This window comes from Chenopodium quinoa, unplaced genomic scaffold (assembly GCF_001683475.1).
Source record: "Chenopodium quinoa cultivar QQ74 unplaced genomic scaffold, ASM168347v1, whole genome shotgun sequence".
Taxonomy (NCBI): domain Eukaryota; kingdom Viridiplantae; phylum Streptophyta; class Magnoliopsida; order Caryophyllales; family Amaranthaceae; genus Chenopodium; species Chenopodium quinoa.
The window spans coordinates 533,554-653,699 of NW_018742541.1; the positions used below are offsets into that span (position 1 = coordinate 533,554).

At 37.4% G+C, this 120,146-nt stretch overlaps 9 protein-coding genes, 1 long non-coding RNA gene and 1 other non-coding gene across 14 annotated transcripts; 9 read left to right on the forward strand and 2 right to left on the reverse strand.

The window, feature by feature from the left end:
- The first annotated feature begins 5,140 nt into the window (after nt 1-5,140).
- Nucleotides 5,141-5,225, forward strand: TRNAM-CAU. The gene is given in 2 exon segments: nt 5,141-5,178; nt 5,190-5,225. It is a non-coding gene; the product is annotated as a tRNA-Met (tRNA).
- Nucleotides 5,226-5,849: 624 nt separating this feature from the next.
- LOC110720107 lies at nt 5,850-7,871 on the forward strand. Its single transcript, XR_002511271.1, has 2 exons — nt 5,850-6,288; nt 6,956-7,871. It is a non-coding gene; the product is annotated as an uncharacterized LOC110720107 (long non-coding RNA).
- Nucleotides 7,872-8,810: 939 nt separating this feature from the next.
- LOC110720109 (ABC transporter G family member 9-like) lies at nt 8,811-14,101 on the reverse strand. Its single transcript, XM_021899107.1, has 4 exons — nt 13,383-14,101; nt 10,422-11,223; nt 9,786-10,111; nt 8,811-9,531 (listed from the first exon to the last, which is right to left on the reverse strand). The coding sequence occupies exons 1-4, from the start codon at nt 13,509-13,511 to the stop codon at nt 8,863-8,865; spliced, it is 1,926 nt and encodes a 641-aa protein (XP_021754799.1). The 5' UTR covers nt 13,512-14,101; the 3' UTR covers nt 8,811-8,862.
- Nucleotides 14,102-23,273: 9,172 nt separating this feature from the next.
- On the forward strand, nt 23,274-25,307 carry LOC110720195. The gene has a single exon (XM_021899204.1). It carries the CDS (start codon nt 23,274-23,276, stop codon nt 25,305-25,307), a length of 2,034 nt encoding a protein of 677 aa, XP_021754896.1.
- Nucleotides 25,308-27,891: 2,584 nt separating this feature from the next.
- Nucleotides 27,892-28,359, forward strand: LOC110720196. The gene has a single exon (XM_021899205.1). It carries the CDS (start codon nt 27,892-27,894, stop codon nt 28,357-28,359), a length of 468 nt encoding a protein of 155 aa, XP_021754897.1.
- A 21,152-nt stretch (nt 28,360-49,511) lies between these two features.
- Nucleotides 49,512-68,972, forward strand: LOC110720110 (beta-glucosidase 18-like). 2 transcript variants are annotated; one of them, XM_021899108.1, is made up of 13 exons: nt 49,517-49,783; nt 49,884-49,950; nt 53,855-53,913; nt 54,124-54,199; nt 54,367-54,441; nt 56,563-56,604; nt 62,245-62,290; nt 62,678-62,930; nt 63,356-63,471; nt 63,581-63,836; nt 64,379-64,481; nt 65,486-65,588; nt 68,422-68,970. In XM_021899108.1, the coding sequence occupies exons 1-13, from the start codon at nt 49,625-49,627 to the stop codon at nt 68,615-68,617; spliced, it is 1,551 nt and encodes a 516-aa protein (XP_021754800.1). In that variant the 5' UTR covers nt 49,517-49,624; the 3' UTR covers nt 68,618-68,970. The 2 variants fall into 2 exon arrangements, with proteins under 2 accessions (XP_021754801.1, XP_021754800.1); XM_021899109.1 differs by lacking the exons at nt 53,855-53,913; nt 54,124-54,199 and having other exon boundaries at nt 49,512-49,783; nt 68,422-68,972.
- A 25,409-nt stretch (nt 68,973-94,381) lies between these two features.
- Nucleotides 94,382-95,326, forward strand: LOC110720197. The gene has a single exon (XM_021899207.1). It carries the CDS (start codon nt 94,382-94,384, stop codon nt 95,324-95,326), a length of 945 nt encoding a protein of 314 aa, XP_021754899.1.
- A 511-nt stretch (nt 95,327-95,837) lies between these two features.
- On the forward strand, nt 95,838-102,257 carry LOC110720111. 3 transcript variants are annotated; one of them, XM_021899112.1, is made up of 10 exons: nt 95,838-96,276; nt 96,467-96,649; nt 96,856-96,998; nt 97,538-97,569; nt 97,656-97,708; nt 97,798-97,950; nt 98,093-98,343; nt 98,866-100,559; nt 100,906-101,472; nt 101,943-102,257. In XM_021899112.1, the coding sequence occupies exons 1-10, from the start codon at nt 96,218-96,220 to the stop codon at nt 101,985-101,987; spliced, it is 3,180 nt and encodes a 1,059-aa protein (XP_021754804.1). In that variant the 5' UTR covers nt 95,838-96,217; the 3' UTR covers nt 101,988-102,257. The 3 variants fall into 3 exon arrangements, with proteins under 3 accessions (XP_021754804.1, XP_021754805.1, XP_021754802.1); XM_021899113.1 differs by lacking the exon at nt 101,943-102,257 and adding an exon at nt 101,606-101,746; XM_021899110.1 differs by having other exon boundaries at nt 100,906-102,257.
- Nucleotides 102,258-102,417: 160 nt separating this feature from the next.
- Nucleotides 102,418-103,767, reverse strand: LOC110720198. Its single transcript, XM_021899208.1, has 3 exons — nt 103,492-103,767; nt 103,212-103,415; nt 102,418-103,068 (listed from the first exon to the last, which is right to left on the reverse strand). The coding sequence occupies exons 1-3, from the start codon at nt 103,765-103,767 to the stop codon at nt 102,418-102,420; spliced, it is 1,131 nt and encodes a 376-aa protein (XP_021754900.1).
- A 4,847-nt stretch (nt 103,768-108,614) lies between these two features.
- Nucleotides 108,615-111,155, forward strand: LOC110720112. Its single transcript, XM_021899114.1, has 3 exons — nt 108,615-108,948; nt 110,067-110,272; nt 110,623-111,155. The coding sequence occupies exons 1-3, from the start codon at nt 108,859-108,861 to the stop codon at nt 110,840-110,842; spliced, it is 516 nt and encodes a 171-aa protein (XP_021754806.1). The 5' UTR covers nt 108,615-108,858; the 3' UTR covers nt 110,843-111,155.
- Nucleotides 111,156-112,182: 1,027 nt separating this feature from the next.
- LOC110720113 lies at nt 112,183-114,313 on the forward strand. The gene is made up of 3 exons (XM_021899115.1): nt 112,183-112,528; nt 113,474-113,682; nt 113,790-114,313. Exons 1-3 carry the CDS (start codon nt 112,439-112,441, stop codon nt 113,995-113,997), a joined length of 507 nt encoding a protein of 168 aa, XP_021754807.1. The 5' UTR covers nt 112,183-112,438; the 3' UTR covers nt 113,998-114,313.
- Nucleotides 114,314-120,146: the final 5,833 nt, after the last annotated feature.

Here is a 120,146-nt window from a genome sequence, read left to right on the forward strand (position 1 = left end):
CCGGGGGGAGTCTCGACGCCGACTGGGTGTCTGGGTGGGGTTGAGGCTGAGCGGCAATAGTCCGTAGGGCAGGTGACGGGATGTTTTTTCAATTTTTTAAAGTTTTATATTTATTTTTAATAATGAATTGAATTATTTTTAAAAACGAACCAATTGTATGCTGCCGCGTGACATATTTAAGCCTTAGTGACTAATAGAGTTGACGTTTGTTGGGCATTTGGTGACATTTTTAATAAACTCGGGGGTGTATGGTGTATTTCAAAAGTTTCATCCATGGGTATACCGTGAATAACTAAATTACTCAGATGTATTTTGATGAAATAACCGAGAAAAAACAATTACACTCTTAACTTGCAATTTTTTGGTTCAATCCTTAATAAAGCACATTTTGCATATTTGCCAAAGGGAGTATGTTACACCTTTCTATTCAAAAATTTGGGCCTTAGCATTAAATTTCATGCCGAAACTCATAAAATGTTAGATTTAGATTTTTAACCCAAAAAATGTATTTAGGATTATCCAAATCCAATTTTTTTGGGCCGAGTTAGGTCACCATAATCTTCTCACATTTTTCTTGATTAAGTTCATGTGGCTAGGTACATTCCTCCATCTTTATTTGGAAGATTCTAAGTGTCTTTCAAACATCAATATATAGGAGAGCTTTGGAGATGCTTAGCAATTTAATCCACAATAAGCTTTGTAAGAGTACCCGTAAGAGAAAGGAAGACACTTATTAGGTGAGTGAAAACTGTGAGTATTTTATCCATCTATTTTGGGTGAAGATTTTTTGTAATCCTACAATCATTTTAGTGGAAATTTTAGACTACTAGTCCGAGTAGTCTTGTGGGTTTTCTACTTTTCCCTATTTTGGGATTTTTGCTTTACCAAATTTTTTGTGTCACTTTATATATTTTATTATTCTTATTTTTATTCCATTTTAATTACCAAACAAATAAAATACTATATTTCCCAACAAATAATTTTGTTAAGATAATGTTTGTAAACTTACCAATCATAAAAGTTGTTTACAAACGTTTTTCAACCTATTGATAACCAATTTTAAAAAATAAACCCAACTCCTCAATCTTATCTAAAAAAGTAATAAAATTGCATTTTTATGCTTTACTATGATAAATAAACATTGAACTAGCGAATTGCTATTATAAACTTGATTTAATTTACTATTACAAACTTGATTTTGTTTAATATTTCAAGATGTACCCAAAATTAACATTTCAAAAAGAATAAAAGAAAAAAAGTTTATTTTTAGCATGAAAATGAAATATAAATTGATTACAAGATGAATCAATTCCTTTACTTTAGGGTTCTTATGAAAAATCTTACAAGCTGTACGTTATTTGTTGATACTAGTTGTTAGAGCACTCGCGTAGCACGCGCTCCCCCGATGATGAAGAATTCTCGAGAAAGTGTATATATATAATTAATCAATGTGTATATGTATAACGGCTATTTCATGAAATGCCACTGAGCAATTTAAAAATTCACCAAATGCCATCGGACTTTTCAAAATTCACCAAATGCCATCGAGTTTTAAAAAAATTCACAAAGTGCCATTATTGTCTAACGGAGTTAACTCCGTTAATAACAAGGGCTTAATCATGACACATGTCATGATATAATTGGTCCATTTATCTTAATTCATAAAAATTAAAAAAAAAAAACAAAAAATTAAAAAAAACCCAAAAAATTTCCCAGCCACCCCCACCATCACCAAACCTTAGCCCCTGCCCTTATCTCGCCGGAAAACGGACGACCACCACATTAACCACCAAAACTCGGCCGTCCGTCCCTTTTACGCCCCACCCAACCCATCGCCGACCCCCAAAACCACCCACACAAACTGCCCCGACCCCAAAAACCAACATCGAGCACGAGCTTTGGCAAAAACATCACCACCGCACAAAACCAGTCATTTCCTCCGCCCTTGAAATGACGAAATCGGCCATAGAATCCGACCATTCTGGATTTCCATGGTCGATTTCAGCCGTTTGAGGGTGAAGGGTTTCCATAGTCGGGTTTTATTTTTGGTTTCCATGGTCGATGTCGGTGGCTATGGTGATGCGTCGTGTTGGTGCGTGAGGTGGTTACGGGGGCTGGGGTGTGGATCACGGCGAGGGTGTCGGGTAGGCGAAGTTCTGTAGGTTGTCGTCAAGGTGCTGGAGTCGGGCAGGCGGAATTGTGGGCATTGCGTGAGACGGTTGCAGTGGCTGGGGTGATTTAGCGGGAGGAGGAAATGGGGATTCAGTGGGGTCAGTCTGGTGGTTATGGTAGTGGGAGGAGGAAAGGGGGATTCAGTGGGGACAGTCTGGTTGCGTCGTTGGGGCGAGTTAGCTAGGGTGGGTTGCGTCGTCGCCGGTGCGGTTGTTTAGGGCTGGGTTGCGCCGCGGTGGGGACTGGCTGGAGGCGGAGATATGGTGGTGCAGTGACAGACGGTGGTTGGGGCTGGGTCATGGTGGGTTTTTTTTTTTTTTTTTTTTTTTTTTAAGTTTTTTATTAAGTAACTAATTTACTAATTTAATAAGCAACCAATTAGAATACACCACGTGGCATAATTAGCCTTAATGACTAACGGAGTTAACTGCCGTTAGTCATTAATGGCACTCGGTGAATTTTTTAAAAACTCAGTGGCATTTGGTGAATTCTGAAAAGTCCGATGGCATTTGGTGAATTTTTAAATTACTCAGTGACATTTGGTGAAATAGCTGTATGTATAATTATAAGTGTGGTTATCGTAATGAAAAAATATGTTATCATTTGAATCATTTTAATGTAGTGATGTTGTGATGATAGTGTGATCAAAATTAATTTATGAAAATTTTGATTCCACCCATCTTTCATAATTGCATTATTTTGGTGGAATTATAATAGGGTACTTATTAATTTACAGTAATCTATATATTATTAATCGAGTCTAATGTAAATTTAATAAATGTAATACATTTTTTAAGTTTTTTTTTTTTAATTTGAATATCCAAAAAAGCCCTAAATGTGAAATTAATCAAGGTTAATTTTACAAATTTTATTTTTACAAAAAAAAAAGCATTATAATTTCGAGAAATTAAAAGGACAATTGCATTTGTCTCTAGTAAATATATACAAATTATAGTACAGTAAGACTGAGTTTTGGTCACTAAAAAGTGAGATTTTCAAATTGAATCAAATTAGTTTTAATCGTCAAATTGCCACAGGGCCACAGGCTCAGAACTAGAGCTGTGCATGGGTCGGGCCGGCCCACGGGTAGCACGGGCCCGACACAAAAATTGCACGACATGGCACGAGCACGCCAGCGGCACGACACGACACGATGACCAAGGAGTGGGCCATGTTGTGAACACAATTTTGAAAATTTAGCACGAACACATGCAGCACGAACCCGCAGGTGGCACATTACTTTGGCCCACAACACGACCAAGCACAACCCAGTACGACATACGGCACGCCAGGCATGACCCGTGCAAAACGACTACTCATTCGCCGCTTCAAATAAATCTAATATATATATATATATATATAAAGGAGAGTTTTTTCCCGAGTTTTTAGAGAGCCACGTAGGATTTAATTTTTTTAGCGCGCCACATAAGATAATAAATTTTAGTGGTAGCAAATTAAATACGAGATTATTAATTTCTTTTAGAATAAATAATTTAAATGACACGGAAGCAAAATTGACAAATGAGGTTTCCCAGTTTAAATTAATTAAATATAAAATATTATCTTTTGATATCAGGAATTTCCTAAATATATAAGAAATTTTAGCACATAAATATATAAATATAAATTTTTTAAAAAAAAAAATTAAACAAACCGTGCATCGCACGGGTTTCATCTAGTTAATAATAAAAATAACATAAATAATAAAGAGTTATAATAATAAAAATAATATTAATAAAAAACAATAATCATATAATAATAAAATAATATAAACAAAAATCAATAAAATTATTTAAATAGTATATCCATTTTAAAAGTTGTTCTGTAAAAAAAATAACATAGGTGACAAGTTGACTGACCCGGCATAGCACGCCAGGCACGTGGGCTGGGTGTGCCAAATGATGGCCCGGCACGACCGCCAAAATATAGGCACGACACGACACGAGCCACCACTAGACACGGCGAAGCACGACACGATGCCCACCTCTACCCAAAACACATCATATTTCATAAATGCTACACCACATCAACAAAACAAAAACCTTTATAAAAAAAAAAACATTGTTTTTTTCTTCCAATTTACCATGGTTTTTTGGGATACTACATTTTGATTAGCTGCTTGCTATCTCATACAAGTATATGTTTTGGTGTGCCGGGTTGCTACGTCTAGATGATTAATGGTGCTCAATATGCCTACTGGGGAGATGTCTATCATCCAGCCATTACTTGTGGTTAGGAGCCTGTGATATGTAGTATATGGATCATGGATGATATGTAGTATATGTTATCAATAAAATTTGTTCATAATTTCATAGTTGAACTTTGAATACAGAAAAGAATCCTGAATTCAAATAATGCTATCTTTCTTCAAAAACATTACAATGTATTAATGTTAGTTTGTGGATCCTATTTGCTAATTGCCAAAGTCATACTCTTATTTTTATTCTTTATTTTTTTTGTACTTCAGATTTGCATTTAGCAATTGTAGAAGGGACTAGGGAATCAAATCATTACTATTGTGCTGTTTAATGGATGTCAAATAATTTAGTTGGTTAAATATTATAATATCATCTGCTATTCTCTATACATTGACAAAAAAATTTACATTTTCAAGCTACAGTATTTCATTTAGTCATTGGATTAATCTCAAGTTTAAACTTGTCATCAATAATTAAAAATAAAAAACTTGTTAGGGGGGGTCTGTTCGTCATCCAGGGGAAGCAGGGGCTGCTAAAACTTCTATGTTAGCAGCGTATAGGGAGGCGTCGAGGCGAGGTGCTCGAATGCAGGGAGGGGGAAGCAACGCCAAGGAGTCACAGTGCTGGGGTATTCAGACAATCAGACTACTGCATAAACTATAAAGCTGGAACATAATGTTACGGAGTAATTATTCATAAACTTTGTACTTCGTAAAATGGTACGTTGATTAACCTAATTATTTATAAAATTGTATTTGATACACAACGGTGGGGTGGTGGCGCAGTTGGCTAGCGCGTAGGTCTCATAGCTTCTGAGTAATCCTGAGGTCGAGAGTTCGAGCCTCTCTCACCCCAAAAACGTTTTGTTCTTTTTTTTTTTTTTTTTTTTTGGACACCACTTTTATGGTCACTAAAATGTGTATATCTCCATTTCCATAATTACACATAAAATAAAAATTTAATGTCAATAAAATATACAATGAGATGTATTAATGGTATTATTAAGATTTTAGATGATTATAATATTCCGCGTACATAATCAGGAGTTTATTATAAAAAATTTAAAGTATGGCATGACCCAAATAGTAACACTTGGAGAAAAATTATAGGGACGGAGTTAATTATAATCTTCCTCTTCTCCTTTTAGTTCCCTTGATCAAAAAGACTTTACCACCTTTGACTCATAATCTTCTCTAGTTGGCATATCTACTATCAAAAAGAGTACCTAGACAACCAAATTTCCTCAAAATTTGATAATTTCATTTTTAAGCTCAGTGGTGTGGTCTAATGTTGTTTAGTGACCTTCCTCCTCATAAACCTTTAGTCCTTTACTATTGTGGAGATTTTGAAAGAACCTACACCCTATGTTGAAACTGTATATGTTAAAAATATTACACTAGTAGAAAAATACAAAAAGGCAACCCCCAAATGGCACCAGTTCAGGCCAAACCGGTGCCAAAAATCGGCCTAAAAATGGGTGGGTTTTTAGACAAAGAGAAATGGCACCGGTTCAGATCAAACCGGTGCCAAAAATACAAATGGAAAAAAAAACCGGTTCATCACATTATTAACCCTAAATATACTCGGTCACTCCGGCTCTTTATTCATTCCCTCATATCTCCTTCTCTCTCCTCTCTCCCTTCTCTCCTCCTCTCCCTTCTCTCTCCTCTCATCTCCCATATTCGATCTCCTCTCTCTTAACCGATCTTCTTTCATCTCCTCTCCCTAGCTTCTTCGATCTACTCTCTTTCTTTGATCTACACCACCACAAATTCGACCACCACCACAAAGCCCACCACCACAACATCACCACTGCCGCAAAGCCGCCGCAAAGCCGCCGCCGCCACCACAAAGGTCGACCACCGCTGCAAAGCCCACCAACATCAACATCAACAACAATTTCTGGGTATCCTTCGAGGTTAGAGGTTTTTTTATGGGTTTAATTCGATGTTAATCGAGTTTGTTGGATTTAAATTTGGGTTTGATTTTGGATTTAAATCGATTTTTCTGGGTTTATTTAATTGATTATTGGATTTTCATTCGAGTATTGTCAATTTTTTGGGTATAATTATCCGAATTTAATCGGTTTTATATTTTAATTCGATTTTTCTCGTTTTAATTTTGTGTTTAATTCTTTCAAAAAAAAAAATTGTGTTTAATTAATCTATTTTTCTGGGTACATGCATGTGTCTTTTGGGTTTTTTTTTTTTTTTTTTTTTTTTTGAGTTTTCTGGGTGTTTTTAAAAGAGAAAATTCGGGGATTTTGTCTTTTCCTGGGTACATGCATGTTAAAAAGAATGGATGAAGTACTTGTGTTAAGCCATTCTTGTTAAGTAATTCGTGGATTTTGTATTTTTTTTTTCAATTTTTCTTATAATTTTGAGTTTCTGGGTTTTTTTTTTAATTTTTTTATTTTCAGTTCGTGAGTATTTTTTGGGTTTTTTCTTTTTTTTTTTTTTTGGGGGGGGGGGGGGGGGAATTTCTGGGTTTATTTTCTTGCTTTTAATATCGTGATTTCTGGGTTTAATTTTCGTAATTTTAGTTTATTGTGAGTTTTTATTAATTCAGTGTTTTAATTGATGCAGGTGAAGAATCAAAGTGTTGATTTTGGAATTTTTATTTTATTGTTGTAATTTTTTTTCGTTGTCTTATTAAGGATGGCATCAAATGAGTTAGTACGAAGTACATATAAACCAAGATGTAAGTGTGAAGAATGAGGAATTGAGGATAGCATCTATACCCATAAATTCTTGTCATAGCCGACTAATGGCGTGTCAAAAGTTGGTGGTTAGATAAAGGATCTCGGAAAAAAGGGTCTCATAATCTTGAAATACCAAGTAATTTTTTTTTTCTTTGATGATGATGATGAATGAGAAGATGATGATGATCAACTGTTAAAAAAATACAAGTAAATGCAACTAGCTAATCAATCAATTAGCTAATTAAAGAAAAATTTTAGTACTTTTTGAGTATTATGCTTTATTACTCAAAAAGAAAATTTAAGGTAAAGAAAATACTTGTATAAGATAAATGAAAAGCTTTAAAAGTGGCCGTGCTTAGTACTAACGGGGTGAGTATAAATTTTGTAAACATCTTTAAATGTTTATTTATTTATTTATTTTGGGTGCACATGGGGGCCTAGGCCCCAGACTATTAAACGCGAAAAACAAAATCAAGGAGATATAGAACATGTTAACTATATCATTATGCAAAATACGACCTTAAGTTAAAAGGGGATTTGAATCAACTCGATAATGTTGTTTTGTATAATTTCTTGATTGACTAGCCAATATGCTGCTCTATTTCCTTCACTATAGATATGCTTAATCTCCACTTCCCAGCTCAGATTAGCTATTTAATTTTTGCAATTAGCATGCATTTATGATGGATTGTTAGTGTTTGTAATTGTCATTGTAATTGTTAGTTTGGATTTAAAGTAGCCAATATTATTCTGTAAACTTTACTATTCTCAAGTTCAATTAAAATTTCCTTCCCTACCAATTCGTGCTCATTGTTAGTAAACTAAGTAAAATTTGTGTTCTTGTTTGTTGATTTGATAAATCTTTCTTGCATCGATTAGTGGTTCCAAACTATGACTACCATCAAATATGTATGTACTAAATCAACAAAGTGTTGACTCATCTAGTAAGACTATTACCTCAAATCCTAGAGGTATGAGGTTCAAATCCTACCAAGTGAGGGTACTTGGGGATAAAGATATCTTACCCTCCCCTCTACTCCCAAATGCGGGCCTAACCTGCAAATATCAGATTAAAAGCCATGAGGGGTTAAGGTTTGATCAGGGTCCTCCTTATAATTAAAAAAAATAAAAAAAATTATAGTTTGCATGTACTCTGTATGATACTCAATTCTTAAAATTCTTGTTTTTACTAGTGTGTGATTCTCAATAATTGTGTCTTATCTATTTATTGGATCTCAAATATGTAACAGCTTGTTCCTTTGTTCCCTGTAGAGTAGATGCCAACTAAACATGTTTAACATGGTATTGGAATAATTATTTTGGGCAAGAGTGGCAAGTTGGTAAAACTCATTCATCAAATTATTATAAACTCACAACTCATTCATCAAATTATCAAGGTGGTATATATAAACTTGAGGGATTGGAAAAAGTATCTCAACTTGTCGCTTGATTAGTTGATTCAGAATTTGTTTCATTCTACATCTGTTGTTTAAAGTTTTCAGGGTGTACAGCTTTAGATACACCCGAGTGCATGTAAGAATATATAATTTTTAAATAACAAGCTTGAGAAAAATATCCAATACCCTACAACTCGGCTTAGTATTTTGAGTTAGGTCATGGCTAGCTTTTAAAAGTTGGTCATCTGGTTGGGTATCCGGTTATAATTTTTAATGCATGTTATTCTGTCAGAGCTACTATAATACATTGCATAAAATCTTGCAAACATAATTGCTAAAGGGTAAAGATCAAAATACTACCAAAATCTCTAGTAGATTGCTAAGCATACATTATTTAGGCTTTCTTAATTTTTCGCGTTACACCAATACGCATAAGTGCAACATAAGCAATTACCCTATACACAACAAACATAACAACCAAAACAACCGCGGAAACAAGCTGCCCTCTAAGTCCTACTGATTTAACAGAAGGAAAATCTTCCACCAAGCACAATTTACCTTCACCACAGGGGTAAGTCTCCCCTAGCTTATACTGCGACCCGAGCAACAACTTGTAGTTATAGTTCATAATCGATAAGTACCTAATCCATTTAATAAAGGCAGGGATGTTTTGAACGTAGAACCCGCCTGCTAGGAGGAATGTGAGCATGAGCACTGACCCTAAGGTTGTCGCGGCCTTAAGGTCCATGACAAGTGCACCTAGCGCAAGGCCTAGGCCTTGCGAAACCATGATGCTTAAGAGAAGAGAGAACAAATAGTAGAGGAAACATGTGGCCTTATACTTTAGTCCACCCATAAAATAAGTTATGGCAATGTATATTGTGGGTAGTATTAGCTCCATTGGTAGATCACTAACCATTCGCGCTATGAAGTAGGATGATAGTCTGTACATTCCTGATGATCGTTCCTTTGCGAGTACCATACGTTCTGGCGGGAATGCAAAGATGGATTGAAATAATGGGAAGAAACCCCAAAATCCGGTTGAGAAATATAGCAGTCCAGTCTGTAAAGTAAAATTCATATCAATGTTCATGAACCAACAAAAAAAAAATGAAAATGTTATATATAGCCTTTAAAGTTACATATAAAAAGCTTTAAAAAAAAAAACATCAATTACACTGGTTTATGCGTGATTTTGCCATGCAATCCTTTGTACCAAATAAGGAAAGTTATTAAATGTTTATTCATAAGCCTAAAGGCTACATAGAGCATTACCCTAAAATAAATAGTTATATACGAAGTAATTAATTATGTTACCTGGTCCTGTAAGTGAGTGATCTTGGACTGCCACCATAAAAGTCCTACTAGGAAAGCTACAACAATGACTTGTGTGATCTTAAGAACATCGAAAAATTCGTGCTTTCGCTCTTTCATACCCCTTTGAAGAAGTACGATAAATTGTTGCCACCAAGTAGTTGGCCACTTCCCAACATTCGTATTAGACTCATTCTTATTATGATCAGCAACCACACCGTCTTCTTCTTGCAATTCTGCTTTCAATTTGGTTGCTATATGGTTCTTGGATGCCATAATTAGTCTTTCTTTCACCGTCACTTGATCTTCTGACTCATCCGGGGACACCCCTGAAATTCACAAAGGTTAAATTCAAAGAGTCTCGCTAATTGTTTTAACAGTTTCACTCAGAAAATAAAGGACTTGTTTGACATTGTTTATTGTTTTCAATTTCTTTTTTTTTTTTTAATTTTGATTAAACAGAAAATATTTCCACTTTTCTGTTGTCATAAACTATCACGATTTTAATAACTTTGACTATTTTAAAAATCATTAAATCAAAATAGCAAAAAAACAGAAAACCACAGTAATACCAAACGAACTTTAAGTTTTTTATATGTACGTATATGGTATAAATAAGTCAGGACATTAGACACGTACCATTTGCAAGGTCTAGGAGAAAATCAGCCGGATTCATCGGAACTTTGGGCACGTACCCAACACTTTGAAAGTAGTCCATAACATCAGAACCACTACCATAATACAAAGAGTTACCTTCAGACAACAATAAGACCTTATGAAACATATAGAACAACCTACTTGAAGGTTGATGTATAGTCATCACAACTGTCCTCCCTCCTTGTGCTAGGTCCCACAACGTCGACACGATTCGTTGGGCCGTGGTTGAGTCCAAACCCGATGTGGGCTCGTCGAGGAACAAAAGGCTCGGGTCAATCAACATCTCTTGCCCAATACTAACCCTCTTCCTCTCACCACCAGATATACCCCTCATAAATGGGCCCCCAATAATGCTATTTTTGCACCTAGTTAGGCCCATTTGGAGTATAACATCCTCAGCTACACCAATCTTTTGTTCTTTGGTAAATGTGTTTGGTAGTCTTAATAATGCAGTGTATACTAGAGTTTCCGTCACGGTTAAATGAGCATAGAGCACATCATCTTGTGTTACAAAACCGGTGTTACGTTTCATTTGGTTCGAGAATGGTTTCCCGTTGTATGTTATGGTTCCTGTAAGGTGGCCGCCTAGTCGGCCACCTAAGGCCGTTAAAAGGGTTGTTTTACCACTTCCTGATGGACCGAGCATTGCTAGCATTTCGCCGGGCTTTACCATACCCGATATCCCATTTAGGATGATCCGCTCTCGTAATGGTGAATCTGCAGTGTTTTTAACCTTTTTATTGCTCGGTATTTGAAATTTCACCTTGTATACCACATCCTTAAACTGCAAATGAGGGGAAAAAAAAAATTCAGTTCATGTGATACATATTCATGATAAATGTAATACTTTCGAACATTTGAATATTTTATATCTAATAAATAATACCCAAAATTGCAAATAATATGAAATTTTGATAAAATATACTTCATACTATATAGCACATAATATCAAAGTACGCTTTTAAAATAAATTGTGTTCCGTGACCATGAATAGTAATGTATCACTACACTCGTAATCAACTTTTAAGGGCCCGTTCTAATTTATTGAAAAAAAAAATGAACTGAATCAAATTGAATTAATTGGAGCTTAATTGAATTGATTGGAGCTAAATTGAATTGAATAAAGCTTAAATGAATTGTTTATGAGAGAAGGAAATTAGGAACTAAACTAAACTGAAATTAAGTTGAACAGACCCTTAATCATGAAATTCTTTAAATATACTTTACTTGGCCGTATAAATCATTGTAGATGCAAAGGAGCATCAACAAGACATAGTAGCATGCATCATAATTATGTGTCTTATTTAGACAAAGGTAACATCATATATTATGATGACTTTAGAAATGAAATATTTTTCGATAATATGACATCCTTTGATGATGACATTATAAAATTTCTCCAAGAAGAGTATTTTGGACCTTCTTGATCGGTTATATAGCTCACTAAAATTAGAAAAGATAAAGTAAAGTGTAATCAAATTAGCTTGGTCATCTATTAATCTTAATGCATGATTAATGACATTTACTTTTCTTATAAGTAAGATACTCCTCAATCACAAGTTAATAAAACCTCATTTTCATCAATTTTCACCAACAAAATTACAAGTTATATTGTTAATGATTAGGAAACTTTTGCTTAAAGTATTGACTTTATTTTTGAGTAATTGTAACTGGACCTGGTTATTGGGCGGGTCGGGTTAAGGTTAGTGTGGGTCGGTTGCGGGTCAGGGTCAAAGAGGGTCATATTTTATAGGGTCAATATAGGGTTGGGACAATGCGGTATAGTAATGGTAACACTTAACATGGTTAGACATCTGTAGGTTCAGTGCAAACTGACAATGTTAGTTATACAAGATTACATGAGCTTACATACGTATAGTGTGCAATATTTGTATAGTATGGAGTATATGTTAATTAATTTTTCTAGATAATTCTTTAAAGTTTTAATTTTTTAAAGTAGAAACTTTATGTTTACCTACCTCACCAGTCACCCTAATGCTCATTCAATCTATTAATTGTATATAACAGACCAAAAAAAAAAAAAAAAAAAAAAAAAACACTTTCTTACCCTAGAAGAATAAAGAATAAAGAAACAACTTTATATTTAGTCCCTACAAATTATATTCCATGGTTTGTGTTGGTATAAACGTATAGTAGATTGGTTGTTGATTGATAAGAATAAATGTTAATGTATGTCTTAGGATTGTGAGGGATATACCTGTTTTTTGGACATCCTACAAGTTTATACTACTATAATAACTATACTTTTGTTTGTGAAAAAATAGATAAAAAACATTTACAAGACTGCAAAGTATAAATTACAAACGAAGTACAACTTTTTATTTTTGATTAAAAATGCCACAGTTGAACACACATCTTAAAAGATTTTTTTTTAAAGAACCACAAAAGCAGGTGATGAAAATCGATCACAAGATCTTGTATAACCCACTCTCATATCTTATAGGATTATGAGTAGTATTAATTATGTGTGTCTTTAGTAAACCTAAAAGTGCAAAGACCATTAGAAAAAAAGAAAATTTGACTATGCATCAAATCACATTCACTACACCCGAAAAAGAAAAAAAAAAAAAAAAATCACATTCATCTTAGGAAATTTAAAAAAGATAAAGAATTTTCCAGTTCATGATGTTGATTTTATTTTTTTCCTCCGACCCCCGTTTTTCTTGATAACTCTCATACACATTCAACGCCAAACTCAACGTAGATGCATCTAAAACCCAGCAAGGATTCTAATTCATTGATAAATTCAATAAATCCTCAAAGAATATATTATTAAACTCCGACTAATTCAGATTTGAGTCCGATAAAATTCTTGATATGGAGTCCGTATTTTTAACTACATGTGAAGTGATACTTCATGCAACAAGATTACATTAAAGATTAATAAATAAAGATATATAAACAAAATAAAAACAAAATTACCTTCAATGTAACGGGTTGCTTAGCCTTTTTCTGAATTTTGGTTCGATCAAATTCCATTGTCTTCTTTTGTTGAGCTTCTAAATCATTCACTTGTACTTCTTCCGCATCCATATTTCTTTCTTCTCGCATTAATGCTCTAAAAAAACTATGTAACTAAAATATTGATAAAATAATCAAAATTAGGGTATGTTTATGTGTAACAATATAACAAACTTATTAAATTTTTTACAATTTAATAAGTGTTGTTTAGCTTTACATGCAAGATATATGAAGAGGAATATAAGAGTTATAAAAAGATAAAATTGAGTATATATGAAAGAAGTACTCACGTTTCTATCTTTTTTCTTTTTATATTTAAAAAGAAAATCAAAATTCAAAAGTAATTTTAATAACAAAAAATAAAGTTGTTTAGAAATCTCCGGAATATCTCCTATCAATTCTGGTAGAAGTGTTGAATTAATATGTGTAACTTTTGATTCCATGAGATGAGGGGTCGGCAACACAACAACATCATTAAGAAAAAAGGGTTTTGTAATTTTGTAGTTTAAAAGCAATTTTTTTTTTTTAAAAAGTTTTTTAATAAAAAATAAAAAGAACGTATATTTCGTATTATATATAATAAGAAAAATATAATATCATATAAGCATAGAATAGAACAAAATTTTGTGTTCTTACTCAATGTCTAACTTCCCTATATATATTGAATACAGTTTGGTGTGGGTGGGTTAATAAGGTAATTTACTTGCAATTATGGGTGTGATTAGGCTTTTTAGTAGTTTGTGTGAACTTTTTTACACTCTAATGTAAATGTTGTTTTATTCGGAACACTTTCCATTAAAGGTAATAGTGTAATATAACCAATCCGAATTCCAATTTGTAAAATCATAAAGGATATAAAAAAATAGAATCAAAATCGTACCAATATGATGAAAACATTTACTTACCAAAAAAAACAAAGCTGATACGTAGTACATGGCGATATCATAATATATACTTCGTATACTCTTTATTTATTTTAATTTTTTTTAACCAATTTACTTTTTGCATAATTCAACTAGATTATCCCCTTGCACGATTTTAATAAAAAAAATCATAGTATAGAACTTGTATTTACAATGAATCTTTTCTATTTTGTCATAAATTCATTAAAAGGAGAACAGAAAAACAGTTTGAATATATCAAGAAATTTTTTAGACATTTGAATATTAGTGTTAAGGAATTAAGAAGGGGGAATCATAGATCTTTAATAATAATAATAATAATAATAATAATAATAATAATAATAATAATAATAATAATAATAATACAGTTGCTATTCAATTTGTTATACTTTGATTTTTTTTTTTAAATATTTTTTTTAGATTAAAGTTGTTGAAAGAATTTACTTATCTTGTTTACCAAGCATCACACAAAAGAAAAAAAAAATCCTTTCAGATTAAAAAAAAAAAAAAAAAAAAAAAACTATCACAAAAAAAATGATATCATTAATGGTTTTAGGCAGGAAAAAACTTCATAAAATTTGACACGTATACAGTTTTGAGGAGAGATGTTGTCAACAATGTTTTATTCTAGTAATAGTTAACAAATGCATAATTACAATATCTTAATATAATATCTCAGATCATCTTATAGAATGAAGTGTGCTTTAGAAGTACTCCCTCCATTCCTAAGGGTCTGTTCTCATTAACTGAACTCAGCTGAACTCAACTGAACTGAATTGAACTGAATATTTTATAAGAGAAGAAAATTAGGAACTGAGCTGAGCTGAACTGAACTGAACTGAGCTGAACTAAACTAAACTGAACTGAACTGAACTGAACTGAGCTGAACTGAACTGAACTGAGCAGAGCTGAACTGAACTGAACTGAACTGAACTGAACTGAGCTGAACTAAACTGAACTGATCTGAATTGAACTCTGCACTGAACTGAACTGAACTGAACTGGACTGAACTGAAATGAACTGAACTGAGCTGAACTGAACTGAGCTGAACTGAACTGAACTGAATATTTTATAAGAGAAGGAAATTAGGAACTGAGCTGAACTGAACTGAAATGAACTGAACTGAACTGAACCGAGCTGAACTGAACTAAACTGAACTGAACTAAACTGAACTGAACTGAGCTGAACTAAACTAAACTAAACTAAAGAACTTCAACGTAAGAGAACGGGCCCTAAATTACTTTCCTACTTCTCTCTATTATATGAGGAATAAATGCTAGAAGTATGATTGAAATTTATGGACGAAGGGAGTAAAACAAGTAATCAAGTATAAAAATTCAAGTAATTAGCTAAATACTTAGGGCATGTTCACATTTAATAAAATGAGGTGAACTGAAGTGAATGGAGTTGAACTGAACTGAACTGATTGGAGTTGAAGTGAAATGAGCTGAAAAGAATATTTTATGAAAGAGGGAAATTACGAGCTGAAGTGAACTGAACTGAAATTAAGTAAATATGAACAGACCTTTAATCGATTAGCGATAACTTACCATAAGTGATACGTATCTCAATATTAATAAAGGGATGAGAAAATGCAGAAGGGTGATTAAAAGCACCTAATTATCATTAAACAAATATTGGGAGTGAGTAGGTGAGAAAAGTAGTCAAAACTCAAAAGGCCTAATTGAGATAGTGAGATGAGAGAGTATGCTTGTGTGTTAGTAAGGTACAGCCAACAATAAAAGTAAATAATGGGTTGGCACAATTTGCTTATTTTTGAAGGGAAACACAATTTGCTTATAAATTACCCATTTGGTTGTTTTTTACTTTTTTTTTTTTTTTTTTTTTGGCATAATTGCTAAAATTTACCATGATTTCAGGAAATGTTATTATGATTTTGTCAAAATCTTTTGCGATACTATAGGATTGCCATCTTACATTCTTACTACGGGGTACTTTTTATTTATTTATTTTTTATTTTTATTTTTTAAAGCTACTACAGGGTACTTCGGTACTTGCAATATTTATGGAAATCTTTTATTTTTTTTTAAAAAAGTATTCATACTCACTGGAAAATTGATTTTAACACACTATTAATCTATTTTGACACACCACTATTAAGAGAGTATATAAAAAAGGAAAATATTATACCTAGCTTTTAAGGTTACATATAAGCATAAAATTTAAACTTGAAAATCGTAAAAAATTAAGAAAGAGTTGTACCCAGTTAATTTCCCAGATAATTATTTATCTAGGGGTATAATTGTCTTTTCAAGTACTAGTAGAAGAGTACATGCGTCTTTTCATATACTAATTGAGGGGTATAAGTGTAATTTCCTTACCAAACAGTAAAAGCAAGTTGCAAACATTAATTGAACCGCTCATCAAAAGTAATGAATAAATAACCACATTTTTTCAATATATTTACAGAAATGCTACCATATTTAAAAAAATTCGTTTATCTGGCAGATAAACTTTTATTTGCCCGTTGAAAATCATCAAAATATAAACACTAATTACACTGATTTACACGTTTTTTGTCATAAATTCCTAATTTTATACAATTTCTAAGAATATATTTAATGTTTATATGTATCGCTAACCATTAGCCTAAAAAAAAGTGTGTCTAAATGTTTGACAAATACTGTAAGATTTGAAATTTGTTGCATCTTTGGAAATCTGCCAACTGTTTTGAAAATGAGGGAAGGATGAGACTTTGGTCTTATGTTTGGCACAATTTTTGAGTAATTTCAAATTAAACCAATACGCTAGCTCTTCGTCTATTAATTATGAGCCTTTATTTATTTATTTTATATTTAATATTTTGTTGATCAATTACCCTTTGTATACATCATATTTGATTTTATGATTAAGGTTGTTTATGTTTTATTGATTAGCCAAGGGCAATTTATTTCAAGTACATAACATATATTGCTTTAAAGTGCTAAACGGTATGACTCTCAATTCATTGTACCTTATCGTATTAATGCATTATTTAAATAATACTCCTCTATATGCAAGGATTAGGGGGAGATTGTATGTAATCCTTGCATATAAATAATAAAATATATTGATAGTCAGTTTGATACATACAATAACTTAAATATCAACTTTTTTTTTTGATTTATTTATAGAAGTGGCCACATGTTAATTAAATATTTTGAAATGATACCAACCTGAAGATGGATATAAACAAATGACATTTATCATATACTAGTTGTAAATGCTCTAATTTAAAATTGATGTCCTAAGAGTACAACATCAATTATTGATGAACCTATAGCATGCCTGAAACGTGATAAATCAATAGGTTCTAAAGACAATTAAGTATCTTTGAAAAGGAAAGGAGTCACTATTAACAATGACAAATTTGAGGAAGTGGTAAATATCATTACATTTCTAGAAGAAATCACTTTTAGTAAAGTTCATATGTTTCATGATTATATAAAAGACTCCAGAAGAGTATGAAATATCCAACAAGATTAATATATATGTATCAAGTTTATAGTTTAAACTCCAGTAGAGTATGAGTAATTATTGGATAAAATATTAATTGATTGTCTTGCCAATTGTATAAAGAAACACATGTTGGTGTTCTAATACACATCACATTCATTCATGGCCATGCATACAGTAAAGTGATCACTAGTGTTGAAAACTGACCAGAGTTCAAATTTAGACGTGATAGTTAAATTAGGCCATCCGGGTTTAATAATAATTACCCGTAATGGAAACCTGAAGTTTCATTTGATAATGTGCTGACGCTTTCTCAATGTTAAATATATAAAATGAATTGAATGGCAAGCAAAACAGTGAGATTGAGTTATATTTGGATTGTGAGTTATAATAATTTATATTGATGAAAAATTCAAGATTTAATATGTTTTGATTTTTTTTATATAAAGGAGTAATGGCTGATCAGAAGTTCACCAGAATAATTTACATATTATTGTCAACTATCAAGTGATCAGAAGCTCACCAAATACACTATTTAAGTCTTTAAAGATCCAGAAGATCATCACCTACTAGAATTATGAGCAAGTGATTTATGCTTGTATAACAATTCTTTTGATTGAGGCTATTATATGTCAGCACATATGAAATAGGAGAAGAAAGAAAAACATACAACTGCACAACATATGTCTCCCCATTGACATTGATCTCCAAAAGAGAAAAGATTATTGAAATTTAATAATAAATATACATGAAATATAAAGTTAATGAATAAATGATTCTTCATCGAAATTGTTCTCCAGAAGAGTTAAATTTTGATTGTGATCCTCCTAATGAAATGACTTTTAATGCAAATTTATATAACTAAGTTGGTATAGAATTAGACGCCCCTATAAAAGTGATATTTTACCAACTTAGGAGGAGAAGAAATAACAAAAGTTGGGAAAATCGAAAAAAAAAAATTAAATATATAAAGAATATTTATGTTCCCTATAATGGTAGTTTGAAAAGTTATATATATGCCAACTTTTGTATATATATTATCAAGATATGTTGCACATTTATGATTTGATTTGTATTCAGTTATGACTCATGTTGCATAGCGTTGAAGATACATTTTGGTCATATTAGTTATGTGTATATATTGAGATGAAATCTTGCCAATTGTACTTGAATCACTATACTTGAAGTGTAGGTTGTATATGATCGGTTCCAAAATAAAGATATGTTTAATAGATATGATATTTGGCAAGATAGTGCAGTTGACACTAAAGTGTAATAGTATATAAATACCATAGTGTATGAAATACCCTAAAAGTGGTATAGATATCTGAATTATTATAATAGATGGCCCATGATGTAAGAAAAGTTATGATAGTACCAATGAGAAATGTATTCAGATTTCATAGTAAAATAGCATGCAGAATGTAAGTTAAAGGAATTTTATGATACTTGTACATAATGGAACCGATGAATAATATGCATATGCATAATAGAGTGGACTAGTGAATAAGGGATCTGAAATATATGTCCATTTTGATGTCGACATAATGATAATAATCATAAGTTTATCATGGACCAGAAGTCTAATGAAATGTGGATTTTTAAATCCACATTGTACATTGTCTTGCATCATTTTGAGTTTTATATTCATGTGCATGTGAGTCATAAGTTAATGGTTTATTGCATATGTAGGAAGTTAGATGCATTACTCATTGTATAATTTGTTTAATATGGTATTATGTTTTATATATCTCATATTGCATGGATTAATTTCTTACAATGGTTGTGGTGTATGTGAATGTTCATTCAAAGTATAGTAAGACATATTTACAACTTTGATGAAAAATTAGAAAGAGATATTTATATTCCAATGGGTTTATAATTGTAATGAAATTATTGATGACACTTATTTAATAACATGTTATGAATCATGTAAAGGGAGTTCCTGAAGAACTTATATACGACGTATTAAATGCCCAACCCTATAAATTTTTATGTTTTGAATATTGCAATTATTATCAAACTCTTGAAAAATCTATGTATCTACATTATTGACCTCTCAACCTGAAGTTTGAGCATATGAGAGTTAGTAAGATTTACTATTTGTATTTACAAGAGAGCTATCATGTCAATCATGAAACATCTAAATAATATCAATGGAATACTTATGCGCGGGAATGTTTTCTTATGGTCTAGAAAAACCATGTTCAATGTATATAATTACATATGTTATATTATAATTCATATGAGATTGAAGAATGACATTAATAATATCAAGTTTGTCATCAAATTATTATTAATGAATGTTAAATCAAATAATGATCATCAATATTTATTATTAACGACTTCTAGAAGAAGTCATAACCGCATGAGTTTAACCTTTTTAATCAACTATTAAATAGAGATTTGGAATGGTGATATTAGAGATAAACACATATATGGTGAAATGAAGACACTTTACATGTCCACGTGAAGACTTGAAGATGCAATTTCAATTTAGAAGGATCGAAGATCAACAAGTGATATTTTACCAACTTATTAGAAGATATACAACATATTGGATTCATTGCCGCTGCGACACTAAAAGATCTCAAGTTATGTATTCATCAGGGGAAGAAAATACGCGCTGCACTCTTTTTCCCTTGACCATGGTTTTGTCCCACATTGGGTTTTCCTGGTAAGGTTTTTAATGAGGCAGCATCTCGAGCGCATTACGAAGAATGTCGTACTCTTTTTCCTTAATTAGGTTTTTATCCCACACGGTTTTTCCTAATAAGATTTTAACGAGGCACAGTCTTCGATAATGGACATCCAATGGGGAGTGTTATGAAATATCGTGTGGATGACCATTATGCTCTTTATATCATTCTGGAATATTCTAGATATATGGTTTATTCTTATCTAAACATATTTGTGGATGTCCATCTTGTATCACTCTAGAATTTTCTAGAGTTTAGGGTTTATGATTCTCCAAGCAAATCAATTGTGTATATATATATATATATATATATATATATATATATACCTGATAGGTTGTCGTACACCTGTCAAAAATAAATTCCTAACAAAACCAACTAACAATGTAGTAGGGTAAGTAGGGTCGAATCCACAGAGAGATGGCTATTCAATCTAGCTTTCAAGGTATGGAGAAACTAAACAATGTCGCGAAATTGGGATGAAAATATAGTCTAAATTAAAAGAGGGAAAAAATAATTAATAAAAAGACTTAGGGTTGTGGTTCACCATGCTTCTAATTCTATATCTATCAAATATCAATAACAATTCAATCAATCAATCTTCTAGAGCAATTGCTAAGCCTACGGTCGGGTCTTAACGCTCTCAATTCAACATATGCAGTACGGTCGCTAACATAATCAGAATTGCTAATTGTAGGGAAGCCTCTAAAAGTAAGATCTTTCGATTCAAACTCTTATCAACAATAATTAATCAAACAATTGATCAGGTTGCACGATTAACAATAAAACACTATCAATTAGAGATATTAATAATCAAATCATAAATAATATCAATCAAGAATTAAAGTATAAACATGGATTCCCAAACCCTAGAAATTAAACTACTCAAACATGAAAGAAATAATTAAAGCTAAATCTAATAAAGAAAGCATAATTAAAATAAAGAAATAAAATTACCTCAATGAATAAAATTAATAAACTCAAGAACAATCCATGGTGAATCCATGGAGTTGCCCATGAGAAAATTAGGGCTAGAGAGAAAACTACAACAAACGTAAAATAAAAAGTATAAAAAGGCATAAGGGAAAAATAATATCCCTTGAAGTATTTATATTATCCTAAAACTAATCTAAAAATAAATAAAGAAAAGAAATAAGAAAATAATAAATACAAAAGTTGCAATGCTATTGGATGATAAAAGATGACGTGGCACGAATAAGATCGATAGATCAAGGGACCAGTGAAGATGTATGTGCAGCGACGAAGCCTCGTGGTCGTGGGCTGCGTTGCTGCTCGTCAGAACCTGCGGGCGCAGGTCAGCCCCGCGGCCTGGCAGTGCGCTGGGAAGTCGAGTGGGCGCGGGGTTTGGTCGCAGGGTAGATAGCACGGATTAAAACGACCATAACTTCTGTTCTAGAAGGCTTCTTTGGGCGTGTGACCTATCATTGGAAAGCTCTTTAAGTCTAGTGTCCAACGCAATTTAAATCTCATCAATCCGATCTGTAGAACTTGAGTTATGATCAAAAGAGTGGACAAAGGTCATTTTTGCCACTTTGTAAAACATCGTTTTTCTTCGTTTCTAACTCAAATTCAATTCTGAAAAAGTGCATAACAACCCTTGTGGATTATATATTCATTCCTCATGCATGTTAATCTTGTTGTGGGTAAAAATATCCCGTATACATGAACCAATCCCATAGTGACACGTGGCCCAGTTATAGGGCGACACGTGTCACCACGAGAAGATGCCACGTAATTCAGAGCCCTTAAAGCCGCAGGCCAGTCTCGTCGCGACACGTGGCCCAGTCAGAGGGTGACACGTGTCGTCACGAGAAGATGCCATGTGTCAAGGACATTTGTTCCCTTAACAATCAACATGCCAGAAAACCCTAGCAACGTCAGGGCCCAAATCCCGAGAGATAACAATGGAAGCCGCAAAACGGCGCCCCCAGAGTAGCACGTGGCATTCGCTGATTGCACAGCCAATCACATCACGCAAATCTAGGGTATAAACCCTAGAGAGGGGCATGAGTCCCACCCCTATAAATACCCCAATCATTTATGATGGGAGGGGGATTCAGACAATTGAAAACAACAGAACATTAAATAGCTTCAACTTCTCTCTACTTTCTCTCTCTAGCCTTTTCCGTTCTAATCACTGACTTGATCGTCAGAGACGAATATTCTGTTGATCGGAATATTCGTTGTTTTGCAGGTGGGACCGACTCATTGCCAGAAGAGCGTGATTAGTATCCCAGGAAATCCAAAAAACACCCGAAACATTTGGCGCCGTCTGTGGGGATACTCGTACGTTATGGCAATAGATAGTTAGACACCTCATCCAGGCGAGGATGGACATGTAGAGGATTTAATCCTACGATCCGTACTAGCGATCCTCTGATAGCCACATTTGAAGAAGCTGATGACCCTCCTGTTACCGCTGCCTCTCTTAAGGCCGCGCTTAACAAACTCAGAAAAGAAATTGAAAATGGAGCCTCTACCTCTAGGCAGCCGCCCAGGAGAGAGGAGCAGAGGGCTCCAAAGAAGACGCACAGCAAAGCGGTCCATGCAACGGACGTTGGAAACACTCCTTTTCGAAGGCCGACCGGAAAGTCCTCGAGGGTGACACGGACTAATTTCTCTGACTTGCTGGAGAAAACGCAGTCAGCTGGGGGAGGGGTAGACAACCTCGAAGAGAGGAGCCTGAGCCGTCCAGACGATGGAAGGACGCAAGAGATTACCTTCGGCATAAGCAGCGGGAGCGCGCCGCCTACTCGGACACGGCCTCAACCCCAACTATGCCGGATGATTTTTCACATCATTCTCTTTCCCAGCATACCAACACGGCCATCTCCAGCGGAATTCAGGCGGTCCGCACCCCAACTCCTATTCCAGTCTTTCATGCTCCAACTCCCATTATAGCCCAATCACTGCAATATCAGCCTCCTCAGGGGTTCAATGGCTTGATGCAGCCGAACCCCCAGGCATATGGACAATATGGACCATACGGACATGTGTACGGACAGGCTCCCTATCTGGCTGGACCGTCCGTGCAACCGCAACCCATCGATTGGCAGATGCGCCTACTTACTCTGGGAGATAAGCCGCCCCCGTTTTCGCAAGATATCTTAAATGCCTCTCAGCCACCAAAGGTGAAGAGTGTACTTGTGGGAGCCTATGATGGCACGGGCAACCCAGAAGAGCACATCACCTCGTACTGGAACCTGATGTACTTGCAAAGCGTAGATGATGCTACTTGGTGCAAATGTTTCCCGGCCACTCTGAAAGGTGTGGCGCAGGATTGGTTCAACAGTTTACCGGACGGATGTATCAATTGTTTTACTACTCTTAGTTTGATGTTCGTGGGAAATTTTTCATACAATATACCGCCTCGAAAGACTTGTCTTAACTTGGCGACAATCGTCCAAGGAAAAACTGAGGGCTTAAGCTCGTACGTCCAGCGATTTAACCAAGAAAAAACCCAAATTCATAATCTGCCGGACGAAATGGCTTACTCTGAATTTCTCCGGGGATTAAGGCACAATGGTTTTAAATTTGACTTGGTAAGGAAAAAGATTCGGACATACGCAGGTGTTCTGCGGGAAGCCGAAGCTTACATTGAGGCGACGGACTTTTGTTCGCTCACAAAAACAGAAGCGCTGGTCAAGGGGGCTGAGAAAAAATCTCCTCTGCAAGACTCGGCCGACCAAAAGAAAGAAGGAAAAAAGAGAAAGGAAGTCTGGGTGGCTGACGCCCAGTCACAGAAGTCCAAGAAGGTCAAGGCGTACGAGCCTCAGTTTGAATTCAACAAGGATTGTTATTCTATCTTGATGGAAATCAAGGATAAGTTTGAGTTTGAGAAGCCACAGCCGCTGAGAGGCCCGACTCAGTATAGGAACAAGAACAAGTATTGTCATTACCACAAGGACGTGGGACATGACACAAATAATTGTATCAACTTGAAGAGATTGCTGGACAAGTTAGCCGAGAAGGACATGCTGAATTCATATGTGATGAAGTCCAAATTCACTTACACACGAACAAACAACACGTCCGAGCAAAGACAGAAGAATGATAAGAACAAAGATAAAGAAGATGATGGCAACATCACTGATTCAGGCTTTGTGGCCGTGATATCAGGAGGATTTGCTTCAGGCGGCCCTACTATGAGGCGGATCAAGCAGGACGCCCGCAACTTGGGTAAAGTAATGAAAATGGATTTAGTGAAGGCCGAACCTTTCCCCGAAGTAGTCATCAGTGAAGCTGATCGGGGGGAGGTCAAATCCTTGCACAATGATCCCATGGTATTCATTACGAAGATAGCCAACTTGAAGGTCGGACGAATATTAATTGACACGGGTAGCTCGGCTGATATCATCAGCCTGGCCGCCTTGAAAAATCTAAGCTTCCCAGAGGATGCTCTCCAGGACATCACTCACCCGTTGGTTGGATTTGGGGGGAATGTCATCCACCCAGTGGGACGGATTGACTTACCTGTCCGATTCGGGCAAAAAGGGGAAGGAAGAGATATGGTTGTCCGCTTCTTGGTTGTGAAAGAACTGACTGGATATAATGTCATACTCGGACGTAATACACTGAATGCAGCAAAAGCAGTCATTGTGCCTCATCTAATGCTGCTAAAGTTTGAGAGGAAGGACGGGAAAATAGGCACGATCCAAGGAAGTCAGAAGATGGCAAAAGAATGTAATCAGTTGGCTGTTAAGCCCACAACGCGTGGACCAAAATCGTCCGAGCCAAAAGAAGAAGGAACCTCACTCCCAACACAGCAGGTCGGCCAGAAGCGTAAGACGACCAAGATAGAGCAAGCATAGCAGCTAATGACTGTTGGTCGGCCGGTCGAGTTACGACCATAGCCGGCCGGCAGTCACCAGGATATAGTGCTCGACCCCGATCAACCAAGTCGGACGGTTAGTGTAGGCACTATAGCTGTGGGTGTGCTTGGGGATGAGTTAATTCAATTGTTAAGAGAGTTAAAAGATGTATTTGCATTTGATGTTGGCGAGATGCCAGGTATAAGCCCTAACCTGGCCGTGCACAAATTGGCTGTAAACCCGGCCGTTAAACATGTCCGCCAGAAGAAAAGGAATCATGGAGAGGAGAGGAATCAGGCGGCCGCAGCAGAAGTCAAGAAGTTTCTGGACGCCAGTTTCATTCGGCAATGTTATTACCCAGAATGGGTGGCCAATGCGGTCCTTGTGAAGAAGCCAAATGGAACTTGGAGAATGTGTGTGGATTACACCGATCTAAACAAGGCATGCCCTAAGGATAGCTTTCCCTTGCCCAAAATCGACCGCCTGGTTGATTCGACGGTCGGGCATGCCCTGATGAGTTTTATGGACGCATACTCCGGATTTCATCAAATTCCATTATGGGAAGAAGACCAGGAGAAAACAACGTTCGTGACTGAGCAGGGGTTATATTGTTACAAAGTTATGCCATTCGGCCTTAAGAATGCCCCAGCTACCTTTCAACGACTTGTTAATACAGTCTTCAGAGATCAGCTCGGCCGGAATATGGAGGCGTACATTGATGACATGATTGTCAAGTCAAAAGAGTCGGCCGACAATTTGAAGGATCTACGAGAAACTTTCACCAAACTCAGGCGGCATAAGAAGATGCTAAATCCAAAGAAATGTGTCTTTGGTGTTGAGTCCGGTAAATTTCTCGGATTTTTAATTGATTAACGTGGAATTGAGGCCAACCCTGAAAAAATCCAAGCTGTTATGGACATGAAGTCACCAAGGACAATTAAAGAAGTCCAAAGATTGACCGACTGTTTAGCAGCACTTGGTAGATTTCTGTCAAGATCATGGGACAAGTGCCGTTATTTCTTCCAAACCATAAAAAAGAAATCCATGTTTTGAGTGGACAGAGGAGGCCGAGGAAGCATTCGTACAGCTAAAAGGCCATCTACATACATTGCCTTGGCTTGTCAGTCCACTTAAGAGCGAGAAGCTATTTATTTATCTTGCCATCTCAGAACACTCCTTAAGTGTCGTCCTACTTGCTGAACGGGACGGTCGCCAGATCCCTGTCTACTTTATCAGCCACGTACTTCATAACGCCGAGTTAAGGTATCCCCCTATTGAAAAATTTGGCTTGGCATTATACATGGTGTCAAAAAAGCTGCGGCCATACTTCTTGGCACATTCAATTGTGGTCTACACAGACCAACCTCTGAAGAAGCCATTTACAACTTTAGAGGCAAGCGGCCGTATGCTTAAATGGGACTTGGAAATGAGAGGCTTTGACATTGCATTTGAGCCAAGAAAAGCAATTAAGGGCCAAGCCTTTGCTGATTTTTTAGCTGAAATGACTCGACCGGATCTTCAGACGGCCGTCGATCAGATCTGGAAAGTGTTCGTGGATGGTAGTGCGACAGCTACTGGCTGTGGTGCAGGTGTTATATGTCAGTCTCATGAGGGAGACAAGTTTGAATATGCTCTGAGATTCCAGTTTCAAGCCTCTATTAATGAGGCCGAGTACAAAGCCCTCTTGGCCGGCCTTAGAATGTGTAAGGCGGCAGGAGCGACAAAAATTGATGTATGTTCGGACTCCCTACTTGTAGTCGGCCAGGTGAATGGAGACTTTGAGGCGAGGGAGCCGGCCATGATAAAGTACTTGAAGATTGTAAAAGAGGAGGCCGAGAGCCTAGATCATTTTACTCTACAGCAGGTCCCTCGTTCGTCCAATCATCAGGCGGACGCACTCTCTAAGTTAACATCCTCAACATCATGTGATACTCCCAGTTCAGTGTTTTGGGAAGTGAAAGAAAAGAGGAGTATTGACGCTGAAACAGTACACGCCATTGATAGAAGCTCCACTTGGATGGACGGGATCATATCTTACCTAAAGGATGGATTATTCCCGGCCGATCCTAAAGAGAGTTGGCTGATGAAAAAGAGAGCGGCCTGGTTTGAAATTAAGCAAGGAGAGTTGTTCAAAAAGGCATTTGTAAGGCCGTACCTGAAATGCATCACTCCTGAGAGAGGGCATGATGTCTTAGATGATCTTCACTAGGGGCAGTGTGGTTCTCACATTGGAGGACGCGCTTTGGCTGAAAAGGCTGCCCGCCTAGGTTACTACTGGCCGAGCTTAAAGTCGGACGCAATGGAAATGGTAAAGAAGTGTGACAAGTGCCAGAGGTTCGCAACATTAATTCACCGGCCCGCCAACAATATTTCGGCCATCAGCAGTCCGTTCCCCTTTGCCAAATGGGGGATGGACATTTTAGGTCCGTACACACCAGCGTCCGGCTAGAGGCGATATGTGTTTGTAGCAGTAGACTACTTCAAAAAATGGGTAGAGGCCGAGGCCGTCCGGGGCATCAAATGGACGGATGTTTCAGCTTTCATATGGAAGAGTATCATTACACGCTTTGGCGTTCCACAGCCTATGGTGTTTGACAACGGACCTCACTTTGAAACGCCTCAACTAAAAGAATGGTTGGAAGACCAAGGCATAGCTCATTGCTTTGCTTCAGTCGGCCGTCCACAAGCAAATGGTCAGGTAGAGGCATACAACAAATTGATCTCCAATGGAATTAAGCGCAAGCTTGAAAGATCAGGCGACTTATGGGCTGACGAGTTAGTTAATGTGCTGTGGTCCATACGAACCACGGCCAAGAGTTCCACAGGAGAAACTCCCTTCTTCTTAGTCTATGGTGCCGAGGTGGACCTTCCAATTGAAATGTATGAGCCCACCCTTAGGGTAATGCTATATGATGAAGCGGCCAATTGGGAAGCCATAAAGACTGCCCTAGATTTCCTTCCTGAAGCTAGGGGCAACGCGACACTTAGACACGAAATCTATCGTCTACGGATGACAAGGGCGTACAATCACCGAGTGTCTAAGCGGCTGTAGACACCCATTTGTGTCTCCCCAAAACCAAACCCAGTAATGAGTACCTTTCACGTCGAATCATAATCGAATGAAATGAAAGTATGGAAAGGTCTAGTGTTGCGGAAAGTTTTAATTTCTTTTCTTTTCGCTCTGTTTTTGAAAACTTTATTTTAAGAAAGCAGCCAATCCAGTTGGGTTGGTCCATGATATGGGTCCAATAGTAGTTTAGTTGCATGGGGCTTGCAAAGACCTTTCCAATGATATATTATAAGCCCAATTCCGATGAATATTGAGGAAGTTATGACCAATTTACCAAACTAGGCCCGGTTTGAGCCTTATGTGCGGCCCAATGATCTAGGGGAGGGCCTAATATGCTTTATCATTCCTAATGCAATTAGGAATGGTTTTAGTCTTCTAGAATCTTCTAGAAGGTTCTTTTCATTCCTAATTCAATTAGCATTGATAAGTTGACTTTGTTGACTTTTCAGAGTTTTAATCAAAATCAAATAGCATTTTCGAAGGAATTATATTATTTTATCCTCCACTACGGTAAATTTATCGGATTTTCGAAAACGCGTTAAAATCAAGACTGGCGTCCAACCCCAGGCCTTGGCGCCTGGAACCAGGCCTTGGCGCCAGACGCTAGCCATTGGCGCCTGACGCTAGCCGTAGGTGCCTGGCGCCAGCTAGCCAGGGTTGGCGCCAACCTTGTTTTGCGTGCGTCAGACTCTGTTTTGTTAATTTTATCTTTTTTGGCTGATTTTCTCTATAAATAAGGTATTAAAACTCCGTTTTCGATAATGAGATTTCATCAATTCTTATTTCAATTCACCAATTATCCTCATTCACAAGTTTCATCTCTTTCATCTTTCTTTCTTTCTTCTTCTAAACTTTGTGCTTTCATACAAAATTCCGCATTCACAAGAGCTAGAAACACCTAGCCATATTCAAAGTTGCCTTCGCCCTAGACGTGAAAGGTTTTAATTTCTGAGGGTTTGGTCCCAAATCTCTCTTTCAATTATTTAATTTAATTGCTTTGATTATTATTTTCCTTGAAGTTACTAACGTGTGTATTTTGTTATTAGAAAGAGGTACGAAGCGTCAAAGTAAGTACTTTAATGGTTTAATTGATATTATGATGTAGAAATCATGCTTAGATTGTTATTTTGATTCCTAGTATCATGTCTAGGGTAACTTTAATATTAAGTATGATTAAAAGTACGATGCTTCCTATGTTCTTCCTAATATTTATGATTGTTAGTATCATGTTAGGGTTAAAGATTTGATTTTTATTACTTAGTGACATGCTAGGGTTTGTTATTAATCTTGTTAGTATCATGCCTAGGATCTTGCTTTTATTATGCTTTAATATTAACATGAACATGATTGTGATTATAATTGTTATAATTTATGATGATTATGAATATTATTATTATTATTATTTTGATAGCGATTATAATTATTGTTATGATTATTTATTCTTTGTCGCTTGATTTATATTTATTGCTTGATCACCTTTATGCATGTTAAAGGGAATTTGTACTTGTAATCACGCTTAATAAGATAATTAATAATCTTGTTAGGTTAACTGTGATTATAATTCAAGTGATCGCCAATAATAGATTTGTTTGTGCATTAATATTCAACCAACATAGATTAAACAGGTTTAGGGTTAATCTAATGATTGCATGTTAATTAAAAAGCGCACATGAATACGATCAGAATAAAGTAGAGGCCTATTATTAGGGCAGGTTCAATCTCTTTTAGGTTGGATTTGTACCATCATCCCCGAACCCTTATTTGGTTCTAGACCTTATGGAGTTGACGATCTCTTGGATCGTTAAGGGGTGTAACCTTCACCTCGTGAACGGTTTATAAGTTCCTTAAAAAACTTGTTGGCGACTCTTTTGCTCTATCTTCTTCCTTTTGGACGCCACCGTACTTTAGTGTATGATCACAGTGGGGTTTAAGCTAGTGGGATTTAAAGGCTTAAAATTATTCCCTACAGTTTTTGGCGACTCCACTGGGGAGGATTTCTATTTTAATTCCTGAATTTGTTTCGGCAATGATTTAGAATGAGTGGATGAGACTCGAAAAGTTCTAAGTATTTCATGTGCGTAATTTTGATTAACATTATTGTCATATGCATAAAAAGGATCTCATTGGAAAGACCATCCGTAATGAGTAAAAAACATAGGATTTTACACGTAGGAAATTTGAGGAATGTCCTTCACAACTAGGACTGAAATAACACCGCGCGAAACCGAAAGATTTTATCGAGCACAGAAAGCTGCTGAGGCATGTGGGAAGTAGCGTCAGGAGCCAGAGCTTGGCGCCAGCATTTTAGTCGTAGCGCCAGACGCCAGTATTGGCGCCAGGCGCTACAGTTAAAAGCTGGCGCCAGTCTCTGATTGCTGGCGCCAATTTCCCCCAATACCGAGCCATAGATATGCGTTCTAATTTCGACCGGTTTTTCGTATTTTTTGCTCGATCCTACTTCCTGATTGAATTTTTCCTCACTTTTCTGAAACCCATATGTGTTCTACATATGGACATAACCCTCTGGGAATTCATGCTCCATCTACCCGATTGAACGCTCCGTGCAACAAAGGGTACATCCGAGATTGTTGAATTCACCAAACCATGGAAGCGAGTTTTTTCTAAAACTCGCGGTGTCCCATCCACTCGCGCCAACCCTTCACGGTTAGGCTTCCGCGCGGTGCATCCGGAAAATTAACCATGGACCCTCTTTGACTAAACCATATCCCGAACTTTAGAGAACTAGAGCCATGGTTAGGTTGTGAACTCATTGCATCATATTGTGCCTACTTGACTTATTGTGCATTATTTGTTGTGCATATATATTCTATGTTTCTCTTAACAGTTTGTTGATTTGTGTTGAGAATAAATAAATTAATGACTTAAAGAACTTTGCCTAATTAATTAATTAATTAATTAATTAATTTGAGTCAATAAAGTCTAATTTTTCAATTGGAATTGACCTAGCACGACTTTAGGCATACCCCAGTTGACTAATAATACCGAAAACAGTCCCAGACCGAAGCTCCACTATTGGCGCCTAGGTCTGAGCTGTAGCGCCACACTATGGTGTGTAGCGCCTGGCGACAGCTATGTTGTCTGGCGCCAAGCTCCACATGGGGGGTGCCTAATGCTTTTTTTTCTACTAGTGTGTGACGCCAGTCCTGTCGCTTGGCCGACAGTTCGGATTATTGGTCGAGTCATCACCTAGGGTCTAATTAACCATTTTGCTAATTAATTCGGTTAATTTTCGCTGTCATTAACACCTTGTCAAGTCATTAATTGAGTCTTGGTCACATAGTCTAGCCACATGGTCATGACATGAGTCTTAATATGTCACCTACACTCACTAATCTTAGCACACACTTTGAATACACATCACCATGACCATGTCGTAGGTCCATGCATGAGTCGGTCTTTCCGTCATTTGAGTTGGGGGGTACATTCTATTCCTAATTCTTCATATCCCTCCATCTAAATCTTCTTTCAGATTTTATTCCAATTTTTCTTCATTTCCTCCATCCATTGCATGTTGAATAAAGTTTGAGTCAATAATTAACAATAAGTATCCCCAAATTCCTTTTCCACAGTACTTGGCCGAGGAGAGAAGGGCGATTAATCAAGAACAACCTCTTTATTCAAGTCTCGTTTTTTGATAAACCGATTCGCCAAAGGAGGAAGGCTAAGAAGATAATGGCAACTCAAGAAGAAGTCAATGATCTTAAGAACCAATTGGCTACTGTGACTGAGACACTGAAACTTCTCGCACTTAGGGTCGATGACCCCGTAAAGCAACAACAGATGAACCTCATGCAAGAGAGTCTCAGCAAGCTATCTAGTGGCTATAAATTCCAGGGCATGAGTTCACAAGGGGTCTTGCTGGACAAGAAACTTCTTCCACATAAGTTCAACGCCACTGACATCCCAAAATTCAAGGCAACAAATAACCCTTACTTCCATTTTTTAGAGCTTTCGAAACAATAATGAACATTAAGGGTATCGATAAGAAGGTTTTTCCCTCTCTGTTCCCACTATCTCTTGAAACTGTTTGCCAACAATGGTTTTTCTCCCTTGACAAGGAAAAAACCTCTAACTGGGAATCAATAGTGAACACTTTCGTTGATAGGTACAAGTGCAATATCCAAGTTGAAACCGACCATAGAAAACTTGAGATGCGAAGACAAAAAGAGAATGAAGGCTTTACTTCTTTCTTTAATAAGTGGAGGGAAACTTCCGCCAAGATGATTGAGGTCCCCACTGAAAAAGAATCCGTGAGAATGTTTATCAAGAATCTCCAAGAAAAGTATTCAAAGCACTTAAAATATCAACACAACTTGAATACTTTCAAGGCCGTCTATGACATAGGTATCGAGATCGAAGATGACCTCGCAAAGAAAAAGGCTACTAACAATAGCAATCACGGTGGCTGGAAAGGAAAGAAGAGCGACAATCCTTCTTCTTCCAAAAACGCCCACTCTAGTAATAATGTTAGTACCTTTGACCATAATGATGTCTTAGCCATGGAAAATCAAGGATCTAAAAGGAAACCCAAGCGAGAGTTCACATCCATTGGAATGACCTACGATGCTGCTTTCGATCGTCTCTATGATCGAGGATTAATCAAACCTATTGGCCCTACCGAGGATCCAACACCAGAAAATCGATCTTCGAGATGGAATCCAAATTCCTATTGCAAGTACCATCGAGGAAACGGTCATACCACTGATGAATGCTACAGGTTTTAAAATCTCATTCAAGACCTCATAGAAGCAAACAAGGTCCCATTGCCTCTAGCTAGCGAGAAGACTGGGTGATGATGAAGCAAATGACACAAGACAAGAGGCGAGTTGCAACGACAAGATTTCATGGCCTCTTTTTCTATTTCTTTTTTCATTTTTTTTCCTTTCCCCAATAAGTCTAGCATAGGCACCTTTTCCTTTCCTTAGATTAATTTTGTAGATTCTTTATTTTCTTTTAATAAAATGAGCATTTATTTTCTTGCATATGATCATTGCATTAATATTGCATCAAAAAAAATAAAAAAAAATGTTGAATTAAGCACAAGGTATACCAATGATTTAAGGAAACCCTTGTAGCCACATCATATCTCATTTCACCCTTCAATTATACATCCTTTTTTCATAAACCACTCTGAGCCTCGTCTAACGATAAACCTTTCTTTTTTTCAACCCACATCTATCTAACCTTGGGATAGGATGGTGTGCAGCTTATGCAATTTTCAAAGAACAAAGCTTGAGTGATTTGACTAATTCAAAAGATAGAAAAAGCAAAAAATAAATAAAAGTGTACGAAAGGGCAAGTGTTCCAATGTCTTTGATATGAAAATATCTTCGATAAGAACACGTCTCAGATTGCGTCTCTTATCGAGTGCTCGGTACCGTGCCTGAGAAACATGAATGCCATGTGATTGATAGACCGCATGATCGGGATTTCCCACACTTATTAAAATAAAATAAATGCTAAAGCAAAAGAAAGAGCTAAAAAAAAGAGTAGAAAACTTCAAGCATGAAAATACAAATATTCAAAAGCAATATTGCACACCTTGGGGGCTTATCTAGGGTCTTGAGCCTTTATCCCCTTCTACTTTAAACCTTTAGCCTAACCACGTTACAACCCTTAAAAAGACCTTTTTGAGGTATACACACTTGTGCGAGGTTTGGCTAGAGCTACGTTCGGCCTGATTCCTAACGGATACGTAGGCAACCTCACATCGAGGTGCGGCCGTAATAAAAATGCATTCATATTCACATTCACACACTTACACCATGATCATATCAAGGGATCCCCTGTGCTCATCCCTATTCATTTAGAGCTAGACTTGGGGGCTTGATCCCTACATCATTAGCTTACCTAGCCTAAGAGTCACCACCATTTGACTCTTTTCAATAATATATTTTTCCACACACTTAGCTCTTGCGGCCTAACTTTAGTGTCACTATCACACAAATCACGCATACATGACCAAATATATTTCCCTTAGGAACCCTTTGTCATGAAATCTTAACGCTGAAGCATGCTTCGACAAAATCACTCATAATTGTCATTGCATCACGAAGTATGAAGTGCTTAGCCTCCGTGCCTAAGTTACCCAAATACTTTCATCATGGAGTCATTAGTTGAGATAGCCTAGGATGAATTAATCCTTGAACCTTGAGAGATAGTATCAAACAACATTTGACTAAGCTCATTCAACATGCATCTTCAAACTTTTGATTTTCTTTTTCACGTCTTTCTTTTTCGGGAGAAAGTCGGTACCCTCCACAAAATTGACGGAAAATTTTTACTTTTTTGCATTTTTTCGAGTCGCACGATCACATTACAATGCACACACGAGTCATGTACACATTGAGTCATGTCGTGCCATATCACTTTGATTTGAGTCTAACACATGTGTCATTACACTTCGAGTCGAGTCAACCTCGAGTCAGTCAAACATATCGAGTCAAGTTTATACCTTGAGTCGTGTCAAGTCGATGAGTCAAGCAACATTAAACCTTAGGTCAACCCTAAGATAATAAAAGAAATTGGCAAAGTTCTATAGTCAAAATAATACAGGTGCAACAGAACAGGGAAGACCCTACTCCAGCGCCTGGCGCCACAAATATCTCAGCAACGACAGAGCTCGAAGCCTCTCAGAAAGGTGATTTCGACCTCATGCAGCAATTTCGGGTTCTTTGGTACGCCAGTTAGCTCCTATAAGCAATTTGACATGATTAGTAGTCGGCTCGATTACAATCGTAGTAAGTGATTGACTTGATAAAAAATCGTCTCACTTAGCTTAAGCGCCTAAAACACTGGCTCATTACAATCGGTTCAAAAGCAAGCACTTAAACAACAATATTTCCAAATATGGATTGTCGCGCATTCTTATTAAACGAAAAAATTTTCCAAAAATTGGATTGTCATCCCCAACTAACAATATTTCAAAAAATGGATTGTCGTGCATGTTCTTCAACGACAATTTTTCCAAGATTGGATTGTCATCTCTGGCAAAGTTTCCAAGCGTGGATTGTTGTGCTCCTTCTCTGTTTGGAAAGTTTTTCCAAGTTCGGATTGTCATACATTCATAGATCGCTGGCAAGTTTTCCGAGATTGGATTGTCATACACTCAGTTCCCTATAGCAAAATTTCCCAAAGGATTGTTGTAGGTTTCTATTCATCATAAATATCGGCAAAAGTTCCTCAACGTGGATTGTCATTCATTTCAGTAAGTGGCAAATTTTCCCGAAGTGGATTGTCGATCGACTCTTTTTTGCAAATGTTCCAAGACGCGGATTGTCAATAGTGGCAATATTTTCCCAAAAGGATTGTCGCATAGCGTTGGCAAATTTCCAAGGTGGATTGCTTTCAAGAGTTATATTCCAAGATGAGGATTGTCGATCGTAGCAAAGTTCTTATGAAAGATTGTTACAAAGCATTGGCAACTTTTCCAAAAATTGGATTTTGGCAAATTTTCCGAGGTACGGATTGTCGCTTCATTGTGACAACATTTCCAAGGATGGATTGTTACGTAGCATTGGCAACTTTCCCTAAATCGGATTGTCATACATCATACAAGAGTTGTGTTGGCAACTATTCCCAAAGAAAAGAGCATTGTCATCACAGCAAAAGCACCGACATACTGGTTCACAAGCAGCAAAGTACCGACGTACTGGAATAGCAAACATTAAGAAGCACTGATCTTTTCGAAGACTATCACAGCGGAAATTAGAGTCATATCAAAAAGAAGTTCTTTGTTCAGAGACGAGTGAACATCAAAATAACAAGGTGGCGTTCCCTAGATTGTGGAGAGTTGTCACAAACAACTGAGGATTGTTTCAAGAGAAGAAATCTTCGATGGTATTCCCTTGGACGTGGAATATTATCAATGCGGATGAGGATTGTTTCAAGAGAAATAATCTTCGATGGTATTCCCTTGGACGCGGAATTTTATCATTGCGGAGGAGGATCGTTTCAGGCGAAGCAATCTTCTAATTTGGAAGCAGTTACAGGCGTAGCGGTTTTCAAGCGGGATGGCATTCTCTAGCTTGCAGAAGGTCATCAAAACAGCGACAACATCAATCGGTTACTTTCAGAGACGTGTGCTCGACGGTGCAAGATACACGTTTCTTAACTCTTTTATCTGTTTAACTAACGCTAGTATGCAGGTATCGGCGTTGCAAGAGTGATTTAGGATCGCAGAACATTCTGAATCATTCTACGTCCCTATCGATACTTTGACTTTCGTTTTCGAAACTCGCGTTTCTCCAAACTCAGTCAAAGTGGGGGCTTCTGTAGACACCCATTTGTGTCTCCCCAAAACCAAACCCAGTGATGAGTACCTTTCACGTCGAATCACAATCGACTGAAACGAAAGTGTGGAAAGGTCTAGTCTTGCGGAAAGTTTTAATTTCTTTTCTTTTCGCTCTGTTTTTGAAAACTGTATTTTAAGAAAACAGCAAATCCAGTTTGTTTGGTCCATGATATGGGTCCAATAGTAGTGTAGTTGCATGGGGCTTGCAAAGACCTTTCCAATGATATATTATAAGCCCAATTCCGATGAATATTGAGGAAGTTATGACAAATTTACCAAACTGGGCCCGGTTTGAGCCTTATGTGTGACCCAATGATCTAGGGGAGGGCCTAATATGATTTATCATTCCTAATGCAATTAGGAATGGTTTTAGTCTTCTAGAATATTCTAGAAGGTTCTTTTCATTCCTAATTCAATTAGCATTGACAAGTTGACTTTGTTGACTTTTCAGAGTTTTAATCAAAATCAAATAGCATTTTCGAAGGAATTATATTATTTTATCCTCCAGTACGGTAAATTTATCGGATTTTCGAAAACGCGTTAAAATCAAGACTGGCGTCCAACCCCAGGCCTTGGCGCCAGACGCTAGCCATTGGCGCCTGGCGCTAACCGTTGGTGCCTGGCGCCAGCTAGCCAGGGTTGGCGCCAACCTTGTTTTGCGTGCGTCAGACCCTGTTTTTTTAATTTTACCTTTTTTGGCTGATTTTCTCTATAAATAACGTATTAAAACTCCATTTTCGATAACGAGATTTCATCAATTCTTATTTCAATTCACCAATTCTCCTCATTCACAAGTTTTCATTCATCTCTTTCATCTTTCTTTCTTTCTTCTTCTAAACTTTGTGTTTTCATACAAAATTCTGCATTCACAAGATCTAGAAACACCTAGCCATATTCGAAGTTGCCTTCGCCCTAGACGTGAAAGGTTTTAATTTCTGAGGGTTTGGTCCCAAATCTCTCTTTCAATTATTTAATTTAATTGCTTTGATTATTATTTTCCTTGAAGTTACTAACGTGTGTATTTTGTTATTAGAAAGAGGTACGAAGCGTCAAAGTAAGTACTTTAATGGTTTAATTGATATTATGATGTAGAAATCATGCTTAGATTGTTATTTTGATTCCTAGTATCATGTCTAGGGTAACTTTAATATTAAGTATGATTAAAAGTACGATGCTTCCTATGTTCATCCTAATATTTATGATTGTTAGTATCATGTTAGGGTTAAAGATTTGATTTTTATTACTTAGTGACATGCTAGGGTTTGTTATTAATCTTGTTAGTATCATGCCTAGGATCTTGCTTTTATTATGCTTTAATATTAACATGAACATGATTGTGATTATAATTGTTATAATTTATGATGATTATGAATATTATTATTATTATTATTATTTTGATAGCGATTATAATTATTGTTATGATTATTTATTCTTTGTCGCTTGATTTATATTTATTGCTTGATCACCTTTATGCACGTTAAAGGGAATTTGTACTTGTAATCACGCTTAATAAGATAATTAATAATCTTGTTAGGTTAACTGTGATTATAATTCAAGTGATCGCCAATAATAGATTTGTTTGTGCATTAATATTCAACCAACATAGATTAAACAGGTTTAGGGTTAATCTAATGATTGCATGTTAATTAAAAAGCGCACATGAATACGATCAGAATAAAGTAGAGGCCTATTATTAGGGCAGGTTCAATCTCTTTTAGGTTGGATTTGTACCATCATCCCCGAACCCTTATTTGGTTCTAGACCTTATGGAGTTGACGATCTCTTGGATCGTTAAGGGGTGTAACCTTCACCTCGTGAACGGTTTACAAGTTCCTTAAAAAACTTGTTGGCGACTCTTTTGCTCTATCTTCTTCCCTTTTGGACTCCACCGTACTTTAGTGTATGATCACAGTGGGGTTAAGCTAGTGGGATTTAAAGGCTTGAAATTATTCCCTACAGCGGCCGATGAAGTTGGGAGATCTGGTCCTAAGAAAGATGGAGGCTGTGGCACGAGCAAATGAAGATGGGAAGCTGACCCCAAATTGGGAAGGGCCGTATCGAGTCAGGGAAGAAGTCCGAGATGGGACTTATCGTCTCGAAGCCATGAACAGCCGACCCATTCCATGTACATGGAACGCAGACAATCTGAAGAAATATTATGTTTAAGTACTTAGCTAAAAGCTGTGTATACAGCTAGGTCTGTTGACCGAGCAATGTAAGCCGTATGGCCACAACAATGTAATTTTGACGAATTAATGAAAAGTCAAACATTGTTATAATTATTTTTCCATTTAATTTATGCTTATTTGCACAGTCATAACTTATACAGCCTCGTGAAGTTTGCAAGTAGGTTCCTTGCAACATAGCAAATCGGTCGCAGAACAAAAGTAAATTAAATAAAATAAGAATGGGCAACTTAGTCCCAAGTCATATGAATGCGTCCGCCCTTAATTAAGGCGGACGGAAAAGGTAAGGTACCCTGTGAAACCCATATAATGGGGCAAGGGCATACCTAGGCATTCCAGGCCAGCCGAGCATGAAAATTTTGAGTTGAGATCATACTTGGAATTTTCTGAGTGCGTCCGAGCGATAGTTTCAACGGACAAACTCACATAAAGCCAATTGAACGGCCAATTAACGTGTTGATTCGGTGTACCACCTAGTCCAAGGGTAATCATTATTATGATTTGATTAACTTGGTAGAAGTCATACCACCTAAGGTATAAATTCTACCAAGTCAATCAAACCACCCAAAGTATGGACTAGGAGAACGCCGAATAAAGGGGCATACCCCCCAATTGTACGAAGATACAAAAACGTGAAAAGTACGCGTACGAAAATGCAAAAAACTATGCAAAAACTTGTTAAGTATAAAATGTGCAAAGTATGGAGCAAAATTTGGGAGATGAATTAATAAAAGGACCGCTCAAAAGGCGGTAAAATATCTTACATAAAAACCGCTTGAAAAGGCGGTTGAAAAAGTCAAGAAAAAATATACATAAATGGTTAAAAAGGTAGAAAAATAAAGCTGAAATCATGGGGCGACCGGAGCAGAAGCTGGACTCTAGTCTGGGCCGAGCTCTTGAACGATGGCAGGGGACGCGTCATTAGCAGGCGCCTCCTTGCTCTCAGCCTCACCGTCTTTGCTGGCCGCCACTTCTTCGATTTCCTCCTCCTCTGAGGTAGTTGGCGTGACGTCTAGCTCAGGTGAAGGCTGCCCAGCCTTCTTAGCCTCTTCTCTGAGGCAGACAAAGTTAAGACGCTTGGTGAAGCGTTCCTGATAATAGGCCGCCTTTCCCTCGTCCACCATAAGCTCAAAAGCCTCAAAGAAGTGGCTCTTCAGCCTGTCCTCAACATTCTACTCAATGAGGACCACCTCATCCGCACTGGGGGTCCGAGGAGTTCGCAATTGGAGAGTTAAGTCCTCAACGCACTTCTTTAAACTTTCCACCTCGGTCCTCAGAGCGTCCGACTCGTCTAAGGCCTCCTTCAAGTGTTTTTGGGCCAAGGCCACATCACTCTAAAGCTTCTCGGAGGCCTCGAACCCTTCCCTCCAGCGCTAGCCGTCCAGCAGGGCCTGGTCCCTCTCCTGTCTCATGGCATCTCTAGCCACGGACTCTTGCTGAAGGGCCTCGCCCAGCTTCACCAAATCTTCCGTCTGCCGCGCCGCCTTTTTGGACAACGCGTTGATTTGGGTTTCGAAATAACGGCGCTGGACGACCACCTCCCCAGTAATGGCATCCTGGGTCTACTGAATCTGGGCTTAGGCATGCTTCAGCCGCTCATTCTCCTTGTCCTTCCATTCTAGGAAGGTATTCAGCCACAGGAAGAGCTGCGTACAGGGTAAATGCGTTAGCAAAGTGAGAGCGAAAAATTGACTAAGTGCATTTGAGGGTAAAAGTTACCTCAGCGCTGAAATTGATCATGGGGCCGAGGAAGCCCTCATGTATCCGCCGCAGCTTGTCTCGCTGCTCAGCAGAGACGGCCCGGGCCATGGCTTCCTGCATAGCCTTTCTGTCCGCCCCAGTAACGGACTGGCCGGGCGTCTTCATGTGTAGCTCCTCTTCAATATCTGTATGCGGACGCAAAGAATTTAATGTAAGTTCAGTAAAAAAAAGAGAAGAAACGAAATAGAAAGTCCAAAGTTACTTGGACTGACCGTCAGAGAAGCTTGGAGGGGTAGGAAGGTTGAAAGTTAAGGGCGGAGGCGGCGCAGGTTCATCACCCTCTTCACCCGTCTGGCCAGGCTGGTCGCCGGCCGACTGAGTGACCTCCAGCCAATCAGCTTTCTTGACTCTTTGAACGGGCGGAGTCAATTCAAGCCCGGTCGGTTTTGCCGGGGTCGACTTACCCCTATCGTCCGATTTCTCGGACCCAACATGACCCGGCATGGCGGCCGGATCTATGGACTTGGAGGCCCAGCTATCGCTCAGCCGGGGTTGTTTTCCTTTGGATTGCTTAGAGGCAGTCCGCGACGTCGTCTTAGCCGCAGAAGTGGAAGTGGTCTTGGACGCGACCGACTTCCTTTGTTTGGACGCCTTGCCGTCCTGGTCCGTCTTGGATGCAGGGGACGACTGCTTTCGTTTGGACCTGGGGGTTGGAGTGGCCAGCTGTAGAGACAAAAGTTAGTAAAAGAAAACAAGATAATATAATAGGCCGAGCCAAGTTAGGAAGAAGATCTCTTCCATAATGCATACACGGACGAGAGGAAGAAAGCTAGATGGGTTTACTTACTCCTTTAGTTTGCTCGTACAGCCTCTAGCGAGCCTTGTACCGAGTCAAGTCAATTTCGGACATGTTGACCTCCCTTTTCTGCCTCAGCTGAAAGAGAAGAGGAAAAAGAGTTAGAAAATTCTTCAATATCAAATAATCTATGTAAGTGTAAGAATATGTGTCCGTGCGTCAACCTTGGGGCAGATTCTTGTACAGGCCATAGGCGGACATAAAGGTGGGATCCCGCAGCCAGCTGGATAAAGGGACCCAGTTAGTTGGAACGCGCTCAGTTCTGCCGCCCTTCTCACCCGCTTGACTTTGAAATATTCAAGCTGGTACTCCTGGCTGAGTGGACGGGTGGCTTATCAGGCTTGAGGTCCCCGCGTCCAAGTTGAATTGGCTCAGCATTGAACCGATTCATCCGCAAGTTAAATTCAACATCCTTGGTTTTGATGGGTAGAATCGGTGCTTCCAGTCACGCCACTTAGAGACGCGGTCCACCACCATCATGTAATCTCTAGTGGTGCTCAAGATGAGCCAGTCATCCGTATCCGCGTCCAACTTAGTCAGTGAGTGCATCTCATAGAAAACTGCAAAGTCTGGCTTGAAGCCTTTGCAGATGCACGTCACCAAGTATCCAAAAATGTTCAACCAGCTGTTTGGCATCAGCTGGAAGAGGGCTATGTCATACTCGTCCAAGATTATACTCGTCCAAGATTGTGCGGACGAAAGGATGGAGGGGGAAGTGCAGTCCAACGTCTAAGGCCGCCCCGTAGACGCTGAAGGACCTTTGGCGCGACCTCTCTTCTTCCCAAGCGGCCAAAGCGCGGGACTTCCTTGGAGGCTGGATCTCAAATCCCTCTCCAAGGTGGAGGAATACCTTGTATTCCTCAAATTTGTGGTTCAGGTAGCCCAAGGCTGTGTTACCCACTGTGCAGGCGTACGAATCCTTGAAGTTGTCAATATTGGCAACATCCTCCTCGGCCGCCTTTTCGCCCTCTGCGGCCGCTGCTCCACCCTCGGCCGCATTCTCAGCTTCATCCTCTTCTCGCTGAGGAGCGCTCCCAAACTCGGAAGACAGCACCCTGTCCAGGTCGGCTGCCTCCGCCAAGCTGCGGCTCCTAGAACTATGGCCGCCTCGGGGAGAGATAATGTCTTTAAGTGGCCGTTTTCCCTTATCTTTGGAACCGGCCGCCTGACTCCCAGTAGGAGGAGCTCTGCGAGGGGGCAGGTCGGACGGTTCATTAATTGAAACCCCCGTTCTTGGTCTGTCCGACCTGCTATATCGGATATAGAGTTCTGAGGGAGTGGGGACGGACGCGTCAGCGTCCACCCGAGAAGAAGAAGGAGGCCCCTCACAGAGTAGCAACTCGGCCTCATCCATGACCGAGCTCGCATATTGGGGGAACCTCAACCCCGGAGTTTGCCCGGACGTTCCCCCATTGTAGAAGCGCCTTGAGTTCTTTGACGCTCCTCAAATGAGGAATTTACTTCCACGGCCGAGCAGTGAGTGCCCGTGGAAGCGGTCGTAGGAGTGGTAGAAGGGGTCTCTACGTTAACATTGTTTGGGTCATAAGGAGGCCTAGGGTTTACCAGACTTCCGTCTGGATTTCTGGCCGCATGATGATCATGCGTTTGCATCGTCCGTGCCATGTTCAACTGCAGGGACAGAGAAGAATGGGTGGATGCGAGTTGGTACGCACTAGAAATGGACCCACTCCATGAAGGAGACAACTCATCTCCGTCCACTCTAGACTCCTCAGTCCCAGGCGAACGACCGACCTCATGAGGAGAAACGGACGAAGCCGAGTGTTGAGCCAACTTCTAAATAAACAAAGAAATAAAAATGCAAGGAAAAGAAAAACAGGCGGCCTACCTCTGTACGTGTTGAAAACTTGGAAGCCTTGAAGATTGATCGGAAAATTCAACAAATGTCACCGGAAAACTCAAATGCGCGGCAGAGCTCTTGAAGATTCAAAGGAAAACGCACTTTCTCTCTCTAGAAGCTCTGACTTCTCTCTAGAAAATGTAAAGTTCCAAAGTGCCAAAATGAAGTCAAACCCCTTGTATATATAGGGAAAATTTATGGGGGTAAGATAGTAAATTCATCTTTCTCGCCTAACTCAGCTGAATGGTTACAATTTGAAAATGTGACCTAGAATTTGGAGGGACAAAGAGCAACTCCATTAAATTAGGCGGAAAAGAAGGTGACCTAATAAACGGCGCATCCAAAGGGAAGTTGGCAGAACTAAATCCCTTTCCGCAATGGCAAGACGGCCGCATCTCTCCAAAGCAAGACGGCCTATCTTCAACCAGGGAAGTTGGCAGAGCTAAAGCTCTCTTCGTAATGGCGAGACGACCGCCTCTCCCAAAAGCAAGACGGCCTACCTTCGTCCGCGCCATTTGTATAGACAGGCGTTCGCTCTAAAATTTTTTCAGGCGGACGGAAAGCTGACAAAAACATAATACACTTGTACGCACCAAGGCTATTTGAGGTCAGAGGAGTCGGCCTGTAAGCGTACGAGCCACCCCCTCTGAGGGGAATATGTCGTGGGTAAAAATACTCTGTATACATGGACCAATCCCATAGTGACACGTTGCCTAGTTATAGGGAGACACGTGTCACCACGGGAAGATGCCACGTAATTCAGAGCCCTTAAAGCCGCAGGCCAGTCTCGTCGCGACACGTGGCCCAGTCAGAGGGTGACACGTGTTGTCACGAGAAGATGCCATGTGTCAAGGAAATTTGTTCCCTTAACAATCAACATGCCAGAAAACCTTAGCAACGGCAGGACCCAAATACCGAGAGATAACAATGGAAGCCGCAAAACGGCGCCCCTAGAGTAGCACGTGGCATTCGCTGATTGCACAGCCAATCACGTCACGCAAATCTAGGGTATAAACCCTAGAGAGGGGCACGAGTCCCACCCCTATAAATACCCCAATCATTTATGATGGGAGGGAGATTCAGACAATTGAAAACAACAGAGCATTAAATAGCTCCAACTTCTCTCTAATTCCTCTTTCTAGCCTTTTCCGTTTTGATCACTGACTTGATCGTCAGAGGCAAATATTCCGTTGATCGGAATATTCGTTGTTTTGCAGGTGGGACCGACTCATTGCCAGAAGAGCGTGACCAGTATCCTAGGAAATCCTAAAAACACCCGAAACAAATTTCATATTTAGCTTCCATCAACACATATCCTTCATTGAGTGACCTCGATTCATCGACATTTCATTCTTTTATTGTTCGTTTCTTCCAAAACTACTCCGAAAGCGTTCAAATGACTATGAAATCACCTGAAACATTAAGAAAAACACAAACGGAGCGTAGTAGAGCACAAAACAAACAACTTATGCATTTGCGACCTAAAAAACGACTAAAAGCCTAAAAAGCAACTATAAAACTAGCATAAATGTGCCGATAAACTTTATATAAATGTGATTCATCAAATTCCCCCAAGCTAAACCATTGCTTGTCCCCAAGCAATACTAGACTCAAGACGGAGAAAAGAGACAAATAAGACTTCTAGGGAACTAGAATAAGACCGACTCAACTCTCGAGCAAACAATCAAACCAAAGTTATTAAGACCAAAATTTAGCTCGGATACAAATAGAACCACTCAACATCATGATCCACAATTGAAACCAAACTTATCCACAAACGATTTCCCAATCAAGCTAGTCGTCGCCGCACACCTTGTAGTATATAAATATTTGATGCAACAAAGGGTAACTTGACGATAGCAATAATTAATGTTCACTCAATCACAAAACACGCATGCCGATAAAAAGGACTTTATAAGCTTGTAATGGGGCTAAGGTAAAGGGGTAGGATAATATTTAGGAAAATGTGAGTAAAGAGCCAACTTGGGGAGCAAAAACATAAACGCGATCAAATAATGATCTAACTCCAATTGACATCACCAACTTTCTCCAAACATAATAAAAAACCAAGATTGAAATCAACTATACATCGTCATGAATAATTTTTCCTTTCTTTTTTCCTTTTTCTTTGCCTCTTTTTTTTCAATTCTTTGGCTTTTTCAATGAAGTACACATAATTAAGATTTTTATTTTTATTTATTTATTTTTTTCACATCTTAAAGTAACACTTCTCAACTATAAATACAACTTTTTTTTTCAATCTTTATTCCACCATGTTTTGCATAAATTAAAGCTTGACACTCAAACAACAACACCACATCAATAAGCTCCCCAAGCAAGCTAGACTTGGGAATAGTAACCAATGGGGCTAAAGTGGCTTGTAATGTAGCTATATATCAATAAATGGACAAGGCAAAAACATGGGTGAGCAAAGGGAACAAATGTATCTAAATATTATCTGAAGGTTACCTAAAGAACATGGCCTTTATCATGTGCGGCACGCGTGAATCATAATCAAATTACTAATAAATCTCAAGCCAAAGTCATTGAAATAACAAATTGCATCAATCACACAAACACAAAGTTAGGTGACCTAGCAAGAGAATTGGCTAGCTATACTTGATATGGGACAACCAATCTTCCACAAACCATTCAATTGATTCACATAATGTCAAGTAGTTAGCAATGTATAGCACAAACCGACTGAATTTTAGAATTATAACTAACATCAAAAGAAGCTTAAGAGAGTCAAACCAAATCCGCACACGGTTCAAAGTCAAAAATATGAAAAATAGACACAAGTATGCACTATCAAAACAACTAAAAAAACTAAGAAAACAATACATTGTTTTTCGTTGTATGTAAACTCCCACTCTTAATGAATGGTACAAACCATACAACACCTAAAAAGCAATAAAAAATAAACTAAACACAACTAACATGCACAAAGTGATGATTATAATCATCCTCCCCCAAGCTAAACATCACATTGTCCTCAATGTGAACAAAGAGGAACTAAAGCATAAATAAGGGAGAGACACAACTCACAAAGGGGCGGGTAAGCGAAGGGAGCGTCAAAGGTATAGACACCTCCACCACAATTGGTAGTTGTAGTTGGGTAGCCGACGTAGCCAAGGAACTTAGCTATGTTTGTACCTAGCAAAAGACGTCATCACTAGAACATACATTAGCATTATTATTTAAATAACGAAAAAAAATTTGAAATAAAAAAAAAACAAAGAAAATTGGGCTGCCTCCCAATTAGCGCTGGTTTTTAAGTTCCCGCACGACCTTACTCAATTCGTCAATCAAAATAATCCAATGCCTTGAGTAACTTATCATACGCCCCTGCAAACATATCATTGAGCACCACATATGGCTTGACTACAAGCACACAAAACTTGAAATACAGGGGGTTAGAAAAAATAAAAGAAAAATAATCGGAAAAAGAAAAGTTAAAGTAATAAGAAAAAGGAGAGTATATACAACTTACCTTTGCTTGCTCCTTAGGCAATGTAGACCTTTTTGAATAAACATCAAGGTCTACATGGCCAAATGTATCATGGCATGGGGACATTTTAAGAAAGTAAGGATGATTCAACATAGTGAATGAAGGAACTAGATTAAACCTCTGGGAAAACGGGATATAAAGGGTTAGTCGGTTAAGCTCAACATCAATGCATTTACCTTCAACTTCACCCTTATGAGTAAACTTGTCAGTTCCAAAACCAATGGTTTCTTAACCAAAGACTTAACAATAATTGGTTATTCTTCCTTTTCCACTACCTCTATATCTTCATTCCAATAATTTTCACCATCAGAATCATAAAGAGATGAAATATTATTCTCCTCTATTATACTTTCATTTGACGGGGAGTAAATATCATAAGTCAAATTAGCGCTTCCCTCCACTGAAATACAATCCTCAAAACCAATATCATTATCATCATGTATCACCTCTTGGTTAGTATATTGTTGCACATCAAGTAATTCAATAGATTTTGAAATACGTTGACAATCATGCATCAATTCATTAATCTCTTCATGCTGATAAATAATAAACTCATTCATCATATTAAAAAGTTCCCTACACTCCGATGAATTGGGTTGAGTATAATTATCCACTTGAGGTTGGTAAGAGGTATTAAAATCAGGTATATAAGACTCACTAGGGTAATGAGAAATTTCACAGAAATTCATGCAATTATTATGTGAATTTTGATAATCAAATGATGTATCAAACAAAGAAATATTATCATTACAATACCCGGAATTATAATCATATTGCCCCTGGTAATTAAAATCATTCATCCCATACGAATTATAATCATACCACGCCATGATGACAAAATCAGAGTAAAACCAAAAGGAAATATATACAAAATAAATAATAAAAATATATACAAGTTTAGTTCAACCAAAAATAAAAGTCAAATCAAATTAAGCCGTCTCCCCGGCAACGGCGCCAAAATTTGATAGGTTGTCGTACACTTGTCAAAAATAAATTCCTAACAAAACCAACTAACAATGTAGTAGGGTAAGTAGGGTCGAATCCACAGAGAGATGGCTATTCAATCTAGCTTTCAAGGTATGGAGAAACTAAACTATGTCGCGAAATTGGGATGAAAATATAGTCTAAATTAAAATAGGGAAAAAATAATTAATAAAAAGACCTAGGGTTGTGGTTCACCATGCTTATAATTCTAGATCTATCAAATATCAATAACAATTCAATCAATCAATCTTTTAGAGCAATTGCTAAGCCTACGGTCGGGTCTTAACGCTCTCAATTCAACATATGCAGTACGGTCGCTAACATAATCAGAATTGCTAATTGTAGGGAAGCCTCTAAAAGTAAGATCTTTCGATTCAAACTCTTATCAACAATAATTAATCAAACAATTGATCAGGTTGCAAGATTAACAATAAAACACTATCAATTAGAGATATCAATAATCAAATCATAAATAATATCAATCAAGAATTAAAGTATAAACATGGATTCCCAAACCCTAGAAATTAAACTACTCAAACATGAAAGAAATAATTAAAGCTAAATCTAATAAAGAAAGCATAATTAAAATAAAGAAATAAAATTACCTCAATGAATAAAATTAATAAACTCAAGAACAATCCATGGTGAATCCATGGAGTTGCCCATGAGAAAATTAGGGCTAGAGAGAAAACTACAACGAACGTAAAATAAAAAGTATAAAAAGGCATAAGGGAAAAATAATATCCCTTGAAGTATTTATATTATCCTAAAACTAATCTAAAAATAAATAAAGAAAAGAAATAAGAAAATAATAAATACAAAAGTTGCAATGCTATTGGATGATAAAAGATGACGTGGCACGAATAAGATCGATAGATCAAGGGACGAGTGAAGATGTATGTGCAGCGACGAAGCCTCGTGGTCGTGGGCTGCGTTGGCTGCTCTTCAGAACCTACGGGCGCAGGTCAGCCCCGCGGCCTGACAGTAGCGCTGGGAAGTCGAGTGGGCGCGGGGTTTGGTCGCAGGGTAGATATAAATATAAATAGAATACACATTTCAATTCCCTCTCAATCTTTTATATTTCTCCTTATTTTACAACAATATCACCTATTGTTAATTGGGTATATTAGTTGCCCGTCTTTTTTCTAATCAATGGTTAATCTGAAAAACTACACCCTCAATTATGAAGCCCCTATATAGGGTGTGTTTGACATTAGTGATTTGAATAGGTCAAACCACTATTTAACAAAAAATTTGAATGTTTGGCAATGTAGTGATTGGGGTAGCTTTAAGTGGTAAAAGTAGTTTTTATTAAAAGTTAGAAATATTAAATTTTGAAGTTAGAGCCTTCGAGGTAGCTCTTACATAAGAATTTTTTTTTATTATTATATGTAACAGCTAGTCAATTGTTACTTTACCGAATACACTTATACTTAAATAATCAATTCTCACATCTAACAGCTTGTTGACATCTAACAACTACCTTTATAGCTATGTTTTATTCGATACACCCATGAAGAACTAAAGGGTACATAATAATGTTGTAGCCCATCCCCATAAATGCTTAATTCATGGCCCATTGGACCAATCACCACATATATTTTCTCCCTGGTCACATCATAGCATTCATAGGATCACAAAATTTGGTTGACAACCAAAGAATTTAACAAGATAAAATAAAAAATGACAAAAATTAGAAAAAACAACGTTGCGTATAATAATTGATCATTTAAATAATTCTCCTCTATTTGTCATGTCCCTAATCGTGTTATAAAAGTAGAAAGTTCAAAAGGAAAATGCTAGAAATAACCAAAAAGAAATTTATCTTAAAAAAAGAATGTTGCTACAAAAAACTCTGCTCTCTTTCTTCTTTTTCTCTCTGCTTCTTCTAGTTCAAAGTAAACACAACCATGAAGTCGAAGAGGAAGAAGAAGTCGTAACAAGATCGATGTTTCCCGACGATTTTATATTTGGGGTTGCCACTTCTGCATACCAAGTATAGCATCATCCTTTCTATTATTATCTCATCTTTTCTAACAAAAAAATGAGAAAAAAAAATATTGACTTATTAGTTGTGTTTTTTTGTGTGTGATCAGATAGAAGGAGCTTATCTTGAAGATGGAAAGAGCCTCAATAATTGGGATGTTTTCACTCATCATCCTGGTATGTAATAAATTTTATACCTTTTCATGAGTTTCTTTCGATTTTAATACTGAATACTATACGATATAGTATATAAACTATTTTGGATTTCAATAATCGGTTTAGTCTTTTACTTCATCCGTTAAAAATATTAATTAGAACAAAAGAATATTTTATGTCTTACAAATAATACCCTTTTATTGCAATTAATAATTAACCGATGAAGTAGTAGTTTAGATAGTCCATCATAAATAGAAGGAAATGAATTTAAATACTTCATAATTATTCGAGGAAACTAAAAAGTTTTGTAATAACATGTGCATTATACACTCATCTCCTTTGACTGTTATACAAGAAGGATATTGGTGTGGTGGTTTGCGTAAGAATTTTAAATTTCACAAGGCAAAGAGTCAACAAGCTAGTAAGTTACGAATAGATAAATCCAGCTGTTTACTAGTGTACCATAGGACCATAACCATCAAGTAGTTTGCGTTGTGTGCCACACGTTAGAATGGAATGACAATGTATATCAACATTAATGTTGTTATAGCAACCAAATACTTGGGCAATCACCACACAATGTCATTTCTTTTTTATATAAACACATTGTCTTTTAACCACACTTTTTTTTTTTTTTTTGTTAAGAGAACCATAAGGGCGAGTGATGGGAATCGATCTAGGATCACCTGAAACCGAAAGAGAAATTTTAACCACTTAACCTATCTCTCACTTTTAATCACACATTATAAACATGAAGCAATTTTCTTACACAAATGCACCGCGAACACATATAGATTGATAGATATCATTTTGATCATATACTTCTTATAATTTTTTTTAATGAATTAGGAAATGCAGTCTGTAGGCTAAAAGAGAGAAAAAAAAAACAACAATATTCTCCCTATGTTTTTTTTAGTGTTCTATTGCGACTTGACACATATGCTGTTGCATAACTTTATCAATAATATCTTTAATTATCAACTAGTTTTGTATCCGTGCGATGCCCGGGTTGTTTATTGAATTTTAAGATAAATTCTTAATCTATATGTCAAATTTTAAAACATATCATTGATACAAAATTACTTAGGAATTGATGTGTTTTTGTGGTGATTTAAACTATATAGTAGGCATGTAATGACTAATAATAACATTGGTGAAAAACATTTCTTGACCCGTAACCTAAAATATTGACCCTGTCCGAAATGACTCTAGATTGTAAAGTATATTGTTTTAATTGATTAGAATACATTATAAATAATGGATGTGGTGCATTTTGAGCTAATTCCTTCGCTCCAAAAAAAATACTATGATACAAAAAATAAATTTATATGATAATTTATGATTGTAATAATTTTTTTTTTTATAAAATTATTACTTAATTTGTACATATGAAATATTGATACTTTATGAAAATAAAACTCTAAATTAACAATTTTATCCTAAAATTCTATCCAAATTTGATTGAAAATAGAATTCTAAATTAATTTTTTTATCATACAAATTGAATTCTATTTAACTCTATCCTACGTGGCGCGACACTTGGCGAAAATTTGGAGCGCCAAGTGTCGCTATCTCGTTGCCTGGCTAAAAGTTTAGCTTTATATATTAGTTATATGATATGTATAAATTATAACAACTGAATATTATTAAAATATTCATTGAAACGATTTAAATGAGTATCCACAACTCCACAAAGTAAGATGTTATCTTACATATATTTCACAAACATTGGTTAAAGTAGGTCAAGTTAATACTATACATAAAAAGTTCAAGCACTTCAAAAAACGGAGGAAGTACTCCCTCTGTCATTTTTTTTGCCACATTGCAAATAATTGAGCCAAACTGGTAAAACTTTTTCTATAAATTCTCATTAATCTATATGAGATAATATAATCCAGTGGGGTTTTGATGGATTTGTCTCGTTGTCTATTTTATTAATAGCAGTTTTTATTATTTTTATGCATATAAAATTGAAGTTATATACATTTTAAGATGCATTTTAGAAATCGTAAAGTTAAATGGGGCAAAAAAAAAAAGACATATGAAATATTATTTACACCAATTTACACTATTTTTGTAATATTATTTTGAAATTTATAGCATTTAATAACCTTGGCATTACTTTATAATACTATTAGGTTAGGTCCCGTGCCAATGTGCCATGCACGGCTATTGACAAAAAAAAATTATGTGCGTATATACTTATTAGTGATCATATATTGTAATATCTCGTTTTTAGTCATTAACTTTTGTCTATCTCAATTGTATCCTTGAAACGGATATTATGAAATTTATAGTAGAAGATCATATTTTTAAAAAATATTTACAAAGATTATATTTTGCTATTCTATTCTCCATATTAATTAGTTAATTGAATGTGAATATTAAAAAAAAAAAAAAAGGTAAATATCATTTCTATTTATATAGTAATTAAATTTTACAAATAATTTCCTTAAATAAATTTTCTATTAAATATTTTTTTTTAAAAAAATACTAAGGACACACCAGAAACTGACATGTGTCATTGATATGATGGTGTGTCTTTTAATATATAGTTATTGATTGATAATTTAGATTTCTTAATACGAGTATTAGAATAATTTCAAAATAGATTAGATAATATAGTCTTGTATATTATTATTATTAATTTATTTTTTCATGAGGGAAGTCTTGTACGTAGTATATTATTTCTTATGTGGTCATTTCATGCACCTAACCTTATAGTTCATGGTGTGGGCTGCACCTACGTACTTAAGGTCGTATTGTTGGCTGCACTCAAGCATGCCATAGCTGAAGCCAATTTTGTTTACAAAACAAATAAAAAAAAAAAAAAAATGGGGGTTGGGATGGCTATTAAAATATTTAGTTTAGGTCACAATTTTAGGAATGTGTACATACATTTTAAGGAATTATATTTAGTATTTTTAATTGGTAAGGAGTACCCTAATCATACCTCAACCCTCACAACTTTTTTGGTCCAGTATTTACAGACCAGACAGTTGGGATTAGAGGGAAGGGTAAAGGAATCCCTACCCCTAAATACCCTCATTTGGTAGAGTTCAAACTTCAAACCTCTAAGATTATTTGAGGTAGGAACATTACCAATTGAGTTAACACTTTGTTGGTAGAAGTTATATTTAGTTGATGTTGCATCAAATTGATACATTATTGATCCTTGACATACTAATGTAAGTAATGTTGTACCAGCCATCAAGTATTTTATTAAATTAGATATTTAATATACCTTGGACTGCCATATGAAGACTTTTTTTTTTAGATCTGATGACTTATATTAACATTAATCTAAGGACTACGGAGAAGTAGTAATTAAACTAAGCATAGGTTATATGTAATCTATTTAAAATGATCTGATCTAATAAAATGTATAGGATGCTAGTTATTAATTCTGGATGAAAGGAGCACAATAAAGTTTAAATTACATTCAAATGCTTGATGCGTGCATGAGATTCAAACACCAAACAACAGACTCAGACATGATAAATACTACCATTGTTTCATATTTGTAATCACAATTTGTTTTTGAGTATTGAATGGAGAGAAAAAAATAGTGTAACATGTGATATGGAGAGACCTAAGAAAAAATGACAACTTAAATATGAAAGAAAATATTTTTTCGTACATAATGTGTAGCAATTATTTTTACTAAATACTGAACATAATAATAATAAACGGAGGTAGTCTACTCTGCATCAATTACATTGTTAACTTTTTGCTCCCTCCATATTGAGAATTGAGATACTTGCCACAATATGTTAAGGACAAGAAAAAATTATCATAAAAAATAATAAAAAAAAAAAAAAAAAAAAAACCTTATAATATTGATAAATACTCCGTATGTATTTTTAGAACGTCAATTTTTATAATGTATATACATGAATACTTAATAAAGGATACCATCTTGCAGGGAACACTGGGAGAGGAGAAAACGGAGATATAGCCGATGATCATTACCATCGTTACATGGTTATTTTATTTTATTTATTTTTCCATTTCTCAAATTTGTGTTTTTACATCATTTTGTCTCTAAATGATATTCTAATTCAAATAATATTGTTAAAATAAAATTTAAAGAACTTTTTAAAAATCGGAGGGAGTATAAAATTTAATTCAAATAAATCTACTCCATATTCCGTATTATACTTATATATGTTGCAAAATGTCGCATTTTGACAGGAAGATATTGATAAATTAGAGTATTTAGGAGTAAATGCTTATCGATTGTCAATCTCATGGACCAGAATCCTACCAAGTACGTAACACGATTTATAGATATGATCATATTTATACGAGTATTTTATTTAATTTATTGATTTTGTCGAATGATATATTAATTAGCTGTTTAATTTAAATTACGTATATATTTTAAATTGTTTGCAACTATTCTTATATCTAAAGACGACTTTTCACGTAATGCAGGGGGAAGATTTGGTGAGATCAATCCAAGTGGGCTCATGTTCTACAACAATATTATTGACAATTTGCTGCTAAAAGGTATGACTTTTTTTTTTTTTTTATTTAACCTTATCTTTTAATAATTTTGTACAAGTAGTGCTTCTTTAGGGTGGCAATGTGGTATGTAGGGCTGTTAAAAAATTATTGTCCAAGCCTAAAAGCTAGATAAAATTGGAGGTCGGTTCAAATCGAATCAGATTAGAAATATTTTAACTTAGGGTCTGTTCATATTTACTGAACTGAGCTGAACTGAACTGAACTGAACTGAACTGATTGGAACTAAATTGAACTGAACTGATTGGAACTGAACTAAACTGAACTAAACTGAAATGAATATTTTATGAGAGAGGGAAATTAAGAGCTGAACTGAACTGAACTGAGCTGAACTGATTGGAGCTGAACTGAACTGAATTGATTGGACCTGAACTGAACTGAACTGAAATGAAAGGGCTTGTTCATATTTACTTATTTTCAGTTCAGTTCAGTTAAGTTCAGCTCAGCTCCAATCAGTTCAGTTCAGCTCTTAATTTCCCTCTCTCATAAAATATTCATTTCAGCTTAGTTCAGTTCAGTTCAGTTCAGTTCAGCTCTAATCAGTTCAGTTCAGTTCAGTTCAGCTCCAATCAGTTCAGTTCAGTTCAGTTCAGCTTAGTTCAGTAAATATGAACAGGCCCTTAGTCAATCATTAGCTCAAATTTCCATTCATTTCATCTTATTTTTGCTGAATTGAAATTAGTTTTATTGAACTAAAATTATTTTTGCCGAACTGAAATTATTTTTATTGAAATTATTTATCTAAAATTATACTCCAAAGTATTATATTTCTTCTAAATTTACTGTTTTTTACTGAACTGAAATTATTTTTGCTGAATATATTAAGGTGAAGTGAACAAGACCTTATATAATAATTTAAACTATATGACCATATTATATTTTAAGATTTTGTTTCCTTCACCTTGTTATATTTTTATTGTATGTATGACCACATACAACTATTGTACTGCATTACGTTTAAATATGTTGAGAAAAACTAAGTTTATATTAGTTTTAATAATGTAACTACACAAGCAAGATAAGTCAATTTTAAGTGAAGTGAACGCACCTTAAATCGATATTATAACAGGCCTATGAGTGTCACATAGTGAACAATCATTATTATCTCTGTTTTATATTATTTACAACGATTTGATATAAAATAGAGAGGGAAAACGTCTAATCGTTGCAAATAATACGAAACGGAGATATTATTTTAAACTCCAAACTTATCCAAGCTTTATTTATTTTCATATTATTTTCTATTTCCAAATGCTAATATAGTTGCAGGCAAATAGAGGAAAAACCAAAAAGTGATAACTTTTAAGAACTGCATGAGCTGTTTAGTTGACATAAAATAATTGAGAAGAGAAGTTGATATAATCAAGAAACATGGAAAGTGGCTTATCTACCTCTATTGTAATTTTTTTTTAATTTTTTTTAATTTTTTTTTTGAAGGCACCTCTATTGGTAATTGTAAAGCATAATTCATTGAAAACAACTAACAAATCAACTACGTATTTATTTGAGAGGGTGTGCAAGGTGGGCCTTACCATAAGGCCCAAACTAAAAGGGTCTCAAGTTTTATTTTTCAAAATAAATCTAGTGCATATAAATTAAAAAGCCAGGAATATGAATATATGATAGAAAGTGTAGTTGTTAAGCACTTTTTTAAAGTAACATTCTTGCAATTTGATTCCATGATCATATCAAACAAAGGATTCTAACTTCTAAGTAGAATAATTGATCATAGTCTTGGAGGGTGGTAAATAAGAGTTAAGATCAAATTTCGGTCAACATCATTAGCAAAGTCAAATTTTGTGATTGAATAAATGTATCTTAGTTAAACCTCTTGCACCCTATCTTTGAATCTAGCAAGCAACCACAATTATATTAGGAAGAGAGTGAGGGATAGCTCAAGTGGTTAGATCTCTCCTCCTGGTTCTAGGTGATTTTGGGATCGATTCTCATCACTCACCCTTGTGGCTCTTTAAAAAAAGAAAAAAAAAAATTAGGAAATCACTATTCACTAAAGGATCAAAGATGATAATAGTAAAAATTATTTCCACTTTGGCTATAAAGGTAATTTCAAGGTTGTTTAGTCATTAATATGTAATTTTTGTGCAGGAATCGAGCCATTTGTGACAATTCACCACTTTGATTTGCCACATGTTGTGCGACAGCGGAAGCAAAGGTCGAAAACAAACAAGAAAACAATAAAGAAATTCAATGCAAACAATAAGAACAACACCAAGAATTTACGTGGTTCACTATCGATGTGATAGCTACGTCCACGGGCACCGAGATCGAATGATTTCACTATAAACTGCAAAGATTACAAAGATGATTCTTGTATTTCTCAAGAACGGCTCTCACTCTGTCTCTCTTAACCCTAATACTAATATTAGGGAGGTTTTATATTAATCCCTAAAATAAAAGATACTTGGGCAAAAAGATAACATAAAAGATAACTTTAAATCGTAAAATCCGCGTCTCCGCATTTTTCCTTCTCCGCCCAGTCAGACCGGGCAAGGTCTGCCCGATCGGGCGCGAGAAGAAAACTCCATACGAATGCTTCAACGTATCCAACCCCCACCGCCCGGTCAGACCGGGCAAGGTCTGCCCGATCGGGCGAAGGCTCGCCCGGTCGGGCGAAGGCTCGCCCGGTCGGGCGCGAGAGCAGCTTCTTCAACGAATTTGCCAGGCACCTCTTCTTCTTCCGCCCGGTCAGACCGGGCAATGTCCGCCCGATCGGGCGGACAAAGCTACGAAGTACGAGTCACCTAATATACTTATCAACAATCTCCACCTTGACGAGAACTCGTAGTCAGCAAACGACCCCATCAAGACATAGTGAAAAAACATCTCAAGCCAAACCCGATGCAGGACTCATGCATAAGCCATACATCCCGATAAGTCTTCAACCAAGACCCATCACATACTCGTCTCCAAGTATAACAACTCATAATGCTCCACCTGCATCACAAGCCCCGGGCAAGCTCCACCTTAATGCCAACACACCTACACCAGGAGCTCCCCAACTTCGCCCCTCAGGGCCTACTACATCACGTAGTAATCAATATTTAGCAAGTCTAAGCAATGTTTAAACTTGCTAAACGGAACAGGCTTAGTGAAGAAATCAGCCGGGTTGTCAGCAGTCCCAATCTTCTTCACCTTAATCCTCTTGTCAGTACGCAAGAAATGATACCTGACATCAATGTGCTTCGTCCGATCATGGTGTACTTGATCTTTAGCTAAGCAAATCGCACTTAGACTATCACAATATACTGTAGCAAAATCCTGTGCAATACCCAGTTCACCTACTAGGCCTTTGAGCCAAATAGACTCCTTAGCTGCAGAAGTTAAAGCCATATACTCAGCTTCAGTAGTTGACAACGTAACTGATGACTGCAATGTAGACTTCCAACTAACCACAGAACCACCCAAAGTGAACACATAACCAGTCACAGACCTCCTGGTATCCACATCAGCTGCATAATCAGAATCACTGTACCCAGTGACCAAGCATTCCCTACCATTCCCGTACACAAGACCAATATCAGCTGTCCCTCTCAGGTAGCGAAAAATCCTTTTCACCCCTTGCCAGTGTTCCCTCCCAGGTCGAGCCATAAACCTGCTTACAACACTAACAGCATGCGCAATATCCGGCCTAGTACAGACCATAGCATACATCAAACAACCAACCGCGTTTGCATATGGAACTCTAGACATATAAGACAACTCCTCCTCTGATTGAGGTGACATAGACAAAGACAACTTACAACTAACAGTAGTTGGCGTACTTATAGGCTTCGATTTTTCCATCCCAAAACGAGACAGAATCTTTTCAATGTAGCTTTTCTGAGTCAAGAAAAGCTTACCTCTAGCCCGATCCCTGTAGATCTCCATACCCAAAATCTTCCTAGCTGCACCCAAGTCTTTCATGTCAAACTCCGAGTTAAGCATCTCCTTTAATCTAGCAATATCAGATTTATTCTTTGTGGCAACCAACATGTCATCAACATATAACAAAAGATAAATCATGGAACCATTATCCAGCTTACTATGATACACACAGCAATCATATGAATTCCTGTCAAAACCTTGTGAAACCATAAAAGAATCAAACCTTTTGTACCACTGTCGGGGGGATTGCTTAAGTCCATACAATGACTTTAGCAATCTGCAGGCATAGTGTTCCTTTCCAGGAACTTCGAATCCTTCGGGCTGCTTCATCAGAATCTCCTCCTCCAAATCGCCATGAAGGAAAGCCGTTTTAACATCCAACTGCTCCAGCTCAAGATCAAAATGTGCTACAATTGACAATAACACACGGATAGAAGTATGTCGAACCACAGGTGAGAATATCTCAACAAAGTCAACCCCTTCTACCTGACTGAACCCCTTAGCAACTAGCCTAGCCTTAAAACGTATTTGCTCAGTTTCCGACAACCCTTCTTTCTTCTTGTAAATCCATTTACAACCCACAAGCTTCCTCCCTTCCGGTACCTTTACCAGTTCCCACACTCTGTTCTTGTAAAGAGACTGCATCTCTTCACCCATTGCGGCAAGCCATTGCGCAGACTCACTACAACTAATTGCTTGTTTATATGTGGCAGGTTCAAATGACTCTACATCATCAGCTACACTCAATGCATAACCTGTCATCGCATCAACACAGCAATTTCTTCCCTCCATCTCTTCAATCAATCTAACAGGCTTCTTGATAACTCGTTTAGGCATCTCAAGAATGGTGTCAGGTTGACTAGATGACCCCTGATTAGATTGCTCCACCTCATCCCCAGAGTTAGAATGAGTAGGAGTAATCTCAGGTTCAGGAGTACCCGGCACTGGAACATCAGCATCATCATCAATATATTGTACCCGAGGTAAATCAGCAATGGTAGACTGATGTACCTCAAGTACCCCATCTGTCTGTAATAAATTGTCTCCTTCCCTTCTCAAATCTGAAATCTCTGCATTTTTAATTGAATACATGGTGTTTTCATCGAAAGTAACATCCCTACTAAGAATGACCCGACCCTCCGAAGGTGAAAAAATTCTAAACCCCTTCACACCATCCCCGTACCCAACAAAACACCCCTTCTTGGCTCGTGGATCCAGCTTACCCTCAATAACATGATAATAAGCAACACAACCAAAAATCTTCAAATTCGAAAAATTAGGCAGCTTACCACTCCAGATCTCAAACGGAATTTTGGAATCAATTCCAGAATGAGGACCCCTATTAATGACATAACAAGCTGTTAACACAGCTTCACTCCAGTACCTCCTCCCAAGCCCTGCATTAGAGAGCATGCATCGAACTCTCTCTAGCAGTGTCTGATTAACCCGTTCTGCTACACCGTTCTGCTGTGGTGTCTTCCTGACAGTATGATGCCGACCTATACCCTCATCTGCACAGAACTGATTAAACTCGTCTTTGCAAAACTCTAGCCCATTGTCCGTTCGTAGCTTCTTGATCTTCCTTCCTTGTCGATTTTCCACCAAAGCTTTCCATTGCTTGAAAACTTTGAAGGCCTCATCCTTTGACTTAAGCAACCTAAGCCATGTGTATCGGGACTTGTCATCAACAAATGACACAAAATAGTGGTAACCTCCCATACCTTCAACTCTAGATGGACCCCAGCAATCTGAATGGATGTAATCGAGCACTGCATCAGTAATGTGAGCACCCTTGCTGAACTTTGACCTGTGTTTCTTACCAAACACACAATGCTCACAAAATTCAAGGTTGGCAACCTTGACCCCGGATAGAAGACCCCTCTTGGACAATAGCTGCATCCCCTTCTCCCCCATATGACCAAGCCTCATGTGCCAAATCTTAGTCATCTCCTGGTGAGATACAGATGCGCAAACCGCAGAACTAGGCAGTGTAACACCCTCAAAAACATAGAGGGTGTTCCTTTTGATACCCTTAAGTACCAACTCAGAACCTCTGAAAATACACAACTCCCCATCTGAAAACACACCATTGTACCCCAATTCATCCAGGGTACCCAATGAAATCAGATTCTTTCCTAAAGCAGGAACATGCCGTACATTAGTCAAAGTTAACCTCCGCCCATCAACAGTCCTCAACCTCATGGAACCAATACCTGTGACCTTACATGGAGCATTGTTACCGACTATAACCATACCCCCATTGCGAGGTTCATATGTATCAAACCAATCTCGACGTGGACACATATGGAACGAACACCCCGAATCTAGAACCCAGTTATCAGATAAATCATCAGACCTAGCAGAACTGACTAATGCTAAATCTTCCTCTGAATTATAGCTCTTATTCGGTTTCTCTTCAACTACAGCAGCCTGGGACTTGTTTTTCCTCACCGGACAATTATTCCTAAAGTGACCCGGTTCTTTACAGTAATAACATGTTTTAGTAGTAGTTTTACTAGATCCATCCTTGCCGTTTCCAGCACCCGACCCAGCATTGTTCCCCTTGTTAAACCCCTTATTCTTTTTAGACTTTCCGGACTTAACAAACAACCCACTACCATTATCCCCATTATCACTCGTAGCTTTCATTCTGAGTTCCCTAGTATGAAGTGCTGCCTTCACTTCTTCTAAGGTTATAGAATCCTTACCAACAACAAAAGACTCTACAAAATTCTCAAAGCTAGACGGTAGAGATACAAGTAAAATCAACGCAGCATCCTCATCATCAATTTTAACATCTAAATTACGTAAATCAAGCAAAATAGAGTTAAGTTTTTCTAGATGTTCCCGTAAGGAAGTACCTGACTGCATCCGGAGGCTAAACAACCGCTGTTTCAGTAATAATTTGTTGGTCAACGACTTAGTCATATACAATGACTCCAGCTTCAGCCACAATCCAGCCGCCGTTTCCTGATCAGCCACCTCCGTGATGATTTGATCATCAAGACTAAGTAATATGGTAGAGTGTGCCTTCTCTTCCATAACTTCTAACTGCGAGTCAGTCGGTCCGTCTCCTGACTCCGAAGTAGTACTCTTTGGAGCCAACGGACGCCATATCTGCTGTTGTTTTAACAGAGCCTTCATCTTAATTTGCCATAGCCCGAAACTATTTTTCCCGGTAAACTTCTCAATTCTTATTGTTGAATCTCCTGCCATTGTTATCTTCAAGAAACTATCCAAGGATTGAACCTGAGCTCTTGATACCAATTGTTGTGCGACAGCGGAAGCAAAGGTCGAAAACAAACAAGAAAACAATAAAGAAATTCAATGCAAACAATAAGAACAACACCAAGAATTTACGTGGTTCACTATCGATGTGATAGCTACGTCCACGGGCACCGAGATCGAATGATTTCACTATAAACTGCAAAGATTACAAAGATGATTCTTGTATTTCTCAAGAACGGCTCTCACTCTGTCTCTCTTAACCCTAATACTAATATTAGGGAGGTTTTATATTAATCCCTAAAATAAAAGATACTTGGGCAAAAAGATAACATAAAAGATAACTTTAAATCGTAAAATCCGCGTCTCCGCATTTTTCCTTCTCCGCCCGGTCAGACCGGGCAAGGTCTGCCCGATCGGGCGCGAGAAGAAAACTCCATACGAATGCTTCAACGTATCCAACCCCCACCGCCCGGTCAGACCGGGCAAGGTCTGCCCGATCGGGCGAAGGCTCGCCCGGTCGGGCGAAGGCTCGCCCGGTCGGGCGCGAGAGCAGCTTCTTCAACGAATTTGCCAGGCACCTCTTCTTCTTCCACCCGGTCAGACCGGGCAATGTCCGCCCGATCGGGCGGACAAAGCTACGAAGTACGAGTCACCTAATATACTTATCAACACCACAAGAACTCGAGGATAGATATGGAGGCTGGCTAAGTCCTCACATGCAGTAAGTCACAATACTAATAAAGCTAGATTTCACCCTAAAATCTTGCTTTATTACTTTATCTTTCAATATGCAGGACACATAAAACTTACACACTTGCATTAAACACGTTTATTTTGGTTGTCCTTCAAAGAAGTAATTTGCTTTCATTTGCAAAAAATGTAACACATAATTTAAGTAATTATAACTGTTAAAGTCAAGAATATTGTAGAGAAAACGGCTTAAACTTTGCATTGATCTGATTACCACGACAATATATATACACAATACAAAAAAAAAAAAAAAAAAAAAACTTGACAAGTCTAAAACTCCTAACAAGATAAACTTAACATAAATACAACATTAACATATTTAACCAACCGACTTCTAATAATGACATACGTTGTGTAGGGAAGAATATGTTTATTTTGCAAAGCTATGTTTTGAGAAGTTCGGTGATAGAGTGAAGAATTGGATGACTATAAATGAGCCTAATGTATTCACTCAATTCGCTTATATGAGAGGAACATTTCCCCCAAGGCGTTGTTCACTTCCTTTTGGTAACTGTTCTGCTGGTAATTCAGATGTCGAACCTCTAATTGCTGCTCACAACATGTTGATTGCACATGCTAAGGCCGTTAAACTATATCGAAACCATTTTCAGGTATGCTAAACCTTTATATATACCCCTCGATCTATTTTAGAATCTGTATCACTTATTGACATACTTGCTAATGCACAACTATGACCTTTATATTTCGTATGTAAATTATTATCCGGCATACATAATAATAACTACGTACAGTATAAAACATATTGTTGGGCCTCAACAATTAGCTTAAGTTTTTGGTTGAGTTGGTTTTTAACATGATATCAGAGCCAGCGTAACACAAAGATCACGGGTTCAAATCTCATCCACCCCTCACTTTCAAGTTGAATATTAAGCGTTGGGTATGAGGAGGACTCATGCTAACCATCAACTTAAGCTTTTGGTTGACTTGGTCTTTTAACATGTACCATACTCTAATGTACTATTACTTCAATTAAAACCATAACTAATGTCATTTTGACATGGCTTTCTTCTTGTAGCCTAAGCAAGGTGGAATTGTCGGTCTAACGGCGAATGCCTTCCATTATGAACCATACACAAATGATGAATTTAGCTACCAAGCTGTAGAAAGGTCTTACGCTTTCAATGTCGACTGGTACGTATGATATACATATATGAAATTAATAAGCTTAGCTTGCTTGATTAACTTTAATTTGTTAATCAAATGCGTCCATGCTTATACACATTGATTAATTTGTATGCAGGATATTTGATCCCTTAATATATGGAAATTATCCTGCCTTAATGCGCAAATATCTTGGAAAGGACTTACCAAAGTTTAGTAAAGAAGAAGTAGAGTTATTGAAAGGAAGTATTGATTTCATAGGCATAAATCATTACTCCACATTTTATGCACTTGACTGTTTCAATTCCAATGATTGTACCTCAACGGAAAATCGCGCTATTGGAGGATATACTGGCAGAGCGATAGCTCGAAATGGTATTCCGATCGGAGACGAGGTAATTTTTCTCGTCTGCTTTACGATTCAACTTTTCACTTTGTTTGGATAACAAAACAAAGAAATGAAGAAGAGTGAAATAATTTAAAGAAAACTAGAGGTGAAGGTGGAGTTCCATTTTCTCTCCAAATCTTTCCAATTCGAAAAATTAAATAAGAGGGAAATCCAGCCTTAACCCTTGTCCAAATAAAGGAATTTTGATTTTTCCACTCTTTATTTTTTTTCTTATCCAAACAAAGTGTTAATGCTACTCCGTACTATATTAAGTACGAGTAATTGTTAAGGAGAAATAAAGATGACCTTTTGCCTTTTTTTTAATCAAATAGAATATACACTTTTAAGACTTAGGTCGGGCCTGTTCTCATACGTTTATTTTCAGTTCAGTTCAGCTCAGCTCAGCTCAACTCAACTCTAATTAATAAGTTTAGTTTAGTTCAGTTCAGCTGAGTTCAGTTAATTAATGAGAACGGAACCTTAGTATAAATTAGTGATACCGGAATTTAACTGAACCCTACTAAATATACTTTCTAAATATGTTATCAGATGGGCGTTTTTGGGTTTCGCATAGTACCTTATGGAATGGAGAAGCTTCTAAATCGTTTGAGTTTGAGATATCCAAATACCAGTATTTATATTACAGAAAATGGTAAGTAATTCACTACTATTATCAATTTTGATTTATCAAATTAAAGGTACTGTAATTTAAATGATCAAAATGTCATTCTAAAAATTGCACTTAACTTAGTGCCTATTTGTTTCATTTTATTCTTATTTATTTAATATTATTCTAGTATATATAAATAATTTTAGATAATGTTCCATATAAGTTTATATAAAAATTTCAGATGAAATAAGTTCGGACAAAATAAACTCAAAAAAATTCTACAAAATTAAGTTCAAACAAAGTAAAATAAATTCAAGTACATTAAAATAAGCAAGATATATAATTTACATAAAATAATACTACTATAATAATTTCAATTCATGTTCTGTATTTAAAAAAAAATTTATATAAAATAAATTCAGACAAAATTAGATAAGACAAATGCAAGAAAGATTAGGCAAAATCAAATTATAAGAAAACACAAATATAGATTTAATTATGATTCAATAACGATGTTAATGAACCGTGCTAGCCATGCTAGCTATGATTAAATAAATCATAAGTGTATGACAAAAGTTGTATTGAAATATTAAGGCAAATATATTGGATTTTAACAATGTTAACTAGTTATTGACCCGGGCGATGCCCTGGATCATAATAAATTATATGTTTGATTTAATTAATTTAGAAGAGTTAATATTGAACAATATTAATAACTAAATGAAAATGTAATAAGAGGTCAATATGAAAAAAAAAATTTAATTACATTAAACACTACTATATTATATAGCATTAAAGTTAGACCAATGAAAAGTTTTTGTTAAAGAGATTAAACATTAATACAATTCAATATGGTGAGAGAAGAGGGATGACACATAGCATAACATGCAGTGCTTATGTTGATATGTGGCATATGAGTGACACATGTCGTGAGCATGTTGTCCCCATGAATTTTAATAATATTATAGATGTTTACAATGCTTTTGGTAATGTTAGAAATGAAAAGAACGTAAATAATATTTTAATTTATCCGGTGTAATATTCAGGGTACTGCCCACCGAATTACCAAGAAGGAACAGAGTTGCTACAAGATTTTACAAGGATTAAATTCCACCAAACGTATCTCGCATCTATGTCCAAGGCTATGAGGTCAGAACTCAACATTCTCTTGATATTATCATTAGATTAAACTACTAATGCATCATTATCTGTCTGATTTAATTAAGCTCTAGCTAATTAATTGGCCTAGGTCTTGTGGAACAACATGCTATCACTTTTTTTGAGTGAATGTATATACTACTTTCTTCGTTTCTATTTAATTGACATGTTCAATTTAGACACACAAATTAAGGAGAGGATAGAGAATGATAAAGCAAGTTGGATACACTAATAAATGTAAGTGATAAAAACTTATCAAAAAGGAAACGTGCCAACTAAAAATAAACTTCCAAAATGAATACTTATAAACTAAAAAAACGGAGGTAGGTTAAAACCCTGATTCGCTACATTTAACGGCCGCAATATTGGCCACTAAAAGCACATCGGTAAATGAGCAAAATGTTGGTAGAGATGCAGTGAGAATAGGTTTATATGTGAGACTTTATACTTATATAAGAACTAATCTAAAATTTAGAACATACGAGTCAAGGGCATGTTCTCTTACGTTGAAATTCAGTTCACTTCAATTCAGTTCAGTTCAGTTCAGTTCATCTCAGTTCAGTTTAGTTCAGTTGAACTCAGTTCAGTTCAGTTCAGCTCAGCTAAGTTCAGCTCAGTTCAGTTCAGTTCAGTTCAGTTCAGCTGAGTTCAATCAATGAGAACAGAACATGTGACTCAAATTAAATTTTGAACATATGAGTAATAATTTAGAACATTTCACTACAAAAATAAAAGCTTTTTAGCAACTAAGTTTGGCAACAGATTTTTAAAATGTTGCTAAATAGCAACGAATCTAAATTTTTTCATTGCCTAATTAAAAGCGACATTTTATGCTTTAGTTTTTAATAAACAATGGCTACATATTTTTGATTTGTTGCTTTTTAAAATAAATTGTCTTACTAGTTGTTACTAGACGGCATCATATTTTTCTCTTGTTGCCAAATAGTAACAGACTATGACAACAAATAATTTTATTTGTATTGATTTAGAAACAAACAAATACAATGAATTTTTGAATTGTTTCCATTAGAAACAAGTCTTCTAAATTATTGTTGCTAATTGATAACACATTATTTTGTTTGTTGCCATTGGAAACGAGTTGTGTTACATATTGTTGTTAATTTATATGTAAGCCACTTTTTGCTGTAATGTATAAAATTATTTGTTGCTAAAATGACATCAAATAGAGACATATTTCAATTTCGTCTCTAATTTAGAGATGGAATTTTGATTTTGTCCCTAATTTGGAGACAAATTTTTCAATTTCGTCTCTGTTCACTTATTGTAAATTATATGCATAGAAGTAAACAAATAGTACTTGGTATAGTTGGTAAGAGATTCACAATTTGACTTTGAGGTCGCAAGTTCGACTCCTACCAAATGCGATTCTTGAGACTAGGGATTCAAAGAGCCTTACATGCAAAGTCGAGCCGAGTTGACCTAACCTGAGTGAGATTTCAGATTGGTAAAGGTCGGGATCGGGTTGAACCGAATTGCTAATAGGGATTGGGTTTTTGTCTCGTAGTGTTGATAGCAACCAATATTAATGATTTATAGCTATTTTTATGAATCAAATTTAATAATTTGTTGCTATTTTTAGGAACCAACATTAATAATTTGTTGCTATTTTAGGAACTAACATTAATAATTTGTTGCTAATTTTAGCAACAACCAATGGTAATCTGTTGCCAAAGTTGGCAACAAATGTACCAAAAACAGCAACAATCATGGAAACTATATTTAAATTGATGCAATATTGCAACAAAATTGTGTTGCAACTGGTTTCCAAAATCCCATGGCAACAAGCCTTTTAGCAACAACAAATTTTTGTTTCCAACCCATTGCTAAATAGAGTTGGCAACGGATTTTTGGTGAATTGCAACAAATTTTAGTTGATGCTATATTGATTTTTTTTTTTTTTTTTTTTTTTTTTTTTTTTTTTTTTGTAGTGATTTGTGTGAATACTAATTTAGAACAATTGATTTAAAAATTAGAATAAGTGATTAAAACTTTAGAAAAAACTGCTTTATGAAATTTAGAACATACTGTATGAATAAAATTTAGAACATTTGATTTAAGATTATGAATATGTGAATAAAATTTTAGAACAACTGATATAAAATAAAATGTGAATAAAAATTTAGAACATACGAGCAAAAATTAGAACATGCGCTTTAAAATCTTGAACATATAATTAAAAATCTTAGAACACTCCTTTAAAAATTTAGAACATATAAGTTCAAATTTTGGAATAAGTTATTTAAAATTTATACCATTAAACTTAAGTAATTTATGGTTTAGAACATGTGAGTACTAAATTAGAACATTTTATTTAATTTAGAACACCTGAGGAAAAGTTTAGAACACTAGGTTTAAAATTTAGAACATAAGAGTAAAAATTTAGAACATAAAGAGTGTTCTCACATATAGAAGGAGCTCTCACGAGAGTCTTCCCCTATATAAAATTCTTGTTATTGGCAAATGCAGTCAACTATCAGTATATAAGCTTAATAAGTTAAGAAAACAATGTTATAGTCCAAATAACGTTACAATCAAGCTTTCATACGAGTATTATTTTTGTTACAATCATTATTGATTATATAGTAGTTAGTATTAACCTTCATTTTTTCTTGTAAAAGTCAATTCGATTTAAGGAATATATAAGAGTTTATAAGAGGTGATATCTAAAACATGAGATTTATATATTCGAAAAAAATAAATAAAGATAATTGAATAATTCAATTGTAGAACTATCTTGCTTCAAAGTTTATATGGACGCTATTGTACTAATTTGAGCACGCTTTTTGTTGGTACAAAATGGTAGGAAAGGAGCTAAAGTAAAAGGGTATTTTGTATGGAGTTTTATGGACAATTTTGAATGGATACAAGGCTATAACATCACCTTTGGGCTCTATTATGTGGATCGGAACACCATGAAACGAACGCCCAGACTTTCCGCCAAGTGGTTTAAAGATTTCATTGCAAATGGTGAAAAGTCATCAACTATTAGTACATTTTAGCACCCAATTATTGTTTATTGCACATACCTAGGAAAATGATGTATGAGCAATTTTAATGATAACATGACTATAAGGTCTCTTTGGCAAATTCCGTTCAATTCATTATGTTGATTGTTTATACATTTTTTTTGAATTGTATCCAATTAATTCTCCAAATAAACATATTTATACATTTTTTTTGAGTTGTACCTAGTTAATTCCCTAAATAAACAAAATTTGTTTATCTGGGAGTATAATTGTCTTTTCAGGTATCAGTGGAGGAGTACATACGTCTTTTCATGTACAAGTAGTTGAGGGGTACATGTGTAATTTTCTTACCGAACAATAAAAGCAAGTTGCAAACAGTAATTGGACAACTGACCAAAAATACTGAATAAATAACCACGCTTTTTCAATATATTTACATAAATGTCACCAAATTAACAAATATTCGTTTTTTTGGCATATAAACTTGTATTTACCCATTTGTTTTACAGCTTTGTTATGTTAATTATATACTGGGTATACATTAATACACACATTGTCTTGTTTTATGCATAAAGATCAAGAGTATAATTTATTTGGACACAAGGATTCTATTTCAAATTAACGTGTCACCACTTATATTTTTTTTTTAAAACCAGTGTAGACGTGTAGTGAACTACTAGAGAAAAAAAAGGCATTGTAAATTAAGATAAAATTGACCTCAACACCCTGAACTTTAAGTAGTAGCAGCCTAGCAAGTACACCACCAACTATTGATTATATTGAAGTCCAACGCATACTATTAATAATTTTTGGGCACTCAAAGTAAGACATTTTTTTATAATTAAGAGGTTATATATGACACTTATTGCAGCTCAATCAATAATTAGTGGTGTGCCTGTTATTAATCAAAATTTGGGGTGTTGGGTGCACCCAAGCTATAATTTAGAGTGTTGAGATCAATTTTGCGTAAATTATATGAAATAAACAAATATTAGTATGAAAATATACTACAAGTAGTATTCCACCGCTTAAAGAGTGACAATTCATTGACAACAGTGGATCATTGACAACATGAGACAAATGCCCGGGGTTCCAGAATTAGATGACTGGGATCGGAACATTATATGGAGCAGTAACACCTACCCAAAGATAAAGGTTTTCCTGTGGCAGCTAGTTTGGGATAGACTCCCTACTGCAGCAAACTTGCATCTCAGGAAAGTCACTCCATCATCCTTTTGTACCTTTTGCCTTCCTCATGGGAAGATGCTCAACACATATTCTTTTATTGCAACAGAGCCTCTGAATTTTGGAATCAAATTGGAACCCCTCCTTGTTTTCCAATAAAACACTAAGAGTCATACAAAATATGGCTCTTCAGAAACCTCAAAACAAAAATTTCTTCACACAATAACCTCCCTTGGAACATCATATTTTGCTTCTCTATCTAGCAAATTTGGAAAAGAAGAAACAACTGGTTATTCTCTAAAGCAAATATCCCTATCAAAACCTCTACAACCCAATCAATGTCGTCTGTGGGCTGCTAGTGAATGGTTTTACTCCACAAAACATGACACTAGAACAAAGCCCACATCCCATCATTGGATTCCTCCCCCTCTCCTTTCTACAAAATAAATGTTGATGCTGCTTTTCTTTTTGGTTCCAAAGAAGCTGGATGTGTTGGTGTGTGTAGAGACAACAAAGGGTCTTGGATAGAAGGCTTTCAATGGAGAGGCTATACTTCTTCGAGGAGGTAGCAATTCGAGCCATTTCTCTAGCCTTGACTTGGCTGAAGATCGGGGATGGCAAAAATGTCTAATTGAATCTGACTGCAAATTTATAGTACAGGATATAAATGAAAGCACAGATTATTTTCTAACTCCAAAGTTGAACATATGCAGGCAGCAGTTACAGGAGCAACATGAGGTGAAGCTATTCTATGGAGAGAGGGGCAAGAACATCGTGGCTGACATTCTGGCAAAAAATGCAAGAGGAACTTTAAATTTTTTGAATCAGCTCTGTATTATATCTGTTCCTCCTAATATTTGTACTAAGGCTTTAGAACAAAACATTTCTAATATCAATAGGACGGATGAACCACGGTCTGTACTTTTGGGCAACTCTTTGGGAAGCCAACAACTCTTTAACTTAATTTAAGCTTGCTCCTCTTTTCTCCATAAAAAAAAGAGTGACAATTCATTCAAAAATTCCATGAAATCGTCCACACTCAATTTCAAAAAACACCTAAATCAAACGGATCATTCATTGTTAATTAGAGCCCAAATTAAACTAGCTAGTGCATGACAGGGTAAAGTCATATCCCCAAATCAAAAGTAATTCCTAAATCCTCTAACTAATGTAGATAGGGAAGTAGGGTCGAATCCACAGAGAAACGGATCTTTCTATTCCTAATTAACTATTATAATCTAGATTATGAGGTAACCAATATTTATAATTGAATAATAAACTAAACTACGGAGATCCGGAATAAAGAGAAAATAATATATAAAAAGATCTAGGGCATAGGTTCACCAATAAATAATATTGCAGGGTAGAATATAATAATCATTCATCAATGCATACATTAATCAGATTACAAAGGGATTTCGCTACGTATTATAATCACTCAATTAATTTACCGGTATTAAATCTCATCTTTCGAATCTTGACCTAACCATTTATAAATTAACATGCCTATTGAAACTAGACCTAAACATCAATCCTCATCTGTCGAATCTCGAATCAATATTGTCAAACTCATGCATAAAAAATTAGGCCTAATATAGTCACAGAGCATTAAATCAATCAATAGGAAATTAATCTAGCATTGATAATTAACAACAATAAATTACCCCTTCATATTACTTATGGATCCCCATAAACCCTAGAAAGAAAACTACTCACACATAATAGAAACTAAAGTAATCAAAACAATATAGCAAGACATGATTAAAGGAATAAAATAAACAACTAAGATTAAGAGAAGAGAAATCGTTACCAAAATAAATCTGAAATTAAGAGTAGATTAAGAACAAAGGTTTAAGAGAAAGAAAATCAAGAGAGTAAAGAAAGAGTAGAGTAGAGAGAGAGAGAGAGAGAGAGAGAGAGAGAGATCCTAAAATCGTATTACGGAGGAGTATTTATACTCCGTACAAACCCTAAACTAAAACAAACTAAAACGACGCTAATCGTCTCCTAATAATTACACGCGCCCGATCGGGCGCACCTTTTTGCTCTTCAGTACTATTCTTGCGCCCGACCGGGCGCGTCACCGGGCGCCGACCTTAGCTTCCCCGCCCGACCGGGCGCGCCTCCGGGCGCCAGCCTCTTTGGCCGGGCGGCTCTCTTGGGCCACTATTTGGACTACGATTGGGCTCCAATTCTTCGGGCCAATCTGGGTTTCCTCTTCCGGTCTTGAATACTCAGTCCAAATGCCCCGGTATCACCTATATCGAGCCCTTAATCACCGGTTCGATGGCTCTAACCGGCCCTGGGCTATAAAATCCGGTCGTGCTTCTCCAATGCTCGTGATTGCTCAAAAATATCTCGGGAAAATACTCCAAAAGTGCAAATCCCTGCAAAAGTCAACCAAATCTAAGAAAACACTAGAAAACACCAATTAGTAATAAAAGTGGCTCTAAAGAGCCAAAAACACTACTAATTATGACCAAGGGATGGAGGTAAAATACTATTTAAAATAGACACATCAGTGCATAATCAAAGAAAAACTTGAATTTGATGTAACCTATAATACAAAAGTACATGTATTCTTGTTTAGTTGGTCTGGCCCAAATTCAACTTGACCTCTTTTTTGACTTGATATAAATTCCAACTCGATATGTAATTTACTCAACATGAATTCAAATCAAAATCCTTGAATCTTACTTAATTTGTTACCGAGTTGAACGAAGAGAACCTTAAACCTTAACCTAACTTCATTACATATAAACAACTTTAAATTTTAGTCGTTTTAAATGACTAGTTTAAATTATTCTTTGAATTCATGGCGATAATTAGTAAGTTCTATTGTATAACAAATGATGAACCATTTATATCTGATATCTACACACACTTAGTAAGTTCTATTGTATAACAAATGATGAACCATTTATATCTGATATCTACACACACTAATTAACAATTTAAGTTTATAAATCGACCAATTTTCATGCTTTCACTTTAGAATTTTAATTATTATAGAGTATTTTTTTCTTTGAGAAAAAAATAAAATAAAGGTAAGAATAATTAGCATGATGGATTGATGGTGTTTTATGTGTGATCCATTAAAGGGAAGTAGTGGAAGGACATTAACTTGCATTGTGAAACAAAAGCTTACACAAATCGTATAGACAAAAAGGATTTTTTTATATAGGTAAAGATAAAAAAAAGTTAAATCCTAAACTTCTTCAATAGTGCAATCAAAAGACAATATAATGTGGTCACTTTTATTCATGTATAGAATAATAAAAAGAAAGACCAATAATAATCCATTATCAACTTTAATAACTTTTACATTTGTGTGAAAGAGATAATTTGGCCTTTTGCTAATGAGATGATGATGGTGGTCGGTATTCTATATCATAAAATCATCAATAATTTAATAATCAAGAATACTCTATAATAAAGTGAAGACAATAGGTAGAAAACAAATATAAAAAATGTCTTTTTTATTTACACCTAATTAATTAATTGATTAAATTAGTTGATTGATTAATTAATATTTAGTAATAATATTTGAGTGGAAAAAAGGTAGTATGGAGATCTCAGGCGCAGCTAAGTGCTGATATGTGGAGCCAGGAATGTTGCTGTACATTACAAAGACACAAAGGTGGTTGTTTGGTCATTTCATGATGACTAGGTACTAATAATAATAATTATATTTTGCTAAATACTGTTTGATATGAAGACCAAGTCATATAAAAATCCAGCTAATAAAACTAATAAACTTATTTGTCTAGTTACACATAATTAAGGTAGATCCACAAATGTCTTCAAATTCATATATATGGTGAGTACTCAATTCTTATGAATTTCCTATTTTTATTGGTTTTATTAGTTTTAAGACCACGTGCATAATGTATTTTTGTAGAAGAAAATCACTAATTTGTTGGCCCCTAATTTGTTGGATGAAAGTTTGTGATTTTGGAAAAGTTGGTATGTTAATGAAAAAAAATATGAAATTGCATCTTTTCAGTGGGTAGATTTCTTCACGTCTAAGTTGCTTTGTTTATATAGGGCAAGGAGAATAATGTCTTGTTTGATTTATTTGGTCGAAATAAAAAAATTATACGTATCATTTGATTTCAATTGAAGAGAGCGAAAAAACTTGTCCTTTTTAACCTCATACTGGGCAAAGGAAGAAAATAAATTTAATTACCTTTCGAGGCTAATATCACAACCCCGTCTCAAAAAAAAAAAAAAAAAAAAAAAAAAAAAAAAAAAAAAAAAAAAAAAAAAACACAAACTGAGAGGGTATTCAAGAAGGAAGTTTAAAGTCACTCTCTTAGTTTAAAAGAGCAAGATTTGAATCTAAGAGCATACATGCTCCCTATGTCCCCATTTTTTTGCTCAATTATTTGACTATGCATGCATGACCTCCAAGATACATCTCGATATTAAAACATGAAGAGTTTAATTTTATAGATATAAGCTAAAATATTATTACAAAAAATTGACATTGTATTTAAATTAGACATTAAAATGAATCTAATATAATAAAAAGATATGTTATACCCGCTTGACTGTCTATATTATCACTTATAAATTAGAGAGGATTAATTGTCAAAGTTTTAAAGTTCTGACCATGCCAAAAAATACCATGCATGGGGCAATAATATAGGGACAAAGTGAGTATAATATAAGAAAACGGAAAGAATAGATTTAGTACATGTTTGGGTCCAATTTAGTCCAATTGGGCCTAGGCATTAAATGATCCAATTAAAAGCCCAAGGTCAAGGTTCAACTCTCCAATTGTGCTAAAGTCAAAGGTCAGCCCACAAAGCAAGCCAATTGGGCTAAGGCCCAACCTCTCCATGTATGATGAGGTATAAAAGCCATCAATATTGATACATTTCATATGTTCATTCATATGTTCATTCATTCATATGTTCATTGATATATTCTGATATATTCCATCAAAGCCTCAAGCAACAAACTCTCTTGCATAGTGTCCTCTTCTTACACATTGTACTGACTTTAGCATCGGAGGGGCCTTCCTCGGCAACACCCCCGAGGCTAGTTTACGTGTGTTTACTGTGCAGGAAACCTTCGGCCCAACATAACTTGGACCGAATCCAGCCTTCTCCGTTTCAGTGGACCTTCGGCAAGGTCCCATTGTTTTCACCCGAAACAATTTGGCGCCGTCTGTGGGGAAGACTTTCAAAAATCTTTAAGCCAAATTCCTAACCAAGATCATCTTGCAATTATCTTAGCAGCAATGGCTAAGAACCGCAAGAGCAAAAGCCTCCGTCAAGGAGCGGGCGAAAAGCCTAAAACCCCTACACCATCACCCTCGCCGGACCGGAACTCTCCCAAGGGTGCCGGCTCGGGGGGAGGATCATACAAGGAGGATTCCCTATCTCCAGTAATTCATGACTCTCATTATAGGCCGAGTTACTCTCGGTCTAGCAGGGGTGAGTCCGATCATAGGACACATTCGGTGTCCCAAAGCCAACCATCGGCTGCGCGCCCTCATTCCCACACTCGGCCAAGGACCCCTTTGACGGGGCCCAGCTCGGAAGAGGTGGCAAGAGCGCTGGCAGTACTCATGGAGGCGATGAGGGCACAAAATATGCCACCACCTCGTGATCGAACTCCTCCGCATACCCGGCATCAGCGGAGGAAGTTAGACCATGATGGTGGGAAGCTTCCTTCCTTCCGGGAACTGGAAGAGTGGGAGGAGGATTCCTGGAAAAATGAAAAACAGAGGAAAAAGAACCCTCAATTTTTAAAAGGATCCTCATCCTCAAGACCAGAAGCGCATAAGAGCAGCAGCTCAGCTTCTCGGCCAGAATCTACTCACCGAGAACCTGAGACTGTTCGCAGAAGCGTCCTTGACCGACTCGGCGGCAAGGAACCGAGCGTGCACAGTCGCCTCTCGTTCCCTGCAGCCGAGGCCCAGACTTCCCAGCCAGGGACGAAAACCACTCCTACCTCTCTAAGAGGGCGGAGCGCGGTCCCTTCGGCCAGGAACAAGGGCAAGGCCGTTATGCTACCCGCCAGTTCACCATTCGAGCAATGGATACTGGAAGAGCGCGTACCCACGGTTAAAATACCGTCGCACATCACATATGACGGGACCACGGATCCGAAGGATCACGTGGCCTCGTATGAGACTCATATGCATCTTTGCCCCAGATCCGAGGCGACTTGGTGCAAATATTTCCCAACCACTCTCAAGGGGGTCGCGCAAGCGTGGATCTCCAAGGGAGTAAGGCAAGGCTCCATAACAGGGTGGGATGATCTGTCCTCCAAGTTCAGGAGCAAGTTTTCCACGGCAAACCGCCGAGAGAAGACTACCGCAGAGCTCATGAGTCTGCAACAGGGGGAAACCGAAAGCCTCCGAGACTACCTGACCCGTTTCAGTAACGAGTCATCAAGCGTCTCCCAGCTGGACCAGGGGCTAGCCGTTTTCGCAATGCAGAATGGCCTTCAGCCCGGAAAGTTCCTAGACTTCATGGTCATGCATACCCCGCAGACCTTGGAGGAAGCTCTTAATGCTTCGGATAAGTTCATCCGAGCCGAAGAATGGAACAAAGAGAAAACCCAACCTCAATTCGGGGGAGGGAAACAGAGACAAATACCCTTGTCTGAAGGCCAAGGCCATAAGGCAAAGGGAATGTCAAAGGCCCCGGAGCAATCTTTGGCCATCGACCCAAAGAAGGAAAGATCTGTCTCATACACAGGCAGATACGAGTCCTACACTCCGCTCTCTCTTCCACGCGCCAAAATTTACAGCGTGACGAAGGAGGAGCAGAGTTACCGAAAGCCGAGACCACTCCCAGAGTGGTACCAGCGAAAAAATAAAAATCAGTGGTGCGAGTTCCACGAGTCTTCGGGACACAACACTGAGGAGTGTATCCAACTGAAGGACCAGATAGAGGACATGGTCCGGAAGGGATACTTGAAAAAATACATCGCGGATCACCGCGAGAAAAAAGAATCCGAGAGGTCAGCAAAGGACCCTCGGCAAGACCTCGACTTCCCCCGGAAAAACAGTAAAAAGCCGGAGGGGAAATTCCCTCCGATCAATGTTATCTCGGGAGGAATATACTCTCGGAGGGAGCACAAGCGACACCTTAGAGCTTTGACTCACCAGGTGAACAACGCTGACATTCAATCTCCCCAGTCGCCGGTGCCGAACATGACGTTCACAGCCGCCGACTGCCGGGGGATTACGTTCCCTCACGAGGATCCGTTGGTGATCATCGCCACGGTGGCCAACCACGACGTCAGTAAGGTCCTTGTTGACGGTGGCAGTGGAGCAAACATTCTGTTCCGAAAGGCCTACAATCAAATTAAGCTGAAGCCCAAGCACCTTACGCCGGTACCCTACCCGGTATCCGGGTTCAATGGGGCTTCAACTTATCCAGATGGGAAGGTGACACTTCCTGTCACCATCGGTTGCGATGAGGCAGCCCGGAACGTCATGATTGAATTTTTGGTCATCGACGCTCCTTCAGTGTACAACGTGATTTTGGGGAGACCCATAATTCACGAGATCCAAGGGGTCGTCTCAACTTATCATCAGCTGATGATTTACGTCTCAGACGCCGGCTTCCCCGAAAGGATACAGGGCAACTAAAAGGACGCCCGAAGGTGCAACTACCTCAAGCCATCCAGTAGTCGCCCAGATGACGACAAGGATGAGGAGGAGAAAGAAAAAGAAAGAGAGCCAAGCACAAAAAAGCCAAAAGGCTTAAGTGCTTCGGCCCAAGGATCTGTGCCCAGAGAAAAAGGGCCCGAAAGGGAAAAGGCTAGCTCTTCAGCTGAGCCGCAAGACTCAGAGAGCCAGCCGAAGAACAAAAAGACTGGGACACCTGCTGACATTGGCAGCAGGCCAGATTATGAAGAGTCCAGTCCATCGGCAATGGACATGGACCAACAGACTGAAACAGTTGAGTTGGCCGAAGGAGACGTTGAGAAATGTGTAACAATCGGGATGGACCTTGATCCGAACACCCGTTGTGAACTTATTCAGCTCCTTCGGGACAACAGAGATGTGTTTGCTTTCTCGGCAGCTGATATGCCCGGGATAAGTTCAGACCTCATCTCCCATAAGCTTAATGTTGACCCGACGTGTCGACCAGTTAAGCAAAAGAAGCGGAATTACTCCGCCAATAAGAACCGAGACATCGCAGCCGAGGTCAAAAAATTATTGGAGGCAGGATTCATCGAACCTTGCCAATATCCAGAATGGCTGGCAAATGTGGTGATGGTTCAGAAGCCCAATGGTACCTGGAGGATGTGCGTTGACTTCACGGACCTAAATAAGGCTTGTCCAAAGGATTTCTATCCCTTGCCGAGGATCGATCAGCTAGTCGATTCGACAAGTGGCCATGCCTTGCTTAGTTTCATGGACGCATTCTCGGGGTATCATCAGATCTTTATGCACCCCGACGATCGAGCAAAGACAGCATTCGTCACGAACGCTGGGGTGTACAATTACAAAATGATGCCCTTCGGATTGAAAAATGCGGGGGCAGCCTATCAAAGGCTGGTGGATCAAGTTTTCGCCGATCAAAAAGGCCGAAACATGGAAGTCTATGTTGACGATTCGATCGTCAAAAGCAAAAAACTAGAGGACCATGTAAAGGACCTGGCTGAAACTTTCGCCACCTTGAGAAAGCATCAAATGAAGCTGAATCCGAAGAAGTGTGTCTTCGGCGTGAAGTCAGGGAAATTCCTTGGGTTCATGGTCAGCAAAAGGGGGATTGATGCCAATCCCTCTAAAGTCAAAGCGGCACTCGACCTTCCTGAGCCGAAAACGAAGCGGGATGTTCAGCGGCTCACCGGAAGAATGGCAGCCCTCTCGAGGTTCATTTCCAGAGCTTCGGATAAGGGGTTACCTTTCTTCAAAGCCTTGAAACTTCCGAAAACAAAAGAGCTCGTTTGGGAGGAAGAGCAAAAAGACGCCTTTAAACAGCTTCGGGAGCATCTGGCTGAACTCCCAACGCTGGCTAGCCCAGCTGAAGGAGAAACTTTATACCTATATGTGGTCGTTAGCCCTGCCACCATCAGCGCAGTATTGCTGAAGGAAGAGAGTAAAAGTCAGCAACCGATCTACTTCGTCAGTCATACACTGACGGATGCTGAGACTCGCTATCCACTACTCGAGAAAGTTGTTTTCGCAGTAGTAGTAGCTGCTCGGAAGCTGAGGCCCTATTTTGATTGCCATCAGATAGTGGTCTTAACTGATCAGCCGTTGGAAAAAGTTCTCGGCAAGGTTGAAAAATCTGGTAGGCTAGCCAAGTGGGCTTTTGAGCTCACCGAATTCAGCATCAGCTACCGTCCGAGGGCTGCCATTAAGGCTCAAGCTCTAGCGGATTTCCTGGCCGAATGCTCATACCAAGAAGCGCTAGACAGTGAAAAGAAAGTTTGGACTGTGTTTACGGATGGATCTTCCACCGAAAACGGTTCAGGGGCAGGAGTAGTGATAACTTCTCCCGAAGGCAAATCCTTTGAGTATGCACTAAAGTTTTCTTTTAAGACCTCGAACAATGAAGCCGAGTATGAGGCAGCAATCGCCGGCCTAGAATTGTGCATCTCCCTGGAAGCCGATCATGTCTGCTTAAAAACAGACTCTTAGCTAGTTGCATATCAGATCAGTGGCAGCTACGAGGCCAAAGAGCCCTCCATGATAGCTTATCTTGCCAAAATCAAATCAGTCATTGCAGAGCTGAAAACTTTTGAGGTTCAGCTGATCCCAAGGGGTCAGAATACTCAAGCCGATGCACTCTCCAAACTTGCTAGTTCATCTTTTACCGAGCTGAACAGATCTGTATATGTAGAAGTGCGTCGAGAGAGAAGTGTCGACGAAGCACCTGAAGTGTGCTGCGCTGACCCAGAGTCTAGTTGGATGGACCCCATCCTAGCTTTCAAGCTTTGGGGAGAAACTCCTGAAGATAAAGCTTTGGCCTCCAAGATGAAGAGAACCAGCTCTAGGTTCATTGTCTTCAGGGGGGAACTTCTGAAAAAGTCCTTCTCAGCCCCATTGCTGAAATGCGTGGGACCAACAGATGCAGATTATATCCTACGGGAGATTCACCTCGGCATATGTGGGAACCACATTGGGGGAAGAACCTTAGCCCACAAGGCATTGAGGGCTGGATATTACTGGCCCACCATGATCGCAGATGCTAAGGAGCTGGTTCGGAAATGCGAAAAATGTCAAAAATACGCTCCAGTTATCCATTAGCCAGCAAGGGATCTTCAGCCGATCCTTAATCCACTCCCGTTTGCCCAATGGGGACTAGATATACTGGGACCATTTCCAGAGGCTGTGTACCAGAAAAAATGGCTGATAGTTGGTGTCGACTACTTCAGTAAATGGATCGAGGCCGAAGCAGCCTCGAACATTACAGAGCAAACTGTCAGAAAATTTATCTGGCAGAATATCATCACTCGATTTGGCATCCCGAGTATTTGTCTTCGATCATGGGAGGCAATTCGATAACTTGCCGCTGAAGCGGTATACAGATCAGTTCGGCATCAAACTGGCATATTCAGCGGTATGCCACCCGCAAAGTAACGGACAAGCCGAAGCTGCAAATAAACAGATCCTAAATGCCCTCAAGAAGAGGGTGGAAGATCAAAAGTCCAAGTGGCTGGAGGAGCTCCCTGGAACCCTTTGGTCCCTTCGGACAACTGAAAAAGAGGCAACGGGCTATTCACCTTTTGAACTGGTGTATGGTGCCGAAGCCGTCCTTCCAGTGGAAATTGGCTCTGAGAGCCTACGAGTGCACCACTTCTCGGCTGAGAATGAGCGACTGATGAGGGAATCTCTCGATTTCCTCGACGAAGTAAGAGACTCAGCCCGAGACAGAATGGCCGCTTATAAGCAGAGAATCAGCAAATTTTATAACCGAAGGGTCCATGCAAGGCCTCTCAAAATTGGAGACCTTGTCCTTCGGAATGCTGCTGCAGTTCAGAAAGGCCGAATCCATGGGAAACTCTCAGCTGCATGGGAAGGACCTTATGAAATCTATGATGAGCTTCAGCCAGGGACATACCGACTTCGGCAGTTGGATGGAACTGAGTTGAAAAAACACTGGAATGCTGATGTACTGAAAAAATACCATGTGTAAACCCTTCGGGGCAGAACAATCTTTGTAAGTACATTTTGAATTAATGAAAGGCCTTGGAGCCGCCATTTATATAAATGTTTACAACTTTTTATCCTTTCAAAATTTTCTTTGTTCTATCTACTCTTTAAGGGTTTTTTATTCAGCCTCGTCTGAAACCTTCGCCTTCGGGTAACTGGGTTTCAGATTGCTGACAAAACTCGTCTTTTTAAAGAACACTGGTCTTTCAGCTGAAGTCAAACTTCAGTAAGACTTGTTCTCCAAAGACATGAGTCCATGGACAAGTCTGGGATATTGCCTTAACTGAGCCTTGTATCCCAGAGAGCCATTATCCGAAACATTGCCTTAAGTTGGCCCTGTGTTTCGGGTATCCATTTTTCAAAGATAGACAGAAAATCAAGGATAACAGCAACAGTTGAAAATTTTTAAATCAGCCTCGTCTGAAACCTTCGCCTTCGGGTAACTGGGTTTCAGATTGCTGACAAAACTCGTCTTTTTAAAGAACACTGGTCTTTCAGCTGAAGTCAAACTTCAGTAAGACTTGTTCTCCAAAGACATTAGTCCATGGACAATTCTGGGATATTGCCTTAACTGAGCCTTGTATCCCAGAAAGCCATTATTCGAAACATTGCCTTCAGTTGGCCCTGTGTTTCGGATATGCGTCTTTTTAAAGAACACTGGTCTTTCAGCTGAAGTCAAACTTCAGTAAGACTTGTTCTCCAAAGACATGAGTCCATGGACAATTCTGGGATATTGCCTTAACTGAGCCTTGTATCCCAGAAAGCTAATATCCGAAACATTGCCTTTAGTTGGCCCTGTGTTTCGGATATCCAACTTTCAGATGAAGTCAATCTTCAGTAAGACTTGTATCCCAGAAGCATTGCCTTCAGTTGGCCCTGTGTTTCGGATACCCATTTTGAAGAAATGAAGAAATTGCTTATTCAGCTGAAGTCATACTTCAATTTCTGGGGGGCAAGAAGCACTCTCAGTGCAAGTATGTTCGGCAGAATTGAAGTATGTTCGGCAGAATTGAAGAAACAGAAACAGTAAAGCATTCAAAAACAAAGCAACTGAAGAAAAGAGCATCAGATTAATAATTCATGCTCAGAAATTGAGCTACAAGTTCAATTAAACTGTATCGGCAGCCGCCCACAAGCGGAAAATAACAGCTGCCGAAATACGTACATAAGCAAAAAAATAAACTGTTGTACGACAAGGCAAGCTGAAGCAAAAAACAAGGCAAAAAATTCAGAAAGCGGCAAGTCTAAAGTTAGGCGCATGATGAACCGCAAGATTCTGAAGACGACTGCCCGAGTTCCTATGCTTCAGCCTGAGGATCAGACTGATCAGCGTTGAGCCCCATGGTGGCCTCAGCCCCAGCAGCAGAAGAAGCGGGCTTTGCACTCTGCCGAGCCTCCCTTTCCCTCTGTTCAGCTTCCAACTCCATTCTCTCAGCTTCCTCTTCGGCTTCCTCAGCCTTAAGAATTTCAGCTTCGACTGGAGTTGCATACTTCATATGAGGGTCTTTGGGATTCTGGACCCATTCAGCACATTTAGACCAGTCCAGCTTCGGTTCAGCATGAAGGCTGACTCTTCGGCATACTCTGAACCCGTTTCTGAAACCCATCTCATATTCCTCTTGGGTATAGACACGGACTTTGAGTAGAGCCTCAGCATCAGCCAGCTTCTTCTGGGTCTCCTCCAAGTCTTCCTTGGATTTCTTCAGCTCATCAGCGAGCATGGAGGAGGAACCTTTCAGCTCATTCAGCTCCTGCTGAACTTGGGAAGCCTTTGTCTGAGCCTGGGCCACTTCAACTTTTTTGGTCATCAGTTGATCCTCAGCCTCATGGAGTTTAGCTCTCTGAGCTTCGGCAGCAGCAGCAGCCTCTGAGAGTTGGACATCTTTGGCCTGGAGCAGCTCTTCAGCAGCCATTCGGCTGGCTTCAAGAGCTTCTAGACGTTGCTGCACTTCAGCTTGTGCAGCAGCTCCTTCCTGAATACGGCTCTCAACAGCAGCCTTGAATTTGGAGACGTCCACTCCCATATGCTCCTGGAGGAATTTTTCCCCTTCCATCAGTGGGGGAAAAACTTCCTTCTCCATAGCGTCGCAGAAGGTTTTGAGGGCTTCAGCAGCTCTTTTCTCGTACTCCTCACCCTTCTGCTGCTGCTTGCTTCAGCTTAGCAAGCTTTAATTCCTCTTCAGCTACCTTCTTGTCGTGCACAGCAGCGTCTACCCTATCTTGTAGGGTATCTATCAGCTCTACAGTGAGAGTCTGATTGTGCACGAACTGAAAACAGGAAGACAAAAAATATATATATATATATATATATATTTATAATAATAAAAATAGAGCTGAATTTCAGAGGAAATGAAGACAAGGAAAATTACCTGCATCATCAGCAGTTGGTTAGACCTGGCTGGGTCAGGAACTGATCTGCTGGATTCGCCCATCCCAGCAGTGGCCTTCAGCGACCAGATCCTTGCCCTATCTACTTCGGACATGCCAGCAAAATCGCCGAAGTAGGCTGCAGCTCCTTCTCGGTTCTGACCCCATATGAGGTCCCAGATGTGGTCTGGGATTGGAATTCGGGGGGCCAAGAAACCCATTTCTCCAGATTGCAGAGTCTGGAAGGAAGGGAAGGATGACGATGGAGCTTGATTAGCTTTGGATGGCTCAGCATCATCCTTCTCAGAGGAGTCAGTTACTATGACCTCCTCTTCTTCAGGGGTGAGGACGAAAGCCTCAACCTCTCTTGCGATGTCTGCCGTGAAGCCCTCAGCACTGGACATCACGACATCCTTGTTTTCGTGCTCAGCAGCACTCTCCTTAATTTCTTCTTGGACCCCTCCCTTAGATTCGGGAGTTCTCTGATCCACCTCCATCTCAGGAGGTGGCGGAGGGGTCTTTTGAGGTGATTGGGGTGGTGGCCGGGGAACCCTCGGCGATCCATTGCCTTCCTCGGGTTCCCTTTTGCAACGCCGATGGTCATCGGCCTCCGCTGAAAGTCATGAGGGCCGATGATGGCCATCCTTGGGCGCCTTTTCTGAAGGGGCTGCTCGTCCATATCTGAGTCTGAAGACTCTCCTTGTATTTGGTCTTCGGGACGAACAGGAGCTTTCCCTTCTCTATGTCTGTTACTCTCTTCAGACTGTAACAGACAGGGGGGAGGAAGAATGTGAGTAAAAAAAAAAGAAAAAAGAAAGACAAAGTTAAGTCTGAAAGCTCACCGAGGTCTTCAGCAAAGCCTCATCTTCTTCAGCTGCTCTAGCTGCAGCTTCTGCTTCAGCAGCTCTGGAGGACCCTTCTCCTCCTTCGCAAGCTTCGAGAACCCGTGCAACCTCTTCGGCTGTACGGGCAGCTTCAGCTTCTTCGTCCAGCAGCTGAAACCAGGGGTCCCTCTTCTTCCACCAAGGCTTCTGCCTCTGATACAGAGCAACAGCCTCAATTTGGAAGTCGGAAGAGTCTAGATGAACTTCCCTATGCCTCGGCTCAGTGATAGACGGGGCCCGTTCAGTTACAACTCGTTCTCGGTTGACACCAAGACGAGCGTAGTTAATGCCAACGTTGGTCTCGTCCCGCTCTGAAAAAGGAAAGGGGAAAGGTTAGTTCAGATAGGTTGGCACAGCATAAAAAAGCGAAGCGAGAGAAGAAAAAGAGATAATTAAAAAGCCTCGGCCCCAGCCGAAGAAGCTTACCATCCTTAAACTTTCGGCTGAGGCCAACAGCTGCTAGCATGTTCTCTTGGAAAACGTAATGCGTATCGGGGAGCCAAGTCTCCGGGATATGCTGCATTCGGCCACTGCCCCCCCGGTTCGGCAGCTTGCCGAAGATATGTTGCTGATCAAGGTTCGGATCCGCCCCGTTATCTGCGGGGGGACCTAGACTTCCCATTTCGGGATCAGGCTCAGCGAGGTACCGGGGAGCGCTGAAGACGCAAGGGTGGCCCGGATCTGTGGGTGCCCTAACCCAAATCCATTAACCTCTCCAGTCCTTGTCTGAAGAGTCGTTTGGCCACATGGTTAGGTATTGGGGCCGGGACTCAATCCGGTACCACCCAGAACCATGGCTTCCGTGCCCACTTTGAATATTTGGCACTAGCCGATGGAGCTTTTTGAAGCAGTGCAGGTTCGGCACATACTTGAAGAACTTGCAGACCCATAAGTATGTCATCACCCTTCGGATGCTGGTGGGAGTTAACTGACATAGAGAGATGTTGTAATGGATCAGCAAGTCTCGGACGAATACGTCCAAAGGGAACCTCAGCCCGTACTGAAGCTGTCTTGTGTACACCCCCACATACCCGGGGGTGGACGATGGATTCTATCGGATGCCGAGGGCATTCGGCACCAATACCCATCAGCTTCAAAAATGCCGTAATGAACCTCAATTTGCTCGGCAAATCGATATTGATCGGCATTCTCCACCCACCATGGGTAGGGGCGGTTCTTTATCATGGCCGAAGCAACTTCGGCATTCTCCCATTCTGAAAACCCGGGGAGGATATCCCAAAGGACAGCGGGAACTTCATCATCCCGTCCAGAAGCGCTCGGCTCCTCCGTTCTCTGAGGAGGAGCCGAGGAAAGGGGAGTCGCCCTAATCCCTTCAGCAGGGTCAGACTCTGGCCTTTGTCCATTCCAGGTCCCAATCCTGTTCCTAGGATCGGGAATCGGCCTTGCTCTTCTTGGAGCACGGGCTCTACCTCTAACTCCTCTTGCCATTGATTATTTCGAAGAAAAAAGTCGAAAGAAAAGGGGAAGGAGTTCGAATTCGAAGAAAAATAAACTGAAATCAAAGGAATTTACCTTAATCTGAAGCGAAAGTTGCCGATTTACGAGTTCGTAGTGGCAAGTCTCAGTTTCTAAGCTTAATGCTCGGGGAATTTGCGAAGTTTTGATGCGGGTTCTTGGTTTCTCTCTCGTGAATTCTGGGTTTGTGTTGGTGAATAAGTGAGGAGAGATGACGCGCCTCTGTTTATATCTCCAGGAATGGGATACGAGGAGTCTGCGTTTTAATTTCTCTTAAATACTCCACTAAGTAACCGTTAAACACATGATCTTGTGATTAAACTGCCCATTATCCGTCCAACTTCCACAATCATCCGCCTTAACCGTTGTTATCTCATTAATTACGGTTTAAATTCAAATTTTTGGATTAATTAAATCATTTACTTCCCTCCTTTTCTGAATTAAATCAAACCCGACCCGTCATCCTTCCAAATCGGGTCTGGGGGGCAAGTTGTTTGGGTCCAATTTAGTCCAATTGGGCCTAGGCATTAAATGATCCAATTAAAAGCCCAAGGTCAAGGTTCAACTCTCCAATTGTGCTAAAGTCAAAGGTCAGCCCACAAAGCAAGCCAATTGGGCTAAGGCCCAACCTCTCCATGTATGATGAGGTATAAAAGCCATCAATATTGATACATTTCATATGTTCATTCATATGTTCATTCATTCATATGTTCATTGATATATTCTGATATATTCCATCAAAGCCTCAAGCAACAAACTCTCTTGCATAGTGTCCTCTTCTTACACATTGTACTGACTTTAGCATCGGAGGGGCCTTCCTCGGCAACACCCCCGAGGCTAGTTTACGTGTGTTTACTGTGCAGGAAACCTTCGGCCCAACATAACTTGGACCGAATCCAGCCTTCTCCGTTTCAGCGGACCTTCGGCAAGGTCCCATTGTTTTCACCCGAAACAGTACATAATTTTCTATTATCCTTTTGTGTGACACAATGGAACTTGATAATAATCCATATATTAATTACGTACCTTAACTCTTGATAGGGATGGTCGGATAGGGATTACTGAATTACTGTTGCTGAAAGAATGGATCAATGAAACCTTAATTATAATAGGATAGATGGAGAAAGTTGATCTTCTTCAACCTAAAGTTTGTATGATGTACTTTGTTCAGTGATCCGTTAAATAAACATCATTATGATGCAAAATTAAATTAAAGGAACAACTCAACTGATTCAATGATGTTTTTTCACTTTCTCATTGTAACTTTAATTTGTAAGCTTTACAGTCCTCAATATCTTCTTAATGAAACTAGTTTGCAAAACCGAATATATATGGCGATCATTATATTAGTTTAATTTTAGCATTTCTTATCCTAAGTAGTGCATAGAATATTGGACTTATTCGAATTTTGACTTAGGGCCAGTTTTTATTGACTGAACTGAACTTATTAGAATTAAACTAAACTGAACTAAACTTATCATAGCAGAACTGAACTAAACTGAACTAATTAGAGCTGAACTGAACTGAAATGAATATTTTATAAGAGAAGGAAATTATGAGCTGAACTAAACTGAAATGAATACTTGTATTTTATAAGAGAAGGAAATTAGGAGCTGAACTAAACTGAACTTATCAAAGCTGAACTGGACTTATTAGAGCTGAACTAAACTGAAAATAATCGTATCAGAACAGGCCTCTGGTATATTATAAGTAACTTTAAGTTTTGGTTTGGGTTTGGGTTTGGGTTAAATTGAGTCTTCCTTAAGTGAGGAGGCTTTTGGTCATTTTAGGTCAGATTATGATCATATTAACAAGGTAAAAAGATTTTCAATTCGATCAGTTACATATATATGCATCAGATCAAGTTCTATCGATCTATAGAATTTGCATAAAAATTAGATCAATAATTTTAAGTTGGGTTCATTTAGGTTGGGTCATCATCTTTAGTTCACATCATTTTGTTTCGGATATCGTTTGGATTTTGGTTAAATTGATTTCATTTATAGCTCAATTTTAAATACGCCGTATGATTTTATTTAGATTGTCATTCATACAGAGTGATCGATTCAGGTAGTACTATACTTCTATAAACTAACAAGCTTAAATGTACAACACACTCCCTCAAGATTGTGCTATAAAAACTATTTGATCAAAAAGTCACAAATCATTAATACACTACAACCACCAAACGAAAGGATAACGTACGTTACTAGCTTAAAACGTACTAATTGTAAGGAAAAAGTGGAATAATCATGCGTATTTTCCCAAGTTAGTAAGATAAACGACAGGTACATTTTACGATTAGATATATAATGGATTCCAACTTCCAAGCCAAATTAATAAAGAGTTGGTCGAATATTTTAGGGCTATCTTAAACAAGATCATGTGAATCATGAAATTATGGGGCAAGCAAGTGATTTTAACTTTCGTGCTAAAAAGTATTTTCACTACGGTATCACGGGGAATAGTGTGGTGATTGTAACTGCTTAGCTAAACCTAACTCCAATATATCAATTGGGTAAGCATCCAAGAGAAACATACACTACTTCAAGTGGTGATTTTATTTGCCATTATATTGATTTTATTTCAAATTGTGACTATGTCACTCCCTTGATTCACAACTATTTTACGTCGAAATTATAAATACAAATAAATTTAATGCCTTTTTTTTAATTATGAAAAGTCCGAAGCTAGTACTATTTATAATTTAATCGAAAGTTATGAGTGTAAATAATATTGTTGATTGAGTGCTACTTCGTACATGCTATTATAATTACTGAACCTGTGTTACCGTTCCTTTAGCCGGATCATGAGAATGCATGCGGTATCAATTGTAATGTAAGATGTTATACAAAATTATCCATGAAATATTTGTATACTAGTATGTATAGAAATATTTTCTCCATATTTTAAAGAAAGTCAAATTCTACATAGAGTTCAAGAGGTGAAACCAATTCTATGCTCTTTAGTAAAGGAGTATGGGTGAATGACACTTCGATTACATCGTTGTTATGATGTTCTTGGTCTTGTAAGTAATTTGACAGGATCAATTGTTGTTTATAATCTCTACTGATTATATATATAGAAGAATTCCTACATTTATTGTTATGATGTTCTTCATTCTGATGGCTTCAGAGCATGTTCACTTCAGCTTAATTTTAGTTTAGTTCAGTCCAGCTCCAATCAATTCAGTTCAGTTTCTAATTTCCTTCTCTCATTAAATATTCATTTCAGTTCAGTTCACTTCAGTTTAGTTCAACTCAGTTTAGTGAGTCCATTCCTTAATAAATCCATCCAAAATTGGAAATTAATACGTACAACCAGAGTACTTATTATCAAAAATTAAAAAAGTTTAGAAGAAAATTAAAACAATCGCCCTTTTAAGAATATGGACCCTCGTTGGTATGCATCCAATGATCGATCCAAATAATGAATCTTAAAGTAGGAGTATGAACTTTGAAGTAGGCTAAAAATTACTCAAAAACGTCTCATATGAATTTCTGCACCCATGTGGTACATATTAATAGTCCCACATTCTCACATGTTTGAAGGTGGAAAATGATTTACATTCATCGGATATTCTTTCTATTTTTGTATTTTTTTAAAAAAATAAATCTAAAATGATTGAATCAAACTAACATTGCTCGTCAACCATTGTAATTGTGATCTATGATAAAATCTGATTACCACCATAAGTTAGACTTTTAGAGTTTGATTATATCCCCGCCCCCCCATAAGTTAGATTTAATTATAAATCATTTGTAATTGACAAGATTAAGACTGCTCAATTCAATTAATTAAGCTTATATTTCCCAAATTAGTATTAGATGAGATAAAGATTAATATTGTTTACTTATCACTATCTTTAATTTCATAATTTTAAAATATGAAAAATTTCACTTCAATATAATTACTTCTTCATTAGTACCAACCGTTTTGTTGGTATATGATTTGATCGAATTCTTTGTTACTTGTAATACATATTAAGTATAATATCATCTAGGCACAATAAAACGCTAACAAACATTATTAATTAGAGGCATCAATAACTCAAGCTAGAGTTATAGAATTTCTCTAGCTTAAAATTCGATAATGGACCAACCATTTCAATGAACTATCAGGTCATGTTAACTATAAATTAAATACTTCTGATACATGCATAGTCAATAACTAATACTTAAATGATTAATGTTGAATGGATAGTATAAAAATTGACAAACTTGAAATAATTTGAATGAACAAAACTGCATCAAAAAAAACTTATACATCCTCGATTGATTGAACTCAAAACCCAAACCAAACAAACAAGTAAAAAAGTAGTACAATCAAGTAATTGAATCATCTAACACCAACAATTAGTTAAATACAATCAAATAGTAAGAGTTGTTTGTTAAACCATCATTGTATTAGTTCCTTATAAACAACAACAAGGTCATATAATAATAACATGATAAAGGAAATTAAAAAAAAAAAAACATAAGTAGAAAAACTATATATACATGTTACAAAGTATGTAAATTGTAAATAATGTAATAATGTGAGAGGTTGTCAAATTGTGAGATATATTCAACTTTAAAATTCTTTGCCCTTCTGCTCACTCTAAACCCCACACCCAACAACATCACTCTCCAGCTGACTTCTAAGATAGAGTGGAAAGAAGGCCACCCTTCATTTTTTTTTCCCTTCATATTCTCTTCAACTATAAGCCTCCCTTTAATTTTGATTAGATTAGTAATTAGTATTATTGTTGTTACTTAAAATCGATAAGACTTCTTAACTCACCTAATCCTTTCCATAATGTCATCATTAGTGTATTCTCACTACTCAATTTAATCTTCTTTTAATTTTGATTGTCCACAAATGTAATTCTTTAATTTTGTCATACCACATATCATACAATCAATAAGTAAAATAATAATAATAATAAAAAAAAAGGATAACAATAAATAATAAAAAATTATATAAAGTATATATGGATTACTCTAGTTTTTATATGATCCATGAAAAACTTGTACTCCGTACAAGCTAACACCTCGTTCGGTTTGATGCAAAATATTTTTATTGCAAAATTAGATTTCGTGGATACTTCTTCCGTGTTTTTTTAAGTGTTACACTTTGATCGGTGCATAGTGTTAGGCAATTTAATTGAATTAAGTAAAATAAGAGGTAAGTGGGGTAGTTGGAGTTAGGGCTGGCAAAAACTGACTCGGCTCGAAAACCCGACCCAAACCCGACACGAAAAAAGCGGGTTAGGGTTGAGATTTTTGACCCGAAAACTTAAATGGGTTGACACGAACCCGAACCCGAAATTAAATGGGTTAGGTTAAGGTTGAAAATCTCAACCCGAAAATGACCCACTTAACCCGAAATAAATTTCAGGTTAAAATCAGGTCAGGTCAACCCGAACCCGACCTGAAAACCCGAAATATTTTAAGTAAAAAAAAAATCGTAAAAAAGCTTTAAAATGTAAATAAGCTTGGAGTATTAAAAAATTGAAAAAGAAAGATAGTGGGGTTAATAGTTTATTGAAAAGTAATGAATGTGAGAGGAGAGATATATATATAATAAAAAAAAGTAGTAGCGGGTTTGAGCGCGTGGGACCATGAGAGGAGAGATATATAATATTTAAATGTAGCTTTTTGCCAAAAAAGGAAGTGTAACACTTATTAAGATACGGTCAGATTTGATAAGTGTAACACTTAAAAAACACATGGAGGGAGTAACATATTTTCAAGAGCAAACCATACTTCCAAATCAAATTTCTTTTATTTGATTCCTTATACAGAAAGTTATAGAAAAATTAAAAATAGAAGTAAAAAAATGAGGATGGATGAGAGAAAAGTAAAAAGGAGATAAGAGCTTGTTTGGTAAATGACTTTTCATTGACTTTTTTTATTGGCTTTTGGCTTTTTCATTTGGTTAAACATCCAAAATTTGTGTTTGGTAAATGGTTTTTTCAGTCAGCTGAAAAAGCTAGCTTTTAAGCCAAAATGAAAAAGCTTTTTGGCTACCTAAGTTACTAATGGCATCTAAACAATCAATTTTATCAAACATGTTTTTAGACTAATAAAAAGTCAAACAGCTAACAAAAAAGTCAATACAAACAGTTAGTCAAACCAGTCAATCAAACCAACCGACAGCCAATAGCCAGCAGCCAATTGCCAAACAAGGCCAAGGAGGGAGGAAAATATGGTTTAATACTTGTTCATTTGTATATTGAATTATGTTCATTTCTAACAATATGTCAAATTCGTATCTATTAACTATTACTAAAACAGAAAATGATGACATCATCACTGCCCATGTGTCATTATCTTAATAAAAAATTTCTCGCCTAAATGCAATGATTATGTCATTTATTTATTTATTTTGTGTGTGTGTGTGTAGTACAGTGTTATCTTATTTAACATTTTTGAAATTTAAATATTAGAAGCTTCTATCTTACAACTAAAACCTAACAATTTATCGTAGAAAATTGAAACGATTTTAACTAACACGCTAATAAATAATCTCCTATATTGAACTATGAAATAGACAATGTCGAATAATAACTATATCATAGTTTTGATGAAAATAAAAGATTTTAAATTACAAAATGTACGTAATTTTTATTTATGTTAATGTACAATAGCAATTTATTATTATTATTATTATTATTATTATTATTATTTTTTAGGGAAACAGAGCATGTATATTAATTAAGTAATATCCAAATCCGCCAAAGTGATAATACTTTGGGAAAGGAATCCAAACGTACATATTCCGAGTTCACACCCGTATCCCATCTTGCAACAAGATGAGCCACAGTATTATATGCCCTTTTCACATGAGAGAATAGACAAACATCAAACCATTTTCTAGCAAGACTAATATCCTCATAAATGACAATAGCAATTTATTATTAAAATGTACAAATTAAAAATATGTTTTATATAAACCGTACATTGCACGGTATCTAATTTTGTTTATAAATATTTTATTTGATTATTCAGGTTTTTTTTTTAGGTTTATTTTTAATAGTGTGTTTCAATTGTAACTAACATTTTCTTTAAAAATTGATCTTTTAGAGGATAATGAAATAACAAAAGTGAAAGATGATGATGTATATATTGAGAAAAAAATTATATATATATCAAGAAAAGCATACGAACATTATAATAGTAGATGGGGTACAAGGCTACAAGCATTATGAGGATGATTCCACATACCTTTTATTTATCCCAAATGTTCTACCTTAAAAGGCGATGTTTATTTTGTAAGATACATGCATGACATGGACATTTTTTAAGTTTAAGATTTCACATGTACAAGGCTACAAGCATTATGAGTGAAGGTTGATATGTCAAAAGCATATGACAGGGTAGATTGGACTTTTCTTCTTAAGGTTTTAAAGGCCTATGGGTTTTCTAATCACTGGATTAGAATGATTTCGCAGTGCATTTCGACAGTGAGTTTCAAGGTTGTCATCAACAGGAAAACCACAGAACATTTCTCTCCTAATTGTGGTCTTCGGCAAGGGGATCCTCTATCCCCTTATCTGTTTATTTTCTGTATGGATATCCTATCAAGGATGCTGACTTTAGCAGAGGATATCAGTCAAATCAAGGGGTTGAAAGTGTCAAGAAGGTCCCCTTTGATTTCACATCTTTTCTTTGCGGATGATGCCATGCTTTTCTTTAAAGCAACGGAAGAATCTTGTGGTTGCATCAGAGACATTCTGCACAGGTTTGATAGTGCTTCAGGTCAACAACTAAATCTTCAAAAATCCTATGTCAAATTTTCTCCATGTATTGATACCAGTACTCGGGCTTCCCTAAAAAGAATTTTGTGCATGGCCGAGACTGACAACATGGGGATTCATCTAGGGGCTCCAATGGATATTCAAGGAAAAAAGAGCTCCTCTTTTCAATTTCTAGTTGACAAGGTTTCTGACAAGGTCATCTCTTGGGCCTCCTTGCGCATCTCTCAATCAGCCAAACTTATCTTAATCAACACAGTACTGGTCAACATTTCGGCGCATGTTATGAAATGTCTGAAGCTTCCTCAAGCTGTGGTAAACAAAATTGATTCCCTCATTACCCGGTTTTGGTGGTCTAATATTGGGAATAAGGGTATGCATTGGGTAAATAGATCGACTATTCAGCTACCCAAGGGTATGGGAGGGCTAGGTATTAAAGGTATGTCAACTCTTAATGATGCCCTTCTTTTCAAACAGGCAACAAGAATGCACTTGAACCCACAGCTCTTGCTATCAAGGGTACGTGGAGGATTCCAACCGTGTGGAATATGTAATTTCTCTAAGCCCTATGAGAGAATAGGATGTCCGTCGATGGGAAGGTCAAGTCTGCAAAGAGTGACCAGTTCTTTTAAAGAAGGGTTTGCTTGGAAAGTGGGAAATGGGGAAAGTATTAAGGCAATCATGACACCTTGGGTCAATGGAAAGATTCCAGTGGCAAACTCGAGTCAAACACTAGGGGTTTCGTTATGTTGGAAGGTTAGTGATTTTATTGACAAAGAGTCGGCTACGTGGAAGGTGGGAAAGGTTAAGGAATGCTTTGATTGGGATAGTGCGAAGTTAATTCTAGCAATGGAGCTTCCAGTTCTAAGGAAGATGATTTCCTCTATTGGAAATACCACCCGTCAGGTAGGTTCACTGTTAAGACAGGATACTACTTCCTGACAAAGGAGAAAGAAGAAGGGCCTATTATATATTCACATGAGGAGAAGAGATTTATAAAGCTCATTTGGGGAATGAAGATTCAACCCAAGTGGAAGATATTTTTGTGGAAGCTTTTTCATGAGGGAATTGCAGTCAAAGGAAATTTGGCTAAAAGAGGTATACAAGTTGAGGTGACTTGTGATTTTTTTGGGATGGATGAGGAGGATAGCCAACATCTTTTTAGGCTATGTGATCTAGCAAAGGAGGTCTGGGAGAATGGCTCCCTGGCAATTTGCTATGACATTTCTGGATTCAATTCTTTGAGATTATGGATCCAGCACTATATCCTGCTGTTTTATAGCGAGGATGGTAGGTATGGCACTCGTAGCATTAAGTTTATTGCTACTTTATGGGGGCTATGGAAGACTAGGAATGCTCGATGCTTTAAGGGTGTTGATGGGGGAGCAAGCCTTGTGTTGGAATTTTTTAACCTGGCAATGCGAGACCATGATATTTTCTGCCAAAACAATGGGATTGGTAATAATATTATTGATAACCTTGGGGATGACCCATACATTCCCCCGGGATTCAACGCTGTGCAATTGGGTAAAGAGAGGAGGGGATACGACAAGTTTATTGTGGGAGTGGATGGCTCGTGGGATAAGACGACAACAAGAGCAGGGATTGGTTGGACAGTTATAGGGAGTAACCATGGTAATGAGGATAGTGAGGGGGGAAAACATGGAGTGGCAACTTCGGCGCTACAATGTGAGGCTTGGGCCTGCTTGGAAGCTATGAAGTGGGCTAGGGCGAAAGGTAAGCAAGGGATCCTCATACTCTCGGATTCCATTGGACTTATTAACAATATTCAAGGTGATTCAGGTAAGGATGTCTCTATTACTTGGATGGTGAAAGATATTAGGGATGTGGGTACCTCGTTTCATAGGTGCACCGTTTTAAAAGTCCAAAAGGACCAGGTAAAGAGGGCAGACGAGATTGCTAAGGAATGTCGTACTAGTGGTTCGGACTACGTGTAATTTTGTTGTGTTTTGCTTTTGTCAAAAAAAATATATATATATATATATATATATATATATATATATATATATATATATATATATATATATAGATATTTTTTCCTATTTTAGAGATCCAAAATGTTATTTTGTTTTCATTTTTGGATAGTAAGTTAAGATCATTATACCCTCACTTGTTTTAACTTTATTCATTATAAATCCTAATATACTCTTGAGTCTTGAATTTTGCACGCATGTTGTAATTTTTTTTTTACTTTCTCTATCTAATTTTTGTCTATAATTATGTAGAAATAGAAATTTAATAAAAGAATGGAAAGAGTAGCATATTAAATTTGTTCCTCTTGGAATCTATGTCAACAATTCAGTAAATTGACCTCATCCGTAAAATTGTAATTATTCGATACAACAACGGCACTTAACTACCGGGGCGTAAGCCGGCTGTCGGCATTTATTTCCAAGTTACCAAGCTAAAAAACTCCGGCCCCACATTTTCCCGGTAAATTTATTTATTTATTTATTATTATTATTATTAAATAAAAAATAAAAAAATTCCCAGAAAAGAAATCTCTATCTTTTTGGAATACATCCATCCTTCTTCCCCCTCACTCCCATGTGCTCTTCTTCATCACCTCTTGCTGTCTATTTTCTCTCTCCTCCCTCTTCCTCTGTTCACTCCATGTGAACCTAAACTAATCTAAATTTATAAACAAACAATAAAAATTCTACCAATTTTACCTTAATACATTATCATTTATTTTTCTCTCTTCTCTGTACTTACCAAGAATGTCTCTGTTACACCATTAACCATCCTTCATCATTTCTTCACCTTCTTCTCTATACTTTTATTCATCACAATACTTGTTCTTCCTCTAACTTCTTCATTCATCATCAATGGAGTCTACTACTCGTCTCGATTACGTCCTCTTCCAGCTCACTCCTACTCGTACCAGGTTTGACTCAATAAAAAAAAAAATAATCTAATGAGTTATACTACCTCCGTTTCATATTATTTGCAACGATTTGATATTTTATATTCACGCCGTTATATCAAATCGTTGCAAATAATTTGAATAATTTGAAACGGATGTAGTATAATATGTAACAATTCGTCACTGATTTTATATATTTGACTTGATATAGGTGTGAATTGGTAATTTTTGCTGGGAAATCGAATGAGAAGCTAGCGTATGGATTACTTGCGCCGTTCATTGCGCATTTACGATCTGCTAAAGATCAGATTTCTAAAGGTGGTTATTCTGTTACACTTCGTCCGCCTTCTTCTTCAGTTAATTCTCACTGGTTTACTAAAGGAACTGTACTCAGGTACTCATCTATTAGTTGATTTTATCTATTATTACTATCTCGTTTCAAATTATTTGCAACGATTTGATATAAAATTTGAGTAGAAAAATGTCTGATCGTTGCAAATAATTTGAGACGGAGATAGTATTGAATTTAGAAATGTTGTGTAATTTCTAAGTTGGTTTAATTTGATGATTTTGGGTAATGATTTGATTTGGTTTAATTAGGTTTGTGAGATTTGTAAGTACGCCGGAGGTTCTAGAACGGTTTGTGACGATTGAGAGAGAGATTTCGCAGTTGGAGAATTCGATTAAATCATACGAGGCGTCGAATGCGGTTGTTGATGGTGGTGTTGTGACTGATAATGATGGTAATGAAGGGAGAATTGTTTTGTTCTTTGATTATATTTATTGGATTATTGAATTGTTTTTTTGATTTGGTAATTATTTGGGTTGGAGATTAGTTTGACTGGATTTTGTTAATTTAGATTTATGATGCAATGAACTTTATTAAATCAATGTATTGGGTGAGCTGGGTAAAGTGGAGAGTAATCATCATTTCAATTAAATCATTAATTTTTATGTTAATGGAGTTTGATTGATTGTAATGATTTCCTTCTTTTGGTAATAGTATAGTAGTTATAGTATTATTTGTATGTTTTTGGGATCTTTTTCTTTTCTTGCTTTTGTCTACTTTGGTGTAATGTACTTATATTGTATATTTAACAACTATGAATGTCTGTAATTAATTATGTTGGAAATGGAAAATACGATGTTTGATTTGATCAATTCATAAACCCGGAAACCGAAATCCTTAATTTTAATTTCGTAAGCAGAAATTTAATGTTATCAATGTAAGACCAGAAATTTGTTAGTTGTTTGATGAATGTTTGAATCTGGATTTTGACAGGAAATGCTATTGCTTCAGGTGCTTCGTTTAAGGTAGGAATTCCTTCAAGCAAGATTAATCTGTTTGTCATTTTCATTGCAATGTTATTGATAGTTTCTTTGTTTAATTGCTGTTTCAGACAAAAGGGGAATTGGATGAAAGCAGTGATCTTGGACAGGAAGAAAATTCCAAGTAAGGAAATTGTAAAGTGTTGTCATATGAAACTTATGAAGTCAACAAATTCATTGATAGTAATTGGTTGTTTGCATTTCACTTTATAGGGCCCGTTTGCAGCGTGTGGTGGAAACTCGTAAAGCAGTACTCCGGAAAGAACAAGCTATGGTTTATGCTCGAGCTCTGGCGGCTGGCTTTGAAATAAATAATTTGCATGACCTCATTTTGTTTGCTGATGCTTTTGGAGCTTCACGCTTGAGGTACATACAAGTAAACCGTGGACTGCAAATAATGTTGCAACTTCCGTACCTCTAAAAAGCCGGACTTCAATTTTAGTCTCACAAACTTGGTATTCTATTTGGCTTGACTGAAGTCTGATATCTGCATTGTTATCACATTTAGGGAAGCTTGCATAAATTTCAAGGATCTGTGTAAGAAGAAAAATGAAGATAGGCTTTGGGTGGATGAGATTGCTGCAATGCAGGCTATGGTGCAACCCGAATTGGCATTCTTGGGAACTTCTGGAATTATTCTTGCTGGTGAAGAAAATGATCCTTCCCAAGGTCTCATGACTGCAGGGAAGCAGAACGGAAGTACAGATGTGTCACTGTCTGATTCTATGACTAGTCATGGAAGTTTGGATGCAACCCAAGGTGCGTATGAAATACTTTCCGATCTCCTACTAACGTTCCATGTTATATTCTCCGGTTTAAGATGCATAAATAGCACCCCACCTGATACTTGCATACCCAATGTAGCAAATTTTCACAAACACAGACAAAAGTACAGATGAGAATATATAAACTGTTGCTTGCATCAATCTCCGGGTTCACTTATCTTTCTTCTACAACCTTTATATGGTCTTAATATTCTGTAGTCTGTACCATTTTAATTAATGTGGTTTATGCTGCAAACTATATTATGGATATTAAAACTGGTTTTATATAGCTTATTCCCCATTCCCATCATGTTGCTTGACACATAGACCAGGTTAAAGATTTTCATACCATGTCAGTTTTCATTTTTATCAGTCTTCCATACTTGGTTTTATCCTTGGTCCATACCTTTGTATTGGATTGACCATAGACAAATCTGTCGATTTGCTTAGTTATCACTGTGAAAATGTAAACATCTTCTGGATTATTTCCTGAAATCTTTCTTATAATACAATGTAGATTCTCAGACTCAACCAACTGATGCAAAAGCACAAATGCCGCATCCATGGGCACAACAATTTCCACCATACCTTCGTAACTTTCAGGGTCCCATGTATCAGCAGATGCCCCCCTATCAAGGCTATGGTTACTCAGGCATGCAGGTTCCCCCACAATATTACCCTGCAAATATTCCATGGCCTTCTGATGTTAATAATTCTGCTAATCATGAATCATATGATCGCCGTGATCGCAAATCATCATCCAGAAAGAAGGGAAAAGCCTCTAATGCACGGGGATCAGAGAAGGAAGATCGTGAGGAATACTCTGAGTCCAGTGGATCTGGTTCTGAGACAGACTCTTCGTCAGAGCATTCTCATAGGAAAAAGCATGGGAAAAAAGGTTCAAGAAAAGTTGTTATACGCAATATTAATTATATTACTAACAAAAGAGATGGAGAACAGGATGGGTCTTCTGAGACCAATTCATCTGATGAGGATGAATATATAAATGGTGATTCCCTCAAGCAGCAGCTGGAGGAAGCAGTTGGGTCCTTTGAGAAGCATAAGAAGTCAACCTCTCGCCATCACAAAAAACGAAATGGCTCCAAGCACCTTAGCTCTGTTAATGGTCCTGCTGGCCAGGATGATGAAGATGTTTCAGTGAAGAATGGGAAAAAAGGAAATGAAAATTGGGATGCTTTGCAGCAGCTGTTAATGAGGGAGGAGGAGTCAGATTCTAACAATCCTCAGCCACATTCGGAGTTGGTTGAAGAGAAATATTTTACCACAGATAGGTCCCATGAGCTAAATTCATCTGCATTCAAACCAGAAGCAGAAGAGAGATCAAAGCAGAAACCAATTGCTACTGATGCTTTTCTAGTTACTGGAAAGGGTACAGGACATGATGCTGACACAGGTAAATTCTCTGCTCAAGGCTTTGACCCCAGTGAGAGTACCCTCCCAATATTGAGAAGGGGTAGTGCACCTGAGGAATTCCTATTTTCGCAAAGAGGTGAACAGCTGGAAAGTTATGCACTAGTGCCACTGTCTGATGATATTTCCCATTCTTCCATAGTCAAAAGTCAAACTAGTGATGATTGGTTTGTTGGGAAACAATCAGATGTAGCATCATACCAGGGTGGAAACAACCATCAGAGGTTTATTGAAGGAGATTATGTGAGATCTTCAGCTGATCAGGATGAGAAGAAAAATAAAGATGTTATTGATGATTCTCTCATGATTCAGGGGCGACTAACCGATGACCACCGTGAATCCCAAGTGAAGACTGATATTAGCTTTGTTTCTGATATGGTTGAGGCCACTCTCTTTAAAAATGGAACAACAGCTCCTCAGCAAAAGTCTGAAACAAATAATTTCTATGAACCGGATGCTATTTACATGGTTCGTGATCATGATGTCGTGGTGGAACAAGTAAAACCATCTTGGAGTCCTGAACTTGATTTTGAAAATTACATGTCCGTGAATGATCCTGCTAAGAAATCAGATGTAGATGCGAGTGTAGACTCTTCTAATGATAAAGGACCTGACAACAAAAAGAGTGGGAAAGCTTCCACGAAGGACCCTAGATCAAGAACCTTGGGTGGATCAACCTTGGGTGGATCATTAAGGAAAACTAAATCTGATACTACACCAGGGCCTAAAAGGTCAACATTTGGCAGTAAAACATCTACTCCCAAGACCCAACTTGAGAAGGTATTTATCATTTCTAGAAGGATCTTTCATAGTAGGCAGCTTATAATGCTATTCAAGTACATTTTTGAAATCAAATTACAATGAACCTTCCAAAGCTCAAATATAATTCTTAATTTTATAATTTATATTTAACAGCTAAATTCTTTGTTTTGCTAAAAAGAGCATAGTTATTACCTGATACTTTTTTTTTGTTTTTTTTTTGGGGGGTTGGGGTGGGGTGGGGGAGGGGGGACTGCACTAGATTTACGGAAGAATACAGAACTAGGGTACCCACATATAAGCTATCTGTCAAGTCGTTTTATTTCCATTTGCATTTATTCATTTTCTCTATGATCACTATTGACAGGATGAAGAAAGAAGAAAGAGAATGGAAGAGTTAGTTATTCGAAGGCAAAAGCGAATTGCTGAAAGAACTGGTGGTAACCCGGCAACATCTAGAAAGCCTCAAACAGGAAGTAAAGCAGTTCCATCTACCGTTAGCTCTGATAAGTCAAAACCTAAGCCCATCCTCAGAAGTTCTACCATTGAACGACTCGCAGCTGCAAAGACATCTCCAATAGCCCCAAGTACTCAACCGAAGAAAGAAGCTACTAAGGTAAAAGGTGCTAATGTGAACATTGGATCACAGAAGACTGCCAGTGTAGATGCCAAGAAAGTGAATGCAGAAAAAAACAAGCCTTCGGAGAAAAAAGCTGTCATTAAAAATGTAAACGGGGTAAGTTCATCAGTTGCAGACAATAAGGAGGAAAAGGGTACTAAAAAGATTGGCGCCCCAGCGTCAACAATGGAGTTGCCCTCTATGCAAGGAGTACAGACTGAGGATCCAAAAGACATTAAAGAGCTGCACGTTACTTCTTCAATCATCAATAAAGATGTTAAAGTAGTAGCACAGATCAATTCTTCAGATGAAAAGGTAGGCAACCTTGTTGAAGATCATCCCACAAATTTGGATTTACTTGAGGAAAAAAATGATAAAATATCTAAAGAATCTCTATCTTTTCCAAAAGAGGAAAAAGTTTCTGATGATCATCATAAATCTGGTCCAGAATTGAGCATCCACCCATTGCCAGAGTCGCCTCCCAAACAGCTGGGTTCTGCATTGATCGAAGAGGAGCAAGCTACTAAAACCGGGAATAGTTTAGGCTTTACAGAAATTTCCGAGATAGAAGAATCAACTCCTCCACCAACTAATGAAGTGAGTGTAGATCCCATCCAGAGGAAGAAATGGGATGGTGCTGAAAACTCTCCAAAATCTGCTAAAGGTTTCAGGAAGCTTCTCATGTTTGGTCGAAAGAAAGACTGAAAGCGTCACAATAAGTTGTAGAGAAAACACAGATAATTTTATACACCGGTTTTGATGGTTCTCTCATGTTTATACTGCAGATAATAAAGGAAGGGAGCGAGGGTCCCTTGCTGCACAAATTTTAACCACTACGATAAACATATGGCACAAGGATCACCAGTTCCACAAATCAACTTTTGATGCCTGCTGCTTAGTTTCAAGAGCATGTGAATTATATCTAGCTGTGAGTTATTCATTTTAAGTCCTTTAGGCTATAGTGTGTGCATATCATTCCTTGATCCAGTACATTATTCAACTTGATTTTTTATAGTTTTGTTTATGGCTTGTATTCTTTGGGTTGATATCTCTGTATGTACTTGGTTATATACCCCTGTAATGCAATTTTTTTGAATATACCTGGTCCTGTTTTTTCGCCCCCTACTTTTTTCCCCTTGCTATCTTTATGCTATTCTAGGCTACAAGAAAGCATTGCTTGGCTGAAATGAAAATTTTATCCACAAAATAGTGAAGTATATCTACATTAAGCCATAGATTAGTAAGAAAATCTCTATTTTGCTAATTAGTTTTACTACCGTTTCCTACTCCAGCTTCTGGGTGCTTGAACTTAGCTTCTAGCTCTTCATAGTGAGGAAGCTTGGGATGGACATGACCTAATAAAAAGTTGTTTCTATCTCCTCCCTCATTTTCAAAGAAACCATTTAATGTTCTTTTCTTGCTTTGTTGCATATCTTGTTTCATCCTACCATCATAGCTTTGGCGTAAATTGCCTGATGCTTCAGTTCGTACTCTTGTTTTGTTATCATCTCCTGCAGACTTCTTGAGGTTATGCTTGTTGCTTTCCTTCTTTGAGGGTTCCTGAGGAAGTGGCTGATAAGCATTTGTGTCACAGCAAAGTAGTGTTCTTTTTCCTACACCATTTGAATTCGGAGATAGATTAGTAGCTTCATAGTCGTAATAACTCCGAGGCAGTGTCTTTTCTTTCATATCATCCAAATAGACAATGTCTTTCTCTTGGATTTGGGGTGTACTCTCTAATAATTTCCGGGAGGATGCATCGTCAATGTAATTTATTTCATGGCTTTCATTGCTGGCTTTCTTTGATATATAGCCAGGATTAGGCTTCTTTGGGAATTTTGACAACCCCTTTTCATATTTCAGACCTTGTTCTTGATAACCTTCATACTGTTCTTCATGGATAACATAAATCTGGAACAAAATTAAAAATAAAAATAAAAATGGTATGATATGGAATTTCTATGGCATCTAATGAGGTAGAAATAGTTCTTTCATTTCTTCCTTTTTCTGGGTATTAAGGATGGTTAAGGAGCGATATGCAGGAAAAAACTAACATCTTTGTCGTTGAGATAGAGTGTCTGAAGTGCAGAATCCCTGCCGCTTTCACTTAACTGGTCGAGATTTAAAGAATCTAGAATCATCCTATCTGGTAAACTTTGCATGCTTTCAGTATGCTTGGGCTTCTCTGGTGATGATTTTCCTTTATTCAGAGCTTGATTATCCTTAAAGTAGTGTTTTTTATCATCAACATCACAAACCTGTAACAACAGGAAACAGAATAAGAAATGAAAGGGAACAACAGATTGATTAAACTCAGTGTCAGTTCGGTCTCACCTGCTGACAGTTCATCGAACGACAATCAGCATAGTCTTTGATAATTTCTTTGACTAGTTCAAGCTTCACTTCATTAGATATTGAACCAGAGGACAAAACACTCTTCAGCTCTAACTTCACAAAGTTTGTTGGCCGAAAATTTACGTTATTATCATCAAACTCATTGCTGTACCAATTTTGGAATAGGCTTCTCAGTTTGATAAGCTCTGGCAGTTCACCACATCTTGAGGCAGCGAAAATCAGACAAGAAACAGCTTCTTTTACATCCACTGTCATGTCCCTGACGAATGAAAACAAGAGAGCGAGTGAGTGAGGCTGTGAGAAGAGGGGGGGGGGGGGGTGGAGAGGGAGAGACAGCGATGAGTGCAAAAACATCACAAGTCACAACCAAGAAAATACAAAGTACTTAATAACAGAGGTAATGCCTGTTTCTGGTAATGCTGCTGAGGTTGTGGAAGATGCATTCGCCGGCTTCAGTGATCAGTATGTAAGCAGTGGCTCTGCATTTTTCCCTGTATAGTTCTTCAACCTATATAACAAAAATCACGTCGATAATTAAGTTGGTCTAAGCTTAACCTTCCATTCGGAATTAATTGGACTGCAACCTGCTATTTCACATCATTAGGGATTTATCATGATTTTACGGTTTAATATAGTTGTCTCGTATATTCCACCATTAATTTTGAAATGGTTGATCCATGTTAGACATCTATGAAGCTTATATTACATATAAGTATGTCTTTGGAGTTATACCAAGTTGGAAGCTCGTTGAAAGTCACCAATTTGAAGGAGCTTAGCCATATCTTCACATGTTTGGGCGATAATTGTACTTTTCCTTGCTTGCAGGAACTTGAGGCGATATAGAAGTTGTTCAATGGGCTTCTTGCTGATTTAAGAAAAAATATAACAAGTATAATAATTAAAAATATATCAAGTATAAAACATTTTGCTTTTAAGCTTCAAATTATTAATTTTCCTTAAATTAAAATACAAAGTACTTCATATGTATTTTTTTTTAGTGTTTAGAGAGCCACAAGTGCGGGTGATGAGAATCGATCCCAAGATCTCATGGAATCGGAAAATGTTCAAATGTGTACATTTTGAACAATACAAAATACAAAATACAAATGTAAAAAATTTTGTACGAGTAAATTCCATTACAAAACTATTTCATAATTGACCATTAATGATTTATGTCCTTATACTATAAAGTTTAGATTTTGAAAGTTATTTTAACTCACATTTACATCACAACGTACTGTGACTTATTAACCAAAAAAAACTCTATATAGTGTAAACAATTAACGCAACTATGCATAAGTCACCTTTTTTAATTAAAAAAATAAATTGTACTTCCTCCGTTCTGTTAATATTGCAACAAGGAGGAAATTACGCATCCCAAAACACAATTTATATGCTAAATATCTATTATTGTGTAAGCGTAAAAATTATAAAAACTTGATATTGTGAAAGTATTTTATAAGACGAATCCAACAATATCCCACTTGACTATATTTTGTTTAACGTATAACTCATATTATATGGTCAAACAAGAGTGATGAATAGTGCAAAAAGTCCATTGTTGCAATATTAATAGAATGGAGGAAGTATAAGTCTTGTATAACCTTGTTAATTTGTTATTACAGGGAAAATACAGAGATCAATTTGTTTATCTCTCATGACCCTTTCATAAATAAATTAATAATTTTCATTAAATATAGGCTTCACATTTGATGATGAATTTAAAATTAAATAAAATATTAAATTATATATGAAAATATCATGTGATAATTTTTTTTTTTGTTTATCTCTTAGATAAATTACTTGAGGCAATGTTTTCAAAAAAACTTACTTGAGGCAAACTCTAAAAGCAACACGAAAAAATCATTAAAACCTCTACTACTAATCGTATTGTAGCTATCAACTTTTACAGGAGAAAAAGTAAAAAAATAAAAATAAAAAATAAACAAAAAATTTGATTACCATTTAGAAGCTTTGCTTCTGGATTCATAGCTTTGGAAAGGCATACAAAAATTAAAAAAACCCATTATTAAGTTCCTCGTTCTTTAGCGTACTTGCTTTTGAAAGGAGATAAATCGAAAAGTATGACCTAGATATTTTGAAAGAGAAATTATTAATATACTCGTATTAACATTATTCTGTGCTGATTTTTTTAGCCCCTTAAACGTGTATTAAACGTAGATAAAACATATAATCTTCTTCATTACCTTTTTTTTACTATAGAAAATTGGTTATAATATTTAATTTCCATTTTTTAAAATGATTTTCTAGAGATCTCCATGGAAACAAAAAGTTTAAGTATGTAAAGATTTTTTCAGGCAAAGTAATTATAGTAAGATTGTGGATATGTGACTATGTGTACATGAAAAAGAAAAAAAAAACATTTAAAATGTGATCACTTGACTAGTATATACTCCATACTTCTATTTATTCTTGGCTCACTTAAAAGGCGAGATATTTAGGGGTTAATTGTAAGGATTACTTATTCAAGGATTATTTGTAGAGTTACTTACTCAGTCGGTTAGTGCGTTTTGTGTGTGAGAGTAACCCCACCCCTGACCGACCGAATAACTCTTGAATAAGTAACCTTTAAATAAGTAATCCCTATAATTTACCCCTTACCAAATGAGTAATCTTTAAATAAATAATAAATGACCAAAAGATATGAATAACCCCAGAATAAGTAACCCTAGAATAAATAACCCTAGCCACACGGTCTGGCCAACCACATACCAAAATTGTGTCATAAAAATAATTACTTGCCATACGTATCCCGTTTTGTACTTACATATGAAAGATTTAGGGTATGTTCTCATTTACTGAGCTGAGCTGAACTGAACTGAATTGAACTGAACTGAGTGGAGCTGAGCTGAGCTAAAATGAATATTTTATGAGAGAGATATTAGGAGCTGAACTGAACTGATTGGAACTAAACTAAACTGAATTGATTGGAACTGAACTGAACTAATTGGAGTTGAACTGAACTGGAATTAAGTAAATGTGAATCGACGGCCCTTATAATTGATTGTATTTATCAAAGGTTAGAAATTTTTTATTTTAAATATATTTCATGTAATCATAGTATTAATATCTGTAAATCAATAATTTTAAAGTCAAATTTGTTTAGATGAAAAAAAATAAAATAACAATTACACCTATATTTGGAAAGCTTATTTGAAATCAAAATTAATATCTTGGAAAATATATGAAATTTATTGTAACAACTTGATTTGATCCAATTTCCTCCATTTCTCTCTGACTTTTTAATTATATTCTCCAAATTGCTTAATAAATTAAATGAATTTTCGAAATAAAGAAATCTTTAAAGTGCATGTGGTACATAAATTATTATGAGATCCGGAAGACAAAGAAAGATGACCGACAAATCAAACAATGGCGTTTTGTTCGTGTTCAACCGTTTTATGTTAAGACTTGGACCTCACCGACACACTACTAATTGTATAATATTTACATTTGAGGTATATTTTTTGCCTAAAATTTGAACATATTGTAATACTATAGATTACTAGATTTATCTATGTACTAGCTTGCTATCCCGGGTTGGGAGAGCTTGTGAGAGGTCTTGATCCGATGTTCCAGTAGGGTCTTTCTCCTTACCAAAAAAAAAAAAAAAAAAGTAAAAAACATCTTTAATACCAAGAAATATCAAAAGCGATCTTCTTTATTTTCCCTAAATTGTCAACTTTTTTTTAGTACTTGATCTAGTGGTAAAATTGTCATCTCACTACATCCCTAATTTCATGAATCCTTGCCCATGCATCCGGGGATAGTTGGCATTTGAGATGCTCTGGTGACTCTGGTCCAATAGTGCACTTCACCTTACCTACTAAAGCAAATAAAAACATATGAATGTGTACCATTGTTGATGAGAAGAGAAATAGAAAGAGCATATAGAGTTGCAACAACATTTAGGACAAAAAGGTGATCATGTATGTATGTCCAACTTAATTTGTTCGTCTAGTTAAACACAGATGTTTAGCTGGAGTAGTGCAATATAAATGAACATTTAATAGAAAAAAAAAAATGAATATTTATTTCTGAATATTGCAATATATAAAAATGAAAATTTACAATACGGAGTATAATATAAGAGTTAAATAAAAAGACTATGAAACTGAAAAAAAAATAAAAAAAAAATTATACATCTAATATTATATAACTGAATATTTTAGATGTAAATAAAAATGAACATATAATGTTATTGCTTATTCATCAACATGTGGTAATTTTATTTCTATTCAAAAAAAAAAAATGTGGCAATTTTATTTTATTTTTATAATTTTGGTTCTTATTCATCTAATGTTATTGCTTATTCATCAACAGCTTATAAATCAAAAAACAAATAATTTTAGCCGTCAAATTTAAAAAAATTTGGTAGTCAAAAGTCAGACTACATTAAAGTTGGTACTATCCCATTTTCATTTAAAAACACCTACTACTGCTCACTCCGTTCCTAAATTACATTTCTTACTTCTAGCTTTTATTCCTCACATTATAGAAAGAAGTGGGAATGTAATTTAGGGACGGAGGGAGTAGTATTTTAAGCATATCGGATTATTTTTTCTAGAAATTTAGAGACACTGCGGGCCTATTCTCTTCGGCTTATTTTCAGTTTAGTTCAGTTCAGCTTCAATAAGTTCAGTTCACTTTCATTAAGTTCAATTCATTTCTTATCTTAATTTCCTTCTCTCATAAAATATACAGTTCAGTTCAGTTCAGCTTCAATAAGTTCAGTTCAGTTCAGTTCTTATCTTAATTTCCCTCTCTCACAAAATATTCAGTTCACTTTAGTTCAGCTCAGCTCTAATAAGTGCAGTTCACTTCAGTTCAACTCAGGGCCTGTTCTAATAGATTTAAATCACTTGAACCGAACTGAACTGAGCTGAACTGAACTGAACTGAAATGAATATTTTATAAGAAAAGGAAATTAAGAGCTGAATTGAACTGAACTGAAATGAGCAGAACTGAACAAAACTAAAAACCCTCAGTTCAGTCAATCAGAACAAACCATACATATTACTATAAATTACAACAATTTACACATAAAATAAAAAGAAGTCGAAATTAAAGAAAGACATATGCCAGCTTTAACTAAGCTGTTATTAAGTCGTATTCATTTCTGAGTTCCAGCGGTTACATTAGATGCTTCCACTTCACTACTTCACCTTCCACACCTTTTTTTTCTGTCTTAATTCTTAAGTACCACCTACTCTTAAAGTTCTAAACTAAATTATACCACATTTCTTCACTTTTATCAACTACAAAAATTAATTTTGAGAGAAAATAAATAAATAAAACCCAGATCTTGTAAACTTGTGAAAAATTATGGCTTCAAAACTTGTTATTATTGCCATTATTGTTCTTGATGTCATTGCTTTTGGTCTTGCTGTTGCTGCTGAACAAAGACGAAGCACTGTAAGTTTTTTTTCTCTTTGTATGTGATTGTTTAGATGATATTTTTTTAGGGACGGAATTAATAGTCATGTTGATAGTGTAAATTGTAATTGTAACGTGACAACTAAATTTGGACGGTAGGAGTGGAGTTTAGCTGATGGGTTGTTTGATTTGAAGGGTGATTGTGTTTATTTTGATTGGTTTATTTAATTTTTATGATTAGTTCTGCTTGATCTGACAGCATTCGTCAATTATGCAATATTTTTTATTTATTTGCTCTCATAAAACAGAGCAAACTCAGAGGGATTTTATTTATTTTTAATAATTTTTATGATCAATTAATTTTTAATCCATTGAAGTTTGTTGATCCAATGATATGCTGAATAATAATTGAGTTAAATTGTAGTATAATTTATGTTATATAACTGGAAAAATCTTGACCTTGAGAGACTATTTTAGCTGTGGATCCATGTGGGTGTTGATATTAGTCATATCTAATTGATTTTAGCAAATAATTGGAGCCTCAATCACTCATATAGTCCATAAATTATATTGTAATTTCGATTTTAAAGACGAATCTATTGTTAATCGTTGTTGTTTTGCTGTTCAATTGCTATGAAGCTTGGATTTTTTAGCTGTGATTCTGTTTTTATGAATTTTTTAAGTTATGAAATGATCTACTTTGCCTAATTGTATGAGAAGTAACAAATTTGTCAATAAGGTCTTAAGCAGTTAGGCTAAATTTAGGCTGTATATGCCTTTTGTGTTACGATTTGAGCTCGTGTTTTTTTCGCTTCTTGTGGAAGGAGAGAAAGGGTGTCTAATTTTCATATGTTTAAAGAACTTTAAACAGAAGTAACAACAAAATGAACACAGCTAAGATCTTCGGGTTATTCCGACTGCAGCTGATATTTGATAGCTCAGATTGGTTCTGTTAGTTATGCTTTCTTTGTAATGCTTGAATTCAAACAGAATAATGCCACTGGTTTGATGACTTTAGAACAGGAAGCAAGATCCATGAACTAGCTGATAGAATTGTTAGAATATTACAGTACTGACTTCTGAAAGACCAAACTATTGAATATATGAATCTCAGCATTTTGTTTAGACATGTAGCTGACAGACTTGTCTATGAACAGGCCCATATCGTATCTGATCCGGACGCAAACTACAAGTACTGTCAGTATAATTCAGACATTGCCACAGGATATGGAATTGGTGCATTTTTCTGCCTTCTGGCTGGCCAAGCGATTGCCATGGCAGCAACCAAATGCTTCTGCTGCGGTCAGGCTCTCGGTCCAGGAGGAGCAAGGGCTTGTGCTATCATGCTTTTCATCGTCTGCTGGTATGTCCTTTATATATCTGTTGCTTAACTTGTAACTGTATTTGTCATAGTTTTGAAGTCATAGAACTTCATATTTCCTGAATTATCATAGTAATTTAACCAGAGCAAATCAAGTTTATCCTGAACCAAACTGAAAAAGCTTTTTATTATTCTTTTTATAAACTGCTGAATTCAAGATAAGAAATCTATGCCCCAGCCCAAATACTTTCTTGAATAATTTTGAAGTCATAGGAAAATGTTAAAATTCAATTTTCGTTGTCCTTTTACTGGGAATTTTGTGTCTTCGCTTCATAGTTCAGAACCTTTTAACTTTCACCTTGTTAATTTTACGAAATTTTCATTCATGTCAGGTTGACATTCTTCATTGCGGAGATATGCTTATTGGCGGGTTCTGCAAGAAATGCCTACCACACTAAATACAGGTCCTTCTATGAAGACCGAGCCCCATCATGTGAAACTTTAAGAAAAGGAGTCTTTGCAGCCGGAGCTGCATTCACTTTCTTCACCGCTATTGTCTCTAATTTCTACTATGTTTTCTACTCAAAAGCAAAGGACACCTTCAGACCATGAGGCACAGTACATAGATCAGTATAGTCCTTAAATTCCAAGAACAACTCACTATATATGATGTTTTGGGGTCTTCATTGATGTGCTTACAAGAACTACTTTTTGGCCATTAATCTTGATTTTAGAAATTCTTACAAGTTGCAGTGTCACGTATTCAATGTTTGTGTGTTGGTTGTGTATTTGTCCGGTTGTTTTGTTAGATTCTTGCTGATTTGTGAGAGAGAAACATATAATAGATGGTTCCTGTTATTGTAATGTCCTGATTCTTTGGTTAGTGTGACTTGAATATGAATAACTGCTATATTTTTTGGCAACATCCATGGCTTTCGGTGTTTATGGTATCAGTTTTTCAAATTCTAAACTTAAGAAATTTTACTGATAAGAGTGGTATCAGTTGTATGAACTCTGGCAAGTGAATTTTGATTAAGTGTGTTGCATTCAAATGTACAAAGGAAAACCCTGACTTTACAATATGATCCAACCGGAATCAATCATCCACGATAACATCATAGTCATCCTAGAAGAGAGAACCTGGAGTCTCTGGGGAAGTCCCAAAGATTTTGTACCTTCCACCAGTCTGAGTCATACAGATTTATCTACAGATCAGTCTGGATGAAGAGACTGATAAGTCGTTCTGAGAGTAGCATCATCTCTATTCTCTAGCATTGAACATTCATAATGTCGTTTCTTGTATACATTATGTAAATCTGGTAGAAATCTCAGTACTTTGAACTTCTGAAGTCTTAACCCAAAGGGAAGTGTCAGATACTTTGCAATTTGTTATCATCTAATGCTTGAGGATGAAGTGTTGGAATGTTGGAGACTTTGAAATACAATTATCTCCTCCAACTCCACACATTTCGTCACTTGAAATAAATCTCCCGACTTTGCAAGTAGCTGGCTGCTGCTGCTGCTGCTGTCGCCGAAGCATCCTGAACTAAATCACGACTTTTTAGTTTTGGCCGCTCTCCAATGCATAGTGCAAGGAAGGGTATTTAGGGACTGAAAATAACCAATACCTGTTGAAAACCATTGTAGTCCACTTATGAGTGTCCCACATTGGAGAAAGAGGAGAGATGATTTCACTTTATAAGGTAGAGGGGTACCTCCTACTATTGCCAATTGGTTTTAGTATGGAAGCTCCAAAGCCTTGTTTGTGGCCCAAACTCTCCTCCTCTTTGTTCGGGTTGCCCAGACCCATTTCATATTGTTTCGAAATTTAACAATACATAATGTGATGTATCCTTTAGTTCGGTTGGTCGGTCCACATGTAGCCTGCAATTTACTTCATAAGTCAACAAAATCTTACCTTTGATAAAGTTATTTAATCTTACGGTTATATAATTATCGTTGACTTTATTAATGGAGGAAAATAAATCATGTGCATCAGTGCCAGAAAAACTTAAGCATGAATGAAAGTGTCAAAGCATTTTAACTCTGTAAGCATTTATAAAATATTCAAGCAGATCAGATGCCATTGCCAGCATTTATAAAGCTGTTAAACTCATATCTATCTTTTCTTGAGAGTAAGAGATAAACAGAAGGAGAAATTACATATCTGAAGAACTTTTTGGAAGTTGCAAGCTTAATTACCAAATCATGGCTTCAAAGGTTGTTATAATTTTGATTTTGATCCTGGATATCATCGCTTTTGGGCTTGCTGTCAATGCTGAAAAGAGACGGAGTACTGTAAGTTTATCGCTCTATATCATTTACTGTCTCCGTTTTCGTGCAGCATAGATTAGAACTTCTCTGATGCAATGATGGTTGTGTCAATGGTGATTGTGCGTAATTTGATTTGATTTAGTAGAAAATTTAATTTAATGTATACTGGATCTGGTAGATTTTCCCAGTACTCTTACAGAAACAAAGAAAAAACAGAACTTTTAGAATTTAATTGATTTCCTGATTTAACAGTCTTCTAACTAGTTTCATTGATCTTCTGATCTGCTCAGTTTTGAGGTTTGAGTTTAAAATTGTGTAATGTGCCAGTTTTTTGTTAAAAATTAAGCTAATCAAGGCTGAATTGCTACACATTAAGCTACATACTTTTCAACCTTACCTAATACTCTACTATCATGCACTTTGTTTATGTTCTTGCTGTAATACATAATTACATATAGTCATATAGGCTCATATCATGAGAAGTCTTTTATGTTTGGTAAAAAGTTTCTTATTTCTCAGCTAAATTGCAAAACACTTGGCGATGAGAATCGAACAAAAATACATTTCATGATCATTGCTCGTGTTTTTTATGAGTAAAACATCAAGGCAAAACTTTGAACCAGAAACTGCTGAACTTTCAGATTTTGCAGATGATTTGTATCTTCCAAACTCATAATGTATAAGAAAAAAAGCAGGATTTGTAACGGCTTCTTAAGATTAAAATTTTTCCCATCATCTTGGCCTTCTTTGTAATCCCTGCACTGTCAAGTAAAAAGCAAACTAAGTATCCTTTTTTTTTTTTTATCATCTTGGATCAAAAGCCAGAACCACCAACTAGTGCTAAAAATTAGAGGCTTTCAGCTTATCAGACTGGACCACCCAGCTTCCAAAGATGAAGATTGTTTCATAAAAGCAGTATTATATAGAATTATTAAGGAAATGATATAAGTGATTGATTTTGAATGACAGGCCCAAATAATTTCAGACCGAGACTTGAACTATCAATACTGTCGGTATAATACAGACACTGTTGCAACAGGATATGGGCTAGGAGCATTTTTCTGTCTTTTGGCTAGCCAAGTAGTTCTTATGGCAGCTAGCCGTTGTTTATGCTGTGGAAAGGGTCTAAGGCCGGGAGGATCAAGGGCTTGTGCCACCACTCTTTTCATCTTCTGCTGGTATAATTTTTTTTACCTGACTCATAACAGTACATAATTTAAGTAACCTTTTATAACAAATATTCAGCAATATTTTTCTCCTTGAATAACTGAATCTTCTATACCAGGCTGACTTTCATCGTTGCTGAGGTCTGCTTATTGGCGGCTTCTGTAAGGAATGGATACCATACAAAATACAGGGTGTTCATCGGAGAGAACCCACCATCATGTGAGGCTCTAAGGAAAGGAGTCTTTGCAGCTGGAGCTGCTTTCACCTTCTTTACTGCCATTTTCTCAGAATTTTGCTACATCTCCTACTCAAAGGCGAGGGGCTGACCCTCATCGCTAGCATAAACAGTGTGTCATGATGCCAAGGGAAAAAAACACAACACAACAAAATGATTCTTCGGGGTTATTAACTTGTTACTCATCTGATCTCATAACTTTATTGACCTTACTAAAAATCTTGGTTGTAGGAAATATGTGCAGGATTTATCTTGTATCTACTTTTTTGTGCTTAGCTTTTTTTTTTTTTTTTTTTTTTTTTGGGGTAAGCTAGATTCAATAGCGGCCTATTTATGTTATCGTGTTTAGTGTTATAAGTTCTTTTGGTACTTAATATGTTTATTGGTAACAATTTTCTTTGCTGTGATGCTTTGATTGAAACAAGTTTCGCTGCCCAAACCAAGCAGCTTCAGAAATTTTATCTTCCTTAATATTATTTGTATGAAAAAGTCACATCAAGTGCCTAAACCAGTGCAGTCAGGTGGATGAAACAAGAAAACTAAGCTCAATTTCAGACAATTCTGCTACTCATACTTTCTTAACAGCTTTACCTTGAAACATAAGCCACAAAATAATTTACTATTTGGGACGACAAATCTCAAAGAGAATTCATCAGAACAAAAGCTTCATCATGCTATAAAAATTAAGCAAATTATATATGAGATTATGCAATATATTCAAGGAGAAATGGCATAAACCTGAATCAGACCAAAATGAGAAAGCAAATAAGTTTATTTAGTAAGAAAAATGAAGGTTTTCTAGGTTGTCTCAAATCACATAGTTTACACGAGTCTAAATAAATAAAGACGGGAAATAAAGTAACAAATGAATTTTATATTAATATGTGAATTTTGGGTACAATCTCTGTATAACATTTTATAATAAAATAAACTAAATCCTCTGATTCTGTTCCGCAGCTTGACGATGACACGTGTGTGACACCTGTAGGGTAACGTTTGATGATGTCGACTTGAGTTTGAATGCAGGGTGACGTTTAATGATGTCAACCTGTATTCGAGGATTTTGTTTGAATACACCTGAACGAGGGCTTATGAAGCTTAATCCCGTTCAAATGTGTTTAAGTGTATCTGAACAAGTCGGCACGAATTTGATGTGCTTGTTGACTCACTTCAGAGAGAATTCCTTTTGAGTTTTATGAGCTCCTAGAATAATGATTTCTGGATCCCCTCAACTGATGGAGGAATGGTGTATTTATAGGAGACGAGAACCCCTTAAGTGGACTTAGTAGGTTTGGGCCTGACCCATTTTACGACTTAAAAGTCTTTTAACCTAGTCCGTTTAATTTATTTTATAACTCGAATTGTATTTAATTAATTCAGATTATTTATTTGGGTGGGCCAAAATTAATTAAAATGGATCATTCATATGATTTTAACCCAAATTAATTTATTTAATTTAATGTATGACACCCATAAAATTTTCGTGTCTACAAATTGCCCCCTCGAGACTGTGTCCCATACACGATTTGAAGTGTTTGGCGTGACAAGGTCTCGACCCTTTTATTTGACTTGGAAGTCACTAGTATCTTTTTTTTTTTTTTTTTTTTAAGTACCAGGTTTGGTTTATGGGAATTCTTGAGCCCCAAGGTTAGACTCCTAGTTGTACTAGGTTTTAATCTCCTAAAAGATAATTGCCAACCGAAACCTATAAAAATAAGGAATTTAACCCCTCTATATCACATTATTACAGACTTGCGGTAGACATACTTTGACGCTTGCCGACTTTCCCCTGCAAATGTCTTTTTTCTGTTCTTCTTGTATTCGCAGCCGCAACTGTAAGCATCACTGCACTAGAACTTCCTTTGCCAAGTTAATTCATGCTAATATTATTTAGCCATTGTTTGGGTCCAATTTAGTCCAATTGGGCCTAGTCATTAAATGATCCAATTAAAAGCCCAAGGTCAAGGTTCAACTCTTTAATTGTGCTAAAGTCAAGATCAGTCCACAAGGCAAGTCAATTAGGCCAAGGCCCACTTCTCCCATATATGCAAAGGTATAAAAGCCATCAATATCACATTTATACATTCATTCACACAAAGCCTCAAGCAATTAATTCTCTTGCATAGCTTTCTCTCTCTACACATTGTACTGACTTTAGCATCGAAGGGGCCTTCCTCGGCAACACCCCCGAGGCTAGTTTACGTGTGTTTGCTGTGTAGGAAACCCTCGGCCCAACATCACTTGGACCGAGCCTAGTCTTCATCCACTACATTGGACCTTCGGCAAGGTCCCATTGTTTTCACCCGAAACAATTTGGCGCCGTCTGTGGGGAAGACTTTCAAAAATCTTTAAGCCAATCAAAATCATCTTGCAATCATCTTAGTAGCAATGGCTAAGAACCGCAAGAACAAAAGCCTACGTCAAGGAGCGGGCGAAAGGCCTAAAACTCCTACACCATCACCTTCGCCGGACCGGAACTCTTCCAAGGGTACTAGTTCGGGGGGAGGGTCATACCGGGAGGATTCCCTTTCTCCCGTAATTCACAACTCTCATCATAGACCGAGTCCCCCTCGGTCTAACAGAAGTCAGTCCGATCATAGGACTCATTCGGTGCCCCAAAGCCAACCTTTGACCATCCGTTCTCACTCTCACACTCACACTCAGCCGAGGACCCCTTTGACGGGGCCCATCTCGGAAGAAGTGGCGAGAGCGCTGGCGGTGCTCATGGAGGCAATGAGGGCACAAAACATGCCTCCACCTCGTGATCGAACTCCTCCGCATACCAGGCATCAGCGGAGGAAGCTAGACCATGACGGGTGGAAGCCTCCCTCCTTCCGGGAGCTGGAAGAGTGGGAAGAGGATACTTGGAGAACTGAAAGAGAGAGGAAAAAGAACCCTCAATTTTTCAAAGGATCCTCAACCTCTCGGCCATAAACGCACAAGAGCAGCAGCTCAGCCTCTCGGCCGGAATCTGCCCGCCGAGAGCGACCTGAGACTGTTCGCCGAAGCGTACTCGACCGACTCGGCGGCAGGGAGCCGAGCGTGCACAGCCGCCTTTCGTTCCCTGTAGCCGAGGCCCAAAATTCCCAGCCAGGGACGAAAACCACTCCTACCTCTCTAAGAGGGCGGAGCGCGGTCCCTTCGGCCAGGAACAAAGGCAAGGCCGTTATGCTACCCACCAGTTCCCCATTCGAGCAATGGATTCTAGAAGAGCATGTGCCTACGGTTAAAATACCGTCGCACATTACATATGATGGGACTTCGGATCCGAAGGACCACATTGCCTCGTACGAGGCTCATATGCATCTTTGCCCCAGGTCCGAAGCGACTTGGTGCAAATATTTTCCAACCACTCTCAAGGGGGTCACGCAAGCGTGGATCTCCAAGGGAGTGAAAGAAGGCTCAATCACCGGGTGGGACGATCTGTCCTCCAAGTTTAAGAGCAAGTTTTCCACGACAAACCGCCGGGAGAAGACTACTGTAGAACTCATGGGTCTTCAGCAAGGGAAGGCTGAAAGCCTCCGAGACTATCTAACTCGCTTCAGCAACGAGTCGTCCAACATTTCTCAGCTGAACCAAGGGCTGGCAGTTTTCGCCCTTCAGCGCGGTCTCAGAGCTGGGCAGTTCTCCGACTTCATGGTCATGAATTCACCCAAGACCTTGGAGGAGGCACTGAATGCTTCGGATAAGTTCATCCGAGTTAAAGAGTGGAACAAAACAAAAACCCAACCTCAATCTAGGGGAGGGAAACAAAAACAAGCACCCTTGTCTGAAGGCCAAGGCCAAGGCCAGAAGGCAAAGGGAAAGGCAAAAGCCTCGGAACAATCTTCGGCCAACGAGTCGAAGAAGGAAAAATCTGCTCCCTTTGCGGGCAGATACGAATCCTACACTCCGCTCTCTCTTCCGCGCGCCAAAATTTACAGTGTAACGAAGGAGGAGCAGAGTTACAGAAAGTCGAGACCACTCCCAGAGTGGTATCAGCGAAAAAATAAAAATCAGTGGTGCGAGTTCCATGAATCACCGGGACACAACACTGAGGAGTGTATCCAGCTGAAGGACCAAATCGAAGATATGGTCCGGAAGGAGTACTTGAAAAAATATATCGCGGATCACCGCGAGAAAAAAGAGGCTGAGAAATCCGAAAAGGACTCTCGGCAAGAAATTGACTTCCCCCAAAAGAACAGCAAAACTACGGAAGGAAAATTCCCTCCAATCCATGTTATCTCGGGAGGAGCATGCTCTCCGAGGTAGCACAAACATCACCTCAGGGCTCTGACCCATCAGGTGAACCATGCTGACATTCATCCACCCCAGTCACCGGTGTCGAACATGACGTTCACAGCCGCTGAGTGTCGGGGGTGACGTACCCTCACGAGGACCCGTTGGTGATCATCGCCATAGTGGCCAACCACGACGTCAGCAAAGTTTTAATTGACGGTGGTAGCGGAGCAAATATTTTGTTCCGAAAGGCCTATAATCAAATCAAGCTGAAGCCCAAGCACCTCACGCCGGTATCCTACCCAGTATCCGGATTCAACGGGGATTCAACTTATCCTGATGGGAAGGTTCTGCTTCCTATCACCATCGCCTGCGATGAAGCAACTAGGAACGTCATGACCGAATTTTTGGTCATCGACGCTCCTTCAGTGTACAACGTGATTTTGGGGAGACCCAATATTCACGAGATCCAAGGGGTCGTCTCAACTTATCATCAGCTGGTGATCTACGTTTCAGACGCTGGCTTCCCCGAAAGGGTCTAGGGCAGCCAAAAGGAGGCCCGAAGGTGCAACTACCTCAAGCCATCCACTAGTCGCCCAGATGACGACGATAAGGATGAGGAGGAGAAAGAAAAAGAAAGAGAGACGAGCACAAAAAAGCCGAAAGGTCTAAGTGCTTCGGCCCAAGGTTCTGTGCCCAAAGAAAAAGGGCAAGAAAAAGAAAAGGCTAGCTCTTCATCTGAGCCGAAAGACTCAGAGAGCCAGCCGAAGAAGAAAAATTCTGGGACGCCTGCTGACATAGACAACAGACCAGATTGTGAAGAGTCCAGTCCATTAACAATGGACCTGGACCAGCAGACTGAAACGGTTGAGTTGACCGAAGGAGATGCTGAGAAATGTGTAACAATCGGTATGGACCTTTATCCGAGCACCCATTGTGAACTTATTCAACTCCTTCAAGACAACAGAGATGTGTTTGCTTTCTCGGCAGCTGATATGCCTGGGATAAGTCCAGACCTCATCTCCCATAAGCTTAACGTCGACCCAACGTGTCGGCCAGTTAAGCAAAAGAAGCGGAATTACTCCGAAAATAAGAACCGAGACATCGCAGCCGAGGTCAAAATGTTGCTGGACGTGGGCTTCATCGAGCCCTGTCAATATCCAGAATGGCTGGCAAATGTGGTGATGGTTCAGAAGGCCAATGGTACCTGGAGAATGTGCGTTGACTTCACGGACCTAAATAAGGCTTGTCCGAAGGATATGTATCCCTTGCCGAGGATCGATCAGCTAGTTAACTTGACAAGTGGTCATGTCTTGCTTAGTTTCATGGACGCATTCTCGGGGTATCATCAGATCTTCATGCACCCCGACGACCGAGCCAAGACGGCATTCGTCACGAACGCGGGGTGTACAATTATAAAATGATTCCCTTCGGATTGAAAAATGTGGGGGCAACTTATCAAAGGCTGGTGGATCAAGTTTTTTCCGATAAAAAAGGCCGAAACATGGAAGATTATGTTGACGATTCAATCGTCAAAAGCAAAAATCTGAAGACCATGTTAAGGACCTGGCTGAAACCTTCGCCACCTTAAGAAAACATCAAATGAAGCTGAATCCGAAGAAGTGTGTCTTCGGCGTGAAGTCAGGGAAATTCCTTGGGTTCATGGTCAGCAAGAGGGGGATTGATGCCAATCCCTCCAAAGTCAAAGCAGCGCTCGATCTTCCTGAGCCGAAAACAAAGAGGGATGTTCAGCGGCTCACCGGAAGAATGGCAGCCCTCTCGAGGTTCATTTCCAGAGCTTCGGACAAGGGGTTACCTTTCTTCAAAGCCCTGAAACTCCCAAAAACAAAAGAGCTCGTTTGGGAAGAAGAGCAAAAAGAAGCCTTCAAACAGCTTCGGGAGCATCTGGCTCAACTCCCAACACTGGCTAGCCCAGCAGAGGGAGAAACTTTGTATCTGTACGTGGCTGTCAGCCTAGCCACCATCAGTGCGGTGTTGTTGAGGGAAGAAAATAAAATTCAG

Excerpts from the sequence above, each read along its gene's own strand:
- LOC110720109 (XM_021899107.1), bottom strand. The coding sequence starts at position 13,511 with ATGCGAGAAGAAAGAAATATGGATGCGGAAGAAGTACAAGTGAATGAT. Across the intron at positions 10,112-10,421 it reads TCTCCTAGACCTTGCAAATG|GGGTGTCCCCGGATGAGTCA; the intron begins GTACGTGTCTAA and ends TGTGAATTTCAG. Across the intron at positions 9,532-9,785 it reads TCACTCACTTACAGGACCAG|ACTGGACTGCTATATTTCTC; the intron begins GTAACATAATTA and ends TTTACTTTACAG.
- LOC110720195 (XM_021899204.1), top strand. The coding sequence starts at position 23,274 with ATGCCGGATGATTTTTCACATCATTCTCTTTCCCAGCATACCAACACG.
- LOC110720196 (XM_021899205.1), top strand. The coding sequence starts at position 27,892 with ATGGTGTTTGACAACGGACCTCACTTTGAAACGCCTCAACTAAAAGAA.
- LOC110720110 (XM_021899108.1), top strand. The coding sequence starts at position 49,625 with ATGTTGCTACAAAAAACTCTGCTCTCTTTCTTCTTTTTCTCTCTGCTT. Across the intron at positions 49,784-49,883 it reads TTGCCACTTCTGCATACCAA|ATAGAAGGAGCTTATCTTGA; the intron begins GTATAGCATCAT and ends GTGTGTGATCAG. Across the intron at positions 54,442-56,562 it reads TGACAATTTGCTGCTAAAAG|GAATCGAGCCATTTGTGACA; the intron begins GTATGACTTTTT and ends ATTTTTGTGCAG.
- LOC110720197 (XM_021899207.1), top strand. The coding sequence starts at position 94,382 with ATGAAGATTCAACCCAAGTGGAAGATATTTTTGTGGAAGCTTTTTCAT.
- LOC110720111 (XM_021899110.1), top strand. The coding sequence starts at position 96,218 with ATGGAGTCTACTACTCGTCTCGATTACGTCCTCTTCCAGCTCACTCCT. Across the intron at positions 96,277-96,466 it reads CTCACTCCTACTCGTACCAG|GTGTGAATTGGTAATTTTTG; the intron begins GTTTGACTCAAT and ends GACTTGATATAG. Across the intron at positions 98,344-98,865 it reads AAGTTTGGATGCAACCCAAG|ATTCTCAGACTCAACCAACT; the intron begins GTGCGTATGAAA and ends AATACAATGTAG.
- LOC110720198 (XM_021899208.1), bottom strand. The coding sequence starts at position 103,767 with ATGACAGTGGATGTAAAAGAAGCTGTTTCTTGTCTGATTTTCGCTGCC. Across the intron at positions 103,416-103,491 it reads GTTCGATGAACTGTCAGCAG|GTTTGTGATGTTGATGATAA; the intron begins GTGAGACCGAAC and ends CTGTTGTTACAG. Across the intron at positions 103,069-103,211 it reads TCTATCTCAACGACAAAGAT|ATTTATGTTATCCATGAAGA; the intron begins GTTAGTTTTTTC and ends ATTTTGTTCCAG.
- LOC110720112 (XM_021899114.1), top strand. The coding sequence starts at position 108,859 with ATGGCTTCAAAACTTGTTATTATTGCCATTATTGTTCTTGATGTCATT. Across the intron at positions 108,949-110,066 it reads CTGAACAAAGACGAAGCACT|GCCCATATCGTATCTGATCC; the intron begins GTAAGTTTTTTT and ends GTCTATGAACAG. Across the intron at positions 110,273-110,622 it reads ATGCTTTTCATCGTCTGCTG|GTTGACATTCTTCATTGCGG; the intron begins GTATGTCCTTTA and ends CATTCATGTCAG.
- LOC110720113 (XM_021899115.1), top strand. The coding sequence starts at position 112,439 with ATGGCTTCAAAGGTTGTTATAATTTTGATTTTGATCCTGGATATCATC. Across the intron at positions 112,529-113,473 it reads CTGAAAAGAGACGGAGTACT|GCCCAAATAATTTCAGACCG; the intron begins GTAAGTTTATCG and ends TTTGAATGACAG. Across the intron at positions 113,683-113,789 it reads ACTCTTTTCATCTTCTGCTG|GCTGACTTTCATCGTTGCTG; the intron begins GTATAATTTTTT and ends CTTCTATACCAG.